At 34.6% G+C, this 110,461-nt stretch overlaps 6 protein-coding genes and 1 long non-coding RNA gene across 7 annotated transcripts; 3 read left to right on the top strand and 4 right to left on the bottom strand.

Annotated features, from left to right (window-relative positions):
- Nucleotides 1-19,121: 19,121 nt before the first annotated feature.
- Nucleotides 19,122-41,546, bottom strand: LOC144351334 (uncharacterized). The gene is made up of 4 exons (XM_078009048.2): nt 41,220-41,546; nt 21,318-21,466; nt 20,260-20,309; nt 19,122-19,342 (listed from the first exon to the last, which is right to left on the bottom strand). Exons 1-4 carry the CDS (start codon nt 41,386-41,388, stop codon nt 19,276-19,278), a joined length of 435 nt encoding a protein of 144 aa, XP_077865174.2. The 5' UTR covers nt 41,389-41,546; the 3' UTR covers nt 19,122-19,275.
- Nucleotides 41,547-44,418: 2,872 nt separating this feature from the next.
- Nucleotides 44,419-49,239, bottom strand: LOC144351333 (uncharacterized). Its single transcript, XM_078009047.2, has 6 exons — nt 49,146-49,239; nt 48,886-48,957; nt 47,755-48,013; nt 45,381-45,681; nt 44,798-44,871; nt 44,419-44,575 (listed from the first exon to the last, which is right to left on the bottom strand). Exons 2-6 carry the CDS (start codon nt 48,943-48,945, stop codon nt 44,541-44,543), a joined length of 729 nt encoding a protein of 242 aa, XP_077865173.2. The 5' UTR covers nt 48,946-48,957; nt 49,146-49,239; the 3' UTR covers nt 44,419-44,540.
- Nucleotides 49,240-54,059: 4,820 nt separating this feature from the next.
- LOC100371517 (uncharacterized) lies at nt 54,060-60,963 on the top strand. Its single transcript, XM_006816153.3, has 6 exons — nt 54,060-54,150; nt 55,918-56,013; nt 57,996-58,647; nt 59,305-59,626; nt 60,120-60,190; nt 60,719-60,963. Exons 2-6 carry the CDS (start codon nt 55,939-55,941, stop codon nt 60,796-60,798), a joined length of 1,200 nt encoding a protein of 399 aa, XP_006816216.2. The 5' UTR covers nt 54,060-54,150; nt 55,918-55,938; the 3' UTR covers nt 60,799-60,963.
- Nucleotides 60,964-68,121: 7,158 nt separating this feature from the next.
- On the bottom strand, nt 68,122-77,857 carry LOC100371361 (uncharacterized protein F35H12.5-like). Its single transcript, XM_002734505.4, has 6 exons — nt 77,329-77,857; nt 76,192-76,294; nt 71,840-71,956; nt 70,158-70,338; nt 69,629-69,812; nt 68,122-68,869 (listed from the first exon to the last, which is right to left on the bottom strand). Exons 1-6 carry the CDS (start codon nt 77,774-77,776, stop codon nt 68,739-68,741), a joined length of 1,164 nt encoding a protein of 387 aa, XP_002734551.2. The 5' UTR covers nt 77,777-77,857; the 3' UTR covers nt 68,122-68,738.
- LOC144351331 (uncharacterized) lies at nt 77,854-79,070 on the top strand. The gene is made up of 2 exons (XR_013420420.1): nt 77,854-77,905; nt 78,979-79,070. It is a non-coding gene; the product is annotated as an uncharacterized LOC144351331 (long non-coding RNA).
- A 276-nt stretch (nt 79,071-79,346) lies between these two features.
- Nucleotides 79,347-93,605, bottom strand: LOC144351329 (uncharacterized protein F35H12.5-like). Its single transcript, XM_085507103.1, has 7 exons — nt 93,549-93,605; nt 90,741-91,239; nt 89,374-89,476; nt 88,856-88,972; nt 87,059-87,239; nt 81,715-81,892; nt 79,347-80,371 (listed from the first exon to the last, which is right to left on the bottom strand). The coding sequence occupies exons 2-7, from the start codon at nt 91,207-91,209 to the stop codon at nt 80,250-80,252; spliced, it is 1,170 nt and encodes a 389-aa protein (XP_085363229.1). The 5' UTR covers nt 91,210-91,239; nt 93,549-93,605; the 3' UTR covers nt 79,347-80,249.
- LOC100371208 (uncharacterized) lies at nt 93,374-102,364 on the top strand. The gene is made up of 7 exons (XM_002734504.4): nt 93,374-93,516; nt 94,606-94,842; nt 95,137-95,239; nt 98,473-98,595; nt 99,850-100,039; nt 100,559-100,736; nt 102,148-102,364. The coding sequence occupies exons 2-7, from the start codon at nt 94,617-94,619 to the stop codon at nt 102,273-102,275; spliced, it is 948 nt and encodes a 315-aa protein (XP_002734550.2). The 5' UTR covers nt 93,374-93,516; nt 94,606-94,616; the 3' UTR covers nt 102,276-102,364.
- Nucleotides 102,365-110,461: the final 8,097 nt, after the last annotated feature.

Below are 110,461 nucleotides of genomic sequence, written 5' to 3'. Positions count from 1 at the left end.
ATGTAGGAATTATGGTGAACAATTCACTCTCTGAAACCTCTGGTGACATAGATGGAGTGTAAAGCACAGATTCTGTTGTCAAGGATTCACTTGGTATTAAAACTGAACTGAAACTCGCAGTAGGAATGATTACAGAAGAAGCACCTATGGTCTCACTGGAGAATGGTACAATTGATGTAGGAATTATGGTGAACAATTCACTCTCTGAAACCGCTGGTGACATAGATGGAGTAGAAAACACAGATTCTGTTGTAAAGGATTCACTTGGTACTAAAACTGAACTGAAACTCGCAGTAGGAATGATTACAGAAGAAGTGTCCATGGTCTTACTGGAGGATGGTACAATTGATGTAGGAATTATGGTGAACAATTCACTCTCTGAAAACTCTGGTGACATAGATTGAGTGTAAAGCACAGATTCTGTCATCAAGGATTCACTTGGTACTAAAACTGAACTGAAACTCGCTGTTGAAATGATTACAGAAGAAGTGTCTATAGTCTCACTGGAGGATGGTACAATTATGGTGAACAATTCACTCTCTGAAAACGCTGGTGACATCGATGGAGTGGAAAGCACAGATTCTGTTGTAAAGGATTCACTTGGTACTAAAATTGAACTGAAACTCGCAGTAGGAATAGTTACAGAAGAAGCGTCTATGGTCTCACTGGAGGATGGTACAATTGATGTAGGAATTATGGTGAACAATTCACTCTCTGAAACACTTGGTGACATAGATGGAGTGGAAAGCACAGATTCTGTCATCAAGGACTCACTTGGTACTAAAACTGAACTGAAACTTTCAGTAGGAATGATTACAGAAGAAACATCTATGGTCTCACTGGAGGATGGTACAATAGATGTAGGAATTATGGTGAACAATTCACTCTCTGTAACCTCTGGTGACATAGATTGAGAGTAAAGCACAGATTCTGTCATCAAGGACTCGCGTGGTACTAAAACTGAACTGAAACTTTCAGTAGAAATGATTACAGAAGAAGTGTCTATAATCTCACTGGAGGATGGTACAGTTGATGTAGGAATTATGGTGAACAATTCACTCTCTGAAACCTCTGGTGACATAGATTGAGTGTAAAGCACAGATTCTGTCATCAAGGATTCACTTGGTACTAAAACTGAACTGAAACTCGCTGTTGAAATGATTACAGAAGAAGTGTCTATAGTCTCACTGGAGGATGGTACAATTACAGTGAACAATTCACTCTCTGAAAACGCTGGTGACATCGATGGAGTGGAAAGCACAGATTCCGTTGTAAAGGATTCACTTGGAACTAAAACTGAACTGAAACTTTCAGTAGGAATTATTACAGAAGAAGTGTCTATAGTCTCACTGGAGGATGGTACAGTTGATGTAGGAATTATGGTGAACAATTCACTCTCTGAAACCTCTGGTGACATAGATTGAGTGTAAAGCACAGATTCTGTTGTCAAGGATTCACTTGGTACTAAAACTGAACTGAAACGTTCAGTAGGAATAATTACAGAAGAAGCATCCATGATCTCACTGAAGGATGGTATAATTGATGTAGGAATTATGGTAAAGAATTCACTCTCTGAAACCTCTGGTGACATAGATACAGTGGACAGCACAAATTCTGTTGTCATGAATTCACTTGGTATAATTGATGAGGGTTGTATGGTGAATATTTCACTCTCTGAATCCATTGCTGATATAGTTGGTATCATGCTGCTTAGCTCTGATTCTGTTGTGAAAGATTCACTAGGTGCAATAAAACTGTTTGTCATCCAAGTGGTTGGTTTTATAATTGATGAAGGTACAGTTGTTATTATGTTACTTTCTGAAACCTCCAGGGACATTGTTGGGAGGATGATGGATTCACTAAACATTGTGAAAGTTGTTGATAAATCTGGAGTTTGGCTGATGACTGACATAGATGCGAGTTCAGTTAGTACGCTGGGATATAAATCAAAACTGGAGACCAGAACAGTAGATACCATTGAATCACTCGCTACATAACTGTCACTGGCAGTCCAGACATCCTGACTGCTATAAGTTGGCGAGAGTATGTTTGGCAAAGATATACTGTCTGATAACAACAAGCTTGGCTCAACTACAAGACTGGAAATACCTGATGCAGTAGGTTCAAAAAAGGAATATGAAGCTGGTGAGCTTATGCTTTCTGTTGAAACGACTGTACCTAAACTTGTTAATTCTTTCACTGTGCTACTTGCTTGAACAATATCTGACATACTAACTACAGAGGTGGGAATGCTCTCCATTGATGAAGGCAAACTAACTGCAGATGGAGAGAGCAAAAATGTTGTAGATGGTTCAATAATACTTTCAACTCCAGTTGATGATTCCATTTGACTCAAGGAAGGACTTAATTGAAGGCCTTCTGAGCTTGACAATTGTATTACACTTTGTGTGAAGGTGGGATGAATCTTGGTAGCTGAGGCTGACAATAATGCTTCTAATATTGATGAACTCAATTCTGGGGTTGGCTGAGTTGATAATACAGCTGTAACAGTGGATGACACAGATTCTAATTCCATACTTGTTGAAAAGAGTGATGATGGAGTAAGCTCCACTGCAGTTGGCAAATCACTTGCGATAAAATCAATAGTAGACTACAAGAAAAAAAATTATATATTGATTACAAAACATAACATGATGCAAACAGGTTTTAACAAGTCATTGTCAATGACACGTCCCCGTTCCGTTCATATTTGAGTGACATATACATTCAAAGCAGATCATGACCGAAATGCACCTGCATATGTACAACACATTGTGCTAAATCTGAACAAAATCCATCCATGCATGACTGAGATCCGGTTCTGGAATTGTGAAAATACGTGATTTTGATGCATTTTCGGCCTTAAAATGGCCATCATTCCGCTATTGTTAAGCAGATCATGAAACAAATGCACATATCTATTTGTGACATGATGTACCATGTGTGTGTGAAGTTTGAACTTGATCAATCCAGACATGTCTTGGATACGGATCCAGAACTGAATTCTTTAACAAAATGGCCGCCAGTCGGCCATTTCGAACTTGATCCGAAAAAAAAAAGACGTGCATCAAGGTCCTATTATGTTTAATGTATGTACCAAATTTGAACAAAATCCATCCATGCATAACTGAGATACGGGTCCGGAATGGTGAAAATGTGCGATTTCAATGCATTTTCGGCCTTAAAGCGGCCGCCATTTGGCTATCGTTAATGAGATCATGAAACAAATGCACATACATATTTGTGACATGATGTACCTTGTGTGTGTGAAGTTTGAACTCGATCAATCCAAGCATGTCTCGGATAAGGATCCAGAACTGAATTCTTTAAAACAAAATGGCCGCCAGTCGGCTATTTCGAACTTGATCCGAAAAAAAAAATGATGTGCATCAAGGTCCTATTATGTTTAATGTATGTACCAAATTTGAATGAAATCCGTCCATGCATAACTGAGATCCGGGTCCGGAATGGTGAAAATGTGCGATTTCAATGCATTTTCGGCCTTAAAGCGACCGCCATTTGGCTATCGTTAATGAGATCATGAAACAAATGCACATACATATTTGTGACATGATGTACCTTGTGTGTGTGAAGTTTGAACTTGATCAATCCAGACATGTCTCGGATACGGATCCAGAACTGAATTCTTTAAAACAAAATGGCCGCCAGTCGGCTATTTCGAACTTGATCCGAAAAAAAAAATGACGTGCATCAAGGTCCTATTATGTTTAATGTATGTACCAAATTTGAATGAAATCCGTCCATGCATAACTGAGATCCGGGTCCGGAATGGTGAAAATGTGCGATTTCAATGCATATTCGGCCTTAAAGTGGCCGCCATTTGGCTATCGTTAATGAGATCATGAAACAAATGCACATACATATTTGTGACATGATGTACCTTGTATGTGTGAAGTTTGAACTCGATCAATCCAAGCATGTCTCAGATACGGATCCAGAACTGAATTCTTTAAAACAAAATGGCTGCCAGTCGGCCATTTCGAACCCGATCCAAAAAAAAATGACGTGCATCAAGGTCCTATTATGTTTAATGTATGTATCAAATTTGAACAAAATCCGTCCATGCATAACTGAGATCCGGGTCCGGAATGGTGAAAATGTGCGATTTTGATGCATTTTCGGCCTTAAAATGGCCGCTATTCGGCAATCGTTAATCGGATCATGAACAAAATGCATGTGCATATGTCCCATATAATGTGTGATGTATGAGTGAAGTTTGAACTTAATCGGTCCATGCATGTTCGAGATACAGGTACGCACGGACGGACGAACGCACACAGGGCAAAACATAAGTCCCCGTTTTCGGACTGCGTCCGAACGGGGACTAATAAGCATTACACTTTAAAACATGACAGTGCACCAAAAAATGGCTGATACATACACGAAAACCACAACAGCAAAAAACAATCAGAATGCACATAACAGCTGAAAAAACGTATCACTTTTATGTAAGTATATTTTAAACATTTTTTTAATAAATATAATGTTTTGTTGTGTTAAATACCATACAACAGTAAGACATTTTGAGTTGCACATTATGCTAAATGTTACATTTCATTACTGGTGGGACACATGCACATGAAACTGCATTCTTGATCTGCTACCTAAATGCAAAACAGCTAACTGACACCAAAGCAAAGAAAATACAGAGGCAATGCCAACTGAGACATTAAGTAAATGGTGTGTGCCATTTATTGGTAGGAGTTCATCCATATCCATCAACCTAGGTTCACTGAAAATATTGCCTTAATGTTAGATTATTAAAACAGAAGTAAGAACAATTTACAGGCATTCCGTCTGAGTCAACAATTATAAATCATGTTTGGCAATACATGTAGGTCCAAACGAAAGTAACTCTCATATTCACATAAAGTTGTATCTTTCAACCATATGTATCGTACAGTTGTTTGAGACAAGTTACAAGAAAGCTTATTTGATTTCAGCGTTTACAAAATTATTAGCGAAGATTCAGTTTATAGTGAGATATCATAAATAGAGACATGGTATTTTTGATATAGCAATGGTTCCATGGCGTTCAGGGCTTCATTTGTCAGTATACACAGTTAGCGTTTCCTTACGTCGCATGAAACTAGACAAAAACAAATTGATTTCAGTTCATTTTACATGCACACCCAACCATTTATTCCAAGCGTACATGGCAAGTCAGTTAGCTAGTTTGCAAATTAGGTAGCAAATTGTTTAGGCATCTTGCAAAACTGTAGTTCCATGCTCACATGGTTCACCAGTAAAACATAATCTTGAAAGTGTAAACACATGTGAATAAATAACAAAAACAGAACATAAACATGCTCTGCAAAATTCCATCATTTGTTGAAGGAAAGTATATATTCACCTATCTGTGAAACATGTAGAAAGAAGAAAGATGAGAAACATTACAAAGCGTTACACTAAACAAAATAAATAACTACTACCTATATATTAATATTCTTGCATACGCTCATTTAATGTTGCACCATTAGTAAGCAAATACATACGCTATATTTCACAAAATACAGATTGCTTTGATATTTTGTCACATCACTAGTATTTTTTATTAAATTGAAAGCAATGCAATGTGATTATATTTCATTCAATGCATCACATTCATATCATTCGCTGATATCATGGTGTTACCAAATTAAAGACTGATATACTTGCAGTTGATGAAAAGATCATCTAAATGCTTGAATATATTAGTGGTGATATTTCAATGGCATTCTCTGGCGACGTCAAAAACACTTCTGGTATAATTGATGTTAAGGTTACGTGTTGATAACTGCAAAGCCTTCTGGAAATCACGAGTGCACTCGCAGATTATTGACATAATGCTCAAATCTATCAGTGTTGATACTTCCAATGAAATCCATGATGACTAAAAATCTATTTCTTCTATAATTGTATCTGATACTATTTCAGCTGGTAAACTTTTGTAATTACAGATAAATCTATCAGCTGTGATTGTTCCACTGAACTCTCTGATGGTTGAAGAGATATTCTCCCACTTGAAGCCGGTATATTTGATGTACTTGTAGTTGGACAGATTACTTGGTTAATGCTTGATTATATAATAGCTGAGTTTTTCAATAAAATTCATGATGACTGACACACTAGTTCTTCAAATGTGACCATTGTTCCTGACTTCATTTCAGTTGGTGAAATTATTGCCACAATGCTTAAATCTATGGGTTGTGACTGTTCCACTGAAATAAGAAACAGCACCCTTCTTTAAGGCAGTATGCCAGGTGTACTTGCAGTTGGTAAGATTGTAAATACAATACTTAATCTGCAAGCGTGCAAAGACTGGAAAAGTATCTCCTTAGCAGCATAAAATATGTATGGGAGAAAATATTGGCATAATGTTTGAAAAATGTAAACACAGGTTACAGACTGCAATGACTGAACAGTTGCCAGTGCCACATATTTATAATGAGATAGGGGCATAGATTGGGTGCAGACATAGTTTTATCAAATGACAGTTACATATTACAAGAAACAAAAACCTATATAAAAAAAATCAGCATGTATGCTCAGTTAAGATTGGTTTTAACGGTAAGTGCTGCATGTCTATTTAGAGACAGTTTGTCAAATGTTTTTTAAAATAAATTCTGTCCCACAGTTAAACTGGTTACTAGCTTGAATAGGCATCATGGAAAATCAAAGGTCACAGTGACATAGTGATATGATAACTTACCTGGGTTGGGAAAATATTGCTTATACTTGTTTGTTCAAAGATGTAACTTGAGGGTAATGATATTCGAGTCCAACTCATGGATGGCTGCACAAGGGTTATTTCACTTGGCTCAGATAATGACTGAAACAAACTCTCACTAAAAATTGTTGTGTACGCTATTCGTTCAGTAGGCGAAATCACTGGCATGATGCTTGAATCTATCAGTTCTGATACTTCCACAGAACTAAGTGGTGACTGCAGAAATATATCATCACTAGAAATCATTGTGACAGGAAAGCTTTCAGTTGGTGAAATCACTGGCATGATGCTTGAATCTATCAGTTCTGATTGTTCTACTGAACTAAGTGATGACTGCAGAAATATTTCCTCACTGGGAATCATTGTGACAGGTAAGCTTTCAGTTGGTGAAATCACTGGCATGATGCTTGAATCTGTCAGTTCTGATTGTTCTACTGAACTAAGTGATGACTGCAGAAATATTTCCTCACTGGGAATCATTGTGACAGGAAAGCTTTCAGTTGGTGAAATCACTGGCATGATGCTTGAATCCATCAGTTCTGATTGTTCCACTGAACTAAGTGATGACTGCAGAATTATTTCCTCACTGGAAATCATTGTGACAGGAAAGCTTGCAGTTGGTGAAATCACTGGCATGATGCTTGAATCTATCAGTTCTGATTGTTCCACTGAACTAAGTGATGACTGCAGAATTATTTCCTCACTGGAAATCATTGTGACAGGAAAGCTTGCAGTTGGTGAAATCACTGGCATGATGCTTGAATCTATCAGTTCTGATACTTCCACCGAACTAAGTGATGACTGCAGAATTATTTCCTCACTGGAAATCACTGTGACAGGTAAGCTTTCAGTTGGTGAAATCACTGGCATGATGCTTGAATCCATCAGTTCTGATTGTTCCACTGAACTAAGTGATGACTGCAGAATTATTTCCTCACTGGAAATCATTGTGAAAGGAAAGCTTGCAGTTGGTGAAATCACTGGCATGATGCTTGAATCTATCAGTTCTGATTGTTCCACTGAACTAAGTGATGACTGCAGAATTATTTCCTCACTGGAAATCATTGTGACAGGTAAGTTTTCAGTTGGTGAAATCACTGGCATGATGCTTGAATCCATCAGTTCTGATTGTTCTATTGAACTAAGTGATGACTGCAGAATTATTTCCTCACTGGAAATCATTGTGACAGGAAAGCTTGCAGTTGGTGAAATCACTGGCATGATGCTTGAATCCATCAGTTCTGATTGTTCCACTGAACTAAGTGATGACTGCAGAATTATTTCCTCACTGGAAATCATTGTGACAGGAAAGCTTGCAGTTGGTGAAATCACTGGCATGATGCTTGAATCTATCAGTTCTGATTGTTCCACTGAACTAAGTGATGACTGCAGAATTATTTCCTCACTGGAAATCATTGTGACAGGTAAGCTTGCAGTTGGTGAAATCACTGGCATGATGCTTGAATCCATCAGTTCTGATTGTTCCACTGAACTAAGTGATGACTGCAGAATTATTTCCTCACTGGAAATCATTGTGACAGGAAAGCTTGCAGTTGGTGAAATCACTGGCATGATGCTTGAATCTATCAGTTCTGATTGTTCCACTGAACTAAGTGATGACTGCAGAATTATTTCTTCACTGGAAATCATTGTGACAGGTAAGCTTGCAGTTGGTGAAATCACTGGCATGATGCTTGAATCCATCAGTTCTGATTGTTTTATTGAACTAAGTGATGACTGCAGAATTATTTCCTCACTGGAAATCATTGTGACAGGAAAGCTTGCAGTTGGTGAAATCACTGGCATGATGCTTGAATCTATCAGTCCTGATTGTTCTATTGAACTAAGTGATGACTGCAGAATTATTTCCTCACTGGAAATCATTGTGACAGGAAAGCTTGCAGTTGGTGAAATCACTGGTATGATGCTTGAATCTATCAGTTCTGATTGTTCCACTGAACTAAGTGATGACTGCAGAATTATGTTCTCACTGGAAATCATTGTGACAGGAAAGCTTGCAGTTGGTGAAATCACTGGCATGATGCTTGAATCTATCAGTTCTGACTGTTCCACTGAACTAAGTGATGACTGCAGAATTATTTCCTCACTGGAAATCAATGTGACTGGTAAGATTTCAGTTAGTGAAATCACTGGCATGATGCTTGAATCCATCAGTTCCGATTGTTCCACTGAACTAAGTGACGACTGCAGAATTATTTCCTCACTGGAAATCATTGTGACAGGTAAGCTTGCAGTTGATGAAATCACTGACATGATGCTTGAATCTATCAGTTCTGATTGTTCGACTGAACTAAGTGATGACTGCAGAATTATTTTCTCACTGGGAATAATTGTGACAGGAAAGCTTGCAGTTGATGAAATCACTGGCATGATGCTTGAATCTATCAGTTCTGATTGTTCCACTGAACTAAGTGATGACTGCAGAATTATTTCCTCACTAGAAATCATGGTGACAGGAAAGCTTTCAGTTGGTAAAATCACTGGCATGATGCTTGTATCTATCAGTTCTGATTGTTCGACTGAACTAAGTGACGACTGCAGAATTATTTCCTCACTGGGAATCATTGTGACAGGAAAGCTTGCAGTTGATGAAATCACTGGCATGATGCTTGAATCTATCAGTTCTGATTGTTCCACTGAACTAAGTGATGACTGCAGAAATATCTCCTCACTGGAAATCATGGTGACAGGAAAGCTTGCAGTTGGTGAAATCACTGGCATGATGCTTGAATCTATCAGTTCTGATTGTTCTACTGAACTAAGTGATGACTGCAGAATTATTTCCTCACTAGAAATCATTGTGACAGGAAAGCTTTCAGTTGGTGAAATCACTGACATGATGCTTGAATCTATCAGTTCTAATTGTTCCACTGAACTAAGTGATGACTGCAGAATTATTTCCTCACTGGAAATCATTGTGACAGGTAAGCTTTCAGTTGGTGAAATCACTGACATGATGCTTGAATCCAGCAGTTCTGATTGTTCCACTGAACTAAGTGATGACTGCAGAATTATTTCCTCACTGGAAATCATTGTGACAGGAAAGCTTGCAGTTGGTGAAATCACTGGCATGATGCTTGAATCTATCAGTTCTAATTGTTCCACTGAACTAAGTGATGACTGCAGAATTATTTCTTCACTGGAAATCATTGTGACAGGTAAGCTTGCAGTTGGTGAAATCACTGGCATGATGCTTGAATCCATCAGTTCTGATTGTTTTATTGAACTAAGTGATGACTGCAGAATTATTTCCTCACTGGAAATCATTGTGACAGGTAAGCTTGCAGTTGGTGAAATCACTGTCATGATGCTTGAATCTACCAGTTCTGATTGTTCCACTGAACTACGTGATGACTGCAGAATTATTTCCTCACTGGAAATCATTGTGACAGGAAAGCTTGCAGTTGGTGAAATCACTGGTATTATGCTTGAATCTATCAGTTCTGATTGTTCCACTGAACTAAGTGATGACTGCAGAATTATGTTCTCACTGGAAATCATTGTGACAGGAAAGCTTGCAGTTGGTGAAATCACTGGCATGATGCTTGAATCTATCAGTTCTGACTGTTCCACTGAACTAAGTGATGACTGCAGAATTATTTCCTCACTGGAAATCAATGTGACTGGTAAGATTTCAGTTGGTGAAATCACTGGCATGATGCTTGAATCCATCAGTTCCGATTGTTCCACTGAACTAAGTGACGACTGCAGAATTATTTCCTCACTGGAAATCATTGTGACAGGAAAGCTTTCAGTTGGTGAAATCACTGACATGATGCTTGAATCTATCAGTTCTAATTGTTCCACTGAACTAAGTGATGACTGCAGAATTATTTCCTCACTGGAAATCATTGTGACAGGTAAGCTATCAGTTGGTGAAATCACTGACATGATGCTTGAATCTATCAGTTCTGATTGTTCTACTGAACTAAGTGATGACTGCAGAATTATTTCCTCACTGGAAATCATCGTGACAGGTAAGCTTGCAGTTGGTGAAATCACTGACATGATGCTTGAATCTATCAGTTCTGATTGTTCCACTGAACTAAGTGATGACTGCAGAATTATTTCCTCACTGGAAATCATTGTCACAGGTAAGCTTGCAGTTGGTGAAATCACTGACATGATGCTTGAATCTAACAGTTCTGATTGTTCTACTGAACTAAGTGATGACTGCAGAATTATTTCCTCACTAGAAATCATTGTGACAGGAAAGCTTTCAGTTGGTGAAATCACTGGCATGATGCTTGAATCTATCAGTTCTGATTGTTCCACTGAACTAAGTGATGACTGCAGAATTATTTCCTCACTGGAAATCATTGTGACAGGTAAGCTTGCAGTTGATGAAATCACTGGCATGATGCTTGAATCTATCAGTTCTGATTGTTCTACTGAACTAAGTGATGACTGCAGAATTATTTCCTCACTGGAAATCATTGTGACAGGTAATCTTGCAGTTGATGAAATCACTAGCATGATGCTTGAATCCATCAGTTCTGATTGTTCCACTGAACTAAGCGATGACTGCAGAATTATTTCCTCACTGGAAATCATTGTGACAGGTAAGCTTTCAGTTGGTGAAATCACTGACATGATGCTTGAATCTATCAGTTCTGATTGTTCCACTGAACTAAGTGAAGACAGCAGAATTATTTCCTCACTGGAAATCATTGTGACAGGTAATCTTGCAGTTGATGAAATCACTAGCATGATGCTTGAATCTATCAGTTCTGATTGTTCTACTGAACTAAGCGATGACTGCAGAATTATTTCCTCACTGGAAATCATTGTGACAGGTAAGCTTTCAGTTGGTGAAATCACTGGCATGATGCTTGAATCTATCAGTTCTGATTGTTCAACTGAACTAAATGATGACTGCAGAATTATTTCCTCACTGGAAATCATTGTGACAGAAAAGCTTTCAGTTGATGACATCATTGGCATGATGCTTGAATCCATCAGTTCTGATTGTTCCACTGAACTAAGTGATGACTGCAGAATTATTTCCTCACTGGAAATCATTGTGACAGGTAAGCTTTCAGTTGGTGAAATCACTGGCATGATGCTTGAATCTATCAGTTCTGATTGTTCAACAGAACTAAGTGATGACTGCAGAATTATTTCCTTACTGGGAATCATTGTGACAGGAAAGCTTGCAGTTGGTGAAATCACTGGCATGATGCTTGAATCTATCAGTTCTGATTGTTCCACTGAACTAAGTGATGACTGCAGAATTATTTCCTTACTGGGAATCATTGTGACAGGAAAGCTTGCAGTTGATGAAATCACTGGCATGATGCTTGAATCTATCAGTTCTGATTGTTCTACTGAACTAAGTGATGACTGCAGAATTATTTCCTCACTAGAAATCATTGTGACAGGAAAGCTTGCAGTTGGTGAAATCACTGGCATGATGTTTGAATCTATCAGTTCTGATTGTTCCACTGAACTAAGTGATGACTGCAGAATTATTTCATCACTAGAAATCATTGTGACAGGCACGCTTTCAGTTAGTGAAATCACTGGTATGATGCTTGAATCCATCAGTTCTGATTGTTCCACTGAACTAAGTGATGACTGCAGAATTACTTCCTCACTGGAAATCATTGTGACAGGTAAGCTTTCAGTTGGTGAAATCACTGGCATGATGCTTGAATCTATCAGTTCTGATTGTTCAACTAAACTAAGTGATGACTGCAGAATTATTTCCTTACTGGCAATCATTGTGACAGGTAAGCTTGCAGTTGGTGAAATCACTGGCATGATGCTTGAATCTATCAGTTCTGATTTTTCCACTGAACTAAGTGATGACTGCAGAAATATCTCCTCACTGGAAATCATTGTGACAGGTAAGTTTGCGGTTGGTGAAATCACTGGCATGATGCTTGAATCTATCAGTTCTGAATGTTCCACTGAACTAAATGATGACTGCAGAATTATTTCCGCACTAGAAATCATTGTGACAGAAAAGCTTTCAGTTAGTGAAATCACTGGTATGATGCTTGAATCCATCAGTTCTGATTGTTCTACTGAACTAAGTGATGACTGCAGAATTATTTCCTCACTGGAAATCATTGTGACAGGAAAGCTTGCAGTTGGTGAAATCACTGGCATGATGCTTGAATCTATCAGTTCTGATTGTTCTACTGAACTAAGTGATGACTGCAGAATGATTTCCTCACTAGAAATCATTGTGACAGGAAAGCTTGCAGTTGGTGAAATCACTGGCATGATACTTGAATCTATCAGTTCTGATTGTTCTACTGAACTAAGTGATGACTGCAGAATTATTTCCTCACTGGAAATCATGGTGACAGGAAAGCTTGCAGTTGGTGAAATCACTGGCATGATGCTTGAATCTATCGGTTCTGATTGTTCCACTGAACTAAGTGATGACTGCAGAATTATTTCCTCACTGGAAATCATTGTGACAGGTACGCTTTCAGTTGGTGAAATCACTGGCATTATGCTTGAATCTATCACTTCTGATTGTTCTATTGAACTAAGTGATGACTGCAGATTTATTTCCTCACTGGAAATCATTGTGACAGGTAAGCTTGCAGTTGGTGAAATCACTGGCATGATGCTTGAATCTATCAGTCCTGATTGTTCTATTGAACTAAGTGATGACTGCAGAATTATTTCCTCACTGGAAACCATTGTGACAGGTAAGCTTGCAGTTGGTGAAATCACTGGCATGATGCTTGAATCTATCAGTCCTGATTGTTCCACTGAACTAAGTGATGACTGCAGAATTATTTCCTCACTGGAAATAATTGTGACAGGAAAGCTTTCAGTTGGTGAAATCACTGGCATGATGCTTGAATCTATCAGTTCTGATTGTTCCACTGAACTAAGTGATGACTGCAGAATTACTTCCTCACTGGAAATCATTGTGACAGGTAAGCTTTCAGTTGGTGAAATCACTGGCATGATGCTTGAATCTATCAGTTCTGATTGTTCAACTGAACTAAGTGATAACTGCAGAATTATTTCCTTACTGGCAATCATTGTGACAGGTAAGCTTGCAGTTGGTGAAATCACTGGCATGATGTTTGAATCTATCAGTTTTGACTGTTCCACTGAACTAAGTGATGACTGCAGAATTATTTCCTTACTGGGAATCATTGTGACAGGAAAGCTTGCAGTTGGTGAAATCACTGGCATGATGCTTGAATCTATCAGTTCTGATTGTTCCACTGAACTAAGTGATGACTGCAGAATTATTTCCTTACTGGGAATCATTGTGACAGGAAAGCTTGCAGTTGGTGAAATCACTGGCATGATGCTTGAATCTATCAGTTCTGATTGTTCTACTGAACTAAGTGATGACTGCAGAATTATTTCCTCACTAGAAATCATTGTGACAGGAAAGCTTGCAGTTGGTGAAATCACTGGCATGATGTTTGAATCTATCAGTTCTGATTGTTCCACTGAACTAAGTGATGACTGCAGAATTATTTCATCACTAGAAATCATTGTGACAGGCACGCTTTCAGTTAGTGAAATCACTGGTATGATGCTTGAATCCATCAGTTCTGATTGTTCTACTGAACTAAGTGATGACTGCAGAATTATTTCCTCACTGGAAACCATTGTGACAGGTAAGCTTGCAGTTGGTGAAATCACTGGCATGATGCTTGAATCTATCAGTCCTGATTGTTCCACTGAACTAAGTGATGACTGCAGAATTATTTCCTCACTGGAAATAATTGTGACAGGAAAGCTTTCAGTTGGTGAAATCACTGGCATGATGCTTGAATCTATCAGTTCTGATTGTTCCACTGAACTAAGTGATGACTGCAGAATTACTTCCTCACTGGAAATCATTGTGACAGGTAAGCTTTCAGTTGGTGAAATCACTGGCATGATGCTTGAATCTATCAGTTCTGATTGTTCAACTGAACTAAGTGATAACTGCAGAATTATTTCCTTACTGGCAATCATTGTGACAGGTAAGCTTGCAGTTGGTGAAATCACTGGCATGATGTTTGAATCTATCAGTTTTGACTGTTCCACTGAACTAAGTGATGACTGCAGAATTATTTCCTTACTGGGAATCATTGTGACAGGAAAGCTTGCAGTTGGTGAAATCACTGGCATGATGCTTGAATCTATCAGTTCTGATTGTTCCACTGAACTAAGTGATGACTGCAGAATTATTTCCTTACTGGGAATCATTGTGACAGGAAAGCTTGCAGTTGGTGAAATCACTGGCATGATGCTTGAATCTATCAGTTCTGATTGTTCTACTGAACTAAGTGATGACTGCAGAATTATTTCCTCACTAGAAATCATTGTGACAGGAAAGCTTGCAGTTGGTGAAATCACTGGCATGATGTTTGAATCTATCAGTTCTGATTGTTCCACTGAACTAAGTGATGACTGCAGAATTATTTCATCACTAGAAATCATTGTGACAGGCACGCTTTCAGTTAGTGAAATCACTGGTATGATGCTTGAATCCATCAGTTCTGATTGTTCTACTGAACTAAGTGATGACTGCAGAATTATTTCCTCACTGGAAACCATTGTGACAGGTAAGCTTGCAGTTGGTGAAATCACTGGCATGATGCTTGAATCTATCAGTCCTGATTGTTCCACTGAACTAAGTGATGACTGCAGAATTATTTCCTCACTGGAAATAATTGTGACAGGAAAGCTTTCAGTTGGTGAAATCACTGGCATGATGCTTGAATCTATCAGTTCTGATTGTTCCACTGAACTAAGTGATGACTGCAGAATTACTTCCTCACTGGAAATCATTGTGACAGGTAAGCTTTCAGTTGGTGAAATCACTGGCATGATGCTTGAATCTATCAGTTCTGATTGTTCAACTGAACTAAGTGATAACTGCAGAATTATTTCCTTACTGGCAATCATTGTGACAGGTAAGCTTGCAGTTGGTGAAATCACTGGCATGATGTTTGAATCTATCAGTTTTGACTGTTCCACTGAACTAAGTGATGACTGCAGAATTATTTCCTTACTGGGAATCATTGTGACAGGAAAGCTTGCAGTTGGTGAAATCACTGGCATGATGCTTGAATCTATCAGTTCTGATTGTTCCACTGAACTAAGTGATGACTGCAGAATTATTTCCTTACTGGGAATCATTGTGACAGGAAAGCTTGCAGTTGATGAAATCACTGGCATGATGCTTGAATCTATCAGTTCTGATTGTTCTACTGAACTAAGTGATGACTGCAGAATTATTTCCTCACTAGAAATCATTGTGACAGGAAAGCTTGCAGTTGGTGAAATCACTGGCATGATGTTTGAATCTATCAGTTCTGATTGTTCCACTGAACTAAGTGATGACTGCAGAATTATTTCATCACTAGAAATCATTGTGACAGGCACGCTTTCAGTTAGTGAAATCACTGGTATGATGCTTGAATCCATCAGTTCTGATTGTTCTACTGAACTAAGTGATGACTGCAGAATTATTTCCTCACTGGAAATCATTGTGACAGGAAAGCTTGCAGTTGGTGAAATCACTGGCATGATGCTTGAATCTATCAGTTCTGATTGTTCTACTGAACTATGTGATGACTGCAGAATTATTTCCTCACTAGAAATCATTTCGACAGGTAAGCTTGCAGTTGGTGAAATCACTGGCATGATGCTTGAATCTATCAGTTCTGATTGTTCTACTGAACTAAGCGATGACTGCAGAATTATTTCCTCACTGGAAATCATGGTGACAGGAAAGCTTGCAGTTGGTGAAATCACTGGCATGATGCTTGAATCTATCGGTTCTGATTGTTCTACTGAACTAAGTGATGACTGCAGAATTATTTCCTCACTGGAAATCATTGTGACAGGTACGCTTTCAGTTGGTGAAATCAATGGCATTATGCTTGAATCTATCAGTTCTGATTGTTCTATTGAACTAAGTGATGACTGCAGAATTATTTCCTCACTGGAAATCATTGTGACAGGTAAGCTTGCAGTTGGTGAAATCACTGGCATGATGCTTGAATCTATCAGTCCTGATTGTTCTATTGAACTAAGTGATGACTGCAGAATTATTTCCTCACTGGAAATCATTGTGACAGGTAAGCTTGCAGTTGGTGAAATCACTGGCATGATGCTTGAATCTATCAGTCCTGATTGTTCCACTGAACTAAGTGATGACTGCAGAATTATTTCCTCACTGGAAATAATTGTGACAGGAAACCTTTCAGTTGGTGAAATCACTGGCATGATGCTTGAATCTATCAGTTCTGATTGTTCCACTGAACTAAGTGATGACTGCAGAATTATTTCCTCACTGGAAATCATTGTGACAGGTACGCTTTCAGTTGGTGAAATCACTGGCACGATGCTTGAATCTATCAGTTCTGATTGTTCCACTGAACTAAGTGATGACTGCAGAATTATTTCCTCACTGGAAATCATTGTGACAGGTAAGCTTTCAGTTGGTGAAATCACTGGCATGATGCTTGAATCTATCAGTTCTGATTGTTCCACTGAACTAAGTGATGACTGCAGAATTATTTCCTTACTGGAAATCATTGTGACAGGTACGCTTTCAGTTGGTGAAATCACTGGCACGATGCTTGAATCTATCAGTTCTGATTGTTCCACTGAACTAAGTGATGACTGCAGAATTATTTCCTCACTGGAAATCATTGTGACAGGTAAGCTTTCAGTTGGTGAAATCACTGGCATGATGCTTGAATCTATCAGTCCTGATTGTTCCACTGAACTAAGTGATGACTGCAGAATTATTTCCTCACTGGAAATCATTGTGACAGGAAAGCTTTCAGTTGGTGAAATTACTGACATTATGCTTGAATCTATCAGTTCTGATTGTTCCACTGAACTAAGTGATGACTGCAGAATTATTTCCTCACTGGAAATCATTGTGACAGGAAAGCTTGCAGTTGATGAAATCACTGGCATTATGCTTGAATCTATCAGTTCTGATTGTTCCACTGAACTAAGTGATGACTGCAGAATTATTTCCTCACTGGAAATCAGTGTGACAGGTAAGCTTGCAGTTGGTGAAATCACTGGCATGATGCTTGAATCTATCAGTTCTGATTGTTCCACTGAACTAAGTGATGACTGCAGAATTATTTCCTCACTGGAAATCATTGTGACAGGTAAGCTTTCAGTTGGTGAAATCACTGGCATGATGCTTGAATCTATCAGTTCTGATTGTTCTACTGAACTAAGTGATGACTGCAGAATTATTTCCTCACTGGAAATCATTGTGACAGGTAAGCTTGCAGTTGGTGAAATCACTGGCATGATGCTTGAATCTATCAGTTCTGATTGTTCCACTGAACTAAGTGATGACTGCAGAATTATTTCCTCACTGGAAATCATTGTGACAGGTAAGCTTTCAGTTGGTGAAATCACTGGCATGATGCTTGAATCTATCAGTTCTGATTGTTCTACTGAACTAAGTGATGGCTGCAGAATTATTTCCTCACTAGAAATCATTGTGACAGGTAAGCTTTCAGTTGGTGAAATCACTGGCATGATGCTTGAATCTATCAGTTCTGATTGTTCTACTGAACTAAGTGATGACTGCAGAATTATTTCCTCACTGGAAATCATTGTGACAGGTAAGCTTGCAGTTAGTGAAATCACTGGCATGATGCTTGAATCTATCAGTTCTGATTGTTCCACTGAACTAAGTGATGACTGCAGAATTATTTCCTCACTGGAAATCATTGTGACAGGTAAGCTTTCAGTTGGTGAAATCACTGGCATGATGCTTGAATCTATCAGTTCTGATTGTTCTACTGAACTAAGTGATGGCTGCAGAATTATTTCCTCACTAGAAATCATTATGACAGGTAAGCTTTCAGTTGGTGAAATCACTGGCATGATGCTCGAATCTATCAGTTCTGATTGTTCAACTGAACTAAGTGATGACTGCAGAATTATTTCCTCACTGGAAATCATTGTGACAGGTAAGCTTTCAGTTGGTGAAATCACTGGCATGATGCTCGAATCTATCAGTTCTGATTGTTCCACTGAACTAAGTGATGACTGCAGAATTATTTCCTCACTGGAAATCATTGTGACAGGAAAGCTTTCAGTTGGTGAAATTACTGGCATGAAAGACAGGGATGGTAATAGATGACTTATAGTTGGAGACATTTGGTCTCCTAAAATATTTGATGTATGTCTACCCATATTTAACAAGGTATTGGCAGTAGGTGATATTGCTTGTATTGATTCACTATAGGGATTCACAGATTGTTCTGAGTAGGTTGTTAGCACCGAAGATTGAAAATGTTTTGACTCGCTTGACTCAATAAAAGCAAAACTAGAAGGTATTGATTTGTAAATGATAGTTTCAGTTGCATATGAATGTGTCTGGAAAAGTGTTTGTTCTAGTGATCCATTATTTTTTTTTGTTTTATTTTTGGCTTGTGCTCTTTGCTCAACATCCACTATTCCTATGGAAACATAGTTTGTGACATCAGAAGTTACGATGGAGTTTTGTGCTACGTTGTTTGATACCAGTGATTGTAGAATGGCAATGGATGGTGATGGTTTTAACTCATTAAGATTGTGCATGCTTGTAACCATGGACACAAGAGTATCCAAGTCTCTGTTCCCCTCCTGAAACATAAAATGTATGATTTGTAGATGGCTGTTGATAATTTATATGATGGAATGTAGTTAATGAAAATATATCATGCATATACTGAGCCAAAACTGAATGAAATGTACAAGAACAAATCATGCCTTAATCTGCCAATTTGAAATTAACAAACAAGATGCTATTCACAAACTCATGATATGCATTTCAAATACCCAAATTGTTCATGATGAGGAAGACTGTTTTTTATTAATTTTATTATGCTGATCACAAATGTTTTTCTTACTGTGCTACATCATGAGCTAAATCTCTGACAATACAGTTGTGATGATTTTTTCAAATTTCCTCCAGAATTGCAATCATGTTGGAATAGGAAATAACACACTACTGTTACAAATAAAAATATATTCGCATTTTTTAACCAAATAATTAGTTATACACTGATTGGCAATTAATTCATGTATATTATGAAAGCCATATCATGAAATGAATTGAAATGCAGTAATCATGCTTTGTGCAATGATATAACAAGCCACCTTGCTTTGAAATTAAACCATATACAAGTGAAGAATGGAAGAATATAAAACATTGTCAGTAACCATGGAAACAGAGTGAGCAAAGAGATGACAAGCCAATGAAAAGAAAATGGAAGCAACCACCAAAAATAAAGTATAGTAACATTCTTTATTTACAAGTTAGCATAAACATGTATACAAATGATAATGAGATCCACAACACTGAGTATAAAGCTTATATGCATAAAAGATGATGATAAACATGATAATGAAATTAAACCTTTTATTGGTTTGCATGCAAAAAGGAATGTTCAACAGGATAGCTGCAACATAGAGAATGCTTTTGAATGTTGAAACAAGCATATAAACTTAATATATATAATTATATAGAATCGCTTCAAGAACTACATGGTATACTGTACCCTGGTTTATTTGGATGGATCAGGAGGTAGGGAAGGAGGTAACATGTACACTACACATATAACAAGAAGGGAAAACAACACTGTGAGTATAATAAACACACAAGAAACTACAACTAATAGTATCTAAGAACGCTTTATTGGATTTGAAAACAATGAAAACAAATAAATTACACATACATGCAAATATCAATATCAGTTTCAAAGTGATAAAATATTCTAATTTTAGAAACTATAAGTATTTTGATCAGTTATTCCAATTTATCTGCCAGCACAATGATTACAGAGTTTAGATTTAGTTTTATCTGTCCACATTTCTCTTAAACTTGGTTTCTCTGAAGTACATTTGACATATATTATATGAAAGTTTTTCTATGACAGAAATGAATGATATCCAATCAGATGCTGCCTTAGTAAAACAAAAATATGATTCTGCACATATAGTTTTATAAGACACAGTCTGATTCGCAGTTAATCCAATGTTTGAAATGCTATTCAAAATATGTCAGACAAACAGAGATGAACAACTTTTTATACATGAAACTGTGCACAGAAATAATTCCAAATCAGATAGTTATATCAAACATAAAAGTTATTATTTTCAATATTATTATTTTAAGGGCTAAGCACTGCATATAACATGTAGAACACCCAAGATTACTCACCCACACAGGATTACTTAAGGAATAAATAGCTGGTTTGTTGGGCAGGTACAAAGGAAACAGGCTTACACAATATTTGGATTCAACATAAATTAGACATGTACAGACACAGAGAAACAACATGCAAGCACGTAAACAAAACCTGTATTAGTTTTTTGTATGATTAACATTTTATTCTGCCTTTCTCGAATAAATAAGTTGTTTTCAAATTATTTTATTAATATGTGTTATGAATGATCACATGCACAAACCATGCAGAGGGCTGCACATTTGCTCTTAATTCGTCTGAACAATAGGTTAGTGACCATCGACTGAGTGGTGATGGACCACAAAACTGATACAGGCTTTGTGATTGGCTAATATGCAAAGAAGTAAAAGAGCATAGGAATGCATTCTCACCTGCAATGACCTTGTAGGTAAAATTGTAACTGTCTCTTGATTGGTTGCCTCATTTGCAATATTAATACTATTTGACACTGCTCTAGATTTTAAAATCCTTTCCACTGGGGAAGGCACTGATTGTTTTATGATTGGCCTGGTGATCATGTCTGAAAAAGAAAAAGAAAATATAATGTAACAAAAAACAAACACTGATACTACTACACAGTGTATATGTGTAAAAACAGATTATTACTGAAGTAGAAATACACATGTATGAATACTGGGAGAAAAACATGTGTAGGAATACTGGTGGAAATACACATGTAAGAATATTAAGAGCCCTCGAAGATATCTATCTTCGGTTATAGCATAAGGATGGTATCACATGTGGTAGAATGGTGAAATTGTGGTTTTCTGTTTCAGAAAGGAAGTTAATCCAAATCAACTTTTATTGTTTTTGAATGCATTATTAGACAAATTTCAAACATTGAACATATATCTTGTTGTTATGGTAATAAATAATCTTAATACAAGAAAAAATTAAATCATGTCACCACATCATTGTTTTTCAATTTTCTCCAGGACGGGAGACAAAACCTTTTTTTTTACCTAAACATACCGTAAACTACTATATGGGTACTGTATAATCATTCCGTAAGGTGACAAGAATTATTCAATTACACACAAATTATTATCAGATAAACATCTATGTTAAGCAATAATCCCAAATTAATGGAAGTTAGACCCTTCTGGATTATAACGAGTTCAGACGTTCTTTTTTCAAACAATTAACAATACAAATATGTCAAACAAATCGGTTAACGAATGAGCATCACAAAAGTACCTAGTCCAAGTCACAGATTAACCCAGTACATCAAATACCTATAGTCAAATTGCACTGTCATGATAGATAAAATGTTACAGCATATTTTATCAAGAGAGAAATTAGTATGTAAAGGGAGCCCTCTAGTGACCAGTTTTGCTTAAACATACCTAAAACTTATATTGGGTACTGTGGTTGTACTCAATTGGCAAGATGACTACCGAGAGTATTAGTAAATTAATTACACACAAATTAATTTTGTATAAACGCCCACGTGAAGTGATAATCCTAAATTATTAGAATTAAGAACCCTCTGGATTATAACCAGCTCACAGATTTGTTATTCCATTCAATTAACAAATATGTCAAACAAATTGGTTAAAATACACAGGAAAACATTCTTCATTGTTTAATTAATAATACATGTATGTTGAATAAACATTATCTGATGAAAACATCTAAAAAAAGAATATATGTATACATGTGATCAAAAGCACACAGTGAATTTTTCATTTGGGATTTCGAGAAACTTAACATGAATCGTTTTGGAATTCATACGCACAACACCTCACCATGTTTAAAATTTTAAATTGTCCATTAACAAGGTCTTCCATAGTAGCATTTCTATGAGATTGACGTACTAGAATGAATGGGTTCAATTATCAGTGTTCACTGATGACATCAGTGACTGGCCCTCTAGAGGCGAAATGACGCCAGACAAAGTGGACATTTGTCGTCTACTTCACAGCCTGTTTTATACTTGATATTGAGGGCATACAAATTGTTTTTATCGCCAGAATTCATTCAAAGATCTCAAATATCATAAACGGAGTGACAAAAGCCAGACCTCTGCTCCCCTTTAACAAAGTGCAATACATGAAGAAAAAATGGTTTACACAAAATTTATACAACTCATTCATAGAATTTAAAATATTTAAAATCCTGAGCAAAATATCCGCTGCCATATCAGAGGTGATTGCTAATTGCTACAGTCATAGTGTGCTGGAAATTGAATTAGACTTGCGAGAATGAAAACTGTATTCAATCTTATCAAAATCCATCATATGTTGGATCTGTAAATAGGCTTCTGTTTATTTCCTTGTCATATTTCTGCACATACAAATCATATCATTCCAATCATATTGTCTTTAATACATGCAATGATGGAATGTTCAGACTTATCTGAATATGTGTGAAGTGCGCCCTCTAGTGGCCAGTTTTCGCCTAAACATCCGTAAAACTTGACATGTGTACAGTGATTGTATTCATTCGACAAGGTGACGAGCATTAGTTGATTAAACACAAAGTACCCTCTAAGCTGGTATGACGTGCCACTGACGCATGAAGATTTGCTGTAACGTAACTAGTTGTACTAATTCACTGGCAGGTCATTGACACAACAAAAAAATCATATATTGGTATACATGTAGAGACCTTGAAAAAAGTTCTTACTGAAATTCTGCAATTTGGTAAAATGAAATTCACATTCTATAAATAAAATACATATAAATACAAAGGAAATCAGGGACCACAGCATTTTTGTTTGGGTTTAAAATCACCTATACTATCACACACAATTCATTTTTTCCTGAACACCGACCTCCCCAGCAGTCAAAAAGCTGATTTTTGGGGATACCATTTTGACTCCAACTAAATCACTTATGTTAAGAGGGCATAGATTCTCCATCCAGAGACTATGGGTCTTTTATCACTAAGCTAGGTAGTCGCCAGGGAACGTCCCACTAGTCTTTGCCACAAGCTAATTTAAATATTAATGACTGGACCTACTTTTTGCTTTGCCACGAGTGCGTTCATGTCGATCCCTGGGGGGGGGGACAAGCGACGTGGCAGGAAGTAGATGTATTGGTCCGTTGCTATGCGAGCGAAACTCGTATAAAATATATAAAATTTATTTTGAAATCATGCACACTAGCATTTTATGTTTTAGAAAATTATATAAACACCTTTTTACCTATCAATTTCGTAGTTCGCTATCTTTTTCCCAACATCGACCAGTTGTGATATCATATTGAAGATGAACAAAAACAGGGCAGCCGCGAAGCATCCTATCTCAGGATCTTCTTTTTCATTATTTTAACATTTTGAAAAGATTTTAGCACTGAATGTAAAAATATTTGATATATTTATTTTAAATAACACACATTTTTTTTTAACAGATATAAGAAACAAATTAATTTTAAAAAACGCAGAATACCAACAATTTTGGTGTAAAATGTCGCTAGTGGCAGAGTCTAGTTGCGGCTCTCTGTGGCTCCCTAGGTCAAGAAGACTCTGCAAGGGAGAGTAGAGGGCACACTGATTACATACACAATAATATTGTATATGAACAAACATGAAGCGATAATCCCAAATTAATGCAAATTATAGCCAGCACAGATGTTTTTTTGTTTTTTTTAATTAATGATAAAAATATGTCAAACAAATCAACTGGACAAAATAAATATGTCAAATAAATCAACTAGACGATATAAATATGTCAAATAAATCAACTAGACAATATAAATACATATGTATGTCAAACAAATCAACTAGATAACAGAAATATGCCAAACAAATCAACTAGCACAGCACACAATTCTTCATTGTTTGAATAAAATGATGAAAAATCTAAAAATAGAATATCAGCATATGTATGTGAAAAAAACAAACATTTTCAATGAATTCAATATCAGCAAATAGTGAGACATAATAAAGCAATTCACACATTTGACAACTAATTCAAAATGTTTAATTTCTTTTTTTTAAATATATTTAACCTAACAGAAATATCCTCTATTATTTAACCCTGCCCTAAAACATGGTGTCTGCCTGCTACCATCATTGTCAGTTGAATATTGAACATGTCTTACCTTTCATGTTTCAGACTACCAGTAAGTATGTAAAGGGAGCCCTCTAGTGGTCAATGTTTAAGATTTATTTGATATGTATAGATAGTGTATCACTTGCTAATGGCCTTGAACAAACCATATCCAACTGTACATTCTCCACCTCAGCCCACTAGGGTACATTTAGTGCCAGAATGAATAATTGGAATGATTGAACACAATCAATTTTTGAGCAAAAAATGAAAAACTGAACATATAACGTTCATATTATGGGTATTAGATTCATAGCGGTTAAATGTAACACAGCTTATTAATGAAAATAAAACACAAACTTGAAATTTTGAAAACTTCACCTACCAAAAATATATGACAAAATAAAAAGAGTGTGAAGCCTAAATTAGTTTTTGTGGAAATAATAATTTTGCAATTTCCCTCATGATCTGGCAGCCAACTTGGAAGTAAAAATTGATCAATAATACATGTACATACAACTGAGTTTCGTAATCCCAAAACAGCCAGTACGGGATATATCTGTGTATACAGGTGTGAATTAATACATGCAAAGTTTCAGGAAACTCAAACCATATTCAATATATAAATTTGTTCAAACATTCACACTATGTAATAAGAAGTCTTTGTCCAACAACCAAAAGAACCAATGTTTGAAAAACAAACAAACATTTATTAAAAAAAATTTGACAGATATAGACAGCAAATCATTATATGTAGACGGTTACTCAAACCTGGGGTCACTAATATGTCTATTTAAACTGTAACACATGTTGCTAGATGTGCTATTACGTTTAATTATGCACAAAAAAAAATTCTATGTATATATTTTGCTTACGTGTCATAAAAGGATCGTTGCATAGAAACGCATCTGTGCTGATGATTCATGCAAATCTCATGAAATAAATATAGCAATGATTTAATTTTTGTTTGTTATGTTTATGGGTGTGGTGCATGGTTACCGTAACATAGTACAAAGTTTACTTGGGTTCTACAGTTGCTATGCTAATATTGGCAGGAGAGTCAACCTCACAAGCAGGGTTACTACATGTAACAATGGCAGACAAGTTTGAGGAAATCTTTAAAAGTTTACGGTTTGAAAAATATTCTGGTATTTATATGTTCATTACAAAACATCTCTGAGGACCAAAAGAGAAAAAAATTGATTAAAAATGTGAAAAGTGCATTAAACAGTCCCATGAAATGTATCACGAAATAGATACAGCTATTCACATTTCAAAGCAACCACAGAATTCAAAACAGCATCTATAACAAACAGGAATGTAACACCTAAGCATGGTATTGACTAGTTAAATAATAAGAACTGAATTGATAAACAGTAGCATATATACTACCGGTAGTACTAGCAGTTGTTACACCACACAATGATTGGTCGACTAGAATTTGAATCCTATCCAAAAAGGGTCAACCATAAACAACCTTGTTTAATACTGTAGAATACTTTATTTTCGCTTGGAATCTTTTTTCTCTATTTTCGCTGAACGGATGATTCCATGAAAATAAAATGCAGCGAATATACTTTTTTTCCTATATTTCACATTAAACTCATCAAAAATCAGTGAAAATAAATTCCATATGAAACGCTCAAAAAGTCTTTTCAGCAAAAATTAATTCCAGCGAAAATAAAGTATTCCACAGTATATATAGTGTATGTGCCACAGACCTATTGGAAAGGCTAAATCCACTGGCTGAAATTGGATGTAGTTCTCTCTCAGATTTTATTTATTTATTATGATACCCTTTCATATTTTAGTGAATATTTTTAAATTATTAATTTTTGGTAGAAAATTATATTTTCATTTTGAAAATGACTTTAGGTATCCAATTTTAGTGAATATTTTTGTAATTTTTAGTAAAAAAAATATTTCTTTTAATAGTTTTAATATTTTTTATGTAGCATGGCTACATGTAGACACCTTAGATGGACCGCTGTCAGATTAACTTGATTCATTCCTCTATCAGAATAATTCATTCAATGTAGATAACTTCAATCTTTTCATTTTACTGAATATTCTTATTAACTTGAAAATGGCTAGACTGATTGATTTGATATTTTTTTCTGATTATGCATCTGAAACATTTTTCATTACTGCTGTTGCCATGGCAATGATAGAATTTTCTATAACATCCCAGAGATTGATCACGCTGTTTTCAACAATTATTTGATTTAGTTCAAACTGCAGAGACTTTGTTTTACACGTAGTAAGCATTACCATAGTAACATACATATTGAACATTTTGTAACTTGAAATATTATTTTCTATTCAATGTACATGTATATTGATAGATCTTTCTATATTTAACAATACAATTCTATTTATAAATTAGACAACAGGGTAAGTATATGAAGTACGCCATTATGTTCTTTCAGTATGAAAACAATATTCTATTTCTTACTCAATATACACCATTGATTGCGGGTTACATGAGCTTTAAAGTTGTATTTTCAGCAAAACTTATTTGAAAGCACTTCTGATTTAAAATTGGCCAAAAATATGCAAGTTTTACTGGTCATAGGCATTATGAGGCATTATGTCGCTTATTGACTGTTATTTATTGTCTTCACTATATTATTAAATCCTGTCATGCACTGATGTTCAAATTCAGTCTCTGGAGTGCTAAACACATTACCTCCTAAGATGTATGTAATGTTCAATGTTGGCTCAGACATTGTGCTAATACAAGTAAAACATTCATACTATATATTCAAATGAGAGAAACCTATAAATGTCCAATTAGAAAGGAGTGGTGTGCATACCAATCTTAATAAAAAATGTTTTCCATTGAATATTGGTTTTGTAATATATTCGATTGTTGAACAGAGAATTCTGGGTGTGATTCAGTGATTGGGTGACACTGATATGCTGAAAACTCAATTGCAACCGCAAAGCTATAAAACTGCTCAATGATGTTAGGATATCTGGATATCTTGAAAATCCTGAAGCTGATGTATTTATTACACATATTAATTAACATGTTAAATGCTTCAAACAAGATTTTGGTGATTATACAACTTTATTAATTCTCATATGTGGAGTGACGTAAAGTAATAATAAACAATGATGTAGGATCAATCTATGTCGTTTTAAATAAAATCTATCAGAAAATAAAGCAGAGACACAAGAACAATTTATTGTTTAACTTTCATTTTCAGATTCATATCTGGTGGAATTAGACTTTCCAATTCCAATTTGCATCGCTACTAGTTTGTCAATCGCTACTAGTTTGTCAATCGCTACTAGTTTGTCAATCGCTACTAGTTTGTCAATCGCTACTAGTTTGTACGCCATTTCAACATTGTTACATGTTGATTACCACACAATGTCCATATTATAATCCAACATTTGAAAAGTGTTTATTTATTAATTCAATCTTTTAGTTTAAACTGTTGGGAATATTGAGCTTGAGCTATGACTCTGTAGTTTGAACATGTTGGTAGTTGGATACAAGTCAGAGCGAATAATTTATGGCATCCTGTTCCCCTTGACGTAGCAAGACTGTACACTGTAACAGATTGTGAGGAGAGTAAACCAAACAATCAACAATGTATAGCCTGTGTGCTTGTTACGTTTGTGTTGTTAGGAATGAAAAAAACAATAAAAATGCTACTTGAAGTTAACAGGTCAAAACCCTGAAACATATCTGCGTTAACATGTTCAATTACCGGTAAAGACAGCCATTGCCTAAACTGAATCATGGCAGATTAAGAGAACTCTGATATATTTGATATAGAAAGTTTACATTTACAGAATCTCTGGAGACTTGATAAAATCTACGAATTAATATTAAATTATGCGGATTAATATAATCCAATTAGTGTAATGACATGTATATTAATTATTACAATCAATGAGGAATCGTGAATTTGAGTATATCATTCATATATTGATGTACATTGTTTGCATGGCAACCCTTTATTAAAGTCAGTCACCAGCAATATGAGATTCCTTTGAAAGTGTTACACCTAGCAATGGGGAATCAGTATTGATTTGCAAACATTAAATCAAAGATTGATACAAATACGTTTTCCACATACACAGCATGCATCATATGGCCATGAGAATTAACATCAAAAACTAACTGACAATCATGTAATATCAACAGATTACAAATTTAATGATACTTAAGTCATCAACTGTCATTACTTACGACTAACTGTCTGTACTAACTGATTTTATATGAGTTCAATACAACACATGCAAAATACTACGAGTGTTTGTTGAAATGAAATTGTGTGACAACTGTGATATTATAACAAACCATCATTCAGTGTAATAGATGGCACAGGTGAATGACATTATGTAATAGTAAGGTTCAGTGAGTTCATATATGAAATATTTTAATGTCAGCATTGGATGATGGTTTTAATAGCGTATTTGCTTTATTAGAAGTATACCAGGTATATGTGCTTAATATGTAATGACAAAAGTGTGTCTATGGTCATTTTAAGGATCCAGGATAGAATGAATGCAATTTTTTGTTTTATGAGCCATTTTATGAGAGATATGTTTCTGATTGAGTGAATAATGTATTGCTATTAAAATATTATATTATATTTCTTGAAATTATTTTTGATTTAAACATTGATTATTCAGCAAAAACTTGCATTTGATGACCCAGTTTGGAGTGACGTTTCATGTACTATTCGTGCGATTATTTTACCCAATTAGAACACTGCATGTGCCATGGTACATGTTTATTACAATGATTTACATGCTTCATGTTCTGCAAGTCTACATAGGGTCTTGTATTAGACTAAACACAGTATGGACCACAGTGTACTATGGTAGATATTATTAATACACTGGTATTTATGCTGGTATCGAAATTTATTTTTAATTTAAAATTTAACCAGTAATTATTCAAGGAGAAGGGTGTTCCTGATATATTCATCATGTGAAACACTTGTAACTTGAGTAACATTAAAAGAACTACAACTGTAACTTCAAAAAGCATGCATATGAGCTCAATACAAAGAATTCAGACAGACTTCAACTACCAGCATAAACTGAATTTTATACTTAGGGTTTTTAATATTAATACAAATATGCAAAGCATTAGTAGCTTGTTTATTTCAGTAAATGTGGCTAACAATTAATGATATGATCTATTTTTACTGCAGACTGTGAAATATTATATTTTTAAAGAATAATTTCATTTTTTTTAATTGAAAATTTTGATATTCACAAATTTGCATTCATAAAACATTGTATTGTCAACAAATATTGAACTATAATGATGAATTTACATGAAGGAATCAGCTTTGTATTCTAAAGTCAACTTCAACTTTGTGACCTTTTGCTAAATAAACCTGCATCATTGTTTTCCAGATTTTTTCATAGTAAATGATAATGTTCATTTGGTTGAAAATTAACAAATAAATCATAGGAAAAAATAGATAACCAATGTCAGAAAGTTAGTGGGACAAATTACAAATGAATATATAACGACAAAACACTAATTATTTTCAGTAACGATTACAAACATACATGTAATACTTTGATTCCATATTATGCCTGCCACAACAAAAATTATTGTTAATTAATTTAAATAATATTTAAACAACATTTTTAACAGTGTACCGGTATATACTAGACTGGCGGTGGTTTCGTGTTCACCCCAAATTTCGCAAAACTATTTTTTTTCCAAGTTTTTTAACTGAAAAAAAATCACCACAGCTGGGCCAGTCTATGTATATACGTGTTTGCACATATATAGAACTAATAATAGGCAGGGGAAACCAAACATCATTACAATTTCATTTTGATATGAAAAAAGAAATATATTTGTTTTGTATTGGAGCATAAGGCAAGCTGTACTCCACCCTTCTATGAGTGTGTCAATGCAATTAAGGCACACAGTTAATTTACATATAATGGCGCGATATTTGATCACAATATACTTTTAAATGGAAGAATAGATGAGTTTTACAGTTCCCCAGGTATGTTCCCTGGTTGCTAGGTTACTGCTTTCAATAGTAGGGGGGTTGCTTTTATAACACAGTCATTCATGAGATTGTTCGACACAATTTTTCACGAGGTGAATAGACATACTTGTATAATGTCCCCCAGTGATATTTTATAAATCTATGTACGGCTACTGACGTTATTATAAATTATATTTTGTCCGACTTCACTGCATATGTATGAATGATATAAAAAGTGTTTTTCCATATTTTCCATTTTGTTAAAACAAATTTCTAAACTTTTCAACAACAGTTGAAAACCATCTGATCAATCACAACTGTCCAAATGACATCACTAGTTCATGCGGATATTCAATGAACTGACCTATTTAAAGATTACCGACACGATCAGAGATGAATTGATGGATGTAATACGAACGGTGGGGATAAAGGGCGTTACAATAAGGCATCTCAATAGCGAATTATTGCCTATTATTTAAATTTGAATTCATAACTTTGAAAATTGACCATACACCCAGTAGCGCACATTCATGAGCATACTCTGAAATGATTGGTATGAGAAGCTGGAATACTAGGTCAATTAATCTATAATCATGCGCTATAGGGATACATACTTATTTCTGATTATTAAATTTAAGCTATCAATCTCTAATACCAATTTAATTAGAATAACAAGATTAAATAATATATTGGGTTATTTGATACATTTCAAAATTTAGGCATTCAACAAAATTATACATCTAATATTTTCTGTTTTTATCAGCAATCATGTCAAAACTATCTTGGAACTTTTGAAATCCTAACAGAAGCCACACTGATATGAAATGTCAACCGGGAAATTAAAGCAATAATTTCTTATCATCTGGTTCACTAATACAATGTAATCCCTTTCTCCAATATTTTATGTAATACTAATATATACCGGTAATATAATAATCCTATTTTTCCGGCAGAAGGAGTTTTGAAATGTCTACATTAATTCAAGACATCAAATCTAACACCAAAAACAATAGAATTTCTCATTCTGTAACAAATCTATTTGCATTCATTCTAAAACACCTGTACTCGATAAAATGTTTAATTTTTGTCTTATTTAGGATATTCAAATTACATCACCAGCATTTACATGTTCCAGGTTTGATATTGAAGTCACCTGCAAACATTGTGTCTTGTTAACCTTAGCATGATGGGAACAGAGTCGTATGACTGAACATATATATTTACTCAGCTATAACAGGCTATAAATTATTATTACAAGCTTGACAAATATGTATCGTATAGCTGTGCATTGTATTGCCTTCAAGCATATACTTTGCCATATTCTAATGAAGTAATTTCTTGCCAACTAAAATATATATTAATCAAACAATTTGCTTTAATTTTCCCAAATATAAATAGATACATTCGGGGGGAATGAGCTTGTACAGATACTGTAAAATACTTTATTTTCACTGGAATTAAATTTCGCTCAAAAGACTTTTTAGGTGTGCTGTATGGAATTTATTTTCACTGATTTTTAGCAAGTTGAATGTAAAGGTAGGAAAAAAGGTATATTCGCTGGATTTATATTTTCACTGAATCATTCCTTCAGCGAAAATAGCGAAAATTAATTCCAAGCGAAAACAAAGTATTCCACAGTAGTCACTATTATAAGTAAGGATTTTTCCACACAGTTGTCCAAGATGGCTGCATTCTCAAAACTTCAATGGATTTTAAATTATTTTGGAGAGATACTTCAATGTACCTAAAATATTGCAACATGAACATGAACGTATAATCCGCATAATTCATTGTTATAAGTACTGATGACCCTTTTTTGACTGGTACACTGATTATTCACTAGATAACAGAATTTACACCACAGTACTACCAGGGTGACAACTGTTGCTAAGGGTTGATCAGTTAGACTATCAGAATTGGGATACTATTTATAAACAAGACAACTGTGACCATCGCCATCTTGATTAACTATTCACCGTGTAGCAACAGTTCGTACAAATACAGGACAATGATCATTCACGGCACTGCAAATACCTGGGATGTTCCCGCTCCAAACTATGTACGTGTACTAAATTTTTGTGAAGGCATGTGATAATGCTGCTGGAGAATTACAACATCCCCAGACACATCATTGATCAGAGCAAATGATCAATACAGCATCATTGGCGAGTCGTATAAAATATTGATCAGTATTGTTTTATCATTATCATTGTGGAATTTAAGCGAATATAAAATATAATGAAATATAATTTTTAATTATTTTCATTACATTAGTGTACAACAGTAAAATCAGGATTTCTTTCAGTCGTGTTAGATATTGCAGTCACGCTAGAATGATTAAAATGAATATTTTTTTTTATTAGAAAAAAATGGCTTTGGAACTAGATAATCACCATGAACTAAAATGAACAGTAACAACATAGTGTAGTATATCTATTGTTATGCAAATTACCTGCTATCACATGATTTTCAGCAAACTAGTAACCGGTATTCACATTTTGTAAAACATAATAATTTACAATCATTTATTTGAGAATTTCTGAAATGCCTATTAACATATGGTCATATAAAAACGTGACCTTTTAAGTCAGACAAATATTAAGAGATTTAGAAGTGGTATAAACATAAATCCAACTGAGCCTTGGATCTAAACATCCATAAAAATACAATACCAATAAATCTTATCATGTTTCTGTCCATCCTTATCACAGAACAATGTGTTTTTTTTTTAAAAAACATTTTAATCAGAACAAAATGTAACCATGGAAATGAATCCAATCTAATTGTGCTTATCAACAGTAACTCAAACACTGTCGTCATAGCAACATTGCAGTCTGGTAGACAATAGCAGTACAAAACCGATGTCACTGTGTGACATTTTAATCCATAAATATAGGACCAACAATGTGTGTGTTTATTTCATGGTGGGATTTATTCACATTTAAATTTCTACAAAGATTAAATCCATTTTCAATTTACAGCAAGCTGACAGGAAAACGAATGACAATATACAATTGTAACCAAGTAGGGTAATTACATTGGGATTACAAGTAAACATTTCACTCTATGTTAGTTTGAGTAAGATTTATCTACAATTTAATACATGCAGACATCAGCCATTTAATTTTGCATAACATTTCATTATGAGTTGATGTGAGAGACAGATAACTCATATAAATATAATAATAATAAATAACTTTATTGCTTTAATTTCATGTTAGTGATAAATGCATATAATATAAAAGTATATATAAATATCAAAAATATTAGATTAATTATTGTGTCTCGCTGTTCCATACGTGTACATGTACATGTAGTCAACCATCTCTGATTTGTTTATCCTATAGTTTTTTACTGTCTTTCATTTCCAGTAAAATCTTGATTTTGCTAGAGAATTTGTTGTTTCTAAATAATATTTCTCATTCCTTAATTAAATTGTCATTCTTTCTTTTTTTATAGTATTTTAGGTTTTGTGGTCAACTATTGTGCTTCAAACAACGTTGAGGTGGATGCAACCATTTATAGTTTGAGTGCATAGTTTGTGGTATTATCTAAACAACATTATAATACATATTTCTGATCCAATTGCTTAAACTTGGGATGTCCAAAACTGAGTAAAAACGTAAAAAATATTTTCTCACTTTGAACTTATAATAATGGCTGCCATCTTGGAAATTGTTCCATATTTGGAATTTACATTTCCTAATATGGTAGAATAGAATATAGTACAGTGACAGATGCATAATCATAAAATATACAAAATAATGGAGCAAATACAATATAGTTTTTATTGATTACTGTCTAACTTATCTAAAATAAGTCTCTAAATAGAAATGAAAGGATGTTATTATTTAAATTTATAAATTATTTATATCATTTTTTTAGAATTTATGTGAAGTTCATATGAAATCTTTTGTATGTGAATGTTGCTATGCAACCATTTATTGGTCAAATCACATAGCAGTCTTCAAACAAACTGAGATATTAGATACTACAATTTCCGGTGTTATAAAGTGTGTTTGTGTTAAAAACACTTATGGTTGGTAGGTAAGCCTTATTTGCATATTTATTAGTTAAACTTGCTAACAAATCATCTGTGGATAAGTTCTTGTGAGCATTACAGTCTTGTGAGCATTACAGTCTTGTGAGCATTACAGTCTTGTGAGCATTACAGTCTTGTGAGCATTACAGTCTTGTGAGTATTAGTCTTGTGAGCATTACAGTCTTGTGAGCATTACAGTCTTGTGAGTATTAGTCTTGTGAGCATTACAGTCTTGTGAGTATTACAGTCTTGTGAGCATTACAGTCTTGTGAGCATTACAGTCTTGTGAGCATTACAGTCTTGTGAGCATTACAGTCTTGTGAGTATTACAGTCTTGTGAGCATTACAGTCTTGTGAGTATTAGTCTTGTGAGCATTACAGTCTTGTGAGCATTACAGTCTTGTGAGTATTAGTCTTGTGAGCATTACAGTCTTGTGAGCATTACAGTCTTGTGAGCATTACAGTCTTGTGAGCATTAGTCTTGTGAGCATTACAGTCTTGTGAGCATTACAGTCTTTGTGAGCATTACAGTCTTGTGAGCATTACAGTCTTGTGAGCATTACAGTCTTTGTGAGCATTACAGTCTTGTGAGCATTACAGTCTTGTGAGCATTACAGTCTTGTGAGTATTACAGTCTTGTGAGCATTACAGTCTTGTGAGTATTACAGTCTTGTGAGTATTAGTCTTGTGAGCATTACAGTCTTGTGAGCATTACAGTCTTGTGAGCATTACGGTCTTGTGAGCATTACAGTCTTGTGAGCATTACAGTCTTGTGAGTATTACAGTCTTGTGAGCATTACAGTCTTGTGAGTATTAGTCTTGTGAGCATTACAGTCTTGTGAGCATTACAGTCTTGTGAGTATTAGTCTTGTGAGCATTACAGTCTTGTGAGCATTACAGTCTTGTGAGCATTACAGTCTTGTGAGCATTACAGTCTTGTGAGCATTACAGTCTTGTGAGTATTACAGTCTTGTGAGTATTACAGTCTTGTGAGTATTAGTCTTGTGAGCATTGCAGTCTTGTGAGTATTACAGTCTTGTGAGTATTACAGTCTTGTGAGCATTACAGTCTTGTGAGCATTACGGTCTTGTGAGCATTACGGTCTTGTGAGCATTACGGTCTTGTGTGCATTACGGTCTTGTGAGCATTACAGTCATGTGAGTATTACAGTCTTGTGAGCATTACAGTCTTGTGAGCATTACAGTCTTGTGAGCATTACAGTCTTGTGAGCATTACAGTCTTGTGAGCATTACAGTCTTGTGAGTATTACAGTCTTGTGAGTATTAGTCTTGTGAGCATTACAGTCTTGTGAGCATTACAGTTTTGTAAGCATTACGGTCTTGTGAGCATTACGGTCTTGTGAGCATTACGGTCTTGTGAGCATTACAGTCTTGTGAGCATTACAGTCTTGTGAGTATTACAGTCTTGTGAGCATTACAGTCTTGTGAGTATTACAGTCTTGTGAGCATTACAGTCTTGTGAGTATTACAGTCTTGTGAGCATTACAGTCTTGTGAGTATTACAGTCTTGTGAGCATTACAGTCTTGTGAGCATTACAGTCTTGTGAGCTCAGTATTACATGAATTGAAAAAAAGGACACAATGCCCTTAAAGTAAGCACAAAGTACAGTGATGCTCACAAGACCATATCTAAAATGCAGCAACTTCTATCACTTCACAAGACCATTTTCTTCAATTGAATGTGCATAGCCTTACAAATTATATTTGAAATGCTATTTTTTGGATTTATTATTATTTATACATATATATGTAGTGATATTACATCTTATCCAGCCGACATCAATCCAGGAGAGCAAATATTTTTTCCTTTTGTTCAGAACAGCACACCAACAATAGTGCATACTTTATTAATATACATCTAATTTTCACATCATTAGATTTCTATTATACGACAGGATTTGTCTAAGGTATATGAAGTGAGTGGGCAGGATATTATAAATTAAATAATATATGATAGAAATATCATTATACATGTACTCCAGTTTTTTTAGTCTATTTTGAAATAAATGTTCAGTTAGATTATTTCCTTTTTATCAATGAATGCAAAAGAAGACTAACAATAATTGCAATTACCAACAATTATGGTGATAAACAACTGCATTATTAAGAATCTAATGTTTTGACAAGTAGTTGCGGAAGTAGCTTTCACAACTAATAACGATTTTTGTATCTGTTCTGCTTCAACTAGTGCAGTTTTCTGCATTTATATATTGTACCATATTTGCTCTATTAGTAACACATAAGCATTTATGTAAAAAACAGAGGTTCAACTTTAGTTTTCAGGAATTTTTCAAGCTCGGGGGACAATAGAGAAATTTCATAGCAGGGAAAATATCACTATTATGGTTCTTCAGAGAGGCATTATTTAGTCTACATGGCACCATACATTTTGCAATATGTTCGGAAATATCCAAAAAACAAATTATGAAAATATACATTTTCCAACTGGAGACTATGTTTGTTCATTATATGCTTATCTTGCATTACAGAAATTATAATTAGATTGAGTGCAGAACTCATATTCATTTACACAATATGAACTCTATACGAACTTTAATATTTAAGCTAAACATTATTATGTCAGAAGAAAAAAAGGAAATGTCAGTAAAAATGAAACTTTTCATCATGCATTTTTAATCAAAATCACACAGAACCCTGATTAAGAACCAAACATCGCTTCATTGTTGATTTCAAAATTTGTATACATACTTCCTCTTTGTGCTTTAAGACACAAAATTGGAGAACAGACGAATCATATACATTTGTATTGATTTTATTAGCACTGCATAGAATTTATTTGTTTGAATTATATAAATCTATGAATTCATAAAATATTAATTAATCCCTGCTTATTCATAGAGCAACAGAGATGCAATATTACTGATATATTACCACTAATATGTTTGTTTTTTTATTCATAAATATGACAACTGTTTTGCATATATAAGGACCAGATCACCATATAAATGTTTTCTCAATTAGCATAACAATAGTAGCTTGGACATCTGTGCTCAAATGTTCATAGGATAACATATACAGTATTTGTCCTATTAGTAGCTCTGTGTGAAATGTGTCTGTGGTCAAAATATTTAGTGCAATTTTTGGTTTAGGTCCAAAAAAATAAAATAAAATAAAAATGTTTAAAAATCAATCTGCTTGGTTTTCCAGATTATTGGAAAAACACTTTATTAAGTCGTGAAGTATTATGCATGGTTTGATTTTTTAGAATTTTAACATAATCATTAAAATTGTGCTTTTTTAAAAAAAATTGAATTACTATGAAAACTTTCTGGACCCTATAGCAACCCTATGGTCTTGTGGATTTCATCAGTTAAGTAGTTCTGTGATGATTCAAGCATTGACCTGAGAAATTGTACACTGGTTAGCATGTTCACCTCACACCAGGGAGTTTATGGGATAGATTTCCAGAGCAGACTGTTAGGAGAAAAGGGTCACATGACTACAAGTAAGTATTTGTTATCCTGATACTTCACATGGTAACTGCTGTTATTATTACTGAATAACAGTTAAACACTTGTAACAAAAAATAGAAACAGAGTTGAAGGACTCCCCCGAAAATATTGATTATTTTATAATTTAACTGTATATATTACTGTAAAATACTTTATTTTCACTGGAATTTATTTTCGCTGAAAAGACTTTTTAGGTGTGTTATATGGAATTTATTTTCACTGATTTTTGGCGAGTTGAATGTAAAAGATAGGAAAAAAGGTATATTCGCTGGATTTTATTTTCACTGAATCATTTAACGAAAATAGCGAAAATTAATTCCAAGCGAAAATAAAGTATTCCACAGTATTCAGATATTAGTATTTTTAGAATGATATAAACTATGTTACATAATTCCATTGAAATGACACAGTCAACGTACACTGTAAACATAGCTTGAATTAAAACACCACTGTACTACAACATTGGGGAGTCTTTTTTTTTTATGCTACACTGAAAGTTACAGTACACATTTTAATTTCATATAAACAAAGTATCATACACATAATGTAATGACTGTAGTACTGTGAATCTTTTTTAATAGTTTCATACTTTTCAATCCACATTCCTTTAATTAATAATACATTTCTATTGTTTTTGAATGATTTTCCTTGTGTCCCTACAGTGTGTTTTGTCACCTGTTACACCAGCTTTAGATTTTTCACAAATTTAACTTCCAACTTTTAAATTCGTTCTTTTTTAATGTATGCGTTCATGTATAGACTTGTTTTATAGAATACAATGTGCATAAATATCGATTAGCATTATTCAAATTATTTGGTTTGTCATAAATTCAAACAAAATTAAATGGTTTCCTTTTGACTGGCCAATCACAATGCAGAAATGCAATAAAGCGTGTGTTATTTACAACATATAACAAATAATCTCACATTATACTGACAGATTTGTTTTCATCTTATTATCTACATATCTACAAGACAGAGAGAGAGATCAACAGTCATAAAGATAAGCATGACCATTGCACCAAATGTCAATGATTATAAACACACCTGCCTGATAACAGATGAAAAGATTACCAGGTATATATAATGACGTTTCAAGCAAATTTAGCTGACGGATGTTTCTTGTCACCAGTTGTATTCGTACCATTGATTATAACACGAAAAATTTTTAAAAAAAATCAAATGATGTCCTTTTTATTTTTTCATGAATATGTATTTGTTAATATTGTCAATAAATTTGTGCTTCCGTTAGATTCCTGAAAAACAAATTGTTTTATTTCCTTTTTTTGAAAATCTGACCAAAAATGTCATAAAAATACATGCACAGAAAAATTTACTTGGGTGATGGGGTGGGTTGGGGGTGGGGGACTTGTTTGATTTTATATTTTCACTAGAGACCACAATTTGATTCAATACAAAATATTTATTTTCACTGATTTGTCATAAATTACAAACAAATCATAGTGAAAAAATATTTTCATTGAATTTCAATTTCTCCCATTTACCACTTTTCTGTGGAAATCAAGCATTCCACAGAACCATGGAATTTGCCACATTAGTCTCTGAGCTGTGCACTGCATCACCATCCCTCCCAGCACTAAGGTTGTGCAGTGGACCCCTAGTGCCTAAGCTATGCACCCTAGTCCCTAAGCTTTGCAATCCACCAAACGCACACCCCACCACCACACCCTGTTCCTAAGCTGTGCAGAGACCCTCAAATAAAATTAGTCACACTGATTGATACAAACCTTCAAAACAATTCTCAACTATAATAGTTTTAAGGGTATTCAATGTGTTTACACAACATTAAATTTTACACTGTATTTAACAGCCATATTTGTTTGTACTGTGGCAGCACTCTGTTTGGATATCATGAAATGATGGTGAATGACCAGTGGATGGGTGTGGTACATCTCTTTTATTTGTTACAGTGAATATTTGAATAAATATGATTTTAGGAAGTAAATTTCATTCACACAAATATATTACGGTAAACACTTTCAATTCGGTGTGTGTAAAAGCGGCAAAGACTAACACCACATTGCGTGGGCATTGTTAATATTATTATTATGGAATAATAATCGTCAGTGGAACTATGCAAACATGATGTGAAATTAATTGAAAATATTGGCGATTTAATAATATTTTGGCAGTGTGATGGGCGGAGAGTGTTCCACGGTCACAGACACCAAATAACCGTGCGGGACACCAAGGATTAGATGTAAAAGAAAAGTTATGTACAGCGTGACTACGGAGTGTGCCCATTAAAACAAAGTGTCACGGGGGTGATGGTCACAGCCCCCTACTAAAAACATATGTGAATGGACTTTTACTAATTATCACATCAAAGAGAAAACTCAACAAGGTGAGAAGCGTTCGACTGGACGCGTGACTCGATCAATATACCACGATCTACTAATTACAGGGATTTAAAAAATGTAAGCTTTGTTAACTTCTTCCCTGAATTCCGCGAAGACAACTATTTTTTTTTATTTCGATACGAAATGTTAAACTGTGATGTGTGAAGCATGGCCGTCAACTGTAAACTAGTATAACAGACATGTAAACTCAAAATCGCAGTTTGTGTCTGTGAACATTTAATCGCGAATAACCACTGATTATGTTATATATTGGAGTAGAGTGAAACCATATGGTGGTAATATATGCAATTCAATACATCTGAACCGTGCAACGTACAATGTCATATCCGCTGTGAAATTATGGGTTACAATAAAGCATATAATATTACATTTCACTTACCCGAATCGGCTAATACAGTAGAAAAATATGCAGGAAATACGCAGAAAAATAAATAGAATCGGCTCGACCAGCGAGTTGCACAGTGGCTATCATAATTTATTTTATGTCGTTGGCGACAACTGATACTGCAAGTCTTTCGATGTATAGTCTTTTTCGCCTGTACCGCCATCGTCTAAAAAGTGGCTACAATCTACCGTATAATGAACGTTATCTGGATTCCATGAATGGTTCGCGGGTTGCCTACATGTTCAGTTTTCATAATACGTCCCCGCCGAATACAACGCGATCCGGTTGATTGAACCCGTTGTTGTTGGCCTTTTCATCGTGTTGGTGTCTGTACACAGACACACGTGGATATCGATGGAATACTCGTTGTCTCAGTTCATACGCCCATTTAGGCCGATACACGCGGGTTTCTGGTAGTACGGTAAATACGGAAAGGTGCTGAATTAATTTCCCCGCCTTGTAAATCCCATCATCGCATCAACAGCAAGTGCAAATCCGCGAAAATAACGCACACATGCAACAACGATCACCAAACACAGCTGACCTCAACGGCGACGATGACGAACTCATATGCAACTAGTCTCAGCTGTTACTGTCCTCATTTGCATAATAAATGACGCGTAATTTCATACCCGCGGAACACAAAGCATAAACCACTGAAACGGGAACAATTAAAGTAAATATGTTGCCCGCATTTGTGTACAATAATGCAAATTACAGTAAAAAACACAAGCAGTGGCATATTTAATTACAGAATAATTGTACCGAGAATTACAATTTGAGCTGCGAATTACGAAGTAGTACGAAGATGAGAACTGAATTTTTAGAAATTGTGTAGTTAAAAATTTATAGATGGCAAGTTTTTTTTTTGTTTACTGTTATAAAGTTGTCACATTTAACTTTTTATTTGTGTTGTACAGTGATAACAAGTTCGTATTATGTCGTTACAGTACTGTGTGTAACAACTTCGAAAATATAAAAAAAAACACTGTGACAAAAATATTGTGACGCAACGAAATGTTCAAATATTTTATTGAAGGTTTTTCACAGATGTCAAAGGACATTGGTCTTCGTGTAGCGATCGAATCTCGAGTAAATAGTCAATATATACGTGTTTTACGCCATTGTATACCAGTAACCGGCCGTATAACTACTGACCCCCAGTCCAGGAAAAACGGGTGGGTGGTAAGGGATGGCGTCTCACTCAAATACAATTTTTGTCGTAAAGCTACGATGGCTATAACTATTTTACCCATTTTTGATGAAACCCTTATCGAACACGGCACATGGCGACAACCACCGCCTTTTAATTGCCCATGAACTGATAAAATCTACTAAATACGAGGGTCAGTAATGGTGATCCCAGCTTAAAAGCACGTTATTGCATTTATGGCGCGTTGTTTCCGCTGTGAAATTGGTAGTTGTTACAAAATGTTCACGAAAATTTCTCGTTAAACTTGTAGATGTGCTAATAATGCAATAAATATGTACCATGCTGTGTTTGTGTGTAGTTGCTATATCAACTACTACCCATAGCAACGCGGTCGGCGTTAGGTGTTGTTCGTGATACACCTCGCTGATGCCGCTAGATTAAGCACAGGCACTAAAAACTAAGTTCGTGACAAAGTTTGCAATCAATTTGTAAAAAAAAAAAAATTTTCTAGAGATGACCGTGTAGACAGAAAACTACAGAAGTGGCTTCACCTCCGACGACCTGAAATATTAATCACAGTAAACACACGCTGAAGTATAAAACATTAATATTCGTGAAATGTTACCTCTTTCACAAGACACCAAAATGCCCGGCTGTTTCCATTTGACGCTGAATATATTGACCCGACATAACATTGGACAACCATGTGCCCAGAAACACGCACACTACCTTAAATGTTCCTTTTTTTCGTGCAATGTCACATTTTATCGATAAAGGACGATTATACGTATCTATTTCTTTCTAATACCCTTAATATCATGAGTCCAACTTGTACACACCTGTCACCCAAATATTCAACACATATTATTTGTTTCGAGTAAAAAAGGCACTAGCGTTTAATAAATCGGATGTTGTTGTTGTTGTTTTTTTTTGGGGGGGGGTATTTCTTATTAATGGTTTAATGTTGTGATTTCTGTTAGTGGTATCTTTCACGATATACGTTATGTAAACATTTTAATTCCTTTTTTTTGAATTTCAAGCGTTTTTAATAAAATTGTGAATTGTTATTAAAATACTGTTATTGAAACCCGTGGAGCACTTAATATACAGAGATACATATACAGAGATATGACTAACAAGTGGTGGGGTTTCTAATGTGATCGAAATAGCTCACAGGACCACGCAAATTCCAAGTCGTCGGAGTAAAGGTAAAAATACAAACTAAGCACACCACTTTGCATGACCAAAAAGTACCCCTTTTTGTATTTTCGAGAAGTCAATCCTATTTTGTTCTGATTGTGTATTTAAACGTAGCTGTGATCTGTTGTTTGCTTTCAGTCTACTCATGATGCTTCACCGTGTCTACAAAATATGACCCTTAGTTATTGCGCCCTCGCCGATGAATTCCGACGCAGGCTATTTAGTATCATGCCCAGAACAGAATAACTAAGACCTTTATTACACCCAGTGTTTTTTGTCCGCACACTCGTTAACTACAAAGTGAAACCCTGTACTAATTTTCCGTCATAAAATTGGAATTGGAATTTCCCGCGAAATTGTGCAAGTACAATGAACGGATGAAATTGTACTTTTTGTTACAACCTTCCCAATCATCTTTAATAAAATAACAAAAAAACGTATACTAAAAATACTAAATAGTTTGTTTGTCGCAAAATATTGAACAATTTTTGGGAAATTTGCTACAGATCACGGTACGACCAGTCTGTAAACCAGAGTGAATATGATTCGTACTGAATCCCGAACCACACAAAGACTTCCAGTGGCTGAAATTGAACACATGGATCAACATTTGTACATGTTCTCAACAAGAGTTGCAGCTTGTTGGTCCATGTATGGAAGGTACCGTTAGTACCTCCCATGGTCCATGTAGTTCGAACAACAAAACAAATACATGTATTGGGATATTTAATCCAACAATCGTATTTACTCTTGTATAGTACTATAATAACAAAACACAAAAATATGTTCTATGTGCGTGTAGACCTATTCTTTATATCTTACAATTATGACAACATAACATTGCTTAAATGCATTCTTTATTCAAAACTAAATAGACTATCTTCATAAAGTCTTAAATGGGAAACTAAATGTCGAATACATTGCCGCTGGTGGCGTACTCTCATGATCCCGGACACGATGGTCTATACTGAACATGAAATGCAGTCTGTAGGACAATCTGAAACAAAAACACAGCAAAATAAACTGTATAAATATCGATATAGGAGTATATTCACTTAATAATTGAAAAAAAAAACACAGTTCTTTTTGTAGAATGATTGAAATACGTTCTTGTATATGCAAATGAGTTGGTACTTATAAGGATGCAAGCATATGCAAGATTTGGCTCAAAAGTCACAGCCATTTTAAACTTTGGATTTATAACTTAATAGATAAATACCTAACGCTGGGAATTCGCATATGTAACCACGTGGTTCATAACAGTCAGCGTCCTGCCATTGATAGTTATCCCCTCTGTGAAATGTGTGAAAAAAAATATTAAAAAAACAACATTTCTGGACTATAATATATATTAATTAGTCAAAATGTGTAATAAATATTGGTTCACATAGTCAGTCTGCTCTATCTGTGTCGAGTTGACACCGAGACTTAGCACAGTGTGTAGATTGTCATTGCAAGAAGTCTAAGACTCGACTCGTTTCCTTCCCTGGTTTCTTTTAGTAATACCATAGGTCTATGGTAATACTCATCCACAGATGTTGCCCAAATGACTCCGAAACAAGGAACGCGTATACTGTAAAATGACTAATTTTCACTGGGTTTAAATTTCACTGATTTACCATTTCAGGTTATTCAGTGGGTTTTAAATTCACGGTTTTATCATTTAGATAATGTGTTCTATGCTAAATTTTACATATTCACTGGGTTTTAATTTAGCGCATTCTCCAGTCAGCGAAATAAGCTAAATTAAAACCCAGTGAATAATTAACCCTTTTACAGTAGTTTGAGAAATAAACAAATACCTGATCATCACGCAGTCAGTGTCGTTTCCGTCGGTAGCGGGCGCCCAATCAGCCCAATTAGAATAACAGATCTTCGTACCATCATCCCAAATAAACTCGCTCTCAATATCTACGTCACTCAACCCAACCCATAAACCAGATTCCAGTGTATTACTTTGAAGTTGATTCTCGATCATTGCTTGTAGCTCTTCATTTGTGACAATCGCCAGTCTTCCCAAATTATCTTCACAAGACGCTTTTGCATCGAACCAGGATTTTTTGTTAGAAAAGAACTTGAAATCCATGCAGTCACAGAGAGGTCCTTTGAATAAATAATTGAAACAATATACATAAAACATGGGAATTGAAGAATTTTAAATATAGGTTTGAGTATTTTTTTCTACTCTTGTTCATTATTGCAAGTTGATATACAACTTTTTTTCAATTGTGCATGTGCGCATGAGTTTTGCACTTACAATTAGGCAAGGGAAAGTGGGAAAATAAGGCAGCGACGAGGATTTCGGAAGATTTACCCATTGAAAGAAATTGAAATACAGGTTTACGCAGCAAGATATGTCGATGGTGTATGTAATTTAAGTGACAAAAGTGGGTTCGAAATATAAAATGCATGTTCAGTCCATCTAATGGGGGAGAGGAGAGGACTTTCATAAAAAGGCGTTTTTTTCACCAAACTTACACAGATGTTTGATTTACTAAACATGCATATGTGACTCTAAGCGCATTAATGTTACAGTTTACGTATAACGGTGAAATGTATGATAGATATTATACGATGTGATATACTCCCTGAAATATCTTCACACTAGAGATGCTAGAAAGTTCTCCCGTGTGGACTGAGTCCAATATTTGTTAACATATACTCATTTCTACGTTACCACAACTCTTACTGCTTTATATATTGATTCAAATGTATTGATATGTCGTGATTCATGTAACCAAACTGATGTTAGTACACACAATAATTATAAAATATATGAAAAAGATGAAAATAACAATAATTATATTTCAAACACTATACATGTACATCATGATGTTAGCAAGTTTTAACCCATACGAAAAATTATAAGATATCAACAAGCATGCCGAAAGTAGTAATTAATGTGCAAATTAGGCAATTAACATATACAGATTAACAGATAATTTTTCGTTCACTGTGAGATCTCCCGTTATGCATGAAATCAAAGTAAAATAAACAAAAGTAATAGCGTCCTAGTGACGTCAAAACATCAAGGGATTCGACAAACGCAAATTCAAAGCATTGTTTTTGCTTTAAAATGTGCTATACACATTTGATGATTGTCAGTTTTGTTGTAGTGACCTTTATCTGACGTAATTCTCTCTGAAAGGTCAACGTTTCAACATTGGGCTATACAAACAATTCAAATCATTCTATTTTTGCGGCAAACATTCGTTTCTCGCCTTTTATGCGATGCGCGAGATCACATGGTGAAAAGAAAAACACCTACTGAAAGTACTTTTTGAAATTCAACTACACAAACAGTATGCATGTATGAAGTTGTCAACATAACTTATGACCAAAATTTTGTTAATTATTAAGCAAATAGCATGATAAACATGCACGAATTTATACCAACATCTAACCAGGGTTCGGAGTTCATCGCAAAGTATCTGTGTGCCAAATTGCATTTTATTCCAGCCAGTGGGTTTTTGAGATATTTAAAGAATACGATTTGACACACTCAGACAGACAGACAGACAGAGAGACCCCCCCCCCCCATATTGACCATATCCCAACGTAACAATACACTCGGGCTGGACGTTTTCAAGAGGTAGTCAAAATATTTACCATAATTAGAGAATTATGTTTAATAGTGGTCATCCTAACCGCACTGAGGAGCAATACTACCAGGAAAAAAAAAGTAATTTGGGGAAAATTACCCATTTTTGATAGCTATCGTTTCACTAATTTTATTAATATTTGGCATATAATCTTCTCATGAATGAATTCTCATCTACACCTTTACAAATCGGCTCAGCGGTTTTTGAGAAGAAGACAACCGCAAGACGAACGCCGATCCGTCTACCTATACATCACTACAAAGTGAAGCCGAACCACTCATTCCATGTCCTAATTGTAAGATTTCAGATTGTAGCCCCTAAGTCATGTGTGTGCTTATGTTATGATACCCCATAACCATTGTAAAATACTTTATTTCAGCTGAAAAGACTTTTTGGGTGTTTTGTATGGAATTTATTTTCACTGACTTTCGACGAGTTGAATGTAAAATATAGGGGAAAAAGGTATATTCGCTGGATTTTATTTTCATTGAATCATTCCTTACGCGAAAATAGCAAATTAGTTGCAAACGAAAATACAGTATTTTACAGTATATGTGCTTGTGTTAGAACATACCCGTTATAATTTCTTCTTGTTCACCGGAATCGCTGTCGCTTCGGCTACTACTTCCACTGCTGCTGCTGCTACTACTGCCGCTGTCTTTATTTTTATCGCTGTCACTGCCGCTGTCTTTATTTTTATCGCTGTCACTGCCGCTGTCTTTATTTTTATTGCTACCTATGCCTTTATTTTCTTTACTGGTACTGACTGAATTACTTCCCGGCTTATTTTTGCTGTCTTTATGTTTATGCCCTGAACTATTTCCACGTTTCCCCTGTGTGGATATAACAATATTGAGAGAATACAACAAGAACCAAACTACGAAATGAAACATCAGATATCGCATAGAATGAAAAAATGAATGATGGTTACGAACAAATATATAACAAATATAGCAAAAATCCGACAAATAACACATAGAATAATATATAAAGAAGAGTCCATTAACAAATTATAACTGAAGCATCATATTCAAGATTATCATCTGTAGAGGGTAATTTGATGACAATATCAAACACATTGTAATCTCGTAGCTTGCGTGAACGGGATTCTAAGTTCACATAAAAAGATATAAACACTGCTACCTAATCGTAGCTTGCGTGAATGTTTTCTCATTTCATCTAAACGATTGACTTCAAGTTTGATTTTACAGACCAATTGCACACCAGTAATACTAAAGTGATACACTGGCAGCTTGATATGAACACAATAATATAACTACAACCCATTTAATGATTTAAGTTGATTATTCTATTTGTCATTCATGTGAACAGATGTATAAATTACCATCACATTATGCGTCACATAAAGTCCCCCCAAAAAAACGTCACAAAAGTGTACTTTCTTTCTATTTCATGATCCGTTGTCATTCTCACACAATGACCCAATCAGAATAGCACGTTAAACAGAGAGACTTGCAATCCCAAACACCCAGTCTCTAAATTGATTGACTTTCGGTTTATTTACAAGCTGCCCAATGTTCGAGGCAAAAAGAAATCAAATTGGCGACCGAGGCAGCAATTTCTCTTCACAAAATATATAAAGTGTTAATTTAAAACTTTGCCTCCCCCAAAACCCAATATTCTCAATTAGTTCTAATCATGTTACATTGCAATAACATACTCTATATAACAACACTATACTTACTGCGTTGCACATCGCAACAACCAGGAGCAGGGCCAGCACGGATATCAAAAGAATCTTCATTCTTATCAATGCCTTAAAAAATAACCAAGATGAACAGTGTTTCAACCGTCTTGAAAATATAAATCGCTGAGTGTAGCTAACCACGTGAGCAATTAACAGAAGCACGTTAGTGTCTTTTGTACATTATACAACCAGCGGCGATATCTCGCACGATGCCATACTTATTAGTGAGGTTTCACGCGCGACGCGAGTAGACTTACCTTACGAATGAGTGACTCTGGAAAAAGTCGACGTGCTTGGTGAAATGAATGTGTCAGTTTCAACACCAGGCTATTTATTGTCACTAAGCTGACGTGTACCTTCTTTTCTTTGGTGTTACATACATACAGATACTTGTTTTCTAAAAAGAAAATTGGATAATCCAAACACTGAATTCTTCAGTCCTATTCCGTAAGGTGTGGAACGGTACACCATACGGTGTGATTGTTGGTATATATCGATGAATACGGAATTCTGTGCGTTTTCTGATGCTTCTATTTAATTAATCACAATATCGTATGTTTTTGTGTTATTCTTGATTTTTTACTACGCTTTTTACTAACTAGGTGACGAACGTCATCGTGTATTCTATAGGTTGAAACAACTTCGTTATATGTATTAACAGTACTGCTTTGGGGTGATGACGTCTACAAAACTTGAGATCTGACTATCATTTTATCAGTTGTGATGTAATTAATAATTTATTATATACAATCATGAAGCTCCATTTCTATGGTAACAGCATTTGTCTACATTTTACAGTATCATACGTTGAGAAATTCGGTTGAATATTATTCTAATTTAAACAATTCCATAGTAAACCAAAATTCTATAGTTAAAACCAACCCCAGTTTTGTTAAATAATTCGGGATAACAAAAGTACCTCTTCAGTGTTATATGGTTTTTTCACCCTATGTCACCAGCCATCAATCAAAAGGTAGTACGCTATCTCCACCATAGCTACCAATGGTAACACTCACTAATACTTATATGGCTGCCTTTCACTTAATCATAACCACCATATGCTGATGCGCTAAATGTAGTAGTCAACATCGTTATATCAACAGGTAGTATAATTTATTGAAAAATGAATACATTCTGTGTATTTTTTTGTAAAAGTAATCTTCTTTCCTAATCAAGTTGGCGTGGAGGGGATAAGCATTCATTATTTCTACGCGGTCTCTTCGCGACTAGGCTTCGTTTTAGTATTTGGCGTTTTAATTTGTGGTATTTCATTTGACTCAAGTCCTACAACTACCAACGTGGACCCAATAAGGCTACCTTTTCTTGTTTGAAATTCATTACCTCAATCCAAGTTCAGTGTCTGTATCAACATTCAGTTGGTATGTAGTCAATGCAAAGTGCATGGCGGAACTATCATAGATGGGGTGACACCCTATGTTGTAATATACGTATGATAATTATGGCATAAAAACAATATAGTATCCATACTTTGCGTGAATTGTTACAAATTAAAGCATTAACAATTTGGTCTTGGATGGCGATAATTTGCAATTCTTAAACAAACAGAGTATGATCTTCTTGAAAGAAAAAGAATAGCTGTACTATTTTTTGATAACAATTAATGAAACGATTAATTGACCGAAATCTTACCCTAGTATTAAATAAATAGGGTTCACTCGTTTGGAATGTTGATGTCTTCACCGTGTTTGACCCTAAGACCCACTTTCCATCTCAAGTCTGGAAACGGTTTTTTTTTTTTTCATTCACGGACAATAAGCAACAAATGCATGATATAGTTAGTTTCGATACAAATCGATGAATGTCAATTGGTAATTTGAATACTCTTACGACAGTAAATGATGCAATTTATATAATCATATATACAAAAAGCTACCAGTAACATTTTATAAATATCACGTCTTTCCACAAAATGACACAAACACACGAATTACATATCACTTTTCACGTCGATACTTATTTGCCAGTGTATTATTATACTCGGCCAAAATGCACCGAACAAAATGTACCCATAATGCCAAGGGTTTTAAAGTTTTCATATAATTGTTATCTCTTACATGAATGATTTTAAGTATTTTTCCATCATTATTTCTGACTTTAGTAAAAGTGATACATGCGTCATTATTATTTGGTGACACCGATCACTTATTCAGAGGTAAGTGTTTGTTGTCAATGACAGTATGGGTCGTATGTGTTTGAAATCGAATTACTTTTGCGAATTAAAATCACTTCTCTCATGTACTTGTTTTTGTTAGGTTTGCATCTACGAGAAACTACATATTAAAATAGTATGCATACATTATTATATTTGATAATATATTATTGTGTATTTGGAATTTATTTCTGATTCGGAACATAATGGCGGTACTGTCATTAACTGATAATTTGAAATAAATCACATGCAGTGTAGCAACGACATCGGTTTACTACGGCAACCGGGGACCAAGACTTCTTTTTTTCATTATTGTCCTTTTATCAATGTTTTAATTGATATCACATGACGAAAGGTTGTCTTACCGGACATCAAGCTGCTGAAATTTAGTAAAGTTACACAGAGTACAGGTTGCAGGTCAGGTTACAGTTTGCAGATTATTAAATGTTTATATTAGAATCATAACCTAGTACTAGCAGTATACTAGTAATTTATTTAATCATGGAAGTTTTATATAGTTTACTATATAGCGAAAAATCGTCCACGGTACGTACAAAGTGACACGCCAACGTCGTCAGTTAACAAACAACGTGTTCTTGAAGATTGGCCACGGTGCAGTGTTTCAGCGCAGCAGTGACTCAACGAGAATAGATTTTTGATTAAAAATATTCTGTACCTAAATATTTTCGAGTTATAATTTTTTATTATCAACTGTCTGCCTTTTTCGAAACTGAAACATAATGCAAATTATTCCGTCTGAGCGGGACTATTAAATGACATATATAGATGTTTAATTTTTTTAAAAGGTTCCTCTCATTAGTAAATAGCGCCCTCACTCAACAATAATTATTAGAATGAGTGGTTGGTCAAAAGTTTGATGAGTCAGGTGCATCTATTGGGTAATGAGTATAGGAACCATTAATGCTGTAGGGTGAATTGGGAGGGGTGGAGGATTTCATGTTTGTAATGACTGGTTGTAATGTGCTATCTCATAGTTTTCAGGATGTAGCTTGATATTAGTTGCTTACTTGGTTGTTCAATTATTTGTGGTGGGTGGAAGATGTGTTTATTGGTTGTTGAGTCATTGTTTAGACACCCTGTAGCTTGAAATGGTATGGTACAAATCAAGATATGGCGGTGTCTTCAAAACGATTTCTGTTTATTTATTACTGTTGTAGATCCTGAAAACTAGCCACTGAATATGATGTCGGGAATAAATGGTATTCTGAACAAGAAATATAGTGTGTATTTTTGTATGTGGAAACTTGGCTGGCCTCACAAAAATAGAAAGATGTGAGGTCTGCAGTTCTTTTTTATTTTAATTTTTTATTTGTGAAAAAAAAGGTATTTTACAAACTGCAAACAATAAAACACTCACAGTGTAAGGCTAGGTCACCAGCATGTCTCTTCTCTTGCTTGAGTGTGAAAGTACATGGTTTAGAGCTATACTTAGTTTGTAGGTCTATTATGTGAAATCAGACCTTCGCTTATTATGCTGTATTAGTACACTGGAATATAAATACAAGATACTAGTATATTTATGCCACACACGCGTATATAGTTTAAAACCAACTACGCATGTACTAGCGCCTACGCTAATCTAGAGAGTTTGCTCACCATGCATAAATTATCATAATTAGACAGATAAACATGTCAAATAATGAGAACATACTGATAAAATATAACAATGTGAACATAATGATGACATAATGTAAAAATCTTAACAAAATGAGAAAACAATGTGAACATAATGATAGAATATTATAAAAATGTGAAGATAATCATGAAATAAAGAAAAAAATGAAACATAATTATAACAAAAATGTGAACATAATGATTGAATAATTATAAAAAGCTAACAAAATGAAAAAAGAAGGTGAACATAATAGTATAATAGTAAAATGCTAAATGAAATGTTTTTGGCACTGATCTCACCCCATACATTAGAACACATTATTTTAAAATTTCTAATTGGTTATCGTTTAGGTTAAATAACAGTCCCTCCATATCACCGTTCCAGAAATGCTCTGTGGTCTAACGCTTTGTGGTACCAACACTCGTAATGGATAAACACACGGGGGGGGGGGGGTCCCATGACACTTCTTCTAATCATACCGTATATGACGTAACATACAACAAATAGCTATTATTGTGATAATATACATTAGAGTATACACATATATATTTGGGTCGCGATTCTACGGATGACTGGATTTTAATTAACAAAAGTTAATATATTAATAGTAATTGAACCTTTGGAGCTGTAAAATGGTGTATTATCCAGTGAATTGTCGCAGATCTTTACCGGAAACGTGCGACTACCATACTAGCAATGCATTAATATATACACGCATGCGTTTGTCAGAATTAATTCAAACGTAGAATACGTAGACATATGTCTTGTTTTGTTTTGATTAAAACAACTACATTTAATTAACCTCTGCTAGTAACATCCATACAGCGCTTATTTTAAATAATGAAATTCTGGAATTGATGCTAGATTTAAAATATATTAAAACTCTAGAAATGTATCAGGCAAATGATTCACCAATGTAATGTTCCGTGGACAGGACATTTTGCAGATTATGCACTGCCAGGAGTTTACCACAAATACAATTTAACAAGAAAACAAACAGCTGGCCAACGACTATATGTTACATTAATTAATGTGTTTAATCTATGTATATATTATGCGATGTTTGAAAAGTGAAACGCAAATTAAAAACATTCGACAATTATTACAGAGTACATTAACAACCTTCGACAATTATTACAGTAAAGGAAAATAAGAAGACAAAAAAACATACCAAACAACACAGGATAACATTAATATACTGAGCCATGTCGTCACGACAGGGCGGTGTGTGTGCATCCAACGCAAGATTAATTAAAATATAATTACATTTCTTTGAAAACGTATGTCCAGTTTCGTTGGACACGAACCTATCATTCCGGCCGCGTTTGTTTGGTTGTTTCTAATACACGTGTACAAATAGATAAATGCCACGACTGCGTAAACAGAAATAAAGTCCAGTGTCCGAGTATTGAGGGGATCAGTGAGACAAGACCAAGACCGGAATACCCAACTGAAGGTGAGTTAGTTGAAATTTTTTACACTATATTTTTTGATTTTCAACAAATGTCGCACACACACACGAGTTTGACTGTTTTTGACACCGTGTTTACGTTACGTAGCACTACAATAATTGTTTGGTTATTTATTACAAATTATCGAGTACGAACATCACATGCCGCTGCTCAAATCGTGTTACGTGTCTCCAACGAAAAACATGACTAATACGCTAACCACAATAGATTGCGTTAAAAGTTCTAAATTTAGTACACTCTGCTATCAACTCTTCATCAACTTCCATCTGTGTGGTGATATGCGATGTACACATTGTATTATATAAATCGAAGACTCAAATTTAATTAACACTGTGGACCATAGAAATGGCACTGAAAATTGGAAGCAGAACTTAATTTGGTGAATTCATACGAACGAAGAGAAGACTGCTACTAAGATTGTGTATAATCTACCACCCCATCCTGTACTATGTCACGAAGTTTCACCACTAACAATTAAACGCGAATGTAGGCTCCTATTTGAAAACATTGTACACGTACTGAGACATGGCGATGTGTATTTTTAAACTCGTAGCATGATTTCGTTTTTATTGTAATACATTCTTTGACATATTAGCTTCGATGACGAGCTGAGAAAACGTCCTGGAAAATTAACATATTTGTAATTAACTCAGTTTCCATCAATTACTGATTCTGAAAAATTGTTCAGGGAAGCAAACGGCGGATATGTTTTGCAAAAACATTCTTTGCTTAAGGGGTTCGCGGTGAGGAATATCGGAAGTAAGAATGAAACAAGTTATTTCTTCAGTTGTGTCCGTTATTCTACTGCTTAAAGGGCGATACTCATACTTATGATTTCCATTTGAAGAGCGCATTAGATTGCGGGGTAATCCATGTTTATCAACATAAATGTCGCACATGCGCGGCGCGACGACTACCGCCCTTTAACATTAATATTTAGATACCACAATTATCCGATTGTGATGTGTACAATCTGGTTCTGTGTTATGTTAATCTTTTCAAAGCCAGATAAATAATTATAGTTTATTGTATTATTATATTTATTGTACAAAACACGGAAATAGAACTCTTAAAATTTCGCAACATAGTATCTCGAAATCTTAATCGGTAACGTATGGTGAAACAATCGTATATAGTTTAAAGATGATTTTGCTTAACATGGACAGACAGGCAAAGTGGCTCTGAATAGAAAACGTTATTTACGTGACTGTCCGAATTAATAATTATATAACATTTAAAAAAATGTCCTCCCGATTTACACCACGTAGAATTCACGGAGAGTGATCGTCACTCATTTGCGCAAACTTTCAACAATTTTACATTACTTTCATTTACTCCCACAAAGTTTAATTACAAAGACAGTATTTTGTTCACATGCTTTTCAATACACATATTTTGTTGAATGACAACGTTATACTAGATGAACAATGGTATATCCATCACCAGACGTCAGTGTCAATTTATGTTATTTCAATGTTAATTTTGAGACAGCTCATTAATATTTTAATTGATGAATATGTTGATTTTTTTCCATTCTTTTCAACCCATATGTTAATTTTTGAGATAATTACGGTGATCGACCATGTGGCCGATGGTGAAGTTCTATCAGTCATTAACAAAAAACAAGCAAACAAACACGACTATTGTCTATTGGATGAAGTCATTCCAATTACAGGGTTTCTGCTATCAAGATTAACGCAATTCATTGTACAATGTTGATAAGACTTTTTGCTTCTAATGTTTCATTTCAGATCTACACACGGTATACAACAATGAAGTTACTAGTAGTTCTGTTGTGTAGTTTGGTAGTACTACACTACGTGTCGTCCACTACTTTGGAAAAAAAGGCAAGTTGAATGTAATGTGAATCAGTTTTATACAAATCCGACATGTTCTATATAAACATAATGCACGTGGCATGGTTTAATAGCGACGGTGAATGAATATCAGTTACGAATAGCGGAAAGACCTCATTGTCCACTAACATAAGTGGAGTAAACTACGATTTTCTAAAGGAAATGCCCTGATAAGAAACTCAATAAACGACTGACAAACAAAATACATCACCAAATCACAGGCAGAGGGCATGCATATCAAAGCCTTCGTCGGTGATTTAATGGCAGGTGTTTCGGAAACATCCTGGTGAACATGTGGTCAACTAATGATTCTGCATGCTTGTTCGTACATTCAATATGTACACAGTTATTATGTTTTTATGTAGAACTGATCATGTATTTTTTTTATTTTGTATATTCATTATTGTGTTTGCGTTCTTATTTTTTATTATATTATTGAAGTTTATTGAGCGTCATCGATAATTCATTATGTGTTATAAAACACTTGCTAGCCAAGTTCTTATATTATCAAAAAACACCGAAATAATGTACGGACTATATCTCATGAGTGACCCTCGTTTATTAGATTTTCAATGTTTTACTCGCCTAAAATGTTATATTGTTTTGAAACGATAAAACTAATATGTAAATCGTAATTTGTGGACTATAGGCTTAAACAATGTTTAGCTCTGTTGAATATATGCTGATTATTTTATTTTGATAAATACGTTTATAAGCCCTTGTTAGCATAGCACTGTGTGGGTAGACCTACTCTGTAAAGGAACCATTGCTGCCTTATGTCTACCAACTACTGACTATGGCAGTCGCTATAAAAAAATGATAAAATCGATTGGTTTGGCATCTAATCCTGAAACATTGGAGCTTTGAAGCTAGCCCGCTCTGAACTGTAGGCCGCTTTATTTTATTTTTGGAGAGTCTTCTGTATTGTAGGATACGATTTCTCATAAACTGTACAGAATTCAAATCTCTCGTTATATGATACTTGAGAAAATTTCTGCAGATCATGCAAAGTGGGAATGTAACTCTCATATTTGAAACTATCACCCTCAGCAAAATTACGTGTTTCTACATTTCTCAAACAAATCTCCAAATACATGCGCAAACAGGAGTTGAAAGCGCAATTCAGCCATGATTTCCAAAGTCAAATATGCTTGCATGAACTAATGTGAATAATGTCACATAGTATGGCGACCAGGAACTGCCATAATATATGGAATTAATATAAATACACAAGCGAAAAAAAACATGTGAAAACCACATACAGCCATGTTTTATATAGTTTGGGTAACTTTGCTGAATAATATTTTCTGATGCTATTATTAAAAAAAAGATTTAAAATGATTCAAAATTTCATCTACAGTAATGAAGTTTGCAAACATACAACATATGTAATGTAAAATTTTAGTTCTACAATTCTAAAATGTAATGTTTATCATAATCAGCATCAAAAGGCCTTTCATACAGTTAACAACAATGCAGTCGAAGAGGCAGTGCGTAACGAACAATTCCTACAAGGAACGTTTTTTTCTTATAACGGCAACACCGAATACTATATTTCACAGCCTCTATAACACACAATTCACACGAATTAAAGGAATAATTGTCTTCAAGATATCATTTTTATCGTCAAATAATGCAACCCTGCAATATAATTAGGGAGACATTTATATTGTTTTTTTCATAGTACCTTAATCTATCTCTTATTTCTTTAATACATTCATATGATCGTTGATTTGGTTATTTCGAATTTCATCGAGATGCTCAATTGTTAGTTCTTGAGATACTAGTAATAGTATTCGCACTTACTGAAGTCTTACAGGGTTATCCCTAATAATTTGAGCTGAAGTAGAACATCATTTTATTTTCTATTAAAAATATGCAACCACTGGGCAGCAAACGTTCTTAATTGTATCATTTTGTAAATTTAATTATTTGAATATAATTCGTTAAATCATTCTTCCATTGTACAATAGAAACGAACGTTTGGTGCGGAAGGTGATACCTCAAGTGACTCCAGTAGCAGTGGTAGTAAGTCAAAAGAAACAAAAAGCAGTGGTCACTCAAGTGGTTCAAGTGTTAAGTCAAGTAGCTCGGAAAGCAGTGGTTCTAATAGTACTGGCTCTAGTAGCAGTCGTAGTTCAAGTGGCTCTAGTAGCTCTCCAAGTGATAGTTCAAAGAGCTCCAGTGGAAGTTCTAAGTCAAGTAGCTCGGAAAGCAGTGGTTCTAATAGTACTGGCTCCAGTAACAGTCGTAGTTCAAGTGGCTCTAGTGGCTCTCCAAGTGATAGTTCAAAGAGCTCCAGTAGAAGTTCTAAGTCAAGTAGCTCGGAAAGCAGTGGTTCTAATAGTACTGGCTCCAGTGGCAGTCGTAGTTCAAGTGGCTCTAGTAGCTCTCCAAGTGATAGTTCAAAGAGCTCCAGTGAAAGTTCTAAGTCAAGTAGCTCGGAAAGCAGTGGTTCTAATAGTACTGGCTCCAGTGGCAGTCGTAGTTCAAGTGGCTCCAGTAGCAGTGGTGGGTCAAGTGGATCAAGCAGTAGTGGTAGTTCTTCAAGTAGCTCTGGTAGCTCTTCAAGTGATAGTTCATCTGAAGAACCCACAAACCCTCCTCCAATTGATGGATGTGAAGGTAATTATACGTTACAAACTACTTCTAACAGAACAATGCAAATGAGACCCAACTTCTAAATTGAATGCAATTTATACCTGTATATTTCAGTTAAATAACATACATCATTCAACTAATGTGGTAAATAACAAATACAAATTAAGAAACCAAAAATATCTCTACATACAATGAATATTAAAGCAATCTGATCAACCACTTAGTTGTCATAGTTGACAACAGCATCATTCACGATGATGGAACAACTCAAAGCATGGAATTAACATGTCCACAACAATATGCAATGAACATTGAATAGTATAGCTAACAGAAGTCTCTCAACACAGTCGAAATATTCACTTCCTATAAGTCACGCCCTCTATCCATGACGCTACGGTAACGTAAAAATAACGAGGATTAGAAAAAATGCCATTTAAACTATTCTGATTGCTTATGTTGTCTTTCATTAATTAAATAAAACCTAGAAAACAGTATTTTGAATTGACAATATTTGGTCGTGAGAACGACTAATCAAAAGCTTAAGTGAAATATGCAAGTGCACCTAACATAATTGATCAATTAGATGATATCGTAACACAGTATATTCATTATTTTCGGCAGCAGTGAAGTGTGGTTTAGCCGTTCTTACCATGTTTACCACGATTCTCTTGTATTTTACAGTACATGGTCCAGTATGTTCTTGTATAGAGTATAAAATATTTTTGCAAAAGAAGTGCTGGTGGGAAGCAGCAGCTGCATGCCAAGCTGATGGAGGAATGCTTGCAACTGTGGACACTCCCATTGCATTCTTTCACATTTCGGTAACAATCACAGATGGCGATGCCGTAGAAATGATTGACGATGGTTTATGGATTGGGTTGAATGACATAATGATGGAAGGGACATATTCTTGGATTGATGGCAGTGTTGTTACCCCAGGGGATTGTTATGAAAACTGGTACGGTGCACAAGGAAATAACATGAATGACTGTATATCTGTCAGGTAGGCTAATCTATTATGATATTCAAAATGGGACCTATGCGATGAACGGGTAATATACCAAGAGACTACAATGCTTGCTGTGTGTTGTTATTGGTCAGCACTCTTGAACTAGAGGTTTTGGTTATAAACAATTACCTAAAATGCCATACACTTGTTAATTTTACCTGAAAAACCTTTATCCACTTTTGTTTTGCAAAAACACTTGACACTTCGGGTCGATTGTATTCTGAAGGCATAACAAACCTATGCTTGTGAGACAAAACTAGTTTTCCACTAAAGAAGGAAGTTAACATATTAAGTATCCCTTAATAACTCAATGGTGAAGAATACTTTTATGTAGATTAGTCAAATGTTATATCGTATTGTTATATAAACCGATTGACAGTGTTATAGTATTAATCTAATTACCTGCAAGTAAAATATTAAGGTTTTGTGGAAATTTTAAAAAATATGTACTTTTATATTAACTGATGCATATCATTATATATTCAAGGGAAGACACGTACTATAAATGGCAGGAGGATAACTGCATGGATGAAAAAGGATACATATGCATGTACTTCAGTAAGTAAACATGACTAAATTTTAAAATGAAGGCAAAATTAATTATGCAATTGGCATTCCCATCTGTCATCAATAAGTGTTTGAGTGATTCATGTGAATGAATTCAGAATGCATTGGCATTTTTAAAAGGTATTTACAATTATCAAAAGGTCACAATCAACTAGATGATTTACATAATATAACTGTTTCTTTGATCATGGTAAATTGGAACATTGGACGTGATGGCACAGTAGTGGTTAAAATACTATTAAGTTTGAAAGTTAGGTGTTTCGCTCGCAACAAAATCCCTGCAGTCATTGGCAAATAATGGACAGATGATATATTAATGTTTCAAAGAAAGTAAAAGATTCTTCGAATTTCGGTCAATATGGTGTTTTGTCGTAGACGTAGTATAGAACGCGTTTATGACACCAAACAACTTGTACATTATTTCTAGATGTTCAATGAGCTCATGTTTAGTCAGTTTTATCATTCAAGGACTGTTACATCAATATAAAAATACTAAATTTCTCTCTCTCTAATTTCCAGACTGTGATGACCAGGATGACTGTCAATCCTGTGCTGAGGTACCTGATTACATGATTCCAATGCCCGGCGGTGGAGATTAAATTAGAGGCACACAAACCTTACTCATGAATGTTATTCGCTTGTCTACGACTTTGACAAGTTCCGACTTATTATAATGCACACAAGACAACATGAACATAGGCATATATTGCACATGCACCTATACGTGGTATAATAAAAAGGCAATTGAAAAGCACTTAAAAGAAGCAGCTTTCATTTATTAATTTTCAACACTTCTTTCATACAGTGATAGTGATATGATGTCACACGCAACGTAATATTACCGTAATTGGTATAGTACAGGTGTGATGGTTCAAATACCAAAATGGCAACAGTAACAAAAAGACTTCCCTGGCGGCGATGATAAAATACGAACACGGAGCCAACAGATGAGGTTTCAACTGGTACTGGTATTATTATACTCTGCAAACATCAAGTACAATAACGCGGTAAAACTCCAAACCTCCAATAACTAGATACTTAAACTCCAATACAACGAGATCTCCGATCTGAACTCGGTGCTGAACAACTCCCCTATATATACCCACACTGTCTATAAAGAGACCATTACATCAGCATACATAATGAGTCTGGAATTTACGACAAATTTCTAGAATGTTCCATTACCTTCTACAGTGTCCTATTACCTATTTAACCAGCTTCTAAAAATTCCACCCAGACACAGCACAGTTCTAGAACATTCTCAGTCACATGGAAGTGGTAAACAAGTCGTATGCGACATATGGAAATGAGTTTTTGTGTGGCTACTCCTTATATGAAAGCTGAGTTTATATTCAATGCAAATCTGACAATCATTGAAATGCAAAAACCCACCCCCCAAAAAACATACATCAATGTGCACCAACATTGAACAGAATCTATCATTACATTCAAAGAAATATGACTAGCACCCAAATGCATCATCATGATGAATAAAATCTCCCCTTTTCATATCTGAAGAATGGTTCAGGGCACAGAATTCAGCCAATTAGATCTGATGGTAAAGAAAATCCAGGTGCATATGTATGTCACCATACATGATCTTTGTGTTAAGTTAGAAAGTGATCGATCAGAGCATGTGAGAGAAATAGCTCCAGACAGATGAACACACGCACAGAAAGTCTTTGTTCAAAAGAGGGATTAATATACTTCCTTATCTTATATATGTCTTGCTTTGAGTGGTGGGATAATTCTGAAAATATATCATCTCAATACTTACATTAATCAAGAAATAATTACAATAAGACAACACAATGAAAAAAAAGCTTATCTTGCCATGCACTACTGTGTACAGTGTATATACATACAGTGAATGACAAATTTGATTTTTGATCAGAACTGTACAAAATCATCCAATCTCTGGCAATAAGATGTATTGTATGGTGCTTTCCTTATCTTTTCTGGCATGCTGCTAAAACAGCTGTACCTACAAATGAAATGCGTACAGCAACTGCAATACTAAATGCTTTATGTCTAGTGTATTAGACGACTTGTTGTGCACAGCACAGCACAGCACAGCACAGCATTCACGTCCAGAATGGGACATGATTAAAACGCATAGGGTTAAATCATGGAGGTAAAAAGAAAGATTAAATAGACTCGCATTTAATTAACTACACTCGCACAGGTATCCAAATGGGGAGTAAATCTACACTACTCAATGTAAACTGCAACTCTCCACCAAAGGTACATTACTACATGTCAAAAACAAACAAAATTATTTATAACAATCATGGACTAGTGCAGTCTGGGCATCACTTAAGGATTCACCTGAGACATGAATGTATCTAATATAACGACCAAGTTGTTTCATCAGGAATTGAAAAATTCTTGATCGTTGACTGCCCATGCTGGTTCGATGATGCTCTCTTCCGGGTAGACGATGTGTTTGACAACATGTTGAATAAACATAAAGGGCATAGAGCCATAGAAAACCAGGGGTCAGAATGGATGATGACGTCATACACATATGATTGTAATTAACATATCCGGAAGTACGTTAAATTTTCAGCAAACATCTACAGATTTTCCCTGTGTTGCTTTGGAAAAAGACTGTCGTAGCTTTGAATGCGTGAATTCGTTTAAATACGCTACGATTCCGTCTATACAGAATATATTTTTCGATTTTTTTTTATTATCTAAATTTGTTGTTTCATAATGAAAAATAACCGGTATTTTCACCAGAGTAGGTGGTCGTTTTGACAGGCCTATATCTACATCACTGCAACTAAGTGACCTCTTTGCGTATACACTCAACACAGCAACATCTCTATCAGGTGATTGTATGACAACTCTTGAGTACGTGTTGGAAGCATGTGCTGCATGAAAGACAAGGCGTGTGTCAGCCTCCTCATAGTCAGATCTTAGAACATCATTGGGCTGTACTAGATTAAATGAAATGGCCACATCATCCATTCCATTTATAAATCCACCAGCGAGAATGACAGTTTTACCTGCAGTCAACATTTCTAGATCTATATGACACCATCTTTCACATAAATATGCACTTAGATTAGTTTTGGTGACAGGATTGTTGATATACTTGCTCCACTATCTAGGTACAGATGTGTTAGCACCAGAATATTTACTGCTGATTTGGTCATTTGCACCGTAGCCAGTCTAGCCGTGGTTTACCCAAAACGCTGCGAAACCACGGCTATAGCCAGTCAAGTTCTGCCAACAAAATGCTCTTATTATTCTTTCTTAGAGTTCCATCCGAATGTGCCAGTGCAAAAGAAACTGCAGATAGTTCATATGGCAGTACGTTTTTCAGATCAACATCCCGGGTTGTTGCTGCAATTATCAGTCTTCCAAACAATTCTGTCAGCAATCACATTCTTAACTTTCTCATCTTTTGTCTTTACTGCTTTCTTTTGTACTAGATTTGCAAATGTTATTAATTTCAAATGTGGTATGGAATCCCAGAAGCTTTTCATTCTTGAATGAACTTATTCATATGTTCTTTATCAATTTCCTCAGCATACACCATATTAGGTCTCATTTCTGTTAGTACCACAACTCCTGAACTGTGAATGGATTTATTATCAACTCTGATGTGAAATACTGTCAGAAGCTTCTGCACATCACTTTCATTTCTCGTCAGACGCTGTTTTATTAATTCCTTGCGCACACTAATAAATTCATTCATCTGCAGACTACACACGTCTTTTGTTGCAGTTGTTATCCCACCACGTTTCTTGGAATCCAGGTTGACAGACTGTTCTAGGGCCATATCTGTCCAAACCTGACTGTAATGTGTATTCGAGCGACTAACAGGGTGATTTCCCTCTTCATATACCTGGGGGCTAGTGTATTGCAGTTGATTCATATCAGAAAGATACATGGGTAACCATGTTGAGTATTTGGTTCTATCCATGCATTAAAAAAGGCACCATTCCAAATTTCAAATTCCTCAACTATTTCACCTTTCTTTACAGCTTGATCTCTGAATATTTCAATCTATCTGTTTAAACTTTCATCATATGTATCTGGTGTTCAGGTGATTTCCAGCACTAGTTTATAAGCTCTAACACCACGATTGTAGGAATTACCATTTAGTAGAGAAGATGCTGTGTTAGCGCCATATGTGTTAGATTATATGAGAAGATCTTCTAGACCTGTGTTTGCAAAGCGCTTCCCTATAAACAGCCAAGTAGTTGAGAGCTATATGGAAACCACCCTTTCTGATCACAGTCTCATTAAACTGTTCTCCATGTCTCCACTGCAGTTTCTTTTCTTTTACATAAATCGCCAAGTCGCATGTGATTCTGCCTGTCCCAGCACCTTCGTGAACTTGCTTCATGACTGTATACACAACGCTAAATTCAGTTGGAGAACCTGCAATCATAGGGCATAGTAACCAATCTCTGTGGTTGGTGGTTTATTACATTGAAGTACATTGAAGTGCATTAAAGGAACTCCAGCTGGATACTACTTGTCTCTCTGGATTAGACATATGGTTGATATCCACTTAAAACAACTTAGTAGGGTATATGCGGAGAATTGTGCATACCAGATCCATTGATAATTGACTTTTTTCCAGGTCTTTGTTACGTTGGTGCCATTCAACATTGATGCTGTTGAAGAGGTATGTGACAGTTGGTCTCTTACCAAATAATCCACACTCCAGAATATTATGAACATAGTCTGTTTCAATTAATGCTTTTCTCCTGACAGTATGGTCTGCATGTACAACTCTGAATGGCTTTAAACCAAACTGTCCCCTTTGGTACACAACCAATGTAGTAGAGTGAGTGGTTTGCTTGCCATCTAAAGTTTCTTCAATGATACCATCTGCAGCCATTTGGACAAATGCACTAGGAACAATATTGGTAGAAATAACAACACCTGTATTCTCTGCGTGGGCTAAGCTTGTGTCAACCACCTCAATATCAACATAAGACGCACAATGTCCCAAACGGTTCAAGATAATAATAGCTTGTTTGACACAGTCAGGTGCCTCACAGTCATGGCTAAACTGATATGTTTATGCATTTTCTTCCTTCCATGTGTTGCACAGTGTACAATATCTTGGCTAATCATGGTGATATGTCGCTCATCTGCTTCATTTTGACAACATCAACTATGATTACCAAACTCACTGGTCTCTACATCCTTCTTTGTAGTCAGCCATCTCAAAACCCAGTAAAGGCTTATTATTTCTTTAGCTTTTTCATTCAAGAGGTCCTCATTGTCAGCTGGATTGGTATTAATTCCATTGCAATCTGTCAAATCACCCTTGATAATTAGTGCAGCATGATAAAGTAACTGCATTGGGCTTTCTGCATTCCCAGATGTGGTTCTTTCACAGTTGGACATATCCGTGGACATACTTAAGCAAGTAGTAGCTGCGGCATTAATTACATCCTGCAGTGACATATCACTTGAGTAAACTAGTTGTGGCTTGTTACGGTTTGCTAATAAACACACACACACACACACCAATGTTTGGTGAGCTGTAAGTAGTGCAGTGTCATCTGCACAAATATACCAATCAAAAACGACCTGGAGCCCTGTGAACATACTCAATTTGAACACCCATAATATAACTTTGCTGCCAGCTTTTTACATTTTAACAGGGCTAAAAATTGACCCTAAAATGACCCTCTAGCTGAAAATATTTTCAAGCATTTTAAGCACTAGGGATGCTACAAAATCAAATTTCTAGGCTACTTGTGGAAATTGGCTCCTCGACTATATATGGATAATACTATATAGCTTATATGAATAATACTACATAGTCTATATGGATAATACATGTACTATAAAGCCTACATGGATAATACTATAAAGCTTATATGAATAATACTACATAGTCTATATGGATAATACTATATAGCCTATATGGATGATACTATAAAGCCTATATGGATAATACTACATAGTCTATATGGATAATACTATAAAGCCTATATGGATAATACTATATAGCCTATATGGATAATACTATAAAGCCTATATGGATAATACTATAAAGCCTATATGGATAATACTATATAGCCTATATGGATGATACTATAAAGCCTATATGGATAATACTACATAGTCTATATGGATAATACTATAAAGCCTATATGGATAATACTATAAAGCCTATATGGATAATACTACATAGTCTATATGGATAATATTATATAGCCTATATGGATGATACTATAAAGCCTATATGGATAATACTAGAGTCTATATGGATAATACTACATAGTCTATATGGATAATACTATAAAGCCTATATAGACAATACTATAAAGCCTATATGGACAATACTACATAGTCTATATGGATGATACTACATAGTCTATATGGATAATACTATATAGTCTATATGGATAATACTGTATAGCCTATATGGATGATACTATAAAGCCTATATGGATAATACTAGAGTCTATATGGATAATACTACATAGTCTATATGGATAATACTATAAAGCCTATATAGACAATACTATAAAGCCTATATGGACAATACTACATAGTCTATATGGATGATACTACATAGTCTATATGGATAATACTATATAGTCTATATGGATAATACTGTATAGCCTATATGGATGATACTATAAAGCCTATATGGATAATACTATATAGCCTATATGGATAATACTATATAGCCTATATTGATAATACTACATAGCCTATATGGATAATACTATATAGTCTATATGGATAATACTATATAGCCTATATGGATAATACTATATAGCCTATATGGATAATACTCTATAGCCTATATGGATAATACTGTATAGCCTATATGGATAATACTATCTAGCCTATATGGATAATACTGTATAGCCTATATGGATAATATTATACAGCCTAAATGGATAATATTATAAAGCCTATATGGATAATACTATCTAGCCTAAATGGATAATACTATAAAGCCTATATGGATAATACTATATAACCTATATAGATAATAGAATACAGCCTATATGGATAATACTATATAGCCCATATGGATAATGTTATACAGCCTAAATGGACGATACTATATAGCTTATATGGATGATACTGTATAGCCTATATGGATAATACTATATATCTTATATGGATAATACTGTATAGCCTATGTGGATAATACTATACAGCCTATATGGATAATATTATAAAACCTATATGGATAATACTATATAGCTTATATGGATAATACTATAAAGCCTATATGGCTAATACTATATAGCCTACATGAATAATACTGTATAGCCTACATGGATAATACTGTATAGCCTATATGGATAATAATGTATAGCCTATATGGATAATACTGTATAGCCTATATGGATAATACTATAAAGCCTATATGGCTAATACTATATAGCCTATATGAATAATACTGTATAGCCTACATGGATAATACTGTATAGCTATATGGATAATAATGTATAGCCTATATGGATAATACTGTATAGTCTATATGGATAATACTATATAGCCTATATGGATAATACTGTATAGCTACATGGATAATACTGTATAGCCTATATGGATAATACTATATAGCCTATATGGATAATACTGTATAGCCTATATGGATAATACTATAAAGCCTATATGGCTAATACTATATAGCCTATATGAATAATACTGTATAGCCTACATGGATAATACTGTATAGCTATATGGATAATAATGTATAGCCTATATGGATAATACTGTATAGTCTATATGGATAATACTATATAGCCTATATGGATAATACTGTATAGCTACATGGATAATACTGTATAGCTATATGGATAATACTATATAGCTTATATGGATAATACTATATAGCCTATGACATTCTCATACTGTCTCTATGAACAAGTGTAATCTTATATGAATTCCTGATTGTGTTAGAATACATTTAAAACTTAATTCTCATCCAATATCCTATTTTTATTGCTTAAAAAAATAAATTGAAGACATTATGAACTAGTTGTGGCAGATATTTATACCCACTCACAGTCAGTTGGTGTACATGTGATAATAACATAAATGCGACCAATTTACTGGTATTTACTATATGGGGCAGCCATCTTGAATACAACTTGAAATTAAATGAAGAGTCAAATTTAGAAATGGGTTTTTCAGTCTCCTACAAATCCGAAAAAAAATAAGAATCAGTTTGGGAAAGATTAAGCTAACCAAATTCAGTCGAATTTGTTGTTTTTGTGTGGAAAAATCTCATGCATATAAACAACTAATTACACAAAGAACATAGAGCACAAACACAAAGCAGTCATTTATTAACTATGAGGTCGTCGCTGATTGGCCTCTGAGTTGAATGATGATTCCGGTTTCAAGAAAGTGTTTCTCAACTTGTCTCTTTATTTAATTTCAAGCCTAAATATTGGTAAATTGATCGCATTTATTTTGTTATCACTTGTACACTAACTGACTGTGATTCCACTATACACACCGAAATACATGCATTTGGTTGAATGACCCTCAATTAATAAATGAAATGGATAAACAAAGATGAAAATGGTCATCTTGAATTATGTGCAACCAACTGCATTAAATCAAGTATTGCATCTGATATAAGTTCAGGGTATGAGTTCTGAATCCAATGCCCACCCTTTTCAAAGATTATACCACGTCTGGGCTTTTTCCGATGGTCTGTAAAAGATTCAGAAAATGTGAATTTTACTAGTTATGTTTAAAGTGAATAATAATTAAATTATGGTATTATTGTCACTACTATTCAATTTTCCTGACACATTTGGGTAAGAAAAATGGACTACAACAATTAAATATTATATGCCATGTGAATTTCGGGGCCAAACATTTGAAATCATGGGGGGGGGGGGGGGGGGGGTGAACGAGTGTGACCGGTGCAATTCTTTTTTAAAGTTTCTTATCTGTACATTTTTATTTTTCAACAGTCAAGTGTTTTCCTGCAGCACTTTTCTTTTGGGGAATACAAGTAGTTATTAACCCCCCCCCCCCCATTATTTTAAATCATTAGTCCCTTACAGAATATAGAGGAAGGTGGAGTTCTGAAAATTCATTGATTCATCAAAAGATTAGCCTAATATGTTCATTCAAAAGTTTGACAACACATTTATTCCAAAACAGAAGTTCTGCCAACAGCACTGCACAAACCAGTATGTTTTTACACTACATTGAGTTGTGTAAATATCAAAAATATTTTAATTCTATTCTGAACAAAACTTATACCAGCGAATTTATCACAATATATTACTGTAAAATGATTAATCTTCACTGATTTAGCATTTCAGGCATATTCAGTGGGTTTTAAATAAGCGTATTTTTCAGTCAGCGAAATAAGCAAAATTGAAACCTAGTGAATAATTAACAGTTTTACAGTTACTGTAGCTATGCTGAAATTGACTATTAACAATTGAATATACTCACCTTCTTTATTTTCATTCACACAGTTACCATACTGATCAAAATGTAACACATCGTCATCTTTGTCTACTTTAACAATTCTCATTCCTTCTCGAGCAATGGCAGATTGAACAATTGGATCGTCTTCTACACCTATGATCATGATCGGTAATGACTTGCCCCCCAGGATTTCAAGATTTTGCCTACTCTGAAATGAATGATTCATCACTGTGCATTAGATAGGTGTATCTGTGCTTTGTAAATAGGTATTCTTGACACAGGTGCCAGTTTTCAAAACTGATCTCGAAATACAAAATCCCTCAATCATTTGTGTCCCTCTCCAAACACTAATAATCATATTAAAAGTTCCAAACAAATGAGAGGTCACATAAACACGTTCTCCTCTCATTAACAAAACGGCAAAGACATGCATTGATCCCCTTGTAAATAAGAACAAGCCGACATGGCTTCCAGATCTAAGCAACTCTGTCCACTGATCTTAATAAATACTAGTAAAAGAATAAATATTTATTTTATGTCAGAATATGCATACCTTTAACCAATCCACTCTAGCCATTTCATGAATGAGTGCGATCATATAAGATGGCTTACTGACACGAAATCCACTCATCTTTATAGACATCCATGGTATGACTTTTTGCATCGCATCACCAATGATAGCAGCATTCATTAAAGCAGACACTGTTTTCATGAGTCTCAATGACCTAACTGCCCTGCAACAATATTTAAGTAATAATGAACAGTGCCATATTGGGTGAGGAGAAGAGACTATGGCAAGATAATGCGCAAGGTGAAGCCAAACACATCATCGCATCCTGACCCTCCTCTGAATTTATTATGATGTTGAAGAAGATTATTGTTATAAATCACCACCATCATAATTTTAAAAAATAGTAAGTTTTCGAAGCTTTTTGTTGAAATGAATTTCCTTACAATGGATGATGATGTAAAGGTAAAACATAAAAACCTCTAATTGTGATAGTGGTGATTTATAATACAGTAACGTTCAATGATATGACACAGTACCTGTTGTGCTATAGTAAACAAAACTGAATGAAATATTATATGTAGATCAAAGTTATTTGCTAGCTGTGTAATGTTGGAATATAATCTGTCCAAGCATGATAGATGTACGACTCTGAAAGAGCATTTTATAATACAAAATGGTCACCAGTCGGCCAGTTTGAACCAGACCTGTAAAAAAGATGTGCATAAATCACAGAACTCAGAATTGAATAATGTTGTAGAACAAATAAACTGGTCTTTAATGTGTCTGCCACCAGCACTAGCAAACCTACAATACAATACAATACAATACAATACAATACAATACAATACAATACAATACAATACAATACAATACAATCATGGAAAGTTGATTGATGAGGTATTGCATGATGAATTTAAACATTATGTGTGGGTGATATGCTTTTCTATCTTTGAAAGTAAACACTGCATTTTTTAAAGCCATCCAGGATGCTCTTCACTACTATCTTGCACTGATTCATCATTGTTTATTTCTTCTTTGGATTATGAAGTGGTTTTCACTAAATTGTTCACCTAGTTTGTATGCTCATTCAAGGCTCTATACTTGTAACATGTTTAAAACAGAAATTAAATTGAAAAAATAGTTGCTACTTCCTGCTAAGTTACTTTGCAATAATAAATCATGAAAAATACACATGGCGAATTATTGAAAATGTCATAATTTCCTTGCCTGGTTATAATAATTTTAAAGTGATAGTTGCCATGGCAATTCATTTAAATGCATTATTTGTTTTAGTTTACTGCGATAATAAATTTCCTGTAATTCTTTTGCCTTCTGTTCTCCAAAGAGTATACTGTAGAATACTGTGGAATACTTTATTTTCGCTGGAATTAATTTTCACTGAAAAGGCTTTTTGGGCGTTTCGTATGGAATTTATTTTCAACGATTTTTGATGAATTTAATGTGAAATACTAGTATAGGAAAAAAAGTATATTCGCTGGATTTTATTTTCACAAAATCATCCCTTAAGCAAAAATAGCAAAAAATAAATTCCAAGCAAAAATAAAGTATTCTACAGTAGTTTATTTCCGTTGGAATTAATTTTCACTATTTTCGCTGAAGGAATGATTCAGTGAAAATAAATTCCATACAAAACACCCAAAAATCTATTCAGCGAAAATAAATTCCAGCTAAAATAAAATATTCAACAGTAAACTATGACATACCTGTGTGGCCATATTCCTATACCAGACATGAACACTACTGAGTCAGTTATATTTGAATGCGCACATAGCTGACTTGCAGCAGTACCAGAAGCACTGTGACAAACCAGTACTGTGACCCTGTAATGATAATTTATTAGTTACACCATGCTGAGTGGTAAATGGTAAATATCAAACATTCAAGAGGCATGCATTTTCTCCTGGTTTTTATTTTAATTTTAACTTGCAATATTGAGAAACAAAATGACAAAGTAAAAGATGAATATACATGTGGCCAATGTACAGGCTATGCACATGTAAACATTACCTAGACTGCTGGTTGTGTACAAGTAAACAACACCTAGACTGCTGGCTATGTTCATGTAAACAGCACCTAGACTGCAGGTTGTGTACATGTAAACAACACCAAGACTGCTGGCTATGTACATGTAAACAGCACCTAGACTGCTGGTTGCATGCATGTAAACAGCACCTAGACTGCTGGCTATGTACATCTAAACAGCACCTAGACTGCTGGTTGTGTATATGTAAACATCACCTAGACTGCTGGCCATGTGCATGTAAACAACACCTAGAGTGCTGGCTATGTGCATGTAAACAGCACTTAGACTGCTATCTATGTACATGTAAACAGCACCTAGACTGCTGGTTGTGTATATGTAAACATCACCTAGACTGCTGGCCATGTGCATGTAAACAACACCTAGACTGCTGGCTATGTGCATGTAAACATCACCTAGACTGCTGGCTATGTACATGTAAATAGCACCTAGACTGCTGGTTGTGTACATGTAAATATCACCAAGACTGCTGGCTATGTACATGTAAACAGCACCTAGACTGCTGGCTATGTACATCTAAACAGCACCTAGACTGCTGGCTGTGTATATGTAAACAGCGCAGAGACTGCTGGTCGTGTACATGTAAACAGCACTTAGACTGCTGGCTATGTACATGTAAACAGCACCTAGACTGCTGGCTGTGTATATTTAAACATCACCTAGACTGCTGGCCATGTGCATGTAAACAACACCTAGACTGCTGGCTATGTGCATGTAAACATCACCTAGACTGCTGGCTATGTACATGTAAATAACACCTAGACTGCTGGTTGTGTACATGTAAATAACACAAAGACTGCTGGCTATGTACATGTAAACAGCACCTAGACTGCTGGCTATGTACATCTAAACAGCACCTAGACTGCTGGCTGTGTATATGTAAACAGCGCCTAGACTGCTGGTCGTGTACATGTAAACAGCACTTAGACTGCTGGCTATGTACATGTAAACAGCACCTAGACTGCTAGCTATGTATATGTAAACAGCGCCTAGACTGCTGCTCGTGTACATGTAAACAGCACCTAGACTGCTGGCTGTGTACATGTAAACAGCACCTAAACTGCTGTATATGTGCATGTAAACAGCACCTAGACTGCTAGCTATGTACATGTAAACAGCACCTAGACTGCTGGTCGTGTACATGTAAACAGCACCTAGACTGCTGGCTATGTACATGTAAGCAGCACCTAGACTGCTGGCTACACTACAGTTCTCGCGGAAGCTTTGGCTTTTGTGGCATCATTGTCACCTACGCATGGCTTCATTGTCGCCTCAGCATCGTGTCATTGTGGCATCAGCTTCGCGTCATTGACAATTGAAGCTGTGTTCGCCTCGCTTATTCTGTGGCATCATCGTGGCCTCAGCTTCGCAGTCTCATGGCATCAACATGGCATCAACATGGCATCAGCTTCAAATGATTTCGACATGAGTATGATCTCATTATTTTCACATGGAAAAGCAGTAGAGTAAAAAAAAAAACATGTACAGAAGTTCGATATGTAATCCATTTGAAATTCAAGGCGGTAAGGGGAATAAAATAATATGACCAAGAGTAAAATGACATTTTAAAAAGATATCTTGTTTAATTATTTAATGTTGCGAGTATTGGGTACCAAAAACTTTGTGAAGTACATTGCAATCTGCAAGGTGACGAGTGTCATATTGACTGCAAGGAAAATCATGATAAATTTAAATCACACGATGCAATCGTCGTTCGGATACAACGCAATTTGCTATACGAAATGAAACTGTTTTTGTTATAAAATTACCTTATTTTCGTTCATTTTATTTGCTGGTAAGAGAACTGATTCAGATTCCTCATTTTGGTGGTATTTTTCTGTGTTTCGTTTAGTTTTAGCAGAGTCCGATCCCATGCCCGGACTACATACATGCAAAACACACGTACGTCGCCTGGTGCGTCGGCGTTGTCGCCTGCCATCTTGATACAAAGTTCCAAAACAAGTGCGTACATTTCTAACTATGATTGGATGGTTGTGGTGGAGTCGGTCTGGTAAAATTTTACATCCAATTTTCAAAATAAAGTCACGATCAGTGACCTAAGCTTGACCTATACGTACTTTAAAAGTATTCTCACAAAAAATATTTTCGAATAAAAACGAGCCACATGCTCTGTAAAAAATTGAATAGCACTTGACATGCAGAAATAATTTATTGGGCTTCAGAAAAAAAACGTGTCCAGTGGTGCCCAGTCGATGAACAATTTGAAACCTATGATACACACGGAAGTCATTCGATACTGAATATCATCGACCCCAATCTGGTTTACCTTATTTCCCAACTTGCAAAACTGATTTGTATCTCAGCCCAGTTTGTTTTCTTTTTTTGAACTGAGGTCAAATCCCGGCCGTTTGTCAAAATATACCGATGTTGTTTAGTGAATAATTGTGAAGCCTGTCACAGCACAGTGAATCGACGCCAGAGATTGGATGGTACGACGACCCTTAAATTAGCGTCAAATATGCTTTGTTGCAACATCACAACCTGGGAGCACACAACCTGGGTCACAGAACCATATTTGTCCGTGTTATCAACGGGATTTTGCGAGAGAACCACACCCACACTTTCAACCATTTTTGGCGCGGAATTTGCCAACAAATGTTGAAAAACTTGTGAATTTTATGGATTTGAATAAAATAAAGCTAGCGATTGGTAAAACTGGTTAATAATATATCCCCCGATGCTCTTCGATTTTTTAAATTTTATTTCAAGGTGAGAGATGGATAATTGAAGTTCCATCGATTTCAAGGCAACTGTTTCACCACGACAACTCTATGCCGTGTTGTAGTTTCGCGAGGTAAAACAAAAATATAGATATAATAAATAGTACTTGTTTAATTATTTGGTTTTACAGCCCGCAAATTACGGGACATGATCCCAATGAATTACGATAAATAAATGCTGATTGTGTTGAATGACAGACGTCGGGACAGTTTGGAGAAACCAACAGGGATATTCCAAACAAATTATTGGGACACAGTCGGTAGACATTTCAAACAAATGAAATTATTAACGAAAGACGAGATTTTTCCAGATATTTACGAACATACTGTCATACTAAATATATGCAAAATTGACAAATACACAAAGAGATATTAGGTTTTATTTTAGCCTTAGAAATATTTTCTTTCACTCAGTCCATGCGTGGGACTTCTATTTAGCTTCATGGTCCTTCGGCTTGTCTTCTCCTTGGGGGAAATACAATAATTATACAAATTGTAAACTCAACACAGTCAGGAAAAGAAACCCAGACAACCATGTCGTACTTCTGTTGAAATACATTTTGTAGCAGTGCGTCACGTCAGAATAAGTTGTTTAAAATAAAATAGTCAATCCCAGCCAAATCTAGGTCAAAGGGTCAGATTGCGTGCATATAATAATAGATAGTTAAAACAAGAAGTATTTGAACTTTTGACGGTTGTTCAACATCTATGCACGGTTACTAAACTAGTAACCGTGATCTATCAAAACCAGAAAATTGTTAGTAGTCCGAATTTTTGCACAGTCGAAAATAAAGCAGAAATTCAACAAGCGGTTGCAAAAGCGAGCGATTGGAAAGCGGAAGCGGGCGAAATGAGTTCTGTACTTCTTTGTTTGATGAAGCAATGCTGATGCCACATTGTCGCCATAATGAGGCCACAATGAAGCGAAGCGATGACCGCCTCAACTTTTTATGTCACGACATTGAAGCGACACTGAAGCCATAACAATGCCATAATGATGCGATGCTGAAGCAAAGCTGACGCTGAAGTGAAGCCAAAGCTTCCGCGAGAACTGTACTGTATGCTCATGTAAACAGCACCTAGACTGCTGGTTGTGTACATGTAAACAGCACCTAGACTGCTGGCTATGTACATGTAAACAGCACCTAGACTGCTGGCTGTGTACATGTAAACAACACCTTGACTGCTTTCTATGCACATGTAAAACAGCACATAGAATCTTCTCTCACAATCTTGTAATATCCATATCCTTCTATATGGCCATCATGCCTACCTGTTTACATTTATAGTTTGCAAAAAGTCCTTGATAAATTCGGCTTTATGTTCTGATGTGAAATAATATGAATCTCCTCTCACAGTCTTGCAATATCCATATCCTTTAGATGGAGAACAAAGTTGAAAAACCATATAAAAATAAATTCTGTTAGTGGCACAAGTGTATCACATGATCCTGTTTTACTCAGAGGTGCTCGGGTACCTTGCTTTAATAAATTAGAGAAGTAATCAGAAAAGTCGCTTGAGTATCAAACTCCACTGAGCAGATCAGATAGGCAAGTAGTGCACCAGCCAGCAAGCAAGGTACCAAGCACAGGCTTAGTTTTGATTACTGATTTGGGCACTTATGTTTCATACAAAAGGTAGAATTATAGCATGGGTTGAAGTACAGCTACAGGGAGGGGTAGCATGAACCTCTTGATCATGAACTGTCAAATTACCACGTTTGCACTTGGAATGCTGAACAACTCTTAATACTCATGATTGGAATGTCAAGCAACCAATCTAATCCGGGCTACCAATACAGTTTGCAATTTATTGGCCAGTTAATTTTATACCCAAGTATTATAGCTGTTTTTTGCATTTAAAAAAAAAAATTAAAACACGCCAAACTTGTCTGAAAAATACAGTCTATCAACTATTAATAAAAATAGGATGATTCTGCTACCATTTGCGACCAAATCAGATAGTGTTGTACTACCAGGACAAAAATCAAGGATAACATGCTACCCCAGGATATAAAATAAACTACATAAATGTGGCAGCTGTATGATCCAGAAACCTCCCCCCCCTCCACATAGACTCTAGCATTGATCCCCTTTCTGAGTTCTATGCGGCCTGAGGTTGTGTGGTGGGACGTGTAATTACAATTTTACCATGGTGTGACCTCAAACACACGACAACTGTATTATTATTCATGGGAATTTATTACGGAAAGAGTTCCTTAAGACGCCCTCAACGGTAATTGTATATACCCTTCCAGATAACTATACGTGTCTGAAAAAGGGCATATACAATTAAAAATGGGAGAGCGGCACTAAAGAATTGGTACTTTTATTTACACTGTTTGCATTCATAATATAATCATTTTTTTATGAAGTAACTGAAATATAAATAAAATTTGAGACTGACTTACCCGGAAAATTTGGTAAAATAACTCTTGCATTGGCCGCCAAAAGGTATGGCGTTATGAGAGCAAAGTCTTTATGCGACGCCGGGGATCCATGGAGACAGACGATAATAGGGGCATCCCGTTTCCCGATATCAACGTAGGAGACATCGAACACGTCGCCGCAACTTTCGACCGTCGTCACTTTCAGTTCAAAATCGGCAACTTCCCTAGAACAGTAACATCGAACGATTGGATGCCGGCGCTTGAGGACAACATGTCGCATTTGTGTGACCAATACGGTATTGTGACGACGATACAGAGACGAGGCGGAAAGGGCAGCAGACGGATTCTGGCAACTTGAAAATGTACTAGAGTTGTTGCTGATAATATTAGCACGCTTACTAAAGGGTTGAAAACAAGGAATTACATAGGTCTTGCTTGGCAAGTGAACGTAGTGAAACTTTCGTATCATATTTGATCACCGTCCTACACTCTCCACTCTCAAACACATCGCCGGTGACCAACCATTTTTAGTACCTTCAGGTTTAATGGTTGTTGCCGCAGGGTGGCGCTGTCTTTCAACGCTTACAACTTACAACAGGTCAATTGCGTATTTAATTCTCAATATCTCATTCTCAATATATGAATATTCAATATATACCATTTGTTAGCAAAAATCACTTTTTCTGTTTTTGACGTAATTTTGCGTAATTATTTGTCATTTGGAGAAAAAAAAAACTCTCAAAAACTTTTTTTTTTTATTATTGACGTATTGCAACAGGTGAAAACAGTACTGACACTACGAGCACCCCCTTCTTGACACCCATTTATATCACTGTACTCTTCAATGCCTTGATAATTTGTATCCAAAACTTCATCACTCATTTAAATTTATATCACAAAAATGTAAATTCCTTGGCAAATCATTATTATCTCATGTATTGGTATACATTTATCCAATTTTAGAAACCCTCATTATCCTATAATCTGAACAAAATTTGTGAACTAATAATTGATGAAAAATTAAAGGGTAGTGGTTGTGCCATGCATGCATGGTGATTAGAAGACATCAAAGGAGTCGTCGTAGTGCATGTCGTGCATAGGCCAAAACCCGAACTCCATAAGAATTTCACCATTAGAAAGGCGCATTGGATTGTGGGAAAATCAATGTTTATCACCACAAACTTTCCTTTTTAAGCTGAATATATGGGTATCAGACATTAATAAATTATCACAATCTTTCCATTACTGTAAAGGCATTAATTATTCACTGGGTTTTAATTTCGCTGATAGGAAAAATCAGCTAAACTAAATCCATGTGACAATAACAAAGGGAACTCACCGTTTCTCTGCCAGATTTGTGAAAATGCTCAATCATTAAAATAGTGAAATTAAATGCCAAAATAGATGGTTTCACAGAAATTGGACCATCTAATTTCCCTTAAAACAATAGTACTTTTTTGTATTTCTATTCAACCATAGAGAATGGTCGCTTTCAGATTCTATCAATCCACTTTGATGTTTTTTACCTATTGATAAGAAATAACTACTAGTATATCTTTGAGCCTTCATAAGTGTTTTTTACTTAACTTTACTTTGAAATCACAGACTAAAACCAATAAAAATCCAACCACTCCAAAAATAATTATATAATATTTTTTCTTCTAATTTCAGAACCCTGGCTGAGGGTCATGTCATCATACACTATATTACTGAGTATTATTAGCAAAATAAAGCTACAGTAGTACTGCTTATAATAACAATAATCCATTTTTTGTTCATTGCAATATCTTGTGTTATGCGTTAAATACAAAGTTGCATAGTTGCGTCAAAGCATTGTGTGGGATTCAACAAACACTAAACTATTTTTGAAGGTGTTTCCATACCTAATAATGTGTTATGCTGTCACAGTGTAAGGCCTGCTTTTTGCTATTAAGAGGGGCAACCACAGAACTCACATTGGACAGCGGGTTCTTTCACTACTAGAATTGGGGTAGACAAGACAATAGTAGTGGAAAATGAAATACACATACAGCAAAATATCAAGTTAAAGTTTCTGTTTTAATACCTTTCAAAATAATTACAATAATTAAATTCACTAAAATATGGGATTGCCGAGGGAAGTGTGCATTGGTGATAACTCACAGTTCCAGGATGTAGAAATGGACGACAGTCAATGGCTTCTGCAACACAACAACAAAGAAATACAGGAGTCTTGCTTGCAGAGGAACGATGTTATTCATACAAGTCTCACAGAATGATGATTGAAGCCTGTATCACTTGTCTCACAATAACGCAGCAGGAACACCCAGGGTATTAAGTTGAAATGATGACCCCAAGTGACCTCACTCTAGCCTATTTATAGGGCATAAATAAAAACACCACCTGGGTTTCCACATGAGCCAATCAGGATGTGGTCTTGCCAGCAGCTGTCTCACTTGGGCAACTCAGTAGATCATAAACATCCTTTGTTATGTAAATCACAAGCGCACACCTGGTATAATCCTCTCTGAATGATAGGCATTTTGACATTTCACATTTCACTGGCGGATCAAGAAATTCTGTGGGGGGGGGTTCCCTATTGACGTGGGGGGGGTTCCTATTGACGTGGGCTGGGTTTGTCAATTGATTGTTCAATTTCTTTTTGCTGGCTGGGGGTGTCTGGCGCACCTCTCCCTAAATCCGTGCGGGCATTTAACTATAGGAGAAATTCAAGTTTAAAATCAAATCATAAAATTCATTCATGTATTACAAAGTGAACATAAAATAACCAATTGTAACCACAACAAGACAGGATTACATGCATGTTCTCAGCACACTACTAAATTACAAAATGATATGCTTTCTCTCCATTATAAATAGACCCTGATGGTTTTAAACACAGCTTTCCATTCTCAATCCATTTGTAAGCATTTGAAACACGTACACCACAACACAGATCAAGGTCAGATGTTTTTTACATATTGCAACAAGTTCAAGATTGCAGTAGTTGTAATTTCAGGATAGCTTGCATGTAACCAATGTTTACCCTTTTCTAAATGAACAGCTTGCATCTGGCCCATTGTATCTGCAATACAGATCAATAAATTTACCAAATTTAATAAAAATAAAATATATACCGGTAAGAAAAAAGACATTAAAATATAAAACTTTGCCTATACAGCAAGAAACATTGTTTTATTAGTGGAGGCTGTGAGTTAAGGTAGTGAGAGGAGAAAGGGGACTAACAGTGTTTAGCATTTCCCTTGCCCGTTCTTAAGCATGCAGCTATGGCAATGTATATGTTTTCAGAAAACTGAGATATAAGAGAACACAATCTTGTATGTTTCGTGTTAATATTCAGTTGTATAAATGCTCAGGGGATTAACTTACAAACATTCCCATGAACTTCCAAAAAAATAGGGTTTTTATGTGGGATTGGCTGTTTCTCATTATTCCCTTTTTTTGTTATGAGTTCTAATTTTTTCAGTGTTAAATGTTTGAAACTGGCTCTCGGAATTTTATGTACCTCATGGTGTTAGAGATATAGTCAGTCAAACTTTATAGACTAAATTTCATGAATGTGTCCATGATCTTATCTCGCTTTTCCCCTTTAGCTACCTTAATACAATACATAATTGTTATACAAAATGTACATCTGTCAATGTAATGCCATAAGTTACAACGTGCCGCAATTTAGCGGTATTGTACTGCGTATTTTCATCCTACCATATTAGAAAATGCGAATTCCAAAATATGGAACGGTTACGCATGTAAGCATCCTCTAATAATAAAAGCAAACATTGCTGCCCCCAGGGTCAAATTCTGTTCTGATTCTGTTCGCTAAGTCTCATGATGTATTTTTATTTGGATGTAAATTCTTGAACGTACCAAGAAAAATGACACATTTTTACAGTGTACTGAAAAAATATTTGATTGATTATCTTGTATGTCTAGCCTGTGATTACAGAATTTTTTTTTTTCAATTTACGTTGTATGAACAAAAAAATAGTGTATGGTAATTACGTTGCCCCCCCCCCCATGAAGAAAAAGATGTATAATAATTTTATTACGAGGATGCCCCAAAGTATGCACTCAGACAGTACGTGGTCACATCGCCCTCCTCTGCACTGCGGTTGATACTCTCGCTGTACTGTCTTCATGCATACTTTGCAGTATATAATCTCATATTTATCATAGTACATGTAATAGAAATCTGTAATATAAGATCATAGGAGCCACAATACATAATGTTTCCTTATTGAAAAGAAACTCTCAGCCATATTTTCAGTGCTTTGACATGTACAATGCTATTTATGTTTTTTAATTAATGTGTATGTAAATAAATTATCCAAGTTAATACTGTCAATTGTCATCCTAGCTTACATTAACAAGCTTATTTACAAATTTGTGAACATTGCAAACACTTACCTATGTTACCTTTGATGAATTTTCCATCTCCGTTAACAACAGAAATCTTTTCATCTGGTATATTTACAAACTTTATCAAGTCACAGTAGACCTCACGTTCAATGAACTTGTCACATGCAGCCGTCAGAAGGACAAATGGCATTCCCTTAGAACAGATTCTTGTCCAGTTCTTTTGAAGCTGTCAAATAAAGTAGCCACAAACTATAACATTAAAGCGTGGTAGTCGTCGCGTTGCGCATGTGGGGGATATATGGGTCTCATATAAACAAAGATGGCTTCTTTGTCGAAGGAATCACCGGCGGTAATCAGTGCAAGTCATGCCCAGGTCAAACCTCATACTTGTGATTTCCATTTGAAGAACGCATTGGATTGTGGGAAAATCAATGTTTATCAACACAAATGTCGCACATGAGAAGCGCGACGACTATCGCGCTTTAAGCCTTTCACCACCAAAATCATTATTCACAAATTACAACCCACATACATTTGTAATTTGTTTCATTTTTGTTCTAAAACTCTGATCAAGATTTGTAGCCGATAGAAGATGATTTGATCCAAAATTAAAACAAAATTTTTCATCATTCCCTCTTTTCATCACAAAATAGCCCCTTTTATAGTCTGCACTTTCCTTTAAAAGACAAAAATAGCCAAATTTGTTGAGTAAAAACTGAAAATTTACCCAAATTTTGCCTGTTTTTTTTGCTCCAAAATTAGGGTTCATTTCCAGAAATATTGGGAAATATAAGAGTGCAGAAAAATTTGGGGCAAGAAAGTCTGGTGATGAAAAGGTTATAAATATAAAAATGAAATTTTCACTACTACAAAATTTTAAGCAAAAGTTTCTGGTGAGAATAAATCTTTATAATTGAATGTCTCCTACATTTTAAAAGAATTACAAATGACATAGGAATTAACAATATTATAGAATAATGTTTTGTTCACACTGAATTGAACAAATATGAAGTACAGTACTGTTTTATTTATTTTCACTGGAATTTAATTTCACTGGGTTTTAACTTGTCACATATTTTATCAACAAAAATAGCAAAACTAAGAACCAGTGAATAATTAATGCATTTAGAGTATTTTTAGTTTGTATCTGTTCAATGACATGCACCAACGTATTCATTGTACAGTATTTTTAGTTTGTATCTGTTCAATGACATGCACCAACATATTCATTGTACAGTATTTCTAGTTTGTATCTGTTCAATGACATGCACCAACGTATTCATTGTACAGTATTTTTAGTTTGTATCTGTTCAATGACATGCACCAACGTATTCATTGTACAGTATTTTTAGTTTGTATCTGTTCAATGACATGCACCAGCGTATTCATTGTACAGTATTTTTAGTTTGTATCTGTTCAATGACATGCACCAACATATTCATTGTACAGTATTTTTAGTTTGTATCTGTTCAATGACATGCACCAACGTATTCATTGTACAGTATTTTTAGTTTATATCTGTTCAATGACATGCACCAACGTATTCATTGTACAGTATTTTTAGTTTGTATCTGTTCAATGACATGCACCAACGTATTCATTGTACAGTATTTTTAGTTTGTATCTGTTCAATGACATGCACCAACGTATTCATTGTACAGTATTTTTAGTTTGTATCTGTTCAATGACATGCATCAACGTATTCATCGTACAGTATTTTTAGTTTGTATCTGTTCAATGACATGCACCAACGTATTCATTGTACAGTATTTTTAGTTTGTATCTGTTCAATGACATGCACCAACGTATTCATTGTACAGTATTTTTAGTTTGTATCTGTTCAATGACATGCACCAATGTATTCATTGTACAGTATTTTTAGTTTGTATCTGTTCAATGACATGCACCAACGTATTCATTGTACAGTATTTTTAGTTTGTATCTGTTCAATGACATGCACCAACGTATTCATTGTACAGTATTTTTAGTTTGTATCTGTTCAATGACATGCACCAACGTATTCATTGTACAGTATTTTTAGTTTGTATCTGTTCAATGACATGCACCAACGTATTCATTGTACAGTATTTTTAGTTTGTATCTGTTCAATGACATGCACCAACGTATTCATTGTACAGTATTTTTAGTTTGTATCTGTTCAATGACATGCACCAACGTATTCATTGTACAGTATTTTTAGTTTGTATCTGTTCAATGACATGCACCAACGTATTCATTGTACAGTATTTTTAGTTTGTATCTGTTCAATGACATGCACCAACATATTCATTGTACAGTATTTTTAGTTTGTATCTGTTCAATGACATGCACCAACATATTCATTGTACAGTATTTTTAGTTTGTATCTGTTCAATGACATGCACCAACGTATTCATTGTACAGTATTTTTAGTTTGTATCTGTTCAATGACATGCACCAACATATTCATTGTACAGTATTTCTAGTTTGTATCTGTTCAATGACATGCACCAACGTATTCATTGTACAGTATTTTTAGTTTGTATCTGTTCAATGACATGCACCAACGTATTCATTGTACAGTATTTTTAGTTTGTATCTGTTCAATGACATGCACCAACGTATTCATTGTACAGTATTTTTAGTTTGTATCTGTTCAATGACATGCACCAATGTATTCATTGTACAGTATTTTTAGTTTGTATCTGTTCAATGACATGCACCAATGTATTCATTGTACAGTATTTTTAGTTTGTATCTGTTCAATGACATGCACCAACGTATTCATTGTACAGTATTTTTAGTTTGTATCTGTTCAATGACATGCACCAATGTATTCATTGTACAGTATTTTTAGTTTGTATCTGTTCAATGACAAGCACCAACGTATTCATTGTACAGTATTTTTAGTTTGTATCTGTTCAATGACATGCACCAATGTATTCATTGTACAGTATTTTTAGTTTGTATCTGTTCAATGACATGCACCAACGTATTCATTGTACAGTATGTTTAGTTTGTATCTGTTCAATGACATGCACCAACGTATTCATTGTACAGTATTTTTAGTTTGTATCTGTTCAATGACATGCACCAACGTATTCATTGTACAGTATGTTTAGTTTGTATCTGTTCAATGACATGCACCAACGTATTCATTGTACAGTATTTTTAGTTTGTATCTGTTCAATGACATGCACCAATGTATTCATTGTACAGTATTTTTAGTTTGTATCTGTTCAATGACATGCACCAACGTATTCATTGTACAGTATTTTTAGTTTGTATCTGTTCAATGACATGCACCAATGTATTCATTGTACAGTATTTTTAGTTTGTATCTGTTCAATGACATGCACCAACGTATTCATTGTACAGTATTTTTAGTTTGTATCTGTTCAATGACATGCACCAACGTATTCATTGTACAGTATTTTTAGTTTGTATCTGTTCAATGACATGCACCAACGTATTCATTGTACAGTATTTTTAGTTTGTATCTGTTCAATGACATGCACCAATGTATTCATTGTACAGTATTTTTAGTTTGTATCTGTTCAATGACATGCACCAACGTATTCATTGTACAGTATTTTTAGTTTGTATCTGTTCAATGACATGCACCAATGTATTCATTGTACAGTATTTTTAGTTTGTATCTGTTCAATGACATGCACCAACGTATTCATTGTACAGTATTTTTAGTTTGTATCTGTTCAATGACATGCACCAACGTATTCATTATACAGTATGTTTAGTTTGTATCTGTTCAATGACATGCACCAATGTATTCATTGTACAGTATTTTTAGTTTGTATCTGTTCAATGACATGCACCAACGTATTCATTGTACAGTATTTTTAGTTTGTATCTGTTCAATGACATGCACCAACGTATTCATTGTACAGTATTTTTAGTTTGTATCTGTTCAATGACATGCACCAACGTATTCATTGTACAGTATTTTAGTTTGTATCTGTTCAATGACATGCACCAACATATTCATTGTACAGTATTTTTAGTTTGTATCTGTTCAATGACATGCACCAACATATTCATTGTACAGTATTTTTAGTTTGTATCTGTTCAATGACATGCACCAACGTATTCATTGTACAGTATTTTTAGTTTGTATCTGTTCAATGACATGCACCAACGTATTCATTGTACAGTATTTTAGTTTGTATCTGTTCAATGACATGCACCAACATATTCATTGTACAGTATTTTTAGTTTGTATCTGTTCAATGACATGCACCAACGTATTCATTGTACAGTATTTTTAGTTTGTATCTGTTCAATGACATGCACCAACATATTCATTGTACAGTATTTTTAGTTTGTATCTGTTCAATGACATGCACCAACGTATTCATTGTACAGTATTTTTAGTTTGTATCTGTTCAATGACATGCACCAACGTATTCATTGTACAGTATTTTTAGTTTGTATCTGTTCAATGACATGCACCAACGTATTCATTGTACAGTATTTTTAGTTTGTATCTGTTCAATGACATGCACCAACGTATTCATTGTACATTCTGAATGTATGTCTAACTTGTAATGTGACACAAACATATTGAACACACTATGTATATATTTTTAGACCAATTTTTTATCTTTTTTTTATAATTTACTTTTCACCAGCAACTATGAACTATAGATTTTTGTTCCCATCCAAAATTAGTGCATATACATGTATAATTTCATATGTCAAAGAAAGTTGAATGGACACTATTGGCTGATTTAAATAATACAATAAACAACTTTTTCTGAACATCGATGAATTTTTCAAAATTAGTCTGGTTATAATGAGGGTCGGCAATGGTTATTTTCATGAGCTGTAATCAATTGTTTTTATTTTCGTAATATGTAATTTAAATAAATACAAAACTTAAATTCGTAAACATTGGCAAGGTGAAAAATGTAATCAGCTTTTTGTAATTTTATTCGTCTGTAATTTGTACAAAGATATTATTGTTTGTAAGCGTATAAAGCATATTAAATGTCGTAATTTGTACACAATTTGCAATTTTACATATTTTACATATAAAAATGTAAAATGTAATTAGGAATTTGATTTATCTGTAAAGTGTAAATATCTAATTTTTATTGTAACTGGAACTTTCATTTTATTTCCTGTAACCTGTACCAGGTACACCCCCCCACCCCCCATAATGATATCAATGGATATAATACATCCAAAGAAATTAAAGGGCGACAGTCGTCGTGTCGCGTCCAGTTCGATATTGAACTCATAGCAACATTTACAATGCGTATAAAATGCATTGCTTATTTACATGAAATTCAAACACACGATGACCACTGCGCTTTAAACAATTACCGGGTATCTGAATTCAAATTGTCAAACAGCAATTATATATATCACCACGGGGTAGAACACCACATACCTGCTCAAACTTGAGAGTAGCAACCTCATGGGTTGAATTGACAGCATAACTTTTATCAGCTACTTTGAAACCAGTTGCCTTTACAATAAGTTCACTAAGTAATCCATATATCAATTTATTACGTTGTGAATTATGAAGTAACCAAGATAAACATTTCACCAAACCGAATGGTCTAATTAAGCTGTGGAATGATATACATACCGGTATATTGGAGTTAATGAAACTATGTGTTCCTGACCATACACAGGTCACCTTGGCATGTGGAGGTTACTTGCAATGAAATGTACGTGTACATGTATAGTAATGTTAAAGGGTGGAAGTCGTCGCGCCATGGATACGCAAGATATATGGGTCTCATATAAACAAAGATGGCGAGTTTGACTGTTGCGCAGATTAAAGAGTACAAACCGAGACGTTACCAAGCTTTAATTAGATATTTTTAGATAATTGAAGGTATCGAAGGAGTCACCGGCGGTAATTAGCGCAAGTCGCGCCAAGGTCAAACCTCATACTTGTGATTTTCATTAGACGAGCGCATTGGATTGTGGGAAAATCAATGTTTATCAACACAAATGTCGCACATGCACAGTGCGACAACCACCACCCTTTAACCATTAAATTAGCATCTAGAAAAAAAGGGCTAGACACATTCAGCACCTGACAACAACTCTTGAAAACCAACAAAGGGAGTTCTTCAAGCTTAATTTTAGCACTATCTTTTGTCAGCACAGGAAATGTTTCTTACCATACTAAACAAGTAATCATTGTTCAATAGTAAATAACTTTGAAATGCATCAGCCATTTTAAATCAGAATTTGAAACAATTGCGTATTAATATGAGTGACTTAATGTACAATGTAGTTGTTAAGATTGATTGCAATCAGTCAAGACATGGCAGAGACATGCAAAGATCTAGAACAGCATTTGTTAATACCACAAACATTGCTGTTATTTACCGTTTTGAATCGGCTTGATTCTGATCTGATAACCCAAATGATGTGCATCAATATCCCAGGATGTCCAATGTATTTTGACAGTTTTGAACAAAATCTAACTACATGTATGCACAATTGAGATCTGATTCCAGAAATGCAGAAATACAGAATTTTGAATTTTTAGTTCAAAAATCACTGCCATTCGGCCACCTTGAATCGAATTATGAAACAATAAGGATAAAATATGTATCCCAAGATGTATTATGTATGTGTGAAGTCTGAATGTGTTCAGACCAGACATGTTTGAGACACATATAAAAAACAGGAACTAAAACAAAAAAGAAATCTAGTCTGTACGAATTAAAGTTACTAGCAAAATGCAAAAGGGATATCAAATTCTTGTCGTTTTGGAAGGAATATACCGGGTAGGTATCTGGAGGAATATTTACTGGTGACATTTATTCTCTGCCAGGGGTACCGGTAGTACATTTATGCAATAGTGGTCAGCATACAATGCTTTCCTCAGGTAAAAGCACAAATATGGTAAATAATTAGCATAATAATATTATATAGTTTGCATAATCAATTTGCAACAAGAGCAATATCAGTAATCTTTATTGTTTCTTTATTGAAATATCAAGCATGAAATTTCAGTCGCCCTTCATGGTCAAATAATCACCTAGCTTAACTTAAATTGGCAGCTAGACACCTATCTTTATATGGGCAGTAGTACACATTTGTTTAAAGCAAATCTAAGAACTCAACTGTATCATATCATTTTTCATAACATGAAACATAATATGTGATAATCAATGACTAGTGAAACTAAGTGTGATATATATATTAGCAGGATTGTACTCACTGATGTGGTCTTGTGCCAACACCAGCAATAGACACCCATGAGTCAACAATGTCATACTCAGTGCACAGATATGTAGATGCTGTTGCTGCTAAACTGTGAGACACTAACACATTCACTCTGAAAGTAAGGTTTCAATAATTAATATCAGTCAATATTGGTCAGCCAAATTTAATGTATATAATTATTATTTCAACAACAAAACAGTGACTACATGTATACTGACTTCATAATAAACTTTCAAATTTTTGAAAAAATATAAGTAAGACTTTTATTGACACTTATTATTCAATTTGAGAAAGTTTTTCTTACAAAATTTCCCCATATAATTCTGTAATGGTTCTGTGCAATTCAGAACATGATAGATTCATCTTGTATTACATAGATGGTAGATTCACCGATCACTTGAAGTATTATTATGCTCACCTTTTGCAACTGATATTCTAAGGCTTCAGATTATATACCGGTATAATGCAATAACAGTTTGGCATTCAGAGGATTGATGATAGCTGCATGCTTACCTGTCAACTTGGATTGTTTCAAGGAAGTCTTTAATGAATTTGGCCTTTACAGATGGTGTATAGTCAAATGAAGAATTTACAGGTATATTACAATAACCATATCCTGATGACACAAAGTACAAAAGTATAATTGTAATAGAAGTCAGTATGGTACTGTGATGAAGTAAGAAAATATATGTGATATGAATGGTAGAAAACATTTTACCTTCACTTTGTCTTTCAATATAGCTTATGTTTAATTTTTATTTATTGAGTTTGATAACAAATAATCTGTTATCCACTAAATAAGACATTGATTTATACTGAAGAATTTTGAATATTTTGAATTGTAATTTGGCCTTTACATAATTCCAAAGCTACCCCCTCTGAAGATTTTGATGAACAATGTGACAATAAGTATTCAAATCACCAATGGGATTAGATTTATTGCTTCTCTATATCATGTTAAAACTTTTGAGTCCAAAGTTCAATTGCTTTGATATTGCATATATAGGTACTACATGTGGATCTCTCTCAGATTTGTTCATTTTGTAATGATATCTTCAATTCTCTAATTTTGGTGAATATTTTTGTCATTTTTGGTAAAAAGTGATATTTTTGACTTCTTGTTAAAAACCGCAAGTCCAATTGCTTTGATATTACATATATAGGTACTACATGTGGTTCTAACTCAGATTTGTTTATTTCATGATGATATCTTCAATTCTCTAATTTTGATGAATATTTTTGTAATTTTTGGTAAAAAGTGATACTTACGACTTCTTGTTGAAAACCGCAAGTCCAATTGCTTTGATATTACATATATACGTACTACATGTGGATCTCTCTCAGATTTGTTCATTTTGTAATGATATCTTTAATTCTCTAATTTTGGTGAATATTTTTGTCATTTTTGGTAAAAAGTGATATTTTCGACTTCTTGTTGAAAACCGCAAGTCTGATTGTTTTGATACTATACATATTGTTCATTTTCTAATAATATCTTCTATTCCTTAATTGAAACGTGCATTGCTAACAGCGGAGCTATCTCAGCCGAGAGACTGCTTGTTTGGTATTAAGTACGGGTATATTGTTATGTTAGCAAATATCTTGGAGACCATTGACATGAATGACCAACAGCAGTAATTTTTGGTATCATACCATTTAAACATTAAAGCCCATTTTTAATAATTTGCATTTTACATTGCTTCTGCATATTAGCTGTGGGAACAGCTATAATTAGACTGAAATGCACATTACATGTATAACCTATGGTGCATTATAATTGCAACTTATGCTAAAAATCTTATTAGACTACTGTGGGTCATGCCTACATGAATATAAATAAATGCATGAAAATCCAAAATTTCAGCTAATTGGTGTCTTACCTGGGAAATTTGTAAGAATTATTCTACATTCTTTTTTTGGCAAATATGGTAAGATGGCAGAAAAGTCTTTAAATGATCCTGGTGAACCATGAAGAAACAGTAATACTGGTCCATTCCGATCTCCTAAATCTGAGTATGCAACATTGAATATTGAATCGCATGTATCAACATCAGCATAAGATAAAGGTAGCTCGTTGTTTCTGTCAGTTTTGGTACACATTAATCTCCGAACAGGAGTATTCAAGCCGAAGTAGTTTGTGGTAATTCTGCTCTGGTATTTATGTTTTGGTAATTTGTAACTTGAACTATATGTATATACATATCTAACTTGTTCCTTGAATTGTTTCCTCCAATTGCATCTGATGGTACTTGTCATGTAGTACCTTGTCAAGACCCTATTTATCGGTATTGAATATTGAGCACTGCAACCATGGATAACACTGAGTAGTTGATGAAATCTATACGCCATTATTTACATGTGATGATGGATGATACTATACTGAAAAAATAAAAGACTTGTGATATACTTTGAGCATGGAAGAATGTTGAATGACTATGTCTAACTAATATTATAACAGGCTTTTGTTTAAAGCTAACCAGCATTGAATTTACAGTGAGCCAAACTTACGAAGTGTGTATACTAGTCACTCTGGATTCTGATGAAATTATGCCCAAACTACAAAATCCAGTTGCTCATTCAGACCACCAGTTTTCCACAATTATAGCACTCTTTTTGAATTTTTTATCTATGTACTTTATACTACATGATGACAACAGTTAATTATGACTGCAAGAAAGAATGGAATGACAATATTGCAATACAAAACACTGTTTTCCTAATAATATAGCTATATTGCTCCATGATGTAGTCAATGCTTCCAGTGGCATGCGGGCAAGACTTTGTGTAATGTAAATTTTTTGTACTGTAAGATTGTCTTTTCATTTTTATTTTGTTTGCAGTCACAGTTCACAGGAATTCAACCTTAAATATGAGGAAACAAATTATCATATTATTTTTTTTGTTTGTGTATCAAAAGTGTTACACAGTTGTTGATTTAGAGACACAAGTCGTTGAATTTTTGGCTTGCTTACTATTACTCAGGACACAAAAACAAACTGAAAACATGCAAAAATGGGCCCTTTTGGAACTACCAGGGTATTTCCATAAGAATTCCTTTTAAAACATTATTTCATTAAAAATATACCCATCTAAGAACTACATTTGATTATTTCATCATATGTACTTGAACGTAGCAGCCAATGGTAAATGGCTCAAAGATTTCATCACAGCTTGAAACATTTTTTGGTTGGCCATACTTTTTTATCTTTAATTAGTGAGTTAATTAGAGCATAAAATAAAGCTGTACGGTTCCAATGGTAGTCAAACTTTTAGAAGTGGATGCAGAAGCGATTTCACGAGAGAAAACATTCTATTGTATCACACAACCATTACTTTGGCATAAACAATAGAAACTTGAATACAATTTTTAAAAGTTCAGTGACCTACTATTTTTATTTGTAGAAAACATTCTCTGCAAGCCCCATCATTACTCGAGTTAATAATATCTTTATTGCCCGCTTGTGAATAATTTTACACTGGGTTATAGCAAGTGATATTTTATGAAATATGATAGAATCTATACAAATAAATGAATAATATTAGTTCAAGAACATATATACATTTCAGCTTAATTTATAATAATATTTGTATCTCTACCTTAAAGTAAATATGTGAATATATTTTTACTGTCTTTCATCTTTCATGGAATTTTGATTTTATTAAAGAATATTTTCAGTTCAGTTTCATATTTATTTAGCATTCCTCGTCTTCGATTAAATTGACACTACAATACATTTTTACCATATTCTGTCTTTTTGGTTTTTATGTGTGTCCACCATTTTTCTATTTCAAGATTGTGGTTGCTATAATTGTAAATTTTGTGTAACATTTCCCTTTCTTGCAGTCTAGCTTATTCAAATAAGTCTCTAACTTGTAGTCTGAGTTAAAAAAAATTACAATGTTTTTTTTATTATTATATTTCCTCATAGAGCTTGCATATTAACTGTGTAATACATGTATAAACATTAGATTTTCTCAATAACAAGGTCAATGAATTACTAATAAATTATATTAGAATAATCTTCCAGTATACCAAAATTAACACAATTTCGGAGAATTAATAATTTCCACTTGGTTACTCTCAACAAAACAAAGGTTTCCTCCATCTTTATAAATACATATAGATTTCACTGTTATTCAGTCGGCCAATAAAAAACTTGTTTCGGGTTGAATCATGAAATTTAAAAATAATTACAAGGGAATACCTGGGAGTGTAACTTTTCACTACTTAGTGCAAAGGTCTCAATATCACGATTACTTTAAATTATTAACCTAAATAGTCTAAGAAACCGGAGTCAAGCTAACCATTCATGTAGGTGACGACCGAACTTTTTATGTTGAGATCCAAGAAAACCAGCGTTTGCCAAGGCCGGGGATTCATCGTCTGATTGCCATTCTAGGTGGCGCGCTTGTAGCAACCTGTCACCCTGCTTCAGGGAAGCAGAGCCGAACGACCGTCTACCGCTTCGGTCAAGTGCGACATGGGAGTGAGGGCGATATAAACCTTAGTCCCACCTCATGACTTTTGATTGAATTGATGATTACGGGCCGGCATCATGCGTTAGTCGGGGAAAGGCATAGGTATTGTAATCTGAAATAAGCTGTTGTTGAAATTGTTTACGACCAGGTTAATATCACCAAGCATACATTAATGAGGTATGGGATCAGTAACAAATTATGGCACTTACGAGAATTTCTAAAGTATTCTCAAACGTGACTCCCTATCGCCAGCGAGCAGACATTTTGATTCATGAATCATGGGAGACTCTCTGGATTGGAAATGGGTGGTGTCGTCATCGGTGTACGATTGCAACGCAACGAAACAGTGTGTAACGGGTATATGGGGAGGGGCGTGTCTTATGAGGGGCTCCATACGCCAACCAATACGACTGTGCCAACGTATATTACACATTCCCATTCGCTTAATTTCAGCAGGCAAGTTTTTTTTTTTTTTTTTATGTTTTTAAGTTTGCACCTCGTATGATGAAACGCTGTTTATGTACAACGATGGAGGTACTACCTCCATGGTACAACCATGGAGGTAAAAAGAACCTCCATGGTACAACTTACTATGAGATTGAGTGTTCAGTTAGTTTTACCACGGAGCTCATATTACCATAGACCTTAGAAAGACTCTTTTTAAGGTCTATGGTTTTACAAGTAAATTGTTTATGTACTGGATCAGATATATGAGGTGCGTTTGTGATAGGTAAAAATAAATCAATGACATAATGACCAACTTGAAATCAGGTATTTTTTTTTATAATCTAAAGTCTGTACTGTGAATTTCATGGGGGCATGACATATTTTAAGTTTGTTCTCTTTGGCCTAATTTGAAAGTGTGCATTGTAAATTTATAGGCGTGACTAATAATAGAAAAATTAATAATAATAATATAATTTTTGATAAATAATATTGCATGATTGTCATAACAAAAGAATTAGTTATACAAACTCAACTTTGAAGTAATCCTGAATAACAACAATCCTAAAGTACCATTTTCTGAGAGTTTTTGGCATTTGTTCTCACTGTGATGGTTGCCAGGTGGTAAAAATGCCTGGATGTCCGTCCCCCCGAAATTACACTAGTGGGCTTCAGAAACACCAATGTGATTAAAATCTGGTATAGGTTCCATTTTTTTCCTATATTGTATCTCTGTCATATCAAGTTATTGAGCCTATACCTACATAAGATTGTTATCAGATTGATTATTAATGCGTGATAATATACTTTTTTCACATTCAGGATTTCCAAAAATGACGAAAGTTTACTCCGCTACCGATTCCTTCATTTCTGATTTAAAACACATTGAGGTCACATCTCTTGGGGCAGTATTTGACATGGTGTATGCAGATATCGGGCCACGAGATGGACCTGTAATCATTGGAGTGCATGGAACTCCTGCTACTTACAAAACATTTTTTTCGTTGTTTGAATATTTTTCCAAGGCTGGTATAAGATTTATTGCAGTAAATATGCCAGGTAAATGCCATATGCAATCATCACAATGCAACATGGAAGTCATTTATATATGCTTGTGAAATAGGTTATTTATATTTGAAAATGTATGTTGCGCAACAACTGTAGCACCAAGTTGTTATGCCTATATGTAAATATTCGACTTACGAAAGCTTATACATGTATAAGAGTTCAGTTGAAGAAAAAACACTTTTATATGGAGAATTAAGACTAATTCAGAAAAAAAATTAGAATGAAACAAGGAATTCATTTTTGTTCAGTGAATGTATCAAGATTATCTTTTATTGTCATTTTCAGGGATGGGATACACAGAACTTGATAAAGGTAAAACCTTTGACTTCTCACCCACACACAAAGCAGAAGTGGTCAAAGCTTTCATTAAAGCTATGAAATTACAAAGGTGAGAAATGACTAATAAAAATTTCACATTACAACTTGCTATCATATCACATTATTATTGGGAAGTATATCTAATGTTGAGCAAATGGATATCATCTTACATTGCAATTTGATATCATCTTACATTGCAATTTGATATCATCTTACATTGCAATTTGATATTATCTTACATTGCAATTTGATATCATCTTACATTGCAATTTGATATCATCTTACATTGCAATTTGATATCATCTCACGTTGCAATTCGATATCATCTGACGTTGCAATTGGATATCATCTTACATTGCAATTGGATATCATCTTACATTGCAATTTGATATCATCTTACATTGCAATTTGATATCATCTCACGTTGCAATTCGATATCATCTGACATTGCAATTTGATATCATCTGACATTGCAATTGGATATCATCTTACATTGCAATTTGATATCATCTAACATTGCAATTTTATATCATCTCACGTTGCAATTTGATATCATCTCACATTGCAATTTGATATCATCTCACATTGCAATTTGATATCATCTGACATTGCAATTTGATATCATCTCACGTTGCAATTTGATATCATTTTACATTGCAATTGGATATCATCTTGCATTGCAATTTGATATCATCTCACATTGCAATTGGATATCATCTTACATTGCAATTTGATATCATCTCACGTTGCAATTTGATATCATTTTACATTGCAATTGGATATCATCTCGCATTGCAATTTGATATCATCTCACATTGCAATTTGATATCATCTCACATTGCAATTTGATATCATCTCACGTTGCAATTTGATATCATCTGACATTGCAATTTGATATCATCTCATGTTGCAATTTGATATCATTTTACATTGCAATTGGATATCAACTTGCATTGCAATTTGATATCATCTCACATTGCAATTGGATATCATCTTACATTGCAATTTGATATCATCTAGCATTGCAATTTGATATCATCTTACATTGCAATTTGATATCATCTAGCATTGCAATTGGATATCATCTAACATTGCAATTTGATATCATTTTACATTGCAATTGGATATCATCTCGCATTGCAATTTGATATCATCTCACATTGCAATTTGATATCATCTCACATTGCAATTTGATATCATCTCACGTTGCAATTTGATATCATCTGACATTGCAATTGGATATCATCTTACATTGCAATTTGATATCATCTTACATTGCAATTTGATATCATCTGACATTGCAATTTGATATCATCTCACGTTGCAATTTGATATCATTTTACATTGCAATTGGATATCATCTTGCATTGCAATTTGATATCATCTCACATTGCAATTGGATATCATCTTACATTGCAATTTGATATCATCTAGCATTGCAATTGGATATCATCTTACATTGCAATTTGATATCATCTAGCATTGCAATTGGATATCATCTCACATTGAAATTTGATATCATCTCACATTGCAATTTGATATCATCTAGCATTGCAATTGGATATCATCTTACATTGCAATGTGAGATCATCTGACATTGCAATTGGATATCATCTGACATTGCAATTGGATATCATCTCACATTGCAATTAGATATCATCTAGCATTGCAATTGGATATCATCTTACATTGCAATTGGATATCATCTAGCATTGCAATTTGATATCATCTCACATTGAAATTTGATATCATCTTACATTGCAATTGGATATCATCTTAAATTGCAATTTGATATCATCTAGCATTGCAATTGGATATCATCTAGCATTGCAATTGGATACATCTCACATTGAAATTTGATATCATCTCACATTGCATTTTGATATCATCTCACATTGCAATTTGGATATCATTTAGCATTGCAATTGGATATCATCTTACATTGCAATTGGATATCATCTAGCATTGCAATTGCATATCATCTTACATTGCAATTGGATATCATCTAGCATTGCAATTGGATATCATCTCACATTGAAATTTGATATCATCCCACATTGCAATTTGATATCATCTTACATTGCAATTGGATATCATCTCACATTGCAATTGGATATCATCTAGCATTGCAATTGGATATCATCTCACATTGAAATTTGATATTATCTTTCATTGCAATTGGATATCTTACATTGCAATTGGATATCATCTCAGATTGAAATTTGATATCATCTCACTATGCAATTTGATATCATCTCATGTTGCAATTTGATATCATCTTACATGGCAATTTGATATCTTACATTGCAATTTGATATCATCTAGCATTGCAATTTGATATCATCTTACATTGCAATTGGATATTATCTCACGTTGCAATTTGATATCATTTTACATGGCAATTTGGATATCATCTCACATTGCAATTGGATATCATCTTACATTGCAATTTGATATCATCTTACATTGCAATTGGATATCATTTTACATGGCAATTTGGATATCATCTCACATTGCAATTGGATATCATCTCACATTTCAATTTGATATCATCTCACATTGCAATTTGATATCATCTTACATTGCAATTGGATATCATCTCACATTGCAATTGGATATCATCTAGCATTGCAATTGGATATCATCTCACATTGAAATTTGATATTATCTTACATTGCAATTGGATATCTTACATTGCAATTGGATATCATCTCAGATTGAAATTTGATATCATCTCACTATGCAATTTTATATCATCTCATGTTGCAATTTGATATCATCTTACATGGCAATTTGATATCTTACATTGCAATTTGATATCATCTAGCATTGCAATTTGATATCATCTTACATTGCAATTGGATATTATCTCACGTTGCAATTTGATATCATTTTACATGGCAATTTGGATATCATCTCACATTACAATTGGATATCATCTTACATTGCAATTTGATATCATCTTACATTGCAATTGGATATCATTTTACATGGCAATTTGGATATCATCTCACATTGCAATTGGATATCATCTCACATTTCAATTTGATACATGTATCATCTCACATTGCAATTTGATATCATCTCATCTTACATTGCAATTTTACATTTTGAATTGATAACATCTTACATTGCAATTTGATATCATCTAGCATTGCAATCATCTTACATTGAATATTTTGAATATAGACACATTCATGTTATCAGACATAGCATATTACATATGTACCCCTAGATAACAAACCCTAAAAAGATAACTATGATTCCAAAACACTCATATATATAATTTTTTGTATTTTACAGGGTAGATATTCTTCTTGGCCACTCATTGGCATCTCACACATGTTCTCATATTGTCCACGATCCTAGTATGAATATGGTGAAGTCCGTGGCATTTCTTTCCGGGGCTGGACTTGTACCACATAGGTAGGATATGGTGAAGCCTGTGGCATTTCTTTTTCCACCATCTTGTTCCAAGAGTTGTTATATCATCCCCCAAATATATGTATGATACACAGCAGTCAAACGATCCAAAATGATGATAAATTACATTTGAGGAGAGCATAAGAACATATGGAGATTCACCAGTATAGACATCAATATATCTTGCAATGCATGACATTTTGTAACGAATTGTTTGAGCATGACAACAACAAAAAACAATATATTAATCTCATTAGTAATTCTCCATGCATCTGTATCACAATACCTACATATACAGTCATGCATAGACAGACATACAACATTACAAAAATACTTAATACATCATACAGGACACCTCTGCAGTCGTTCTACCATTTTGATTTTTTATAATTATGGTTCATGTCAGTTTGATTCTGGTTTTCTTCTTCTATCTTTTTTTTTGTCTAGCCATTTTGAAATTCTGTGTGTTTTATAGTGTTCACACTTTAAGGACATGTTAATTTCTATTGTAATAGTTTTTACAATGGAGTCTTCCAGGGACTATATATGTGTGCATGCACATAATTTACCAGAAAAGTTGCAAATCATTTAAGTTTGTTGTGAACATGCAGGCATAATACAGTGTGAATAGTGAAAATTGGGAATTCTGTAATTGTTGGGACTGAAATATTTTGTTCGCCTTATGCAAAATTTATTAAAATGTACAGAAGAATATATATAAAATTTGATTAGTTTGTTGAGACCATGACTCATCCACTATTTTAATGACCTCTTCTAACATCTATACATGATGAAAACCTTAATCTTAATGCAATTTAAGTGACATTGTTCAGTCTGTGAAATCTATCAAAAGTATGTTTTTTCAACAGTATACATTAAATGTTGATTCAATAGCATTTGTTAAATTCAAAATATCAAAAAATCGTTGAAGAAGTTGATTTTAAATAGGGTAAATTTTTTTTTGTCACTAAACTTTGAACAAGTATTCCCTGATGTATGTGAGCATTAAATGACAACCTGATTATCATAGTTTTCATAAATGCGACTAATTTGTGTGGTAAATTGTTTGCAATCACAGTAAATTGTGCAAATAAACAGACATATATTGGAACATGAAACACAGGATTCAAACTCACAATCACCATTGCAGGCTGATGTGCTACCTACCTCGTTACATGTACTGCACATATGAGTTGATGAATATTAGTTTATAGTTCAACAGTTACATTTATTTCTCTATAAATTTGTTTGTTTCAGACCGTTAAGACCTGTTCCTATCATTAAGTATATGTCTTGTTTGATATACAAGTTATATCAGATACCATTGCTTTGTATTTTAATTGGCTGGCTGGCTAACTGGCTGTATAGCTTATTTGGTTTACGAGGACGAACCGTTGAATCCAACGTATACAGTATGTACGAGGCTTTTAAGATCGATTTCAAGTTGGTAAGTTTAAATATAAAATTTTATTTTATACTTCATATAATAGGTTTGTTTCAAACAAATGTTTAAAGGTCAGCAAACATTAAATTCAATATACCAAAGAAGAAAAAATTATAATAATGGTTTGGACCAGCTTTGAAACAAAAATTCTATCTTTTGAATTACTATTCCAAACTGATGGAAACGCTGTATTTCTAAGGATGCAATAAAATTATCTTTATTATTATTTATTATTACTATTCCAATGATTGGTCGAACTGTAAAATGTATTTGCTACCCTCCTTGAACTTGAACAGTTTATTCATAGATGATATCATTTCATAGCTCTGAACAAATATGAACCTTGTGCTGTCATTATCATGTACAGATTTTTGTAATCTAGAAAGCATTTTTAAGTATTTCCTTAAAATCAAAATAATTGGTAGCAGTCTTCCTCTCAATCGTTATCAGCAACAATTTAATTAATTAATTGATTAGATAATACACAATGTGCTCCTTTTAAAAAAAAAAACTATTTTTCAGTTTAACTCTCATCTTTCTGACATTGCAAGAAGAAACTTTCCTCTATTAATGATTTATACTATGGATGACCCTATTATTGATCTCCATGTGTCAGAAGGAATAGTTGAAAAGCTACAAATTCCCGACAGCAATATCATCAAGTGTAATACACAAGGGGTGTTTAATTCTCAGCTTACAGGTTAGTATACATTCTGACATAGTGTTCATCATTTTTTAAATTGATGAATTGAATGAATGTTTTTTCAATGCAAGAGGTGATATGACTAGCCTGAAATCCAGCCATTCAGAGTGCCCTTCCCATATTCATGGCTTTTTCTCACGATAATAGACTGGATCTAGTCTTTGATATGACATTAATTCCATCAAAGCTATCTAAATAAAACCTACCTGGGTGGCAGACATCAGGAAACTATTGTATTTGTGTAAATTAGAACATGTTTGGTAATCGCAGTAAGTTGGCAATATTCAGGAATTTGTAAGCGTATTTTCATGTCGTTTTAAGAAATGCCTACATTTTGAGTGGCTTACTGATATTTGTTCACTAGACAAACTGGTTACATATCGGGAATTTAAGGTTACATTGCAGCCGGAAAAAATACTTAAAATCTGTTGAAATTTATTCCCATAGAGTAGCTCTTGCACGGTTTCGATGTGTTTCTCACTGCCTTTGCATTAAAAGAGATCGTAGTGTAATTTGCCCTCTTTGTGACATAGATGAAATTGAAAATGAGTTTCACTTTCTCCTTGTTTGCCCATATTACCATGAATTGCGAACCTCATACTTACCCAGTACATTTTATAATACCCCATCTTATGATAAATTTACAGATCTTGTTACTTCTCAAAATTCTGACATTTTACAACCACTGGCTGCATACATTTTTCATGCATTGAAACTTAGGAACGAGATATGTGATTTTATTTAAATATTCTGTAAAGTATTTTCATTTTTCGAATATTCTTCTTGTATGTGTGAATACTTTACTGGGCCTATGGCCTTAAATTTTTAAATAAAGACCATATATATATATATAAATAAACACATGTAGGTTGATAATTTATATTATTATACTTAATCTAATAATGACTGGGTTTATATATTTGAATCAGTTTGAAATAGGTTCAGTTACATAAGTTTTGGTTTAAGCATGTTCTGATTCAAGTTTTCACTTTCTGTAACCACTCATTAGTATCTCATGACAATATCTGTATACATGTACATGTATTGAGAACATTACAGATGTGTGTATGGTGGGGGAGACTGCAAAGTTTATTCTGATGCTTAATTTAACTCTGAAAAATACCAACTTAGCAGTTTTAAAAAATGACAGTTTGAAATTAGAACATGTTTTTAGCCACTCTCCCTTGCAGAGTCTTTGAGCTTATGACCTGACCTAGGGAGCCCCTGGTGACTACCTAGCTTAGTGATACAACACCCAGTCTCTGCGAAGGAGAATGTTTTTAGCTAGATGTTTTACTGTCTTACAGCACATTGAATATTTTGATAGTTATATTAACATATTTTAGATTTATGATTCTGTAGTAAAACTAATTTTTAATGTTTAAATGATTATTTAACTTATTTTTAGATGATCATCTTCATAGAGTTGTCGTATTTGAAGGCGGACATCACAGACCACACTGGAAATACCCTGAGATTGTATGTGAACAACTTAAAAGCATGGTCTTAGCTCTCAGAACAACTTCTAAACTTTAGTAATTGGCAGTATTAGGGTTTTTTAATTGTATTATTACATATTTTTCGAAAATAAAACTACATTTGTATACATTGTTGACATAAATTAACATACATTAATCTTCTCTCAGGGAAAATTTGCCAAAAGAACTTGTCAAACTATTTTTTTTTTGAGATGCAAGTATGGAATATTATTTTTTGCATTGATTTCATGTTGTGGGAATATGAAAACTATTAACAGAATCATCTACGAGTTTTATAGCCGGGATTGTGTCACTGAAAAGTGAAAATTATAGTCTTACTAGAGTGCCACCACACTTACCTACGTCATGCACATATTACAACAAAATCACAACACAATTTTGTAATTGTTCTGGTAGTTTTTAATTTCATGTGTTATATTGAAAATTATTTATTTGCAAAGCTATTATTACATAAAATGTACCAGTAATTCCTCCATTACTGTTATCAACCAATTATGTGATCAAATGCAATCTGTAAAATAAAAAAAAATAAGAAAAATATAAAACTTGTGATTTATGAATTTTAACATGCATACTTCACATAATTCACCAATAATTGTAATTTCAAGCAGAGTAACATATTTTCATCTGAGAAAATTGGACAAGTACTCAAAATCCCTGACTCACCTTGCTGTGTTTTTCATCCTCACCATCACGGTCATCACTACCAGTCTCACCAATCTCCTCATTCTCGCTCTGCATCAATTCATCTGTGTCAATGGTCGTTACATCTACTTTTAGAACAAGTTTTGTCTGGCCACTTCCATCTCTGTCATCAGAGAAGACTCTCACTCTCGCACCAAACTCACCATCATTAATCACTCTAGAATTTTCACATAGTTGATACAGTTTCTCCACTGGTACGTACATCCCTCCAATAAGCACCAGGCTGTCTTTGTGACAAGAATCATTACAAATGTATTTCCATCAAGTCCTTTGACATTAACGTCAGCGAACAGTAACACTGTTTCTCTTGCCATCTTTATCTGGTTCATAACTGTGTCAACCCTGTCTTCTGTTTTCCCTACAGTGTCAACGTCCATCTTTTCATGCGCTTTTATATATCCTCCTATTTTCTCTTTCTTTTTTCGGATTATATCTATATTGACTCCGAAAAGCACCTTTAGAAGTTCTGAAACATTGTCACGATTTGTCACCTCTTCAACCTCAGCAGATATACATGTCGTTACACGTGCTTTAGGGAAATCGCGATGGAGATTGAGAGTAAGCTTATTGTCAGTGTCCTTGTTGTTTTCATGCACAATGTCATCCTCATCCCGTACTCTTCCGTGAACTTTCACAGCAATAAACACATCAGGATCTACCACATCCACCGATTTGTCATTTTCTTCTACAATCATGTCATTGTGTATCTTCTGAGCATCCAAACTGCGGCGTCACTTACAGTACAAATAATACAGTGCTCCGCCAGCAGCAACCGCCAAAGTAGTTACTAGTACACAAGTTGCTTTCCTCATGATGTGGGGGTACGATTAGCCAGTTATTTCAAGTACAAATTACACTTCTGAAAATATATATGAACTGAAATTAATTATATAGTTAGACCGGAGAAAGACAGACCACAAAAAAATCACATTGTACCGACGCGTTTTGCGTCCGAATTAGCATTTTTTCAGGCGCACACATTCTGTCGATTTCAAGCTAAGCAGTCAATGGTTTGAGTTGTGGCAGTGTGTAGGGTAAGTTTTGTTCGAGTACGAGCACACTGGAAATGTTTGGACAGAGACACTGAATAACACCTACTCACCAGTTGTAGCTGTACACGTATCTGACAAACGAGAGATTCCAAGTTACTACAATAGTAGTTTATAAATAAATAAACACTGCTCGAACTGATAAATATTATATATAGAAGATAATATTTGGTAATCGTAGTCCTAAATAACTATTAAAAATAGCTAGACGTTTCGAGCAATGGCTCTTTATCGATAGCATAGAAGAAAAAGTACCGCCAAAACATTAAGTACTACCTAGACTTAGGGATTGGTCAGTTACTTTGGCCTAGGGGGGGTGTCGGTGGATCAGTAGGGGGGTTACCCTGTTTTTGATTGTCAGTTACTTTGGCCTAGGGGGGGGGGTCGGTGGATCAGTAGGGAAGTCACCATTGTATAAGATATTTACTGGATTTATCCAATTATAACAGGAGACGGAAAGACAACAGCAATTAGTACAAAGAGGAGTGACAATTTTTGTTCAGCAAATCAAAAAAGTTTAATTTGTGAAAATGCTGATATATAAATTAAAATAAATGATGAAAAAATAAATAAATAGTTTTTTTGTCTTTTTAACTTTTAAATATGCATATTTTGCTCTGTAAAATACCAAAATCCAACACAAATTTAAGCAAAAATCAAAGTTTGACTGTGCTTCGGGTGTAAAGCTTTCCTGGTCTATAAGATATGAAAGATATTTTAAATCCAACTTAGTTTTTAAAGAGTTCAAACCGTCAAGATTCAAATTCTCTTTTCCTATCTTATAAGGGCGTTTATCGAGTGAGTACTCCACAGCTTTGCTTTTATTTACTATCTTTAGCAGGATAGATTTCCCTCCTTTCTGCAGCCTTTTCTGTAGTCATTTTTTGGCTTTATGCTTCCCCTCCCCTCCTAAGGTCTTTTGAATGCAAGCACTAAAAAATATGTCAAAATTATGGAAAACCATGATATTTTCAATGCACATATAATACATTTTGTAATCATGTCAGAGCCAAAACAGTTAATGTTTCTTTGTTTTTTTGTTGTTGTTATTTTATTTTTTTTTGGGGGGGGGACAGCATGTTTTAAAATATAATGTTGAGGGGGGGTCACCCACTTTTTTTTTATTTGATAGGGGGTGGGTCAACTGAGATTTACAGCTGGCAAAATGGAATCTGCCGACCCCCCCCCCCCAGGCCAAAGTAACTGACCAATCCCTTATTCCATACAAGATTTAATGTTTAGATATGGATCTTGTTATTTAGATGTGGTCTTTTTCTTCTATGCTATCGATAAAGAGCCATTGCTCGAAACGTCTAGCTATTTTCAAGTTACTACAACACAACCGCGTTCTGGCGTTCGAACGTGTATTGTGTACGCGCGCGTATCCCATTGGTTTCGTCGCCTTTCGAAGGGAAGCGCGCCACCAACGCGTTTGGTCATGAATCTCGGAAGCACCATTAACAGCCCCGATATATTTTACTTTGACCGCGCTGTACGACCTCACAAAAATGTGAAATGAAAGATATGTCAATATTTTATAAATAACAATCTATGCATATATATTGTAAAGTTTATAATGTGAAATGTGTTTCAATTGACGTAGACTAAATGCCACGATTGTAGATGCCGCCGGAGAATAACAATTTTAGGTGTACCACACTCACTTGTATAAAAAAAGTACACATTATCGGCCGGCGTGATTACATTGGAAATAGATGTACATGGGGCCGGCTTCATATTGTTTTCGTTACGAGCGAAATATGTTGATTTACTGGAAGTGGCTAGATTCAGGCAACAACTTGATTCCGCAAAATTTAGTAATGCAATCGATTCTAAAGAGATGCCTCCGTTTGAATAGTTGGGCTAGGGATCTGTGGGTTGGCGTGGAAAAAATGTCGATAAAGAGAAAGAAAACATATTTGGACGTCTACTGCATTATGTATGAGCAATTTGGATAACAAATGTCGCTAGAAAGGTGTAAATAAAATGTGTATCCATTCAACTTGTAGTAGACATCCATCCAATGATAAGTTGTTGCCCACCATAACAATTTCAACAACAACAACAACAACAAACTGACGTATATCAGTAACACATCGTGTGTGATTTCATACCAAATTTAAATTCCATTGACCAAGACTTGCCTGAAAACATTTACTTTGACAAATATTGCCACCTATCTTTTAAATTAAATAAAAATCCAAAAATAACTGAAAATTAAAGCCGCAAGCGGCATCAGCGGGGCCAAAGCTATCAGGCGTTTGTTTCATAAATAATTAGGTCACGTGATCGTCATTTAGGTAGTGTCAATGACCAGTACCGTGAAGTGGTTATCAAGATTTGGTTTTCAGAATACAAAATGTATATAATATGTACATATACATATTAATGAGGTTATATAATCATATATGACAATCTCTTATGTTAGGTACATCTTTTCTTTGATACCTTCGTTATGGAACTGGTTGCATGTCACGTTCTACAACAGTGTTTTCACATATGGCAGCTATACATATTAATGACTTCACATGACCATGTATGATCATCTGTTATTTTAGTAAAATCTCAACTTTTACGTCATCATAATAAAACAGGTCTCATCTTCCTAACTGCAACACTGCTTGAGGTATAACGGTTAGGCATATTAATGAGGGCAAAAGCCCCATCCCATGGGCGCCCAACCACGTGACCTTGCCACGTGCCAATCAGGTGAATTTTATCTCGGTGATATAAGATGGAAAAGTAATATATTATTATTTCAACAAACATTTAAAAAAAATGAACCAGTATATGATAACTCAATAGTTTTTCATGAGTTCTCTCATAATGCATATGTGTGCATTAGTAACATGCTCAGTGGTGTAGAACACCTCTCTTATAACACTACAGGAAATATTGTACAAAACAACCTCCTTTGTTGCATTGACCAACTAAAATGTCGAATTATTATTACCATGTGATATCCTGTTATTTGAACAATAATGAAACCCCACAGCGCCATATAAGAGGGTCGGCAAGGGGTATTTTTGTAAGCTGTAATCAGTTGTTTTTATTTCCTTAATGGAATTTATATAAATAAAAAACTTAAATTCGTAGACACGGACAAGGTGTAAAATGTAATTAGGAATTTGCTTTATCTGTAAAGTGTAAAAACCTATTTTTTACTGTAAATGGAAATTTCATTATTTCCTGTAAAAACGTAAAATGCATTTTTTTATTTCCTGTCTTAAACGGGTCCATCTTAAACGGGTGTAAGCTTTATAAAAAACAATTCAGATAAGTCATCCTAAAAACTACATTCTCAAAACACGAAGTACTAGTACTTCCCTTCATGTGAGAAATCGCGCCCTCTATCGATGCATAGCGCTTGGCAATGTGTAGCAATCCCAGAAAGTCGTGTTTTCGGGCTTGATGGGAGGTTTTCTTTCTTTCTCGCTTCAATCATAGTTTACTATGCCATGCCATGAACATACAATAATATTTCGTTCGCCACAATGACAGAGACACGCTTGAGTTGCGTGACTTCGAATGCGACGAGACACTTTGTGATGTCACCGTGACAGAGACGTGGTAGATGCCTCTATTTTTCGATTTATAACTCGACAAATGGTCTGGAGCAAGATTGCAGGAACCATTTAATACAATATTGTCGATTACCAACAGCCCACAATGAAAACAAACAATACCGTTACAGCTGACTGACGTCGACCATCGTCTAGTTAGACGCGAACAGGAGACATTTAAGGTGAAAATGGAATGAAAAAGAAAGCGAGACTAAAATTTAATTTGAAGGTAAACACATGCTTAGAGAGAATTAAACATCATTACACGATTGATACTTTTGGATCTAATTTGATATACGTCAATCGCGCCCAATTTTTTACCAGCACTTTGCTGCAGATTATGTTGATGGAAAGGTAAGGATCACTTGTTTGTGTGATTTGCAAAACGAACTATAGAATATTATTTTCTGTATGAATATGAATATGTGAAAATCATCTAAGAGTCTAGTAATCGTGGTTTCGTCACTTGGAACTGAAAAGATAATATCTTACAGTACGAGTAGAGCGCTACCACATCTACGTCATCCATGCCTTGTGAAAAAAAAAGATTTTGTGTCACGGTCGACAGCGACCATTCGCACAGGCCGTATTAAAAGTATATTAATAGATCTGGATATTTTGTAAAAATTTCTCCTGGGAATGTGCTGACAACATGGAACCAGAATATTATAAGTATGGGTCTTATTTTTGCTTATGGCAGGTATATTATTCTGTCGTATTACGTAACCGTTTTATGTTTTGGTTTGCCTCAACCACCTTTCCCCACGATGAATCAAATTCATACAAGTTACCTAAAATACTATTTCAAATAATGTTTACCAAACCGTTGCATGCTGGGTATGTGCATTTTACAATAAAAATAAATGTGAAAATATTATAGTTTTGAAACTGGGACCTGACGAAACTGTGAATTCAATGCGGGCCGTTTAGAAAGCCTGTCTACATAAACTAGCGACTCTAACTGTTAGAAATGTCCTAGGCGCTTTCGTGGAAATGAAGGAAATATTTGAATAGCTATTTTGTAAATTGGCGTTTTCTTCAAGCTTTACATTTAACTTTTTTGATATTTCACGAACATTATGTGAAAAAAGTTAAGGACAACTAGTGTGTATATAATACAAACATCAAACTGTTCATTGCAACACTGAGTATTCATGCAATGTCACGTCATATCAACCATTTGTATACAGAGTTGACACTGACACGCGGGCGTAACGTAGCAACAAGATAATCATATACAGTCAATCATACTACCACCCGGATGAAAATAAAATCACAGAAAAATGTTGTAATTATGCTTGCATTTTTTAATAATAACAATACATGCGTTATTTTGAAAATTATTAAATGACAAAACGTATTATTATTATATCAGATCTTCCGCAAATGTTTCCACTACTATCAATTAACCAGTCACGTGGTCCAATGCGATCTGTAAAATAAGAGAGTAGTGATTTATATTATTCAGCATACATGTTTCATAGGTCAATACGAATTCTTCGCGATGATTCGAAGTGTTTTTAACTGTGGCATATTTTTATCTGAGAAAAGTGGTAAATGACTCACCTTGCTGTTTTCTTCTTCATCATCTTCTGCCACACCCATGATTCCATTCTCACTTTGTTTCAATTCATCTGTATCAATGGACGTTACATCCACTTTTAGAACAAGTTTTGTCTGACCACTTCCATCTCTGTCATCGGAGAAGACTCTCACTCTCGCACCGAACTCACCATCATCAATCACTCTAGAATTGTCACATAGTTGATACAGTTCATCCACTGGTACGTACACCCCACCAATAAGCACAAGGCTGTCTTTGTGACAAGAATCATTATTTCTATCAAGTCCTTTGACATTAACGTCAACGAACAGTAACACTGTTTCCCTTGCCATCCTTATCTCGTTCATAACTGTGTCAGCCCTGTCTTCTGTTTTTCCTACAGTATCGACGTCCATCTCGTCACCCGCCTTTATATATCCTCCTATTTTCTCTTTCTTTTTTCGGATTATATCTATGTTGACCCCAAAAAGCACCTTCAGAAGTTCTGAAACATTGTCACGATTCGTCACCTCTTCAACCTCAGCAGATATACGTGTCGTTACACGTGCTTTAGGGAAATCACGGCAGAGATTGAGAGTAAGCTCTTTGTCAGAGTCCTTGTTGTTTACACGCACGATGTCTTTATCATCCTCATCCCGTACTCTTCCGTGAACTTTTACAACAATAAACACATCGGGATCTACCACATCCACCGATTTGTCACTCTCATCTACGATGTCATCTTCTATCTTTTTCTGAGCATCCAAATTGCGTCTTCGCTTACAGTACAAATAATAGAGTGCTCCACCAGCAGCAACCGCCAAAGTAGTTACGATTGCACAAGTTGCCTTCCTCATGATGTTGGGGTACGACTAGTCAGTTATTTCAAGTACAAATTACACTTCTGAAAATATATATGAGAAAATAAAATTACTTAGTTGAAGCAGTAAAACTCACATTACAGATGGATCCATTTGTCGACAATTTGTACGCTCCCATACCGGTGATTTCCGGCCCAATTCGAAACCAAATCTCGTATTTGAGCTGTGATACCGAGTCGGGTCAGTTTTTGACAGAAACACTTGAAATAACGTGAGAACAGTTGTGCGTTATCAGAATGTTTTTACAAAACAAACTTGATTTTTAACTTTTATAATAACATTCATATATTTTTTTAATACAATCGATAAACATACAAATATTTTCACATGATCCATTTACAGTTGAACATGAAGTTGCAAATCGCCGTTTAAGTAACACAGTGTATGTGAATACGACTACCATATGGTTTTTCATCTGCCGACCTTAAACATTACTTTGTACCTCAGGGTACAATATAAATTGGGAGCATTCATAGCGTGCT

This window comes from Saccoglossus kowalevskii, chromosome 1 (genome assembly GCF_978046115.1).
Source record: "Saccoglossus kowalevskii chromosome 1, keSacKowa6.1, whole genome shotgun sequence".
NCBI classification, from domain to species: domain Eukaryota; kingdom Metazoa; phylum Hemichordata; class Enteropneusta; family Harrimaniidae; genus Saccoglossus; species Saccoglossus kowalevskii.
The sequence above is the reverse complement of the archived record's forward strand: the minus strand, read 5'-3'. Positions and strand labels throughout refer to the sequence as shown.

Coding starts and splice junctions, on each gene's coding strand:
- LOC144351334 (XM_078009048.2), bottom strand. CDS start 41,388: ATGGCGGTACAGGCGAAAAAGACTATACATCGAAAGACTTGCAGTATC. Junction 21,467..41,219: donor TACTGTATTAGCCGATTCGG/GTAAGTGAAATG, acceptor TTTCTTTTTCAG/ACATGATCACCAGGCCAATC. Junction 19,343..20,259: donor ATCCATCCAAATAAACCAGG/GTACAGTATACC, acceptor TTTATGTTTCAG/GAGGGGAACAGAGACTTGGA.
- LOC144351333 (XM_078009047.2), bottom strand. CDS start 48,945: ATGAAGATTCTTTTGATATCCGTGCTGGCCCTGCTCCTGGTTGTTGCG. Junction 45,682..47,754: donor ACAAGAAGAAATTATAACGG/GTATGTTCTAAC, acceptor ATTTATTCAAAG/GACCTCTCTGTGACTGCATG. Junction 44,576..44,797: donor ATGCGAATTCCCAGCGTTAG/GTATTTATCTAT, acceptor TTTTTGTTTCAG/ATTGTCCTACAGACTGCATT.
- LOC100371517 (XM_006816153.3), top strand. CDS start 55,939: ATGAAGTTACTAGTAGTTCTGTTGTGTAGTTTGGTAGTACTACACTAC. Junction 56,014..57,995: donor CCACTACTTTGGAAAAAAAG/GCAAGTTGAATG, acceptor ATTGTACAATAG/AAACGAACGTTTGGTGCGGA. Junction 58,648..59,304: donor TCCAATTGATGGATGTGAAG/GTAATTATACGT, acceptor TGTATTTTACAG/TACATGGTCCAGTATGTTCT.
- LOC100371361 (XM_002734505.4), bottom strand. CDS start 77,776: ATGATACGAAAGTTTCACTACGTTCACTTGCCAAGCAAGACCTATGTA. Junction 71,957..76,191: donor CAAACTATAAATGTAAACAG/GTAGGCATGATG, acceptor TTATCATTACAG/GGTCACAGTACTGGTTTGTC. Junction 68,870..69,628: donor TGTGAATGAAAATAAAGAAG/GTGAGTATATTC, acceptor AATCTTTTACAG/ACCATCGGAAAAAGCCCAGA.
- LOC144351329 (XM_085507103.1), bottom strand. CDS start 91,209: ATGGCGTATAGATTTCATCAACTACTCAGTGTTATCCATGGTTGCAGT. Junction 89,477..90,740: donor AATTCTTACAAATTTCCCAG/GTAAGACACCAA, acceptor TTGTGTCATCAG/GATATGGTTATTGTAATATA. Junction 87,240..88,855: donor GTTGGCACAAGACCACATCA/GTGAGTACAATC, acceptor ATCATTCCACAG/CTTAATTAGACCATTCGGTT.
- LOC100371208 (XM_002734504.4), top strand. CDS start 94,617: ATGACGAAAGTTTACTCCGCTACCGATTCCTTCATTTCTGATTTAAAA. Junction 98,596..99,849: donor GCTGGACTTGTACCACATAG/GTAGGATATGGT, acceptor TGTTTGTTTCAG/ACCGTTAAGACCTGTTCCTA. Junction 100,040..100,558: donor TTAAGATCGATTTCAAGTTG/GTAAGTTTAAAT, acceptor ACTATTTTTCAG/TTTAACTCTCATCTTTCTGA.